This window comes from Catharus ustulatus, chromosome 4, assembly GCF_009819885.2.
Source record: "Catharus ustulatus isolate bCatUst1 chromosome 4, bCatUst1.pri.v2, whole genome shotgun sequence".
NCBI lineage: Eukaryota > Metazoa > Chordata > Aves > Passeriformes > Turdidae > Catharus > Catharus ustulatus.
The window spans coordinates 15,910,994-16,054,632 of NC_046224.1; the positions used below are offsets into that span (position 1 = coordinate 15,910,994).

Here is a 143,639-nt window from a genome sequence, read left to right on the forward strand (position 1 = left end):
AACTTTGTTACTTGTAGGAGCTGGGAGGCAACATTCAGGGTGATCTGTCGCTGTCGGCTCAGGCTCTTAAGAATTTATAAGCACACTATGAATAAAACAGATTATTTCTGAATGAGATGCATTATTGTAAGGGAAAGAAAGAAAGAAAGAAAGAAAGAAAGAAAGAAAGAAAGAAAGAAAGAAAGAAAGAAAGAAAGAAAGAAAGAAAGAAAGAAAGAAAGAAAGAAAGAAAGAAAGAAAGAAAGAAAGAAAGAAAGAAAGAAAGAAAGAAAGAAAGAAAGAAAAGAGAAAAAGAAAGAAAAAGAGGAAGAAAGAAAGAAGGAAAAGAGAGAAAGAGAGAAAGACAGAAAAACAGAAAGACAGAAAAAGAAAGCAAGAAAAGAAAAAAGAAAAGAAAAGAAAAAAGGAAAGAAAAGAAAAGAAAAGAAAAGAAAAGAAAAGAAAAGAAAAGAAAAGAAAAGAAAAGAAAAGAAAAGAAAAGAAAAGAAAAGAAAAGAAAAGAAAAGAAAAGAAAAGAAAAGAAAAGAAAAGAACCAAAACCAAACCACCTGGAAAATTGCCGGTATATCTGTCAGGAGGAAAAACAGCTTTTTTAATTGGGTTTTTGGAAAATGTTTTGCTGATTCAGCTTTACTCAATTAGAGATTTTTTTAAATGGAATTTAGAAGCTTACTTGGCTTTGCATATCTTCTGATGAAAATGATCGCTCAAGAAAGGAAAGTTTAAAAAATGAAAGATAACTTTTCATTCATTTATTGAGTTTGAGTGGATGCAGTGACCTGCTTTATACTCCAGAAACAAAGCAAGTCACTTGGTGGCTGGGTTAATCAGTATTAACTAGGGATTTGCATAAGGAAACTTTGGTTTAAGTCCACATTTTTCTTACTTTACTCTACATTTTCTTGCTGCTATGCTTAATGCCCACAATATGAAAAACAACCTCTTATTATAAAATGATATCTTTCCTTGACTCTTCAAAAATGAGATCCAAGTACATATTTTAAGATAAAATAGATTTGTAAGAAGACACAGTTTAAACTTTTTTCTTTCTGTTGCAATGAGAGGCAACTGTGAATTGGGAAGATACTGTAATATCTTCTGTATAAAACAATTTTGTGTATGATTACACAAAATCCTCCATCTTTTCCCTACTCGTATGACCTGCTTGCTATTTCCAGTCAATTTCGTCTTGTTGATGTGATGTTTCATTGTTTTCTAATTAAAGGTTTTATCCTTACTGTTCTTTGCATGCATTCCACCATTTGTCATATTATTTTGCCATTAAAACAGATTTCAAATCCAAAATGGTGAACACGGTTTTTACGAGTGACTCACTGCTCTAGCGAAAAGAATGGTTTATTTAACACTCTGGCAACTCCAAAGGCTTTTCAGTGGTGAAATGACTCATGGCTGCTCCCAGCTGGGAGGATGGGGATGGGGATGAGGATGGCTATGGCTATGGCTATGGCTATGGGGATGGCTACAGCTATGGCTATGGAAGCAGGGGTCGCTGTTAGATTAGAGCTCAGGGCTCAGGGATCTATTTCTGCTGCTGCTCCTGAAGAGCCAGAGAAGCCAACAGTGAAACTGAACCCTTGGAAGAGGTGACTCAAGGTGGGGAACAAAAACAGAATTACATGTCTCTCTTGTTTTAGCTGGCAAGTTTTTAGTGAAGGCTGATCCTTCAAAGAAAACCAGATACTTTCTTTGTGTCTGATTTTGCAGATTTTCTCATCTAAACTGTCCTTTCCCTACAGAAGAAATCACATTGACATCACCACAAAGAACAGTGTCCATAAGAAATGCAAGCAGGTGAGATTTTCCTTGACCCTTTGTTTCCTTAGTAGCAGTTGATGACATATTCATTTCACAGCTAAAAAAAAAGCTCTGTTCCAACTTGTCTATGAGTGAAATATTTCAAGTTTTTTTCCAAAGTGAATTTAAAGCAAAACTGAGAAACTAATTTAAAAAAAAAAAAAAAAAAAAAAAAGGGTAGTTAAACTGTAAGGGATTTTCCTAAAACATGAAGTTTACAAGACCAGGGAAGAGATCAAGAATCATTCCTTAACTGGGACTGTAGCCCAGAGGAAGGCTCATGCAGAGCTGGGGTTGCCTGCATCTAGATCCAACAGTATTTTTAGGGTTGGGAATAAAATGATTCGGTGATTCAGTGTAAATCCATCCCTGTGGAAGAGGTGGTTCTATAGAAGGAGATGGAGCTTTTCTTATCTCGGCCCACCAGTACTTTGAGGAAAGACTTAAAATTCTCATTCAGTAGTGCTGTGTTAAAATAGTTCACCTTTTTTTTTTTTTTTTAAATGAATGAGTGTGGTGGAAAGTTGGTTTTTTTCATTGGATTTGCTAAGTATATTGCAAAAAAGTTATATGCAGTGCGTCCCCCACCCCTCCAAACCAGGGGTTTTGTCTTCTAAACTCTTGCTTGGGGGAAGAAGAAAAAAAATTATCCTCAAATTTAGGTATCTGTGCAACACAACCTATATCTTGTACAAGATCTCTATATACATAGTGTTAACATAAATTGATACATGTATCAAATTTTCATAACTGCATTTACTTACTTCACAAATGCACCAATGATTTATTCCTGCTAAAGTAACACTTTGAGAAAATAATCTAAGAAACCACAACAGGTAGTAATAAAACAGCCTTTAACCACAATTTATTCCACAACCTTACAATTTTCCAGCAACTGGAAAGAAACTGGATGTTTTGTGCCACACATTAGAAATGAATAATACTAGATTTTGGGTGGGAACATTATTTATTGCCCATTATTTTGAATAAACTAACAGCATATTAGACATGAAAAAAACCAAACCAAAACAAAACCAAATAACAGCTCACTAGTTTTTAGACTACCTGTGCTGGCTGCTGCTACATCCTACCCTCACAGCTGGGTATCTTCATTGTCTGGGGCTGCACTTCAGCAGAGAGCAACCTTCTGTGATCCCAGACACAGCCTAATAAAAATGAAAGGAGAAAACGAAGAGGAATTCCTCAGCTGTGAGGGTTCCCCTGGCCGTGGCAGGAGCAGTGGGAGCCCTGGTCTGTCACCGGCACCCCTGGCTCTCTGGGACAACACCACAGAGAGAATCTCTGTCTGCTCAGAGCTCCTCCAGACCTCATCCTGCTGCAGTGTGCAAACGACTCTGAGGACAGGAGCTGACAGGATCTTTGTAGTGAATTCAAGTTGGTAAAACTCAGGGGTTTAGACTGTTTTTCCAATCACTACAGAAAGAAACAGGAGAAATTTCTCAGTGAACAGGCATTTGGACTTGCAGTCCCCATGCAAATCTGTTCCATGTCCAGCCCAAGAATGGTCAAATGAGCAAAAGCAATTTATGTTTCTACATTGCATCTGAGTTTATTTTAGGAATAGAAGAACTAGCCCAAGCTCCATATGGTGAAATTTGATCCTTCACCTATTGCAGGAATCACACAGGTTTGGAACTGTTCCAGAAAATACTTTTATTGCTAACATTCATTCTTCTTAAAGCCAAGAATGGACTTCAAAATGCTGGGATCCTTATTGCAAGGAATTATGTTCAAGGCTTCTTGGCTGTATGTAGCTTTTCTTTTCAGAAAGAGTAGAAACAATTTAGAACTCTCTTGGCAGTTGTTGTACTGATTCATACAGTTGCCTCTTTTAAAATCCTCAGTGGATACAGCAACGATTCGGTGTTGGAACTTGTTTATTTCTTTAGACTTCATACCATCCATTTATAATTTACCCTAAGGAGCTCAGCTCCACCCTACTCAAACACAGCCTGTGAGTTTCCTCACTCTAAATTGGTTTGGTTTTCTTTTCCCCTCCCCGCTTTAGCTAAAGGCTCCACTAGTTACAACATGCAAAATGACAAATAAACCAATAGAAAAGCAAATTTCATGTTCAAAAATTGCACGGTGGCCAAGAGCACATAAAAGCTGAATAAGGCTTGATTGTTATTTATGAAGGAGATGATATAGAGATTAATGCATCAGAAATGTAGTTCTACATAATAACAAGCTCTGTAATGCATACTGTAACAAACTAGTAAATAAAATGTGAGACTAATAATCCAGTTCAAGTAAGCAGAAGAGAAAGCCCAAGTCTGCACATTGATGTGTTTTTCTGTACTTTGCATATCTCTCCTATACATTAACTGAGTTGCTGAGTGAAATCAAACTCTTAAAAATTACCTTTTGCTGTTTGCTTTGTAGGATTTGCCCTTTCTTTCTCACAGGGTCTCATCTTATATGTACAAACAGATTAAAAAGTCAGCTCTTGTGGCTTTGCCCAAGAGTCTGCTGAAAGTTTGCTGCCAGCTCATCAAAATAAAGGTGCAGTGGGACAGATTTCCTTGCTTTGCCAGCTCCTGTTGTTTAATCAGAGGATTAGGGGACTAATTAATAAGAACAGAATACAAAAAGGGAAACACCATCTTGGTAGACAGGATTAGGCTTTTTCCTCCAGTCTCTATTATTTTGTCTTTATCAGCATCAAGCATCATCTGCCGTTATATTGCCTACTTGCTCAGCACCAAGAGATTCTTCTGCAGAAGCTGGTTAGATTTGATGTCATTAGATTAAACACTACTGGTTATTTTTGCAACACCTACATACCCAACCACCTTTCTGCTCAGCTCCTTCCTGGAAGTAGGACTTTGTAACCTGTTTTTCATCAGCTAGCTGTGGGCTCATTGGACACAGAAACATTTGCAGAAGAAAATTCTTGCAACTACTTATCAAAGAGTATTCATAGAGCTTCTGGTGGATGGGCATGAAGGTGGTGTGAAAGCAAGGACACTGTGACTTTGGTCTAATCTGTTCATTTTCCAGAAGTTCAATTACATTCAAAGGCAAGGGATTTCAGCCTCTTAGGGGAGGAAACACACAGCTCTAATGAAACACTTGCAGGCAGGGAAATAGTTGCCCTGTTGGAAAAATAAAAATATTAACTGAAATGCTTAGTGTAGGAATATGAATTCAGCACAACAGGTTGCTCAGATAATGGTGGAGGTTACAGCTTTGTGGCTGTTTCAGCAAGGGGAGGTGAAATTGGTATTTAGCACGTCTCCTAATCGCTGTAGGATTTGTAGATGACATGTTACAACTATTGTTATGTCCCTCCCCTTTCTTAGTTTTATTTCATACCTGAAATTCAATGGAAAGACAGAGTCTTGGTTTCTAGTTCTGGACTGGAAGCATGCCCTGTACCATAACCTCTTCTCATTTTTTCCCAAGAGACCTAGGGATAGGTCTCATAAATGTATTTCGTAACATATTTCTGAGCATTTGTTGGCATACCTGAGGCTTGGCAACTCTGAATGTGGAAAAATTGGAAGTGCTTGAAAAACCATTTTAAAAAGCCTCACTAATATTGTCCTGGGCCTCAGTTTAGGCTCTCTCTGGCTCTGGGACAGGTACACAGTAACACCATGTCCATCTGCAGCCATCCAGAGGGATCAGGCCCAGGTTATGTTCATTGCACTGCTGCTGAGCTCCCAGGCTGAGCTTTGCCTGTGCCAGCTCATCTCCTCGGTCAGCCCATGCCAGGCTGGGCTTTGCACAGCCCTTGGGACTATGCCCTGTGAGAAATTCAGAAGGAGCTACCCAGTGTGTGCTGGCAAATGTAAAAGGGCTTTTCTCTGGGAGTAAGTTGGCCTCTGTGATGAAATATGGCCCCTGCCCTGATTTATTTCCCAGTTTAAATGAACAGAAAGACAGATTTCACTCCAAATGTATGAAACACATTATATTTTCAAAATCTGCTATCTTAGCTGTTCTATTTGCTCTTGCTCTGCTAGCTACTGAGCGCCATGGTTCATTGTCCTGCCTCTCCAGCAGCTTTCACCAGGCTTACCACTTATTAACAGACTGTATCTCTGGCTGCTGGATTTCTTCAGAGATCACTCAGTGTTGTTTCATAAAGGAGAGGAAGAGCATTTGCACTCTTAATGAATTTAGTTGTCATCACTTGTCAGCTTTGTGCTCTGAGGTCTCTCTTAGGTAACGTAATTATCATTATATTTATATATAGGTAATTATAATCTGGGAAGCAGTCCAAATTCTGCTTTTTAAATAAAATTGGTAATGCTTATTTGCAGTGACTGGAAGCCCTCAGCACACAGCAGCCTCACTGGCAGCACCTCAGTGGCTGTGGGAGGATGTGCCATGTGGATACAGGAGACCCTCTTTCCTGCTCAGTTACAGCCAGGACTCATTTCCTGCTCTACCTGGCATGCCCCAAAACAGCCTTATCTTCAGATATTCTAGCCTGAGCACTGTAATCAGGAAAAAGAACAAAAGTTATCCCTGGTTACACAGGCTGGGGGAATGGGAAGCTCATTAGGCTGTCAGGCTCCAGCTCCACCTCTGCTGCCAGGCTGATTTTCCCTGTACCGACAGATGTGGGGCTCACAGCCCTCAAAGAAACAAAAGTCACACCAGATGGTTTCCACAGAGAAGCTTTGGTTTCAAATCTCACCCTCAGCCATGGCACAGCAATGGTTTCAGAGGGCTCTGCAGAGCCAAAACAGCACCACTCCCACCCTGCCTGCTTCCCCTAAACAGCTCAGTGGTTTAGGGGTTACAGTGCTAGTACTGATGGTTGGACTTGATGATCTAAAAAGCCTCTTCCAACCTTGATGATTCTATAATTCCTGACCTGACCTTCAGCTTTAAATGCCATTTTGATGATTTCATTGTCCTCAGGGGCCCAAAACATATTTTCAGTTGAAAAACCCCTCTGGGAATATCTCTAACCATTCCTACTGGAGTGTGCAGCATCACCCTCAGCTGCTGCCTCTTCAGTTAGTTGCACCTTCTGCCATGTCATGTTAGTGATGCAGAGTGCCCTTGGGTTTTGCAGACTGTGGGTGAAACTCTGGGGCTCTTTGCTACTCATGCAGAGATTATTACTCTAATATTAGAAAGTGCTGATCTCCATTTCCACCCACAGTGGAGAAAATGAAATATTTTCTGAACTATGAGGAGGCTGAGAGACTTGGAAGTAAAAGTATTCCCACAGCTGCCACTGTCACTGATGAAAAAGGTTGTCAAAATTGGCTTATTCAGAGCATTCTAACCAACAAAGCATGCTGTCAGCACAGACTGGAACAGAGAAGAGTCCTGGGGTAGTCATGGGCATTGTGCTGGAGTGCTGGGATGCTGGACTTCTCATGGGTGGGTGCTAATGGGTTGCTTCTTGGGAAAGTCGATGAAGGGAAGCCTTTGTCTTGTTTGGAAGAGGATATTCTCATATTCTTTCTTTGCTTTCTCACCCAACTGCATGCTGTATAAAACCTGCAGATGCCAGAGATGTGAGAGTATTTGAGTTGCTGAAGGTGTATTGCTCTGTATCTGTGTTTTACTGTTCTACAGCCAAGATTGCTCCTGTCCTAATCCACCCATTGTACGGATTGAGGCAAGGCTCTCCTGGAAAGGCCTTGCCTTTTTCATGTTCTGTAAGTTTTGATCAGATAGTTTGTTCAGCCACAAGGCAGCATTTTTCTAAAATACAGAAGTGGTTAGCCTTGCTAATCCATTGGTAGGAACTTGGTGGCTATTAGAGTTCTTTCATCATCTCTTTCAAACATTATTTCAAACATCTCTTCTCAGGTGAGCGCTGCAGTGTTGTTCCCCTGGTGCTGTGCAGTGGAGTGCAAAGTGAGCTATGGGTGTCCTCCCAGGCTGCACCAGGCAAAGTATTTCCAGGAGGAGGATGTCAGGAGGATCCTGCCCCTCTGCTCAGCACTGGGAGCCTGGAGTGCCAGGTCCTGTTCTGTGCTCCCCCGTGCTGGAGAGACATGGACATACTGGAGCTGGCCCAGGAAGGGCCGTGGAGATGCTGAAAGGGCTGGAGCACTGCTCCTGTGAGGAAAGGCTGAGGGAGCAGGCACTGTCCAGCCTGGAGAAGGCTCAGGGGGATCTCATCAGGTTATACAGACACCTAAAGGAGGGTGCAGGGAGGATGGAGCCAGGCTCTTCCCAGCAGAGTCAGAGGCAATGGGCACAAACTGAAACTCAGGAGGTTCCCTCTGAACATCAAGGAAACACCTTCTCACTGAGAGGAGACTGAGCACTGGTACAGGCTCTCTAGGAGCCTCCATCTTGTGCAGTCTCTGCCCTTGGAGATACCAAAGGCCATCTCACTATGGGCCTGGCCAACCAGCTGCAGATGATGATTTCTGAACAGAGGCTCGACCAGATACTTCCAGAGGTCCTTTCCAAATTCAACCATTCTGTGGCTCAAAACAGGACAGTAAACAGTGGGAAAAAAAGCAGGATAAAACAGGGCAAGGAAGACAGAGCAAGGTGAATTACTGAGGCAGAACAGAAGAGAGGGAAGCAACTGCCAGGAGGGAGCATCAGTTAGTGCTCCCTTTCTTCTGGCCCCATGTGAAACCAATATCTTAGGACTTACTGAGATATAATGCTGCAGCAGAAAGTGGTTGCAAAGTAGAAAATCACTGTAATCTTGTAATTGGGTAGGCTTCCTACCTGGTACTGAACTTCTCAGGATGGTTGTCATGGGTTGCAGTCAACCTGTGCCAAGGCAATCCATCCCCTTGCGACACCAAGCTGGTGAAACCTGGAGCTGCTGGAAGAGCTGCCCAGTGTCAGTGCTGTCACTGCACTCATCACCCAGGTACAGAGGCTTCCTTTGGATGTGCAGAGGCAATGGCAGGGTGATCCAAGGCACATAGCTGCTAATCAAGCATTTTTATGTGGTTTTCCCTCTCCCTTGGAGTCTGAATCTCAGCAACTGCAACTTCTTGGGGCACGAGCTTGCAGTGTTACAGCAGTTGATCAGAAGAGGATGGCACATCAAACACATGGAGTGCTGGGTGGACCTTCCTGGCCACCCCACTGGCGGTGTTCATCTAGATTGTCCCATTATCCACTGACAGTTCTGCTAATTGAGATATGCTGGGATGCGGTGGTCACAGCTGGCATGATGTCTGCTGGCAGGTCTGAGCCCAGGTTCTTTGCTTGGGTTGGATTGCCTCTGCAGTACTGCAACTAGCAGTGTCATTGCAAGGGTTTATCTGGTGCCACTGGCTTATCTGAAAGCCATACAGACCTGTTCTCTTCCTCTTGGTGTTGCTCGAGGTTGGCTGTGCAGTGAAGGCCATGCTCACAGGGGGGGTGGCCATGGCAGGGGGTGCTCAGCACCTCTTGGGCTGAGCCTGTGAAGCTCCAGTGCTCACCATGGACCATGATCAGGGTTTCAGACTGACTGCCCTGAGACACAATCTGACTGAAAGGTGCAGGCAGACAAGACCCTCTAATTTCCATGTCTGGGATGGGCTTTGCCTACACTTTTAGGAGAATAGTTTGTAAGGGTGGTGCTGAAGGCAATCTCTCCCGATGAATTACAGCTGTACTGATTACCAAAGAGTGGAAATATCTGTGCCTGCCCAATGAATTTGGGTGTTATAAAAGAGTGGGTTTACTGGCTGTAAGTTATAGCTGGTGCTTGAGAGTCTGCTGCAGTTTGGGATGGAGTCTGCTGGCTGTGCTGAGGAAGGGACGTGTGGTTGTGCAAGGGACGTACAAAGTAAGAAGATGCTGTGTGAGGGACAGTCAGGATAAGGCAGCTGGGAAAGGGACAGGTTGGGGTTTAGCCAGTCATGCAGAGAGGCAAGAAGGAGTCAGAACTGTGTGAAGCTGTTTGTGAGAGAAGGAGTCAGAGCTGCCTAAGACAAGCCTACTGAAAGAAGGCATGAAAAGTTTTTAATAAAGGGCTGATGATGGTGTCAGTCCAGTCTGTCTTGACATAATTACTACATCACAGGAAGAGGGCAGCTTGAACCATACTGGGTCTGGTGAAGGAAAATCATTCCAAACTGTAAAAATGTAAAGTCTTGATGATTTTAAAAATCATTCCTACTAACTATTTTCACAAAAAATACACAGAGACCAAATTAAATGAACTTTACTGCCTTTGCAAAGTCAAGGTCACAAGAGCATGTCAGAATTAAGGTGAACTACATGTGCCATATGGACTACTTAAGTACACAGACTGTGGGAATTTGTTGCAGTTTCTCAGTGTAACACTTGTTATGCACTATGGACTCAGTAACAGAAAGGATTTTAGCCATCTTTCACATTTAGTTGAGGCTCCTCTGGCTAGCTGTCTCCATTCCTGTTGTAGACACTGTAGATGACTTCTGCTGAGGTTTGAAATGTCATCTAGTGGGAGATGTGTTCCAGCAAATGCTTAGTAGCCTTTGGTGTTATTCTTCAAATGTGGGATGTAATGGATATAAATGATACCAAAAAACCGAGAGTAACCAGACCAAAGAGTTTCCTGGCTTGTGACCCTGTTTACAGTAGTGACAGGTCCTCCAGGCACAGCAAAAGGAAATGAAAAAGAAAATGCTGTTTTTTGCACAGGAGTGTTTGCAGACTGCACTTATTTATGGTCTAAAGACCTCCTGACCAGAAACAACACCTTCATTTTTAATAGTGCCAAATGGATTTTTCTTCCAGGAATTTGGCTGATTGCTTTCTGAGCTGTGCAAATTTTGGCATCCTCCCACAAACTGTTGCGAAACTTCAGCGTTTATTGTGTGAGAAACCCTCCCCTTCCTTCCCTGTAGCATCTGCCACCTGCTCAGGGTTGCAAACACCCTCAGACAATGTTCTCTGCTCCCTTTCTTCATCCTGCTCAAGACTTCATGCTCACAGTTCCCACCCCCATCCCCCTCAGTTATTTATTTTCGGGGTTAATGGCTACAGTTTTTTCTATAGCATATTTTCACTTTTATATTTGCCTTGAAATGGGGGCCTGGAGCTGTGCATCTTGTTTTGATTTGCCACAGTTTGTTCAGGTTTTATCTCTGCACATTGGAAGCTACAACTGGGTTTGCTAACAGGTTTGACTTAAACTAGTCTGTCTTTTATCTGTAATTTCACCTGCTATTTTATTGTCCAGTCTTTGTGTATTCTGAAACCCTTCTGTAACTGCTGAAGTAACTTTTGTCCTCATTATTTTGGACAGCTGCATGTATCTGAGTGACTTTACTCAGTATCCAGAAGGCTTATTATTCACCTTTGTTAGTGGATTTTGTAGAAGCTGGTTGCTGAGAGGAGCTGCAGCATATGTCAGTGTAGGACTCCAGCTGGGACTCCCCTTCCCGGTGAATAATGCCGGTGTATTCCTGGGTTTTGCCAATTGCTTGCTCACATGAAACCACTCTCTTAACCCACGGCAGCTATTTCACAAGCTGCTGTTGAAGGATTTCCCCAATGCCTTTTGAAAATTGAATTGACTATATCATTTAGGTTTTGCTTGTCTGTTAACACCAGTTTGTTGATGGTTTCAAAGGAATCTTGCAGATGAGTCACGACTGCTGATGCTGGCTGTGATGAATGTACCTTTTTTATTCACGTATCCAGACGGCCAGTCCTTTCACATAGTGACTTGACCCAACTGTGGAGTGGGGAGAAAAGATGAGTCCTTAGATAGTAAAAGCTTGGCGTGCTTTTCATATTTATATATATCATTATCCAGAAATACTGCCCACCTCCAACCAAAACAAACCCTGGGAATCCTGCACTTCATCTTCCAGCCACCAGGTAGAGGCAAAAGCCATTGCAAAAGAGCCACGCGGGTGATAAAACGCCTGTTTCCAAAATAGCAGTCAGATTGACATCAAAAGAAAGCTTCTGACCAATCTGTCTTCATGGTGCTTAAAATAGGCCTGGCCAAATTCATATATGAAAATTAACTTTGAATCTCATTAGCTCTGCAGTCATCTACTTAATTAGAAAGCCATAGCAGTTAATCGGTATGAAGCGCACTCTAATTATCCCTTTCTAGTCAATACATGAAAAATTAATCATGCTAGAATTGCTCTACCTTTTAATACAATGATAATAACATTTGAATAACTGTTTGGTCTCTCAAAGAGTATCCAATGAAGCTCTTTAGAAGGGGGGTGTTTGGTTTTTTTTGTTGGGAGGGGTTGGTTTATTTTTTCTTAGGGGAATCTAATAATTTGCATGTAAGTGTTTTCTAGATCACATTTTTCAAGTCTGGCCTTACAAAAAGGGTCAATAAAAAAGGGATCAAATCTTGGCACTAATATTCAAAAGTATCTAACCTTTAGATATACACAACAGTAAATAATATTATATTACTGATCATGTCTTGAGTTTTTATCAGTTTTATTTACATGGAGCAGAAACATTAGCAAATGTAAGTTAATGGAAAACTGAGGACAAAGTTTGCATATATCATTTATTCTCTGTACAGGAGCAGCATCAATCCTGAACTTTCAAAGACATACATTTTTCTGAACATTATATATCAGCTGCACCTATTATCATTCATATTGCAGCAGCTCTCTGAGGACTCTCATGTGGATCAGGACCCCAGTACACCACAGACCAGGCACATATAAGCTTGATGAGGGCACTGAAAATACATGTCTGTCTTGGCAGACAAGGCTGTAGATATTCAAATGCTCCCCATAACTGCAGCATAAAGAACTACTTGTTCACCAGTGGAAAAAGAAAAAAAAGGCAAAGCAACCCAAAAACTCAAACCACACACCCTCTGGAACACAAAGTGATGGGCCTAGCCCCACATCTGAAGGGTGCTGTGGACACTCTGGCGTTGCTCTGACTGTGCCTTGCAGGGTGAGAGCTGGCCGGTCAGTCTTGCCAGTGTCCTCACTGTGAGGTGTTTGCACCAGTCATGTACTCTGTTGAAGCTTTTTCATAATCTGAAAGCTACACAAGAAAAGCAGAAACTTCTTTTTTGTCTGATTCCTTAGTGGGAACAAACCTGAGAAGGGCAGGATGATCCAGCACTTACAGGTTCTGGCAAAAGAAGATGCAGGCTATATCTGTCTTTACAGATGAAGGAGAGGGGTGAACACATGATGATGAGGAGGAGGACAAGGAGAAGAGCTGATGGGGAGTGGGAGCTGTTTTTGGGACAGCCTGGGAGGCAGAGGAGAGTGCTCAAGGTCCTTGACAGCTGAGGAGTGAGTTGAAGGGGTGGGAGCCTGTGAGGCTGCTCCTGGCTCCCAGGGAATTTGAGCAATGATGCTTGTGAGGGGTGGGGTCCTGGAGGAAAAATGGTAGGATAACAGTGATGTACAGGAAAGGCAGCCTAGAGGAAAGACCTAAACTTTATTTATTTAGGTTTTCTGGGACTTTGAAATCTTAGCTGAGTCATTAGGAGTATTGATTGTACAAATAAAATCTTTTAGATGTAGATCATTGACAAATTTTGGGACTAAGTCTGGATCCAGCCATCCCTAAAGTCCCTTCAAAATAGGAATTTAGAATACAAGAGGGTCCTTTCTGAACCTGAGGACTCAATGGGAGAGTGTCCGTGACAGTTTTATCTTCCTCTGTCTCTATGTAGCAAATAACCAAGTCTACCTTGCCATTGAGTTTATTAAATCACTGTTGCATTTACTATCAGACTTCTAAAATTTGACGTTTTATATCAATAAAAATATTGATACTTCTTTGTGGAAAGTGCATCATGCCATCTTCAACAAGATGTGCCTGGGTTCTTCACTGTACTTAAAAATAAAATGCATGTTTTCACATTACAAGTCTGTATTGCCTGCCTGTCCAAAAATCAGCATGGGTTTTATTTCTGTGCCCACTTTGCTCCAAGAGCAGGTGGTGTTGAAGCTGTCAGAGGGATGGAGGAGGAAAGCTGGAAGGAGCTGGGCGCTCCTCCCTTGGTACACACATTAAAGAGAACAAATATTTGTCATTAACTTGTGACTCTTCAGCCTGAGTATGAGGAAGATTTATACTACTCAAAGAACTGTGCCATTAAGTGCTGCTAATCCCCCAAGCTTCCACTGTAGCAGGATCATGTTAGTTTTAGGGAAAGATGCAGCATGTCAGACTCTATTCCCACAAGTGCCTCATGAAATAAGCTGCACAGCATTTGGTTTGACTTGCACGAAGAATCAAAAGAACCCAAATCTCTGGGATCTAAACACAGCTTGCTCTGCTGCAGGAGGAAAGCACTGTGCTCTTCTAGCTCAATCCTGGCTCCTTCAGCAGCAGGAGCACAGACAGGCTTCAAAACTCTATCCCTAATCCCCCTGCTGCCTCTGTGAGTGTATAGGTTTGTCTGCCTCAGGGCATCTCTATCTCAGGGAGGGAACCTGCAGTTCCACCTTCAGAATTTTTGGCACTGGATGAAGCTAACACCCACTTCATGGAATCAAAATTCTGCTGCAGAATATGCCCATGGGAGATATGAGCACCATGGATTTCACCAGTGCTCTTGGGCAGAAGGAACACTGGAAGGAGAACAGGAATGGAACATACAATGCTTGGTCAGTCTGTGACAATATTTAACCACTCTCCATAAACTTCAGGAATCTGTGCTCTCCATACTCCTTTTCTTGTGGGAGGTAGGGTAAGAGGAAGGATAATTTTCCTGTTATGTTTCTAACTAGAAGATGCAAGGGTGTATGTAGGTCAGTCCCTGACTGCTGGCACTGGATAGGAGCTGGGTCCCTGAGAAGCTGTTGTTTGATTTTGGCCAGCTTTGTGCTGCTTGTGTGGCTCAGTGACTTCCTTATGGACTTGCTTATGTTCTCCAGCTGCTGCCTGTGCCCACAATCTCCAAACAGCAGAGACAGCTTATTCCAGGACAGATATGGGAATGGCAAAAAACTTCCAGCAGCAGCTGCGGGCAGGACAGAGGTGTGCAATTGATGTCAGGTGCCTGCAAAAGCTGTCAGCAAAACTAAACTTGCACACTCTATTTCCCTGTTTTTTCCCTGCAGAGGGATTTGTCTTGTACCCTGTGGAATCTAGAAAGAAGAACTGAGTTTTCTCTTTTAGTGGAAAGGCTTCCTGTGGGGAAGGCAAGGCAGCTGTGCCAGTTGAGCAGTGAGTGAGACCAGATCTGCAGGATAATCTTCTCAAGGGGCTCTCCACTTTTCCAAGAGGGCATGACCCAAGTCCCTGACATCCTGCTTTCAGATAAGCCCTGCTGAGAGGTGCCTCAGGCAGAGTTTCTCCTCTAAAATACACAGAGATGGTAAATGGAAGCCTGGAAGGGCTGTAGCTCTGGAAGGGTTTTTGGCTGTCCCTGTGAGCATCAGGTCTGTGGAGAGGACATGTCTCTGCCAGCCTGAGCTGAATGAGCTCACACTGAGCTGAATCAGATTTGTTCAGCGTCTCTCAGCCCAGCAGCTTGCCATGGCAAACAGTTAATAGCTTACACACCGCTGCTGGTGGGAAGGTCAGGAATGTGACATCCTGGGGGATTCACAGCCACCAGACACTGCTGCATGGACTCTTCATGATCTGTGTTCCCCCTCAGACATGTCTTACCTACTATACCCTTGCCTAATTTCAGATATTGTTCTTCAAGGAAGGTTTTCAGGCTCCTTCCATTGTAAAATGAGAGAAGTGTGCACTCCTGGGGTACAGGTCACTTCCTCCTAGTGCATGTCAGTCAGCTCACAGAATGGAAATTGCTCTTTACTCCAGTGATGAGAGATACCAGCACATCAGATACCTGTCACCCAGGCAGAGAGGAGTAAAGGAAAATGACGTTCCTTTATCCATGCTGGGTTTTTGCAGCTAGCAGCGTGTGTGGGGACTACAACTCCTCCCTCAAGAGTACTGTAAAAACTTACCTCCTCCACGTGGTGGCATGGTGAGCAATCCTTTGAGGCCTTTTCACCTGTTGTTTGTGGCTGGGGCACTTTGAAATGGATAACCCCTTCATTTCTTCAAGTTTAATCCACTTCTGGAGACAGGAGCTCGGAGGGAGAGGAGCTGGTACCTCCTTGCTTGTTAGGGAAGAGCTAGCCAAAGCCACGTGCAGTGAGGAGCAGAAGAGGGGGATGCTTGAGCAAAGTGCTGATGAGGGGAGGGTAGCAGAGCCAGGAACAAGCCCTTGCCTGCAGGGCACCTGGCAGCATCCCTCAGACTCCTCATGGCTGTGCCTTGCCGTCCTGCCAGCCTGTCCTGTGCCTGGGAGCAGTCTCTCTGGAAGAGAAGCTGTTTTCTTTGGTGTTGAGACTTGTTCTCCTTTTAATTATTTTAGCATTGCTGAGATAAAAATAAAATATTTGTGATGAAACCTTTCAGGTTTATTTCAGCCCTGACACAAGTTGGCTGAGTTTCAGTTAACTGATTTATACCAAATACTGCTCTGCCATACCCACAGCCCACATTTATCTATGAGAATGAAAAAACTGCAGGTTTAAGCCAGCTTTTACAGGAGCTGCTGGAAGGAGCTGTGTGTGTTGTCTTTCAGGCTCAAGGCTTTGGACTGGACTGCTGAGAGTGTTTGCTGTGTCCAAGGCTCTTCCCCTCTGTCTGTCTCAGTGACTCAGCTGTCAGTATGCCACGGGTGCTGTTTCAGCTCAGGGCTCAAAACCCAGATGATATCACACTCATTCCTGCAAGGCCAAGGTGGTACCATCTTCAGCTGTGTGACTCAGCACCCTGGTGGAAGTGTCTTGACTGGCTGACTTGAAGGAGAGAATTAAATCTTAGATGATGAAAAAGGACTTTTTTTACCTTGTTAGAAATAATATAAATTCTTAATGAAATCTCACTTAATCATAGCCTGAGAATGCAGCTAGCACCTTTCACCAGAGCTTACTGAGCACAGCAACTGGGCCTCCAGCAAGATACACAGGATAAAACACATGATATGGTTTAGTCTGTGCATGTCCACAGCTGAAATCTTGTTTGTGAGGGCTCACAAAAGCCAGGGAGATACCAGCACAGGAGAAGAGCAGCAAGAAGAAATGCAACCTGACGTGCTGTGCCATGAAATCCCACAAGTGACCGGAGATGTCAGCTTAACCACATGCCTTCCAATAAATTTTTCATAGCAGCCAGTCAAACCTTATCCCTGGCTGACCCCAGGGGCCAGAGGAGACTGACTGATCTGGCTGCTACCTCTTCTGGGTCATCATCTGACAAGTGCAGGAATGTGACCCAGAACCATGAAATGGAGAGGACACCATTTTCAGTGCTGGAAACAGTTTCACTGTCAGCTGCCTTCAAGGACAGGCAAAAGATCCTTTATGAAGATTGATAGAAGCAACAACAGATGCTAGTACTTCTACTAATACTTGGATCAGACTCAGCTAATGTACCTGTTTTGAAACTGGAATGAGAAGCAGAGGTTGGATTTCCATCCAACTGTGGTAAAGAGATGGGTGAGAGATTTAAATAATAGTACTACTGTGTCTAATTTCCAAGGAGTTCTCACCCTTGGCTGCCTCCTAAACTGACTCTCTTGTCCAAAAATATTAGAAAGCAAAAGTGCCCTTCGTGGGGAGCCTGGACAGATGACACTCACTGAAGAATGGATTTCTGCTCCAAGTCACACACTTCCTCACAAATAATTCATGGTATAAAAACAGTTTCTAGGGCACTGATCTGTTATCCTTTCCTTCAGCAATGTTTGCTTCTTCCTATGTGTATTTCTTTTTTCCAAACAGTGGCCCAGCCTCAGCAGTGGGGTAGAAGGGCATGGCCCAGGTTAGCAACAGGAGTAAAGGCAGGGCTCAGGGCCATGTGCTGGGAGCAGTTGGCTGCAGACAGCATTTCCTCTGTTGCTAGCAGATAAGAGTCTTGTTTCCCACACAGCCAACCAGACTGAAGAAATCAGGGTGCTTTTTTTCCCCCTGAGCTATAGCACTGAGTGAGCAAGCAGTGGCTCCCTGCCCTTGCATTTCCTAAGACAGCTTGATAGAGGCAAACAGAAAGAACTTCAGTAGAAAGTTGTTCAGCCCTATACAGGCACAGATGCTTTGGCATCTTTGTTCCCAGAAGTAAAACTGCTGATATTGGAGTTGCCTTCTTATTTTACCCAGCTGCTTCTAGAGCTGTTGCCCACTTAGGTCTTGACAGTTGTGTAGCTGGGTATCAAAGTTACCCACAGCCAGGCTAAACCTCAAAGAAAACATGAATATTTTATCAAAATGGTAAATTATACACAAAACAAATAAACAAAAACAAAAGCAAAATCAACAGCAAAAGAAACAGAAACAAAAAAAAAAGGGGGAAAAATTTCCAAAATCTGAGTATTTCTTTCTGAGCAGTCTGAATTGACTACTCATTCACATGAATCGGGTAGCTAGGACAACACTTTCTGTTTTACCTCTACCTAGGGACGGCTCCTTGCCCTGGACCAGTGGATCTGGGCTGTTTCTGAGGATGCTGCAAGCCCCACAGCAGCTGGCAGGGTGGGATAAGACTTCTTCCTGCACCTTCTTTGTAACTAGTGTAACTTTTCCATAAAGCAGGGAGCTACTGTTGCTTGCAAAGTTGCATCTATTTAGGCTTTTGTTATGAAAATCCTTCTTGCCATCTATACACTTCTAATCCCTTTACAATATGGCTGAGCTTTTGGTTGCTGTGATACCCTCCCTTTGGCATGGAGGACCCCCTGCTCACCCTTCGTGGCAGCTGCTCGGTGCCCTGAGCTCTGTGTGCTGCAGTTCAGGGATGCTCAGTGCCCTGAGCTCTGTGTGCTGCAGTTCAGGGATGTTCAGGGATGCTCAGTGCCCTGAGCAATCTGTGCTGCAGTTCAGGGATGCTCAGTGCCCTGAGCTCTGTGTGCTGCAGTTCAGGGATGCTCAGTGCCCTGAGTTCTCTGTGCTGCAGTTCAGGGATGCTCAGTGCCCTGGGCTCTCTGTGCTGCTGCAGTTCAGGGATGCTCAGTGCCCTGAGCTCTGTGTGCTGCAGTTCAGGGATGCTCAGTGCCCTGAGCTCTCTGTGCTGCTGCAGTTCAGGGCTGTTCAGCGATGCTCAGTGCCCTGAGCTCTGTGTGCTGCAGTTCAGGGATGCTCAGTGCCCTGAACTCTGCGTGCTGCTGCAGTTCAGGGCTGTTCAGGGATGCTCAGTGCCCTGAGCTCTCTGTGCTGCTGCAGTTCAGGGATGCTCAATGCCCAGAGCTCTGTGTGCTGCAGTTCAGGGATGCTCAGTGCCCTGAGTTCTGTGTGCTGCAGTTCAGGGATGCTCAGTGCCCTGAGCTCTGGGTGCTGCAGTTCAGGGATGCTCAGTGCCCTGAGCTCTGGGTGCTGCAGTTCAGGGATGCTCAGTGCCCTGAGTTCTGTGTGCTGCAGTTCAGGGATGCTCAGTGCCCTGAGCTCTGGGTGCTGCAGTTCAGGGATGCTCAGTGCCCAGAGCTCTGTGTGCTGCAGTTCAGGGATGCTCAGTGCCCTGAGCTCTGTGTGCTGCAGTTCATGGATGCTCAGTGCCCAGAGCTCTCTGTGCTGCTGCAGTTCAGGGCTGTTCAGCGATGCTCAGTGCCCTGAGCTCTGTGTGCTGCAGTTCATGGATGCTCAGTGCCCAGAGCTCTCTGTGCTGCTGCAGTTCAGGGCTGTTCAGCGATGCTCAGTGCCCTGAGCTCTCTGTGCTGCAGTTCAGGGATGTTCAGGGATGCTCAGTGCCCTGGGCTCTGGGTGCTGCTGCAGTTCAGGGCTGTTCAGGGATGCTCAGTGCCCTGAGCTCTCTTTGCTGCAGTTCAGGGATGTTCAGGGATGCTCAGTGCCCTGGGCTCCCTGTGCTGCTGCAGTTCAGGGCTGTTCAGGGATGCTCAGTGCCCTGAGCTCTGGGTGCTGCAGTTCAGGGATGCTCAGTGCCCTGGGCTCTCTGTGCTGCAGTTCAGGGATGCTCAGTGCCCTGAGCTCTGTGTGCTGCAGTTCAGGGATGCTCAGTGCCCTGGGCTCTCTGTGCTGCAGTTCAGGGCTGTTCAGGGATGCTCAGTGTCCTGGGCTCTGGGTGCTGCTCAGTGTCCTGCCCTTCAGCCCCAGGGTATCACTGGGGGTGTCCGATGAGCCAGGCTTGGGCAGACGCTGGCTCTCAAAGAGAGATGGTGCGTGCAATCCTGAGCTCTACCTTTTCCATTTAAAGACACTTAAACGCCAGAAAGGGCACTTCAGGCGTATGTTCAGGGAACTGACAGAATCAGGGGTTTGTAAGAACTTTTGTCCCCTTGTATTTGGAACCTGAGAGGAGGCGTGATGCGGAGAGCGCGGGCTGCCTGCTGCTGAGCCAGAAAGGCTCCTTTGTGCTGAACCACCCGGGCTAAAAGGAGCTCGGGCTCTGTCCTGCTGAGCGGCCAGCGACTGCCTGCGAACCCCACCGAGACAGCTTTGTTAGCCAGGATCAGCTGCAGCGCGAGGTGTCTCGGTCCTTTCACTACAAAACAAGCTGCAAAAGGCACTGAGGGATGAATTCTCATTTTCTTCTTTTGCTCCACCGTGGAGCTGCAGTTGTTTGGTTCTAACCCAGGGCCAGAGCACAAGTCTGTATGGGAGCAGCGTGGACTCAGTGGCAGTATATGTGGATGTAGCATTTGCAGAGTGCTCGTGGAAGAGATGGGAGGATTCTGCATCTCTGAAGCCAATGCTCAGATGTGACTTTTTATTACCTTGATGACAGGAGAAATTAGCTGTGAGATACATGTTCATCCCGAAAAAGTAACCTCCCATCAAAGCAACCCTCTTCCTCTCAACATGCTCAGGCAGTCCTTACTGTCATAGGCTTCCCACTTTGCTGTAACTTAGTCATGCCTCAGAAAGCTTTGTGAAGGGCAGGTTTTATTGGGATGGAGCAATTCTACAGCCTGTTTCCATCTGTGCCTGCAAGACCAGGCTTCCTTGAATCCCCTTGAATTCTACAGCAATTCAAACAAACCAAAAGCCCACACAGGAAAAAAAAAAAAAAAAAAAAAGGAAAGTACATTTCAATACCCTCACATTTCAATACCCTCACATTTCCTTCACTTTAGTGAAATTCAGCATGGTACACTTACGTTCCCTCCTTTTCTGTTTTTTTTTATTTCAGGCCATCTCAGGCAAAGATTGGACACTGGGTGTTTGCATCAACTGCACTCGTAGCTCTCCCATCTGGAGTGAGTTTTTCAGAGGCAGGCATGGTATTCACCAGAATGGGTTGACTCCATGGGGCAGATCAGGTCAGCAATATCTCCTGGTTTATTTGAAAAGTTGTGCTGGACATTTTTCTGAGTCTTGGCAAATACGGATGTACTTTGTATAAAGAATGCTCTCCACACCTGATTAGGAGGAGGTTTAATGGCCCATAAATGGGAGCAGCACACAGAAGCTAAGATAAGTGCCCTGGAGATGAGATAGCTTTCCTGTCCCGAGGCTGGATGTACCCAAATGATTGATGAGCAGCCACAGCGCAGCAAACTGAACACCAATCCCTATAGGAGGGTGACTTTTTCTCCTCATTGGCAGGGGGCTGTGTCCAAGCTGTCTGACCAGCACACAGGATATGTCTGTCCAACTCTGCAATTGCTTTGAGCATGAGAGGTGTTGCCCTCATGTCTGCATCACATTGCCTGTGTTCTTGAATTGGTGACATGTGCTGGCTCCGGGTGTGTCTTTTGTACCTTTTCTGGTAGCAGCTATATTGTCCATCCTGCTCCACCCCTGGGAGTCACCAGGATTCACTCCCTGCCCTTAATTTCCTGTCTCCCAAACAGCAGCACACAGTGTGTGCTGGCATCCTGGTGAGCTCCCCAGCGAGTTCTCACCAGCATCTGCCACTCTTGCAGCATTCACTTACAGTCTCCTGCCTTTGGCCCCTCCTGGTGCCTCACACCCAACCATTGCCATCCCTTTCTCATTCCTACCAGTCTTCCCATTTCTAGTACTATTAGATTATTCTTCTCTTCTTAGAAGACAATTAAATATGTAAGATTTTTTTTCTGAATGAATTTCTGTAAGACATTTTTTTTGCCAGGGGATGGAATTAGCGTTATGGACATTTAAAGGCAGGAAATGGTGTAACTTTTTTTTTTTCTGCTTCAAGGGAGAAAATGAGAAATGTTTTTGAAAACAGCTTTCCATTATATGAGGAAGCACCATTCCTCATTCTCACTCCATCTGCGTTTATTAGCCCCAACTATTTTAGAATCAAAACATCTTTTGCATCCTTCATGTAAGCCAGAGTAACAGAATCCACATAACCATCAAAGCAAGTACAGGAGCTACATAGAAAAGTGAGGTAAAAAACTTCCTTTTATGCTTAGTTCTAAGCTCTATAGGCCTAAGAAAACTGCCTGAAACTCTTCACAGTTCATGCGTGTATGGAGACAACCTGGACCAGCCCCTTGGTGCACCCAACCCAAAATCTCATTTCCAGCTGTGGCTGTGACAGAATAAGCAAGCAAGACTGTAGGAATAGGACAGACACATAGTCACTTTCTTTCTGTATTCTTCAGCCTATATTATTTTTCAGCATAGCTTATAAGTGTTTAGCAAGATTTAAAGATTTTTTTCTTCCAGTAGTTTGTCCTTCAGCCAATTCTAGGATCTTCAACAGCCATTGACAAAGGCTCTGTAGGTGGAGTACTCACTGCATGAAGGGCTGCTCCTCTTAATTTAAACCTCATCCTCATAATTTCTTTTGATGTTCCTGAGTTCTTCTACTTGGTTCTGCCAACAGCCATATTCATCTGGTACCTGAGAACAACTAATGGTCTTTGAGTGGCAAGTCAGTAATTATTAACAATAACTAGATAATTACAAAAAAAAAGAGTTATCTCCCAACATCCTGGAGAAGCATGACCCTAGGGTTATGCTCTACCTTTTATAACCTGGTTTGGGTCTTCTGATACTTTGAGGTCAGCTCTGTTTTGAAAGTGCACGGTAGGTGTGTCTCTGGAACAGGTTATCAAAATGAAAATCAGTACAAATAGCAAAGTTTATTTCCTTGGAAATAAATACTTCAGATCAGCTAGTTATAAGTTGGGATTTTTTTCCCCCTAAATACTGATTTTCCCAATTATGTTAAGCTTGTATTTCTTTAGTGATACTAGAAACATTTTTAGCTCTGATTTCTGTTATATGCCGTATCTGAAGTCTTGTTTCATCAGCAGTGTCCAGCATGGCACATGCACCTCCCTCTCCAGTGAATGCATTATGATACTGATGTCCAGCAGATGTTTCACTGGAGTGTATTTACCAATCATTCTTTAAAGGGAAGATCTTTTTCTTTCTGGGGTTTTCAGATGCTACATCTCATTCCATGTTTGTTGCCTATAGGCTTCTCAGACTCCAAGAAAAGATGTTTCTAGCATTAGCAATTCTGAATGTTCATAAAACACTTATTCAGCCACAGAATCTCACATTGTCCAAACAGTTCCTGCCTGGGAGTAAATGATGGGTGCCAGGCAGAGCACACCCCAAGCAGGAGTGTGGCAAGGACAGGTTGCAGGCTCAGTTCTGCCTGGGACAAGGCTTGAGAAAAACAGATGTTTATGTTGCACTCATGTTTGGGGTGAGTCCCTCCCATCAGGACTCACAGTGGCAGCCTGTGATATCCCTTCAGTGTGGGGCTCCTCTGGTTTCTGACTGACCTTCTGTCAGGACCAGTTGTGCTCCACCTCTGCTGGAAGGGTCAGCCCAGGTCTGGAGGAAACATGGAGAAGGAGAAATGCAGGGCTTGGGGGAACACCAGTGGTAAGGCAGAAGCAAAGACACCCCGACAGCTGGGTACCATTGACTTCCAACAGGTTGGAAGTTACATTTTATTTAGACATTTAACAGAAAGCAGGTAATTAGCACTAAGGTCATAACCCAGCAGCAATATAACATGGATCATACTTGATGTAACACTTATTGTCAGAAAAACTCTGTTTACATAAGCCCATGAGATACCATGCATGGAGTAAGCATGAAAGATTGCTCCCCAGGTGGTGGTCCCAGGAAACTCTCCAAATTCTGTCAGTAAGTGATTTCTATTACTCAGTTCCCATTCTTCCTTTCCCTGTAAACAATTTGATCTGGATGTAAACCATCAGGAAATGTTATAATGGAACAAATTCTCAGGGCTGTGCAAAGGCCATACCAAACTCTACTCCAGGGCTGGCAGGACTTGGGGCTACCCATATGGCTGCCTGGCACCAGAATGAAAGGTGTACAGGCCACACAACTCCACTGGACAGGACTCTTTAGTGTCCCTCTGTGGGACACACAGCTGCGTCCGGGACAGGCACGTGTCCTCCACATTGTTTTTGCTTGTTTTCCCCATGCTTGACTAAAAACCTGTCTGTCCTGACCAGGAGCAAGCCTCCATGCAGGTGACCATTCAGTTCCTCCATAGGTTGAACCCTGCTGTGAAAGGCAGGGGGACTTTAGGCCCTTCTAGGGAAGCAGGGTGGAAAATCAGAAGATCTATAGCAGCTTGTTATCTCTTTTAAATTGTACAGGAAAACAAATAAGTCAGTGCAGTGGTATCCTTGGGGTTAATAAGAGGTTAATATCAAGGCTGTATCACCTTTTTCATCTTCCTTTCCAACTTTCAATCTGTAGTTGATTTAATTTTTTTAAATTTGCCTGGCAAAACACAGACATGGACCAGAGACGCTTGTGGGACTTCAGGAATCAGGTAGGGACAGTGGGGTTTGGTATATTATCTTCAGTTTCAAAACATTTTCTCAATTCCAGAGCTGGATATATGTATTCGTTAAAAACACAGATCCTGTAGTGCAGAATCCATCTTCTGCAGCAAACCTCCTTACCAAGAAACTGTGAGGTATGTCACACCTCAGATTATTTAGTGGGCAATCAATCCTTGAACTTTTACACCACCTCCTATTGCCTTTAATATTAAGGCTCATCCCATGCTCATCACATTCAAACTAATTCCCATTTAACTGCTGTGGATGGTGTCCTGTACATTAACTTCCCAAATGCTTTCTGTGTCGGTCCTAGCTTATACCAGCCTTGCCTTTCCTGGACCATCCCTTCCCTCTGCTGGCACAAATGTCAGTACAACAGTGACAGAACTGAGCAGCCACCAGAACAGGGTTAAAACAAAGCTTGAAAAAAGAAAAAATCTAAAAAACGTTTGTTTTAACATGGAGCAATCCTGTGCTTCATATTGTCAGGAGTGAGTGAAAAAAAAACAAAACAAATGGACATTGAAGAACAGATGGTGCATAAAAGGACAACCTAAACTAGAAATGCGTGGACATGATCAGTCTCAGTCACTTGGCTTTAGACAATACAAAAGTCTTCTTTAAGCCTTCAAGCATTTTTGTAGCTTTAAATCACTGGCTCTCCTCTCTCTGAAATAATCTCCAAAAATGGAGAATCACAACAGTGGCAGAAGAAAATGGAACCAGTACTCTGAGTATGAATGAGCAGCTCTAGTCTGAGTGCCCAGCCTCATTCTCGGCTCCCTGAGCTGCCCAGGAGACCCTGGAGGGCCAACACCTCATTTTATTTTCCTGATTTCTTGAAGCCTGTGGAGACTAAAGTGGGAGTCTGCTCTGCACAAAAAAGCAAGAGTTTAGAGGCTGTGCTAGTTATCCTGGGAGATGTGTGTCCTAGCTCAAACACACTGCTTGAACTGGAGTGAGTTCATTCCACTCTGAATTCCTGTCTTCAAGAAGCCTCCTCAAGATGAATTCTGACCTGCAGCTCATAAAGATAGAAGAAGAAAGCTCCAGCAATGCCATCCAGCCCTTCACTCCCAACAGCCTCCCTGATGCCTGGATTTCTTGTGGTAGAGGCGTCAAGGATGGTGGCTCTATGCCCATGGTTAATCTTTATCTGATTTGACTATTTGATCAAAAACAAAAGGAGCACTAAGCTGTCACCTGCAAAGCGTCCTGGCCAAGAGGCCCAGGTTACCAATGCTACTGACACTGAATACAAGTACTGCTGCTGGGAACTGCTCCTTGTGTGTGCTGGCACCCAGGGAGCTGGGTTTTGCTCTTTCTGAGAGCTCTCAGCAGAGATTCCTGCTAGCACTAGGCTGTGAAACACAGCTGTGTGGCATTGCTGAGCAGAGCGTGGAAGCAAAGCCCCTTTTCAAGTGTGGGGTGCTCCCACCCAAAGCAGGGGTGTGGGAGCAGCCCATAAACAAACTGTCCTTCCCTCTTGCACAGAGACCACACGAGACCCCAGGCTGCTCTCAGGCGTCTGAGCAGGGCTTTCCTTTCCTCAGATCAACTGGAAAAATGACTGCAATGCGAATCTTCTGGAGCTGCAGAGTCATACAGCTCCAAAGGCAACATAAATTTGTCAAAGGTCCCAATCACTCTCAAAGTGTAAAGAAACAGGATAAATGCAGGGGAAAGACAGAAATGTACTGCATGGCTTCTATTTTGGGGTATGAATTTACCTTTTAATTAAAAACAAGGTCCTGAAGCTTAGAGAGAATCTGCACTTAGTTCTGGATCCTATTTCTTTGCTGCTCCTTTTATTTACAGATTAAGTTTCAGAAAGCTGTTGTTATTTTAGACATGAATATTTTTTATTTGAGTGTTACTGCCTACCAGAGACTTCGATATTTTTTTTAATGTTTGCTAATTTTGTGTTTTGAGTAGGAAGCTTCAACTTCACACCAGTTCTACACAAGCCCTTCTGCTATCGAGCAGTCTGGGCAAGATAAACCTGTAACCAAGACATTCCTCCCTTAACCCCTATGGCTTTATTATGATTTTATTATTGCTCACCTTACTGTGGACTTTGAAAAGATATGGAGAGTATCTGAAGTAGTTTAAAACTATTTGATCTTTTAAATATCTGGGATGCAGGCAAGTGTCCCTATATATCCATCCAGCACCCAGTTTTGCTTTTGCTTTCTAACTGCTGAATGAATTAGGGAGGGCAGGGCCAGGCAAGCTGCCTGCAGTGATCTCTGCAGGGAGCCAGTTTCTTCCCAGCCCTCAAAATGCACTAACCACCTCTGCTCCTACACCAGATGCCTTCCTAAATCCTCAGTCCCTGCCCAAAACATCTGCGCTATTTGTCCTGCACCACCCTATTGCTCACAGGAGAGGGGACCCCCATGGGCACCACCCCATCTTGCCCACACTTATGGTGGAAGGGAGCACCCAGGCAGCATCAAGGCAGGAAAAGTCTCTGAAAAGCAGCAGAATTAGCAATGTCTTGCATGCCAAAGCAAGTCCTAAGGCAGGCAAAGCAGCAGCCAGGAAAGATAGAGACCAATTCCCAACATCCCACCTTGTCCATCCCTCCACCTCAGCACAAGGTGGGAGGCAGCGGGCAGCTCCAGCACCACCACCCTCATCCTGCTCCATGGCTCATCCATCAGGAGCAAGGAGGAGGATTAGTGCTTGCTATCAACGTGGGCATCTGCCTGCCTGCCAGGCTTGCTCTTTAAAACAGGCTGTCAAGCACAGATAGCTGTTGAATCAATATGTGCCTGGTAGCTGTTGATGCCACTCCTGCCAGCACAGGGTGGGCTGAGCCCAGCACAGCAGGAGGGATTCAGGCTCTGAGAGAGAGGATGCAGCGCTGACTCTTCAGTACCCATATCAGCTGACTGTGAGAAAGGAGTCAAACAGGAAGACTTCAGTGATGATCTCTGTGCTGCTGCTGCCAGCCTCCCCCCCAGTGCCAAACATGAACGTTTGCCAAGCACAGAGGAGACTGGATATGCTATGGTTTGGTCAGTTCTTTGAATGAGATGTGAAAGCAGGGGCCTCCACTACCAGCCTTGACAAATCCTTTCCACCTCCTGAACAGACTATGAAAATCAGCTGACATCCAGATCGCTGTCTCCTCTTCCTCTGGGCAGCTTCTCATGCCCACTCCCAGGCTGCAGATAGCTGTGATAATAGCTGTGACCATTCACCCAGACCATGGCTGCCTACCTGTGCTTGCGTGGAGGGCCCGGTGCTCGATGGTCCCATTGCACAGGGGATGTTGGGCTATTTGGAGCTGGTGTACTTGGTGACAGCCTTGGTGCCCTCTGAGACGGCGTGCTTGGCCAGCTCTCCCGGGAGCAGCAGGCGCACGGCCGTCTGGATCTCCCGGGATGTGATGGTGGAGCGCTTGTTGTAGTGCGCCAGGCGCGACGCTTCGCCAGCAATGCGCTCAAAGATGTCATTGACGAAGGAGTTCATGATGCCCATGGCCTTGGAGGAGATGCCCGTGTCAGGATGGACCTGCTTCAGCACCTTGTAGACATAGATGGAGTAGCTCTCTTTCCTGCTTTTGTGACGCTTTTTGTCACCCTTCTTCTGGGTTTTTGTCACGGCTTTCTTGGAGCCCTTTTTGGGGGCTGAGGTTGACTTCGCTGGCTCTGGCATTCTGAGAGCTCTTTTGCTGAGTCTTGCAGCTGCTTGGAGAGAACATCAAAAAAATCTAATTCTTTTTTGACCTTCTACAGAATAATTGTACTGCAAGATGAGAAAGTCTGAGTTGGAGGCAGGCAACAGCTCAGAATCTGAGATAAATACCCCATGGCCCTATGCGAGCATTTTTGAACTGCCAGCAAGAATTTCTCTGGTTTGTGTATGGCTTTCTGTTGTTTTCTGTTTAAGTATCTACAGCACTGGCCTCGTCAACATGTCTCAACACAAACCTAATTGGCATCTACTTAGCAAATATGAGATGGAGCCTGAACATCTTTCTGAGAAGAACACTGCAGTTCAAAGGAAACACTAACTGCAGCATGGATTAAATCAAATCTTGCTGGAATGGGCCCAAGACTGTTGCAAGGTACCACTGCAGATACCTTTAATGAGACTGGTCAAAATTATTTTATGTGGTTTACAATCTCCAATAAACCCTTTTTTATTTGCATGTAGATAGAAATTTATTTTGAGGGTGCTTGCATTTCTGTGGCTATTGTTTGACACCATGTTTTCCAGTGAAATATAAAAAATAATATAATTTTAAGCTAGCTAGCTGAGCTACAGGAATATATCAGTATTGACATTTGCAATCAAAAAATACCAGAGAGTAGAAAAGCTTAGAGGAGGTGGCAGGAATTACTTGGCCGAGAAACAGAAATGTGGACAGGAGTCAAAAAGCAAAGTGCTTTTGGGCTACATGTTGATGGAAAAAATTGTTTCCTGCTATTTGATGCTTTTTGCTTTCCAGAGAGCAAGCTTTTGCTGGAGAGTTTACACCAAAGCTGCCTGATCCTCCCTCTGAGTTTTTCTTGAGTAGGTCACAACATGCAGAGTCATGACCTGCAGCTGACTGCTCTCACTCAGAAGTGCAGTAACAAAAAACCAGTATGTAAACCCATCAAAAAACTGTGTTTCCCCTACACTACAAATTTACATGTGCTTTACTTCATGGAACTAGGGGAATAACTGTGTAGCAACCTGGTAAATAGTTTTGTGTTTCAGAGAACACTTTGAATGCACCCTTGAAAGACAAGACTCCTCTAGGTTTTGCTGGCAGATAAGCTTACAGCATCACCCCAGGGCTTGGATTTTACTGCTCTGCATCTCCTTTGAAGATGACCTAGGAATTACAGTCTGCTGGCCAAGAGAGAATAGTAGGAAAAAAAAAAGAGCTTCAGGGCTGATGGCACATGGGAAAATGGAAGTAAACAGAAGAGAGAAAGCTGGGATGTAACATATGGTCTGCACACAGAGTATCAGAGAAGGACCTGAAGAGTGCCTGTGCCAAGGCAATGGCTGCATGCTCAGCCCTGCCTCTCCTCCTTGGGAAACAGGCAGTGAGATGTCTGATTCCTCCATCTGCAGCCAGAGCCAGGTGCAGCAGCACTGCTGCAACCGAGGTTCCTGGTTGCTCCCTGTGGGAGGAAACATCTTTGATCCTGAGGCTGGATTTACACGCCCACCCACACCTCAGTGGATACCAGCTCCTGCTTCCAATTCATGGGAGAATCCTCCATGGCTCCAGATGCGCCTACGTGATCTGCCTCCTGCCAGGCACTGCTGGCTGCTCTGCCCAACGAGGCACCAGGGCTGGGTCTGGGGCACACACAGCCTGCCAGCCACGGGGCAAGGACAAAGTGGGCAACTGGAGCAGGGCTATGCCAGCTGCAAGGGCAGGCAGGCATTGCTCGGGATGCTGCGGAGTCTGGAGGAAGGGTCTCCACCACAGCCCTCCAGAACACCCTCCTGTCTGGAAGCCAAAGTCAGCACCAGTGTCCTTAGAACTCAGTTTCTGCTCCAGAAAAGCAGTTTCTTCTCCAAAGACATGATTTTCACGTGCTAAGTTTTTGACACTGCCAGGTCATGTCCATTCTTAATTTTTCCTGGCATTCTTCCCAGTGGTGGCATTTGGAAGGGCAATGCCGGACTGCCCCAAAAGTTCTGGACACCCTTCAAAACTGACACCTGCCCCCTTAAACACCACATTTTCTTCCTCTGGTGAAATCACAAATTTTCTCCCTTTTCCCCCTCTATTTGGGAAGCAGTATTGGGAAAAGAAATTCCCTACTGCTCTGTTTGTAGACTTGAAGATATGTCTTTTCAATGGAAAATGATTTTTCTATGAGAAGAAATAACTGTGCGCTTGCTTCTTTTTCTTTTGAGCTCATTTCCTGACTGAAAAACACCATAACCAAAAAACGCAAATGAGTATTTCTTAGGCTTTTCGAAAAGTATGTCCTTCTAAAATATGTATTAATTCTTAAGTGCACTTCCACTGCAGCTTTTAAAAAATGAATAGAGAGCCCATCTCTGTCCATTTGATCAGCTAACACCCTTGGGTAGCACAGCCTGAATCTCACTCCTCTCCCATGTATGGCTACAATGGGGGAAGCAATGGTGAAGTTCAGAGATGAGCACAAAAGCTTGTGCTTCTCTCCACCCATTTCTTTGCAGCTGACTGTTTAACAGCTAAATAACACTTTATTTGAAAACAGGTTGTGTTCTTTGTGGTTTATTTGGGCAGTGCCTAGCACGCAGACACTGAGTGCATTTGTCAGGTGCTAAATAAATAATGCTAATGATGGTCAACAGGATCACCAATCCTTCTGTCAACAGTGCAATGCAACCCACAGCAGGTGCTGCTCTGGTACAGAGACAGAAGGAGTGGGATTATTCCCAAAGTGTCCATGTGGAGAGTTTGTTGAGGAAAACAAAAAAGTGGCCGCTAAAAGAATGGTTTCTTTTCATAAAAATAGTTGCATATCTTTGCTTCCTTAAGGGAAAAAAAAAAAGTTGGAGAAAGAACCTGAAGAGGTTAATAATTACTGATTTTTATTTTGGAAGTGTTGCCAGCATGATTGACTTCTCTACTGTGACACAGACCAAGCAGTGGGAACAGGTTGCTCAGAGAGGTTGCAGGATCTCCATTCTTGGAGATACTCAGAATCTAACTGGACATGGCTCTGAGAAACCCACAGTGGCTGACCCTGCTCTGAGCACAGACTGGACTAGATGTTTACCAGAGGTACCTCCAAACTCATCCATTCTGTGTCTGTTGGAGACTGAAACTGGGTAGAACACACTTATGAGCTGTGTTCCTTTGACTGACATTTCCCATGGGACACTGCAGCCCGAGATTCCCACATGGACCCCTACAAAGAGATGGTGTTAATCTCCAGGTTCAAGCCACTGAGGGCCCTGGACACAGGGGAGAGAAGGCACTTTCAAGCAGCACATTTGGAAAGTTTCTGATTTTTGAGGAAAATCTCTGGGAACATTTGTTTCTTTATGGCTTTGTACGCTCTGAGTTAAATCAGTTATCAGTGCTAGCAGTTTTTTCCTTCCTTAGAAAATCAACAACAAAACCAAGCACAGTAATTTTTCTCGCCAATTCCAAGCAGCAGCCTGATTGCTGCCAGAAACCAGAGTGGTGCAGAGTGACAGATACATCTTCCTTTGTGTTGATCCTCCTTTCTTTCTTCAGCATCATTAAAAGGAAAGTGAATGGAAAAACATATTCAGAGATACAAATCACCACAGTCTTTGATCTGAAATGGGAGAGGAGCCCTGCTGAGAAATCCCACGTGGAACATGATGCTGTCTCTCTTCCCCAGGCTTGATGTATCAGTGAGGGAGACAGGCAGGGAAGCACCTGCAAGATTTTTGTTCATTTTTAGCCCTGCTGCTGAGCCTGTAGGACCAGTGCCAAGCTGCTGCCAGCAGTGTGCATGGGTGACCGTGGGTGGACTATGAGATGGCCTTCTGGACCTCTCCTCATGCAGGGCTGGAAACAGCACTTGGACTTTTTTTACTTTCTTTTTTCTTCTGAAAGCTGTCCTCGCTATGATGAGCCTGGGACACCCACTGTAAATCCTCATGCCATTTCTGTAATTTCCTAGTCAACCATAAAAGTTACATTTCTAGAATCAGCATTTTGTTCTTAGGAGGTTTTGGTGACAAATTAAACATTTGTAGGAAGAACTCAAGCTCTCATCCTTTGGACATCTGAAATTCTGTTGATCTTTTGATGTTCTACATTAATCCTTGCTACAGCAAATGAGAGTCAATGGACATTACTGATAGTTCTGCCCCTTAAATAGGAATGTCCTATCCCTTCTGTTCAATTATTGCTCCTTTGCTCATTTTCTCCTACTGTATAAAAGAAAGAATACTCAGCTTTATTCCTGCATGCCAAGAAATACTAAACAAAATTTGCTGCTGCTTTTTGTTTTATTTTCTGTGGAACACAAAGGACAACAAATTAGGGACTGTTTCCACCAAAAGGAAAAGGCTTTCCAATGGATTCTTTCTGCTCTGAAATGCTTGTAAGATCTGGTAAATATAGTTTACAAATTACCAGGTGTCAACAAATGACTGTTATTGGAAAAGAGAATTTCTGCAAACTGCAAATCCCCTTCCTTTTATTATGTATGGCCATCTACTATTACACAATAATTTGTTCATCTGTCAGGTGTCATTATCTAGTAATAGTTGAGAAAACAAACAATATTTGCAATTATTTGGTAGCAAGCTCTGCCTCAGGTATAAAGAGATCAGAAGCATGATGAGTCATTGTGAGACACTGATGATGTTGCCTTGTGCAAAAACTGATATTTTGGTCTGGAAAGAATTTTTCCCTTGGTATGTTGTCTAGCATGTGATGATGAGGTAGTATTTGCTTTGAAACAAGGAGGAGGAGAATTTCCTAGAATAAGGTAAACTAATCTGAAATGGCTGATTTCTTCTGATGGTGGAGGGGTGCAGAAGACAGTTTTGAGATCCTAGGTTTCCTCCCAAGGAATCCAGTACCAGTACTACAACCCCCATCCTCAGTTCCACATGGTCTGCTGCACTTTGCATCTCTGCTCCTGTAAAGTTTTCATTTAAATGGCTACCTTTCAAAGTTGGATATGCACATGCAGCTTTCCAGTGAACAGAGAACTGTGACTATAGGTTTAAACTACTCACCGACAAAGAAAGAAGTGCTACAAAAACTCAGTCCCTGACACAGACATACGATGCCCACGTGGATCTTCAGACTTCTTTAGAACAAATATAAGCAGAACAGAATACTGTGTCCGAGCTCTTTGACTGATTCTTACCTTGCTTGTGTTAACCCATTGCTTGGAGTTCTGTACAGAGTACTACAGGGATCCTTTCTGTTCTTTTCTATAATTTCAATTTATGATTCTTAGAAAGCACATTTTTAATCACCAGTAACAGCTGTAATTTTTTGTGCTTCTTCTGCCCAAGTTGCAAGTACTCCTCAGGGCTGTAGGGGGATCAATCAGAAATCATGTATTATTACCTACAAAGTAAGGAGCAGGACCCTATGTCAGAACTCTCTGCCAAGAAGATACACCGAAATTTTAAAGAAAATAAATTCTTACCCATTAGTCAAGAAGAGCAACAGACAGGCAGTGTTGCAAGAATGACTGTCAGGAGACTAAATATTGCAGTCCTTATGCTGATTAAAATAGCGTCTGAAGTCAATGGGGATTTAACACGGGTCTGAAAGCACAGGTACAATGTCTAGAGATGCCTAGCACCAACAGCTGACATTGATTTCCACTAGAATCCAAAAGGTTCAGTTCTTTACAAAAACCAGACTTCATATTTTATCAAGGCTCTGTTACTGTTAATAAATGAGTACTTAAAAAAGCTTTATTATCTGCTCTTTGTAAGAGTACTCACTGTAAACTTGCTTCAGCAGAACCGCGATCTACATGCTTGAGCAAGTATCCAAAAAAAACAAAAAGGAGAATGACATTTTCTATGGATAAATACCTGTTAAATGTATGTGGGGTACACCCAGTACCAGCATCTGCTACAATTACACTCCAGTCAGGTTTCCCACAGTGTCAGGGTTTCAAAGAAACCTGTAGGAGTTAGATCTGATGACCCTTGTGGGTCCCTTCCAAATCAGAATATTCTATGATTCTGTATTACCACAACCATCCTCAGGAAGCCCAACAGAGTCCAACAGAGAACACCAGCAGGCTCCCTTCCTTCCTGGGGTTTTATCAATAACTCAAAACCTCACGCATAAAATGCAGCATGAGCTTCCTCTCCAGGTTTTAGAATCATCAGGATTTTGTGCTTCTGCCACAAATCCTTTCCTCTAGCAACAGCCTTCTTTTCCCTTCATATCCCACTTCAACTCAACCAGACCCACTGGGTACCAACCTGTCAGCAGCAACCCTGTGCCCAATTGCAGGGTTTAGCTCCCATCCTTAGACTAACTCAGTAAAATGGCTCTGGAAGGAGGGAGAGATCAGAGCCTGCTAACCATGTAAGGGCAGCTGATATCCAACTGACCTGGGACAATCCTGCTGGGCAGAAGGAGCAACACATCACAGCAGCTCCACTGCTCAGAAGCATCACAAGCTCTACGTATCTTCTAGGTGGTTTGCAAAGTACAGACTATTGGCATTGTGAGAACCAAAATCATAGATGGTGGGGTTTGTAATACCAATGGAAGAAAGGTGCTTTACTTATTCCATGACATCCTATGCTACTGAAAATAAAAAGTGTAGATTTGAAATAAATTCCTCTGTGCTGTATCAAAAATGAAAATTACTTGCTCTTTATCCACATAATTTCAATTTCTCTGGAAAAGGAGAGGAGCACAAATTCACCAAGGCTGCTATATCTAAATAACTCCTACAGTGGAGCCATGGTCTCTAAACTAGCAATGACAAGAAGCCTAAAGAACTGCTATTGCATTTAAGCAAACTATTTTTATGCCTTTTATGGAGTAATGGAGAATTATCAAAATTCTAGACTATTTTCATAAGTGCTGAAAAAGGCATCCATTAAAAATGTGCTAATTCAGCCATTCAGCCAAAAATAGGAGAGAAGCTACAGCCCAACCCTGCAGACCGTAGGGGAGAGTGGGTGAGAGAGGGAGAGGAAACCTCCCCAAGAGATGAGAGCTGCTCCTAGTTAAGGCAGGAGTTATGTGGGAACCAACATGCAGCACCTGCTCCTCCTACACACCCCACACCCAGACTTTAGCAGGTTCCTGTAACCTTTTTCCAGCGCCAGATAATTAATGTGGCAAAAAGAAACAAAAGCTGAGATTGTACCCCCAAAATGTGTACTTTGGCCAAACCACACTGACTGGGAATAATAACTTGGACATAAACCCATGCTGAAGTGGAAAGCTGTGTCCTATATTAGGCTGGAGACCAGACCAAGGTCATTAAGGCCCTTTACGAGTGATGTGATAGGTACATCACAATGTTACCACATATTCTCAATGCCATGGATAAAATAAATCCAGTGAAATGTTTTAACAACCTTCAATGTCTGTATATGGGTCTAAGGCATGTATGCTCAACAGACTGGGGTGTTACCACCATTAACTCTCTCCCCATATGGGGAGAAAGTGTCAGGCAAGGGCATAATGTGTGCAGCTGTAATCAATCATGACAAACATTCCTTCTAAATGAGAGACTCTTACTTCAATCATTATTTCCCAGTTACATTACTCACATTTCAGCAAGTCCTGAAAACGGTTTCAGAAAAAAACAGCAGAAAGCATGTCATCAAAAAAGTCAGGGATATGTGAAAGCTGCTTTATCATGGTGGTAAAGCCTGGGTGCCTGGGAACACAGTTTAAACACGGGAGGCGGGGGTACCAGACAGGTATATCCTAAAGGACTGCATGCCATGCCACAAGCTAAAGGACAGCATCTGATTTCATTGCTACAGGATACTGAAAATATTGTAATGTGTGTATTAATAATTAATTTGGCGTGGTAAAAGCAATTTTACTGTAAAACAGAGATGTGTGACTATTACTGGAGCCTGCAGGGAAACAAAGATAAATGCCCTTCCCCAGATCTCGCATCATTCAATAACCTGATTGGGAACATCATCCAAGACTGCTGACATTTTTTTCTGCTGCTGCCACCAGATCACATTACCACAGGCAGAGAGTCCTCTGAGCATTAGAGGTCATCTTCTGTAGGAAACAGGAAAATGGAGAGTCTGTAGATGGAAGGAGAGGAGAGAAGCAGGGCTGGGACAGCCGGCTCTGACAAAGCTCCCCTGAAGAGGCAAGCTGGCTTTTCTCCAGAAATAGACAGGGGTCAGCACTAAAGACACAAGAGTTATTGAAGGTGAAAGTAAACACTGAAACAAGAATTGACAATAAACCACTTTAAAATGTTCATGAATAAATTTACACTGGAGATGAGAGGGAACCTCACTTACATCTTTACTTGGAAGTGGGAGGATAAAGGCAAGGGAGGAGGGGAGAAAGACAAATCCATTCCTTCCACATTTCAAAGACAAAACTTGGTATTATAAAAATTCTAGGAAAAGGCTCCAGCATAGCAAGTAACTACTCTACATTAACTAGGCAACATCTTTCTGTGGTGCTGCGCTACTGAAGAATTGTTATCAAAATGCACAGATGTCCTTCACTTTGTACTTCTCTTTCCTTTATTCTTTTATTTATTGTTCCTTCCTTCTTTTTCTCACATCCATTGCAAGTGCCAGGAGGTTCAAAGCCCCAGCAGGTTTGCTGGCACTTGGTCCTGTCTCACATGTGGTATTTGTACAGAGACTAACACACTACTTTGAACAACCACAGGGCTGAAAAACTGGCAGCCCTCCAGAAACTCTAAAATAAATGGCTGTCAAGTTAGCCCATGCCCAAATTCCACATTGTACAAACTCCTCGTGCATAGTTTGTGATAGCATCATTATCACACGGATTTAGTGTGCTAGTCACTATGCTGATGCAAGCTAAAAAAACACCATCTCCCTTCCAGAGAAATCAAGGCACAACTGGGGATACACCAATATTTGCATCAGGCAAGGGTGCAAAGAGAAATATGCTGAAGACTTGGTTGCAACCACTAGACCAGCAGTGAAGAAAATGGGAGCTGCTGGACAAAATGACAGTGGTCCTGGATGGTCAGTAGCAATTAGAACAATTACTTGTAAAGCTCGCTTTTGAAAACTCAGAAGGGCAGCAGGTTTAAAATGCCAGTGGAGTGCCATATTAGATGTACAATACTGTTATTTTTAACCATCCTTGGCTCCATCCTCCTGAGCTTTCCATGCCCTCAGTTTCCCCACTGCTTCAGTCCAACAGTCTGCCAAGCTATTTCCTCCTCAGATGAAGTGCTCACCCTTTGCTCATGCCTCTCCCAGCACACTCCCTCCACAGAGCTCATTAGTGCCCCTTCTTCCAGAACCATATCTTTGCAGGTGACTGCTAAGTCCTTTTCTTGAGTTGTGTCAGTTATCAGGCAGCTGCTCGATAAGGAGGATGACTGGAGCTGGGCTGAGTACCCACAGTGCAGGAGAGGAGATAATATGGGGTTAATTCTGTCATGTGAGAAAGAGGAGAGTGGTACTGGAAGGTCAAGATAGCTGCAGTCTCCATATCTTCAGGGCTGAGCTGCTGCACCTGCAGTGCATTTTAAGACAAACACATCAAGAATGAAAACAACCCATATTTACATCTGGTATGGACAGACAGCTCCTTCTGGACAGGGTGTTCTCTGTCTCCCGTCTTGTAGCACCCCACTTGTTACTCAGTCAATTCCCAGGTCCCCCAGAGGACCCAAAGAGGACTTCTGCCTTTCTGTCAAGGTGAAAGCAGCTTCCTTTCTCTACACTTCCTTCACTGATATTTACCAGTGGTTTACTTCAGCCCTTTCAATTTCCCCCCTTCCTTCTTGTTCCTTGATTCTACCTGCTTTTTTGATAGAGAAATGAGGAGACTCTTACCACATGCTTTCCCTGGCCTCTCTTCACACTAGGTTTTATCTTTAAGTGCTGAGCTCCAGAATACCTTCCTTTCTGCCCTTCCCCTATGTCATTTCAAGAATTTCTTCAGAAAAAAATGTCACATGCTTTTCTGCTCCAGCTTTCTAGCATAACTCATGTCCTCTTTGTATCTCCCAACAACCCGGGGTGGTTCTGTTCTCCAACCCTTTCTTCCATTGCCTCCTGTACACACCACCAATTGCACTGCTACCTCTCTGTTGTTCTCATTTCTACCCTGAAGTCTTTTTTCATGCAGTATTTTCTGCTTGACAAATATCAGTCTACTTCATAAGATCTCTTTCCTTACTAGAGGCAGAGTCACACAAGCTATACAAACAGGTTAGAAGGAGAGATCTGCTGTGCCCAGAAGCATATCCATCTTTCCTGACTCTGTCTAATACAGACACCGCCTCTGACAAACTTTGCCCGCTTACATCCTTGATCATTGTGGCTAAAAGCCCACATTTTCTTCCCCCAGCATACACTACCCACAGTGATTACCTAGGGGATGGTCCTCTACCTGCAGCTGATGGATTTCAACCCTCCAGGTGACACATCTCTTGTCAGAGATGTGTTCTCTGCAAATGGAAACTGTTTTCCATGGTCCTCAGGTAAAGGCTATTTTAAAAAAAGGTAACAGAAAACCTTGCTGGATTGGACCACCTATGTACTTTCACCAAATTCAGGAAAAGGCCCTCACCTATTTTATAAGAAGTTTTAAGGTTGGTTTGAATGATAAAGAATTCCTACTTCAAGAAGGTCGATGAAATAATATGACAAGGGTGGTGATTAAGTCTCACCACAAAGGAAAATGTTGAGTTGATGTAGGTGGTATATAAAACCCCCCACTCTCTTTATGAGTCAGGTAAGCTGCCAGAAAGCGGAGGTGGAATCCGTGGGATGGAGCTGTTTTCATTCCAGCCAGTTAGTAGTAAGCTCTTTGAACAAAAAAAAAAAAGTAGTTTAAATAATAAATTATATACTTTAAAACTAAGACTCTTATCTAAATAGCATATTCTAACAATTGCCCTTGATCCCCAATGATGGTGTTTGTAGTCAGTGATAGACAAGGGAAAAATTATTTAAAAACTCTTCCCCTCACCCTCTGAGGTTAATGTAGCATTTTTGGGTTATGCCTCTATTCTTCCATCTCCCACCCAATACATATGATCCTGCAGTCACAGCTCTCTCCTCTCCCTCTGGCTCCAGAAAAAAGGGAACCTGACAAGCTGAAATGCCAGTCTTACCCCACACAGAACCCTTTTCAGAGGAAGAGCTTAGCTCTGCTGAGGAGAAAGCCTTTCTCTTCCAATAGCTGCACAAAAAGTGGCTTAACAAATGCATAAAACAAAACAACTGGGGGGAAAAAAGGAAAATGTTTTGTGAAGACTTATTTTGGGTCAGTCTAGCATCCAAGGGATATTTCAAAGATATGGCAATGTCCTTCATTTCAAATTAAAGTATTTTCATTTACAAAAAAACCTGAAATTGAGAAATGTAAAAGAATGCCATTAGGTCCTTGAGCTCAAGGGGCTTAAAGTCCTCCTCTGGTTCTGTCAGTGGGAACACAACATTTGCTCTGTTCACAGTGCAGCCTGAGCAAGGTGCTTTCTTAAATACACATCTGAATTTAGGAACATTTCCCACATACTTAATTCTTCAATCTACCCAATACAGCTGTTTGAGGATGGGCAGGAGCAGTGCATTTCAGGTGCTGAGAAAGGGATGAAATAGGATCAGACTATCAGCATGAGTAATTTCTTGTTTTCAGCTGGAGAGTGAAAGATGTGTAGTGTAGATATATAGATATACGTATACATACACATATGTAATATTTAAGTAAAAAATATGTAAAAGTAAGGGAGGAAAAGGACAGTAACCAAAGGAACAGCTTGGAGAAGAAATGCCAAGAGGAAAGTAGAGTTAGGCAGTAGACAGAATGAAATATCAGAAAGGAAAGAGCAAGAGAGGGTATAAAAAGAATGACAAAGAGGGGCAAAAAAAGAAATGTAAGAAGATGGTATATGAAAGGGGACAAAAATGAGAGAAAAGACCTGAGTGGACTAAAAACAGAGAGAGAAAGAAGGTAAAGTAATGAGGACAACGTTTGGTAAGGCATAAATACTGACATATAAATAAGACAGAAAAGAGAGACTCATAAGAAGGGCCACAAGAAGAAAAAAAGATCTTGCACAGCAGAGATGTGAAATAAGCAATGAAAAAATAAAAAACCACCTGCTAGGACAGCACTTCTCAGAGTCATGGGTGAGAGGTGCTGCTGTCCCAACAAGAGACAAAGTCAAATCCTAGGAAGTGACAGGCTAAACCCAAGGAGAACAAAGGACAACGCTGGGAGAAGATAATGATACCCTTGTACTAGGTTGCTGCCTTTTGTCTGAAACAGAAATCACAAAGGTCATTGAAATTGCGGTTTAAATCTTACATCTGATACTTGAAAAAAAGCCCTTTCCCAATACAATCATTCTTCCTTCTCTCTCAACGCTGGATTAAATTAATTACTGTACACTCCACAGTTGCACCTCCCTGCTGGGGAAGAAAACCCCAGACACCATTCCGCTCAAAGTAGACCTTCGTCTCTGGCTCCCTTTGCCTATAGAAGCTTCTGTAGAAATCTTTCGGTAGACAAAGATAAATTTCCTGCAGCTCCAAAATCACCATTATGGATTTGGCTATCAGTAAAATGAGGAAAGAAAGAGGAAGGAAAGAGGGGTAAGCACACAGGAAATAAAGCCTTTTTTGTTATTATAAATAGGAAATTTAACCAGTACAGAGGAAAAGAACTTGCTGCCTGTAAATATTCTCTCACTCCTTTGCATATCAAATAATAGGAACAAGAGGGAGTGCGTGGGAAGTACTTTCATATTATCAAATTATTTCTGATATTAACGTGTTCAATATAATGAAAACATAATCAGGAAAATGACATATTGTAACACAAATACTATGGAAGCTGTAAAGAAAAAACCCCAGGAAGACCAGTGTTCCCAGGGTAGCTTCCATCTGAGAAACCAGAGCTTTATTAGTAGTAACAGAAGCAACATATGGAGATGAATGAAACCATGTTTGTAAATGTGATATGCAATTGCACACTCTCACTTGGCTTTCCTTTTTCACGATCTGACTCAGCCTCCACACTCCCCCATCTTTTGATTCATAAATTCTTGATATCAAAAAATAAAAGAGTTACAAAGCCAGCATGCAAAGGCCATGAGATGACGTGAAAGACAAGGATGCCGGTGAGCACAGAACGTGCCATCAATCACCACCCTGCAAACGGACAAATCTGCTGGAGATAAGCAGTGGGGACAGGGCCACCCTCTCCAGGGGCTCGCCGGAGGATGCCGTGCAGCAAACCACAGCTCATCCCCCGTGCGCTAGAGGCGCATGCTGAGGTAGACAAATCTATTACAAAATTGTGTGATACTGCTTACGCTGCACAGCAGCCGCTCGGTTACGCAGCCCCTGTATCACCCCACCCGTGAGACTGGAGGTGAGAGGAACGAGAAATAAAAAGGGGTTCTCATGGCATATGCTCCCTGTATTTTGTAAGCTACGGAAAAAAAGATCAGGGTTAACCACAAGCAACACAAAACACAATAGTGCATGAGCAATGGTTCACAGCCCTATACGCTTACTAAATAATTAACAACCTGACTAAATGTTGGCCCAGTGGGGGTCTGTATACGGGACAATCCCTTCCTCCCCTGGGGGCTATCTGGGCTCCTCAGCATGTGTGCGGCCGCGCTGCGGAGGCCAGTCCAGCCCGTGGGCACCGCAGGCCCACTGCAGGCAGCGCCCGGCTGCGGCCCCCGGCCCGGCCCCGGCTTCGCCTTCACCCCCGGCTAGCCGGAGCGCACTGAGCTCCGCCGACACCATTCCTACGATAGCAGCAAAGCACTGGCAAGGCTGACACCGTTTCGGTGCATTCGCCGAGCCTGGAGAACGAAGAAGCCCCGACCGTGCGGGGCTCAGGGTCCAGCCCCAGGCAGGGCAGGGCGGCCCGCACAGCGCATCGCGGTACAGCGGTGCGCCAGCTCGCATGCTCGGGCAGCGCAGCCCCGCTGCGGACACTGCGGCGTGCGGTGCCCACCGCTGCCGCACCGCAGGCAGCCAGCGCAGGGGAGGGTCTTGCCTGCTGGGCGTCTGGACTCCTCCGCAGGCGAGCTCCGGGCGCCGGCGTGGCGCGGGGCAGGTGCGCGCGGCGGGGCCGGGGGGCTGCTCGCTGCCGCTCCGCGCAGATCCGGCGGGCGCCGCGCCGGGTGGGCCGCGGGACCGGCACCCGCCTCCGCTCCTGACCAGGTTGCGACCGGCGGGGCGCCTCGCTGCGCGCCACCACTGCGGCCCGGGCCGTGCCGCACCGCCCATAGCCCGCCCGCCGGCTCCGCCCGCCCCCGCCTCTGCGGGCTCCCGCCGCGGGGCCGCCGGGGGCGGGGCGGGCGCGCAGCGCGGCCCCGGCGAGCGGCTCGGGCGCTGCGGCGGCGGCGGCTGCGCGGGGCGCTCGGCACGGCCGCGGCGGCGGACGGGCACCTGCTGCCGCCTCGCCCGCTCGGAGCTGCGCTTTGTCCAGGCTGAGCGGGCGCGCGCGGCCCCGGCGGCGCCCGGCCCGGCCCGGCCCGGCTCGGCTCAGCGGCCGGCGGCTCTCGGGGCGTCGCCTGCCTCCGGAGGCCTGGGCACGGCGGGGAGCGTGAATGAGAGTTTGCTCCGATTTCCGAGCAGGGTGAGTGCCGTGCTGGCCGTCTCGGAGGAATAATAATAATAGTAATAATAATAATAATGATAATAATAGTAATTTTTTTTTTTTGTGCCCATGCCTTTACATTGGAGCCCAGTGCCACCTCGCTGGGGCAGGGTTCCGTTCGGGGCACAGTGTGTCTCGCCTCCCTCGGACGGGGACCCTCGGGAGGGGGTTGCTGTGTTTTGGTGCCTCCGTTCCCTTTTGTTCGGCTCTCCCGGGGCTGGGGGCGGACCGGGAGGCTGCGGGGCAGCCAGCGGAGGTCGGGCCGGTGGCCCGGCTGCCCGGGCGGTTGCGGCGGGCCGGACGCTGTCCCCGTGCGCAGGGTGCCGCCTGTCCCTGCCCGCCGCCCGCGCGGAGCACTGGCCTCTTCTCCTCCCCGCGCCCCTCCGGCATGGAGGAGCCGCCCTGGGCTGCGGGGACAGGCGGTGGCACCGCCGCCACCAGCCGGGAGGCACCGGCTGTAGTAAACAGAGCGCGTGGGGCGGCGGGGAGCCCGGTAAAGGTCATCTCCTTGTGTGCACACGCAGCCCGAGCTATCCGGGCTCCCCAGCTGTTGTCCTGGGCACGGTGCGGTGGCTGCCGGTGCCCGTGGCTCCCTTGGCTCTGCTCGGCGGTGTTCCCCGGCAGGGCAGGGATCTCCCTTGGCGAGGAGCAGCAGTGCGAGTGCGTCACACCCTCCTTCACTCCTCCCGCCCCCGGCCGGGGTGGCAGCTGGGTGCCATCCGATTTAGCAGCAAGAGCTGGGAATGCAGGTTCTGCCGTGAGGTTTGGTTCCCGAGCGGTGGCTGTGCCTGGCCGAGCTCAGGGCTAGCCACACGTCCATGGTAAACAGCAGCCAGCGATGGTTCCTCAGAGCATGCAGTGTCTGGATGCATCTCGGTGTGGAGCAGTGAGGCACGGGAGTGTTGAAGCAGTGGAAGCACAGGAGTGCTGCTGGAGAGCTTACTCGCAAGGCGACAGAGAGGATGGCATGGTAAATGGCTGTTTTGCAATTCAGGCGGTCAGCCTGGACTCCTTCAGACAGGTCAATAGGTATGCGTAGATTTTGTGGTCTTCTGCGTGCTCCTGTTGGTCGTCACCGGGCTTGTGTGCACAAACGGGGCAAATGGGAAATGACAGCTTTTTGTCCTGTTTTTGTGTCTCGCCTTTTAGCTGCTGGTCAGGAGTTTTAGATGAGTAGATGTGGTGCTGTTAAGCTTGTGTGGTTATGGAATGAATGATGGAGAAGTTCTCGATATCACATTTCCAGTGGTGGTTGAGATGTGGGTGGCGAGAGGAAATATTTAATAAAGTAGGACTCTTAGGTCCCTGTGCTTTGCATTATCTGGCAGTATCCTGCCTTTGCTTTTAACATGTGATAGTTTCATTCCACAGAATTAGAAGTGTGAACTTGACTACTTTTTTTAAATGCTGTATTTAGTTATCAAATACCACATCTAGTTATTCAGAAAGGGAGGGCTTTTTTTAGTCCTAGTCTGTTCTTTGGAGGCTGACAGTTAAGCTGTTAGCTCTGAAACTGATAAAATCCAAAATTGATGTTGTTATGGCACGGAATTGTGCAAAATTCCATGAAAGCCTGAGTTATGTTTCACTCTTTTTCATATGGTGGCCACAAGAATGTTTGGCTCATCCCTCTGCCCTAATAAAGGTGGGTTTGGGGTGAGATGCCAGACTGAACTGAAATGAGCCATGTCGTGCATCCTGCTCTGCAGGTAAGCTCTTGGAGCTGGTTTCAGATGGTGGTAGGCGGGACTAACGTGAGTTCAGGTGTCAGACCGATGGGTTTGGTTTTGGTTTTTGTTCTCATTTATCTGTGGTACTTTTGAGATGCGATCTGCTCTGCGTGTCCTTGGTCAGGGGGTGGCTCTCGAGCAGCCTGGGGTTGGCTGCTGCTATTTGGATGTATGTGTGCCACTCCTTGTCATGGTACAGCTTCTGCTCTGAGTGAGGGCATCACCCAGGCTTTGACCTCCTGCCTGGTGCCTTGCCAGCATTGCTGTGTCCTGGTGACCTGACATCAGTACCTGTGGGGGGTAAGGATTAAGGGCAGCAGCTGGGAAAAGCCTGTCCTGGCTCTGCTCTTTCTTGGGACCTGGTTATAAAGAGACTGATAGAGGGAGATCCCAAATGAGAAGGCAAAATCAGAGGCTGACTGGCAGCCCTGCTGTCTTTCCATCTGGAAACTAATTCCCAGTGATTTACAGCAGAAGCTGTTCCCTGCCCCTACCCCTTCTCTTCCCGTGAGAGATACTGAAAGGTTATAAGAATAGAAGTTCATTATAAGAATGAATGGCTGGAGCAGTATTACGTACTGAAGAGATTCAGTGTTGTTTGAGACCTGGGGAAAAAAAACCCCAGCTGTAATACTTTATTTTGGCAAGGGGACCCTTGCAGTGTCTGAGATGTGTTAGTGCTTCTGTTAAAGGTCAGGTATAGGTCCTGGGTATGAAACGTGGTCTGTGGATACATGTGAAACACACATATGTGATACTACATATATGTGATGTGTCTTCAGCATCATCCTGGTACTTGGGTATTCAATCCTTAATACAGAGACTTCAAAGCTAGGGAGAGGCATTAACTCTTTAACCCCCAAAGTGATGACAGATCTGTTGGAAGAATAACAAAGATCCCATTTCTTCTTGTTTTTATTTTTTGACTGTATCACCACCAAATCTGTAGGGACTCTTGAACACGAGTCTGTGTTTTGTATAACATATGGCCCCATTAACAACTTTACAATGAATAATTTTTTATTTAAGGATTAATAGACCACATTTCCTGATGTTTCATTTTTTATAGGTGTGGGTAATAAATACTGTTCAGGAAGGCTTGAGTCAAGGGCAACATATACCTTACTGATTTTTTTGGGGTTAAAGTTATATAGGTATTCAATGTTTTGTTGTGGTCTCTTCCTCCCTCTTGTTACTACCAGTATTTGTCTGGCTTAGCAGCGATACTCTCTAACTCCAAAGTCCTGAAAGCCCTGACTATAACCAAAATACTCCACTATTATGTTCAGAGAATTCTGTTATCTTGAATTGGAGGATCTCTTGTCCAAACCTGTGTCAGGCCCAAATAAAGTACACAATTTTCTAGCTTTGTCCTGTAACGCTAGTTCTATTTCTTTCCTACACAGACTTTTTTGCAGCTAAAGAATATCTGCATGGTAGCATCCATGCTAGGAGGAGAGATCACTTTCTCTCATGTGATATTTTTATGGCACAGAGTTTGATCAGAGGGAAAGCTTTGCACAGTAAGTGCTTAATCAGGTTTTTTCAAAACACATTTTCTTTCTGCCCACTGCCCTTAACCTGGCAGGTTAATCCATTAAATAATCTGTACACAGAAATACAGACAACAAATGCAGTGCTTCAGTTGTAATGTTGGGTGCTTTGAGGTTTTTATGTGTTTTGGTCTTTGAAGTTTCTGAACATGCAAGTTTCCTCTTTGCACCTTATGTTCATTGCTGTTGCTATAGGACACACACTCATAAACCAAAGAAGTTAGGCCTTTTCCTAGAGGTCAGAATTTACTAAAAGAGTTTAGTTGTGAACTCCCCTTAAAATTTAATGACTTAGTGCTGCTTTTTGTTGTGACATAAGAAAATGAAGTAAAGAGTCTTTGAAGCTACTTCAGACTTCATAAATATTAACAGGCTCTGCAGTCTTCAGAGAGAGTAGGTTCTGGATGCTTTTCTTCACCTTAATAGTATGGTTTCATTTGCACAGTATATCTTCTTGTCTTGACTAAACCGAAAGAACAGTTATCAGATGCAAATCAGAAATACTGTATTTGTGGGTGGGAGCACTCTTGCTGTGTTTCCCCTTCTCTCTTGAACACCCAATCCTTTCTCCTGGTGCATGCTCTGGGTGCAGTAAATTTAATTCCATGGCTTACAAGACCAGATCTTCAAAGGTACTTAAATGATTGAAAATGCGGGGTTATTTTTTGCTTCTGAGGATAATGGAAGATAAAGATTCACAGCTTGTTCACTTGCATTGAAAGATGCTCTTTCTATTTGCATCTTGGGTCACTATATATGTTTAATATTTGCCTGTGTTAATGACGAAAAATACTCTACAGGAGGTATTCTCTAAACATGCCTTGAGAATACTTAAAATTGACTTTAAGGTTAAAAACTAATTTGCATTTTAATAAAAACTGAAATTCTGTTTAGTTACAGCTTCCTATAAACCCCAGGTTAATGCAGAAAGTTTTCTGTGATGGTCCATGAAGAACACTTCACCTGTAGATACATGTTAGATGAAGCTTGTTCTAGGTGTCTCATCAATAATTGAAGAGAACTTGTCTTTTTATTTCACAGAATCATGGAATGACTGAGGTTAGAAGGGACCTCTGGGAATACCTGATCCAACCCTTGACTCAAGCAGAGCCACCTAAAGCAGGTTGCTCAGAGATAAGTCCAGATGGCTTTTGAGTATCTCCAAGGGTGGAGGCTCCACAACCTTCCTGGGCAGCCTGTGCAAGTTCTCAGTCACCTCCACAGTAAAAAAGTGTTTTGTGATGTTCAGAGAGAATTTCTATGTTTCAGTTTGTGCCTGTTAACTCTGCTTCTGTCACTGGGCACCACTGAGCAGAGCCCACCTCTGTCCTCTCTCCACCCTCCCTTCAGATTTTTGTATACATTTATAAAATCCTCCCCTCGAGCCTTCTCTTCTCCAAGCTGAACAGCTCTCCCAGCCTTTCCTCACAGGAGAGATGCTCCAGTCCCTTTGGACTACGTCCAGTATGTTCATGTATCTCTTGTGCTGGGGCCTTCAGAACTGGGCACAATACTGCGGTTGTGTCCTCATGTTTCCCAGTATGCTTTAAAAATAAGAAACTTCTAAAGTAAATTGTGGATATGTTTTATTTTGGATGAAGAGATCACTTTGGTCCTGTAAATCACTGATGCAGCTTCTGAATATTTTGCCTTTCCATAGGAGCTGATGTTCCTTGTTTAAAACACTTCAGCACTTTGCTGATCCCACCAGTGCAGGCTTTGACAACTCTTTTGACCTGTGATTAAGGGATTTATGACTATGTTTGCTGGCTGCGCACGCCTAATAAGCGTAACCATTGGATGCTGAGTCACATGGGGACATGTGTTTTTGGGGTGTGTTGGTACAGACTCGTGTCTGAAACAGAGCTCATTGCAGCTTATAATGAATGTGTACTCACATTAGTGAGGGCACATTCCTGCAGTGGGCTGGTTTGGTTCTCCAGCAGCCGCCCTTGTGCTCTGCTGGGGCTGACCTGCACCTCCTGCATAACTGCATTTCCCCAGAGATGAGCCTGGAGGTGAGCAGCTGTCTGCAGACAAAACCAAGGAAAGTTTGGATGCTGTGTACGTATGTGGGTAATTCTGTAACTGATGTTAAATGCGGAATTTGTAAACAGGGGCTTTATTTTTAGGTCAATGGGGTTTCTATTTTTAACTGAACACTTCTAGGTGGAGAATAAAGATGTTGGTGTAATGCTGCTAACACATGGACAGGAGGGAGAGAGAAGAACAAGAAGAAGCCATAAAGCACAAAATATCGCTTTATCCTTGGGTTTTGCATCAAACTCCTTGAGAGGGGATGCTCATTTCTTTACCATTAAGTGTGCCCTTCTGTTAATGTAGGTATGTGTGGTTAGTATTTTTTGAAGGGTCTTAAAGAATATAGTAAAACTATATGGAAAAAGCAGTTGGTAGTTGCTTGCCTTCTCTATATCCAAATATAATGGTTAATAGGCACCTTTCAAATTTTCTTAATATCCCTCCCAAAGGTAACTTCACAACATGAGAGGGCTGTACTTACCTTAATTGGAAAGAACAAAACCATACACTTCATGCTGGCCTGATGGGTGCAATTAATGACTGAGTGCAGTTAGTTTCCAGCTGCTAAAACTGTCTTAACCAGATCTCTTGACAGGGCTATCAGCAGTTTGTATTGGTATCTTGCATTACTAATGCTTGGCATTTTACCATGTTGTAAAAGCCACTTGTTCCTTCAATATTTATGTCAGGTATCAGGGTTACTGACATTCAGAACACATCAAATTCACTGGTTTGGAAACCAACCAATTTTCAGAGATTGAAAATTGGTGCCAGGTTTTTCAGTGAAGGATACACAAACATCTTTAGATGCTCTCAAGGCAGGGTTTAATTCGTAAACTAAAGTTTATCATTAGCTTAAATTTTGAAAACTGACTTCTTAAGTTAGAAAAGTATATGAAAAAGCTAACTTCTTAAGATAATTTTAGCTTTAGAGGTACCTTCAGAAAAAAGTCCTCCAGCCTCTCACTATGTATTTTACTACCTGAGGTGCCACATTCCTTCTACATTCAGAAAATGGTTTACATGTTTTTCTTTTTTTCTCTCTGGATCTCTTTTCTGCATTCCCAGGTGTGCACAATAGCTGCTTTAAAATACCTTGCTGCACTTCTCAAGGTTAAAAGCATGTTGTAGTTCCTGGGGAAGTGTCATAGGGCTACAGAGAGGTGTGCAGATTTCTAGCTGTCAGCAGTTTTCCAGGAGTGTCACAGCCATAGGGGTGGGGAAACATGAGGTGACTGGAGAAGAATCTCTTGAAATGCAGGTGTTTTTTGGACATCACCTTGAGTAGTCCCTGCTGCTGCATTACAAGCCTGATGAGGATATCTTTCTTTTCATGTTGTTTTTTAGAGCCAGGTGATGTCGGTAGCTGTACAGCTTCAGGGACCCATCTAGTTATGTTAGGACTGATGAAGGTGTCTAAACCCTGCAATTTACTGTAATTTGCTTCAGATCAGAATCCAGGGAACTGTATGGTTGTGTGCTTTGGATAAAGCTGCTTCCCATGACACTTTTGTGGTAGTGGGACCACTGCCAGTGTCAGATTTTGTTCCAGGGATAACCCAGAAAATGGGTGAGTTTATGCTTTTTGCATTGTCTGGAGAGAATGGGATGTCCAATTTGAGCCTTTGAGATCTTGGCAGCAGGGACCAGTCTGAGAAGAACTATAACCCCATTCTGGGAGTGCAGGGAGCAGTAACCTGGGCTCTTGAGCATTTTGTGAAATGCACAAGTATTGCAACGAGACACCAGGTTGGAACAGGAAAAAAAGCAACTTTTTAAGCAACCAAAGATGAAATGCTATATACCTTCAATGTGATATTCCTTGCAGTTACATGGCCGTGATAGAACACAACCTTTACCTGATTCAAATCAAGTCCATGATGATCTGTAATCCACAATCCTGTCTCCGAACTCATTTTTGTGTTAGGAGCTTTGTGCATCTTCTCTCTTGCTCACCTTTTCCCTTGTGAGACAGGGAGTAGTGCTGAAGTTCCCTGCCTGTACCTTGATATCTTTAGGTGAGATGTTTGATTCCCAGCAGCTGCCATCCTGTTTGTGTGGAGCAAAGATAGCTGTGAAATGTGGAACTTGGAAGCAGCAAAAAAAACATCGTAATGAGACTTACTCTAGGGTGTCTTTGGGCTGATGGGATCATCAGATAATAGTAAAAACCATCTCCGTAGACTGGTAAGTCTTGCATCACCCTACAAGGATCATTGGAAGGAGTAGGAAGAAGGGCAGTCTATCTGAATATATTCTTTATGTAGTCTGACTTTCCAAAGCATTAAACCATGTGCAGGTGTTATTGCAGTTAGATTAAGTTTTTAATTCTTTGTACTTCTACAGTGCTTTTATCCAATATCTCATGCTCCTTTAAAAGCTAATCTACAGAGTAACCCAGAAGATAACTCCCAAGTGTCTGAGATCACTTTTTGTACAAAAATGTGGAGTGGCTTGGTTTTGTGTAAAACCCTGCACGGTCTCAGCAGCTCTGTGGGGATCAGCTGTGGTTGTGCAGTAGGGAATGCCTTTCCCAACCAGCCCTGAACAGTGTGGTTGGACATGTTGATCCTTTAGGAGAACTCCCAGCTGCTACAAGGTGTCCTTGCAAGATTTTCTTCAGATGTAAGAGCTCCCTGGAAACTTGCAGTAAATAAAACTAATGTCAAGAGTTTTCAAAACACTGCAGAAATGAGAATTCTGTTCTCTTCCAGATTATCTGGAGCAAGCTTTTTTTCTATTTGGAAGAAATATTCTGCATACAAAAGGTTTTGATACTTAAGAGTCTCAGCCTATTTTGAAAAACTTTGTTTTCCCTCCCTGGCAGAGTTGCTTATGGGACTGATGATTGTACATGCACTCAACAGCTCTTTTTACTCTCAGTCATGGGGATAACTAGTCAAAGGGGGATAGTTCTGACTTCCCCAGGAAACTATATTAGGCAGTATTTTTGCAGCAAATACGCTTTTTGTAAATCTACTTCTGCTTCTTTTCTGTTTCTTCCAGTAGCAATCTTTCCCCAGGCTGAGGACTCTGCCAACAAATTCCCTCTAATGCTGGATCACTTATCCTTCTTCAAAATAAGTGAAGCACAAATACCATTTATTGAAATATTTTACAAGAGGAATGTGGAATTTACTTTGTTTAGCAGTTTGAATTTGCTTGGTGAAGCTCTCTGGCCCTTGCAGTCCTCTGTTAAAGGAGAGCAGGGACAGTATATGCTTTTTGAGTACAAAACAATGGCTGATGTTTCCAGTCTGGTTTTCCTGGTGCAGTGCAAGCCTGTGTCCAGTGTCCACTTTGAGTTTCACTCAGATGTGTACAACTAACCTGGTTTGAGACACTACAGGGATCTATTCAAAACTCATCTTGTGTTTTGTTGTTAATACTTCGAAATTGCATAAATACTTTTTTCTGTAGCAATAAGCTCTAAGTATTAAGCTGTTGTCTGTGACTCATTAGTCTGTTGTTGGTGACAGTTAAATCATGGAAAATCCTTCATGCAGTTTGTATTCCTTATTGTCTGAAGCAAACTATAGCTGTTTGTTTTACCCTGAAGGAGGCTTTCTTCTCATCTGGTTAAAAGTTCATAATAACATCTGAGAGCTAATATGAAAGTACAGCAGACCTCATTAACTGAACAAAATAGTTCACGTGCATATTTGCACACGAAATATTTACATCTCTTGTACAATTGTGTTAGATGAGTTTAGAAAACACTACACAGACTGACACAAAACCCATACCTATTTCCTTGGTTTTTTTTGCTTCCTCTTCTCACTTCAAAAGCTCCAGTAGAGAACTAAGTGTTGGTAGTTAGCAGAGTGATGTTTTCTAGAACTTTTAAAATCAGTGGTTTCATTGCTATGAGTTAATACTGCATTCTTGTAAAAGTCAGAAGAAAAACTGGTTAAAGACACGTATGCTTCCTGGAAACATATGAAGGGGTTTGACCTTGAAGATGACTGAACAACCACAGATTGCTCATTATCTGAAATGGGACATGGCAAACTGTGTTTAGGAAACCGATGCATTGCTGATGTTTCTGAACCACGGAGGAAGCACCAGACACAAACTCTTGAAGCAGATTTGCTACAAGCATCCAGGTTTTTTTTCTTACAAGTTGACCGTTAGAATAGCTTATTTTTATTTTTAAATAAGGACTGACTTACTAGTAGATTCAACTTTTAAGTAAAAATTATTTTGAGAAATGCAGTTATAACTAGCAATGTGATTATAGTTCAGTGTGCACACTTGTGTAAGAGTGCCAGTATGAAGTGGTCTGACCTCTTCTTGTCAGACCAAGACAAGAAGAACTTGTCAGGCTCATTAACTATATACCAAATCCAAAGACTTTTTTTTTTTCTGTACATATGTGTGTTCTTGTTCAAAGTTCTTAGTGCTGGTTGTGTACAAATCAGACCCAACTTTCTGATCTCAATGTCAGTTGTGATTCCTGGGCGCTCAGAAACCTTTGCACTTACTAGAAAACAGTCTTCTAATTTGGAAAAACTTGCTTTCATGTCTCTGGGTTGTGTGCCTTCCCCTTCTGAAGGAAGGGTTTTAGTAAGGAGAGGTTTTTATTTTGCTTGTTGCGATACATCTTTTGAAAAGCTGGTATACTGTGGGGACATCAAAGGTGAGTGCAGCACTTAAAAGCTAGAACAGTCCCTGATTAAAACTGCTACTCAGTTTCTGAAGCTTTTGTGCTATCCAATAAATAGAAGGATTTGGCAGGGGTACCCACAGAAGATGAACCGTCCCTTCATTGTGTATTTACAACTTTTCTTTCCACCCTAAAGGCAGCCAGTCCCTGTTACTTGTCAACTCTTCTTCCAAAACTGAGGTATTGTTTAGAGCAGACTCCCATTTCCAGCCATCCAAGTCCCTGCTCAAGTTAAGTCTGTCTACCTAGATCCTGCAGCTGGATGGAGGCTCCAGATATCTACAACAAAGAAATCCGAAGACATCATCTTTCTTTTCCTTTTTCTTTCCCTTCACCAAATTTTATGTTTTGTAGTTTACTTTTGAGCGTGTTTTGTTCTGAAGGTCCCTAAAATATTCAAGAATATTGTGGTGTAACTTTTTCATTTTTCTTTTCTTTTTTTTAAACTTTTATGCCAATCATGTAAGCAAATCAGAGGTTAGTGGGAGTTCAGTGCTAGCTGGTGGTTCCATGATATTCTGCAATCTTGAGGATACTTCTGACATTAATGCAAAAAGTCTCAGATTTCCAAGTTTCCATGACTTTGAGAGACTGTATCTGTTAAAATATTTGTGTAGTATAAACAAAAGGCTTGATATCCCTATACTGGAATTTGAGCCTGACTTGTAATTCAACTTTTGGGATTCTTCTTGAAAAGTGAAATCTATGGTTTAGGTTTTAAAATTCCAAGATTTAAATATGTGAATATTATTTGAGTAATTGAGAATAAGAGCTGGAAGCAGTCCCAGTTTAGACACTGACAGAAGTGGCAAAAATGTCACTCTCTGCCTTTGTTTATTCTCCATCCCCACATTCTTTAGGGAATTTTCCAAGTTGGGAGGTCTGTGGGTGGTCTCTGGGCTTCAGCTGGTGCCCTGGTCTCTCAGTTTTAACATGAGGCACCACTGGCTTCTCTCTGGCTTTGTCTTGGGAAAACACACCATTTTGCGGGTGTGGTTGGATGAAGAGAGGAGTGGTCTCTGCAGAAATCTCCTTTGTGTCGTGAGGAAACTGAAATGGGCACAGCTCAGGTGGTTTTAAGGTGCAGGTGGTTGGGTGGGTGCAAGGAATGTGTGTGGCTCCTTGCTTCCCCACCCCAGACATGACTGCTTGGCAAGATGCACTGGGTGTACACGGCTTTTGCCTCACAGTACTTTGACCTTTGGGCCTTTATCATTGCCAGCTGAAGTGTCAGCATGGCATAAATAAGTCAGATCAAGGAGTGTAATTCTGGCCCTCATCCCAGCCTTAGAGGTAGACGTAAATGCCATCCTCTAGCTGGCTTTTAACTTGTTTGGTCTGATTGAAATGATGACTGGTATAATCTCATTTCTTCTTCCTTGGTTTCTTCACTTTGTTACTAAACTCTTCCCTGCTATCTTTGTGTTAATTTAAATCTATTTTGAGTCTGAAGGCTCAACATGTGCCAGGTTGCTATTTGCTGTCATTTGGTTTGGATTATTTTAGCAGCCTGACAGGCTTTGCGTTGTATCTGTGACATTTTGAGACAAGAAAGTACTGGGGGTTTTTTGTAATAGAGGATGCAAAAAGGTTGGTAATTTGGAGTGCTTTTACAGGCTTGGTTAATAAACCAAAAAGCTGATCCATGAAGTGCAGACACCATTGGATGGATTCATGTGTTACCCCATGTTTGGGATTAAATGGACCAATCTGGCGGAGATTTATTTTTCCTTTTCCATGTGTTCAGTGCATCTCATGTTGAAACTTGGTGGAAAACTTGCTAATACAGCTGTTTCAAAGAGAAGCTGGCTTCTCTTGGGAGAAATGCCACTTAGCATATGTGTATACTTTGGTGATAGTGCTAACAGCAGGCCCCCCCTTTGCAAAGAAGTGGAGCTGAGTTGGTTAATATGCCCTGCTTTAAAAATAAAGACTTTCTCTAAGATAATCTTGTTCCAGTTGCTTCAAGCAACTTCAGAAATGTAGTTGTTGACTCTATGCATAACTTTTTGTCATTTGCAGTTATGAGGCAATAGAATATGAGAGGCACCATTAAAACCTTAATTTTTTACGAATATGGCCAAATTAGTATGAACTGGGCAAGCTTATGGTAATAACCTCAGTTGTTGGGTTTATTGTTTGGAAGAGGCTTTGTACTTTCCTCACAGACTTAGGTAAAGCACAAGGTCTGTGTTTCCTTGAAGTTACAGAATTTTTTCTTCGGTTTTCCTTGACTCTATTAATGGTTTAAGGAAACCTCAAAATTGCTCATAGAATGTGGCCATGCATCTCCAGCTTTTGTCCCTGTTGCTGCAGCAGCCACGCGTGTGCCCCAGGCTGCTGAAGGTGGGGAGCTCAGCTGCTCTGTGTGTGTGTGAAGATGAGTGGGTTATGATTGCTGGCTGGAGCTTGTTTCCAGCACTGTTGGGTGTCTTGAGTGACAGGTTATTTTGGTTTGGGTTGCAAAATGAAATAGGTTTTGTCAACTAATAAAATTTGGGAGAAAATGCAAAAATGCATGGGAAACTTGAGTAATGTGTTCCCCCTCCACCCACACTTTCTCTCCCTCCCTTCTCCATCATTCTTTCAGAGGTTCTTGCACTTCCTCATAGGCTGTGGTCCCCATGTCTATCTGTTGGTGGGGTGATAGGAGGCACTTTGCTCAGCCTCACCTTTGTACTTTGCCATCAGTTGCCTTTTTAACTCTCACTGTATGCATGTATGCAGCCTTTTCCTGGGCTGGACTGGTGTCCATCTTCAATCCTCAGAGCAGTTAGTGGTATCAGCCAAATTTACTTTTTTGACAGCAGTTGATACTACCGGCAGAGGTTGTTGGGAAAGAGCATGGAGGAGATACCCAGACAGCAGCTGCTTCTTGAAAGAATCAGATTTAACAGCAAAACTTTCTACTGAATTTTGCTCTCCAAAGTGTGTTAAAATCAACATGGGAAATGAAAGATCTGCAGTTATAGCAGAAAACCCGAACAGTTGACTGAACAAAAGAGGTAACTTGTAGGACTGTGGTTCTATTCCTTAGGGATCTAATTTCTCACAGGACTGTACCCTCTACTCCCTGGTATGGCTATACTAGCTGGGGTGGGTTTTTTTTTAAAATTTAGGATTTCTATTGTAAGCATGGGGACAAAGAGCAGATATTCTGGCTACTATGGGAATGGTGCAGTTTGAAATGTGAGAGAATAGAGGTTTGATCCTGTAAGGAAGATTACCTTGAGCAGCAGGGCCTTTCAATCTGGAGCCTGCCATTACACTAGGTTAATTATTTAAACAAGTAATTGCAGTTCAGATATCAAAACCCTATTCCGGGTACAGTGATTTCTTTCTTTTTACGGCCAATGTATCAGCAGTGCAGTTGGACTTACATAAAGGGTTGCAATCAGAAGAAATGCAGGAGGGGTCTGTGATAGCTAGAGACCAAGTTCAATGCTTTCCTGTGTCACAACTTCCTCTGCTGTTTCCTAACTCTTCTACGTAGAGTAAAATATCTCCCTCATCTTTTGACAAGCTACGTGGGTGGAATGAAGGAGGTTCTTTTCCAGAGTGCTGCTTTCTGTCAGTCTGGTGGGAACTTGACCTTGACTTCTTTTACTCTGTGCTAAGATTTCAAGGAATAGTTTACATGGCCTTTACAAGTGGCTGTGTAATACAGATAGTGCCAGAAATTAAGCTGATGCCTGAAGCCAGACTTGCTGTATAAAACTTGATCTTTCTGTGTTACTCTTTATTTAATTTAGTCTGATAAATACCGTCTTTGTCTGTTGTGGATGTCCTTTTACACATTATTTATGTAAGGTTTTACATAATATGTTATACCCCTTAATTTAGAGATTGACATGATGAGAATTATAATACTGCAAACTTGTGTAATCCATGGTGTGTTTTAGCTTTTCCCCCCACTCCTTTCCTTCTCTTCTGTATTTGTAGCACCAGTTTCAAAAGCAGTTTTAGGTTTTTGTTAGGAGAATGGGACAAGGACTAGAATGAGCAGCAGCTCTGCTTCTTGCATGGAAATGTCTGATTTGGGGATTATACACATTCTTTGTAAGCTCAGGGCCAGTATATAGGAAGGAAATCAAAGATTCTGAATTATAGTGGTGGTTGTAATTGGCATGTGCTAGCTATGTCTTTGTAGTTCTTCATGGAACAGCAATGTTACATTTAACCACAAGGAGAGAAGTTAAAAATCTTTAATACATTAACAATATTTTTATAACTGCGTGGCAGTTGAAGAACTACTGGTTTTAGGCAAAGTGCTCAGTTCTCTTCCTCAGCCATGTCTGTCTTTTGATTTTTGTAGTCGGCCTAACTGAAACATTTGATTTTTTTGCAACATTCACATTTCAGAAGATTAATGAAATCTCAGATCAGCAGTAGGATACTTAAAACTTGGAGAAGCGAGTTACAAAGTATTGTACACAAAATTACTGCATCTTGGGAATCTTTCACTGAGCACTTGCATCCGGATGGTTTTATGTTAACTGGATAGTCACAAAGTTCTGGTGTCAGCTTGTACTGAATTGTCTTCCTAAATTGAGGTAAGACCCTCAAAATAGACCATCTTGCTGTACTCTGGCCCTTAGTCTTGTTCTCAGTGAGGTACCCTGATAGGTAGTGATTTGGGAAGTATGAACCTGGCCCTGTGGTTTCTTAGTGTAAGACAGGTAAGAGGGTTCATTTTATCACTGCTTATGTAACACAACAGTTGTAGGTCTGCGGTCTTTTGCCTGTTAGCTTGAGTGATTCCTTCTGTGTGACCTTGCCATGGGTGACATGGTAATGCCCAGGAGGCTTGGTCCTGTGGCTCAGGGGAGTGCTCCTCAGGTGTGTGAGGTGCAGAGTGGTGAGGGCTGGGGCAGGCTTCTCTTCAGCGTTGGGTTGTGCTCTGGCTGTGCTCGTGGGTGTACATGCACACAGAGGTCAGGCTGTGAGCTGTGTCCTGCTTCCCATGGGTACATCTTTGTTTATAGACACAACAAACAAAAAAGGAATGCATAGGCATTCTTCAAAACTAGACGATGCTGTGTACCTTTGCTCTGTTTTCCTAGCTGCTGAGTGAGCTGTGGTCAGACACCCTGAGCTGATGAGGTACTTGCTTCTGAGAGTCTTCTCAAAGAAATGCTTGCTAGGACCAAGCCAGTCTGTGTAGGTCTTGGAAGGCTGTTCTCAAATAATCTTTTTTTTAAACTTGGATTGCAACTCATTTACAGTGTCTTTTTTTCTTAGCAGTACCTTCATTCTCTGATTTATTGTAGTTACCCTCTGAAGATTATGAACATGCAGTTGAGATGATGAAAAACTTGGCATCAAAGAGGTCTCAATAACTTGCCCTTTTTTAACTTGAAGGGATAGAATTAAAATTCTTCAGGGCTGGCAGGGCTCACACTATTTCTAAACAGTCAGTGATTACTGTCTTAATAAACTTATTAGTCTGCATAAGATGCTCGTGCCAGTATATGTACTTCTAGCTTTAAATATTTGTTTTAAAGTAGACTGTAGAAGACCAGCATTATTCTGAGTGTTGTGTCAAGTTAGACTTCTTACAGTTTCCATTTGAACATAAATCCAGTCACAGCTTAATTTTACCCTGTGTTAGTTGTCCTGTCCTTCTCCCCCATTTGTCACTCCCATGTCTCTGTTTTTACTGGCAGAAGTTGTGCTTGCTTAGGGCAGCACTTGTGTGCCCCAGCTTCTTACCTGTTGGAAGCCCATCCAGTTCTGAGCTGCCTGAACCTTCTCGTGTGCAGAAGGTGGTCATGCTCATCTTCCTGTCTTCACCCTCAGCTCTACCCTGACTAGTAGATAAAATTCAGAGCAAGGAAGCAGAAAAAAGCCTTTTGTCAGTGCCAAGCTGTGACAAACTCTTCCCTGTCCTTCAGAGTAGGAACTGAAGCTCTGGCGTCCAATTTCTGAAATGTGCCTTGTGGCAGCTTCATAAACACTGTCTTGAGGGTGAAGCTTTGCATTTGTTTAACCTCATTTAAGTGCAGGTGGCTGCTGTACAAGGATGCTTTCTCCCTCTGCACGCTACCACAAACATTTGGGAGTAGCAAAATCTTCCAACAGACTGTGCTTCCCCGAGTCAGACTGCATCCCTGCCTGCTCTGATTACACTGACCTTGCCAGAAAACAAACACAAAAATTAGTTGCTCAGCAATGAGCTGATAAACTGCATGAGTGATCAAATGACATAAACGCTGTGGCAGAAATGAATGGGGTTGCTCCCTTTGGTGTCTGTGATCTAGTGGGCTTCAGGCTTGGCTGGGCTCCTCTGGGATTGGGATGGGAACACAACTGGGGAGAAAGGAGGACCCAGTGGGTGACCAGGAAGGGAGAAGTCCACGTCAGCAATAGCCTTTAGCATGACATGCTGACCCTTCCACAGGGTCTCTGCCATGGCTTGAGCTGGTGTCTGCTCCAGTCCATGCATGCTGCTGGAGATGTTCTCTTCAGGCAGTCTTCCTGCAGGGCTTTTTGTGCAGCTCTTCTGGTGGCATAATCTGACAAAGATGGCCTGAGGAAAAATTAGTTTATCTTCCTGTTCTGGAGTTGAAATTCTCAGTTTACAGACAAATTAATTTAACAAAACTTGCCAATTTTAGGTTTCACATTGAGACAGAGGTTTCACTGATGACAGAAGTGTGTATGGTGGCACTATGTTAGTGGAAGATGTGTTAGGGTAGGTGGGGAGTTAAGGGCAAAGTACAACTCCTACAGGTACTCAGTGGAAACAATTATTGCCTTTGTTCCTTGACACAGTGGAGTGCAATGTGGATACGTACATGTGTGTGGTCTGGGATTTTTTTTTTTTTTGTGAACCAGTCCACCCACAATTTTCCAGTGGTGGAAAGTCAGGGCTCCCAGTTTCAGCTGTCTTGGACACTGAGCAGCAGCTCCCCCTCTCCATCCTTCTGTGGAGGGTCACTGGTGCTGCTGCCTCTGGTCCCCAGGTGCTTGAGGGATTAAGGTCTGCAAGTCTGCAGAAACTGAGTAGCTCACTTTGGGAATGTCTGTCTTAACATTTTTGCCAAATATGTGTGAAGGACTGTCTGAGGAAGGTATAGAGGAGAACCCTAGAGCCCGAAGCTCCCCATGTTCTGTGTCTCCCCTCTTCCCCCAACCCTTTTATTTTGCAGCAGCCAAATTGAAGCTGAAGGTTTTGAAGACAAGTTACTTCTACTGTGCAGTCTCCCAGGGAGCTTCATGTTGTGAGCTGAATGACATGTTGCTCTCTTTTGGGGAAAAAAAAAAGAGATTTTAGTGTAATGCATATTCATGAAACTGCATTATGGTTACTGTGACAACTTCACCAGTGGCAGTCGAGATCTGTATGTTGAACTTGTCTCCAGTCCCCATATTGAACCACAGAATATGTTACACAGCTTTCTACTTTTTTCTTCCTCCCCTCCTCCTCCCAGTCAGTGGACAATTTAAATTGAGTTGATGCTTAATTAATGCATCTGTTTAAGTCTGCAATACCAAAGCACAACTTCTTGTTGGTTTCCGAACTGTGTTAACTGAGTGTAGCTTCTGCTAGGAGTCTGTAACACAGACAAAGTGATTCTGGTAGGATTTTTTTGTTCATCTCCCTTTAAACTTAAAGGCAACTGAGTTACTAAGCGTGATGTTTCTTCAATGGTAGCCTGATAATTTAATCTATCATGAAAAAAAACAACCCACCAGAGTCCACCCCCTTAGTCTATCCCTGTCTAGTCTAGTCTGTTCCTAGAGTTTTAAGGAATCATGACCCTGAAAGGTAGATGTTACTCAAAACCAGAAAGGAGTTTGTTCTGGGTATGTTGTGACCCTGAAGCCAAGGGCAATGCAAGTGGAAAAGACCAGACCAGACTGTGACACTGAGGCGGTGAATGTTATTTCAGGATAAACCTGTTGTGATGAGTGTGGACAGAGCTCAGTTTCAAGATTTGTTTGCATGTTTGTTGATGTCAGAAATTGAGGGCACTTGCACAATGCTTGTAATTTTCAGAGAGTGTTTGTAAACTGCTCTTGGCCAATCCAACTGAATGTTTGGCACAAAGTATTGCAGTCTTGGTTTCCAGTGACAACTGATGACATCATTCTGTACCGAGAACCTGAGATGTTGTGTTGTCCGGGATGAGCTCAGTCTCATGTTGGGGCTGTTCATGAAAGGGCCACGTTAAGTGTGAGTTGTTCCCCTTCTGGGTGCTAAATGTCTTTGTTGAGTTGAGCTTAATGTAAAGTTTTCTTGAAAGGTGCCAAGTTTGCCTTTACAAAACCACTCCCTGTTGTTCAAGAAGCGGTGCTGTGGGTGAAGTTTGGCTTTCTCAACAGATGTGAACCTTCTGGAGAGTAGTTCAGGAAAAGTTTGGGGAAGAAACATGTCCTTTTCTTTTATCCTGTCCTCTAGGATGACCCTGCTTGAGTAGGGAGGTTGGACCAGATGACCCACTGTGGTCCCTTCCGCCCTGACCCACTCTGTGATCCTGTGAACAGCTGAGCAGACAAGGAGCTCTGTAGTGCACTTGATCTTTCTCTGGTTAGTTTCTTAAATATTAATAAGTACAAAATGTTCAGAAATTGACTGGAAATGAGAGTCCATTCATTAAAATGAGAAATTGGGGGAAAAAATCATATAGCAAGAGGGAACTTTTTGCACAGAACATTATACAGAGGACTCTGAATCTGTATTAGGCTTAGATATACTCACTGTTCCTTCCGGTTTTAGTTAGACATGTCTAACTAAATGTGAGAAAAGAATACACTAAACTTAATTTTCAGTGTATGTGGATGGATTTGGTTTGTCTTGTGTTACTACTCTCCTGTCAACTCTTAGGATATTATTTAGGAGCTTTTCAGTGTAGAAGTAATGAATACCAATCGCAATCCTGATACTTTCCACTCCCTCAGTTTGCACATCCCTTCCTCATGTTACGACCAAAATGTCCTGGTATTGACAACAATGTCTGTATTTGTTCATCCCCACACAGCCTGACTTTTCTTAAATGTCAGGGCTCTTACACTGGACTTTTGCAGAAATGTATTTTGAGAATAAAAGGAGAATAGGAAGGAGAAGGAATATAAAGATTAGAACTAGGGCTATGCTGGATTTGCAGGTCATCTTCAACTTTCTGAAACGCTGTTTTTCTAGCAAAAGGAACATGGATGCTTTGAAGGTTACTGTACTGTGTCATAGTCTTAATGTAGGGCCTTTCTGACCTGAGATGAAATTCATCCAGGATGTTTTAAGTGGTTTCTTTGTTTGTTTTCCCTCAGGCTCCAGACTAGCACTTGCTGAGGCAATGCTGTTTGACTTTGTGTAGCAGGTTTGTGTTTTGTTAACAACTAAGGAAAACTGACTGAACCGTCTGTTGTGAGGCAGAGCCCTTTCTCTGAAAAGTGCACGTGAAGATATAGCTGTGCAGTCCCTGCTGGGTCTACCAGGCCACAGATTGTACTCATGTGAAAACTAAATGCAGCAACAGAAACCAGAACCTATAAACCACTTATAGGAGACTCTGGGGTGAGTTCAGGCAGGTTTCAGACAGCAGTGGTAGTTTGGGTTCTGTGCTTCCCTGAGTTCCCTCTGCATCCCAACCTCTTCCACATTCATGCTAGAGTAGAATTGAGGTAGCAGTGGCACGAAAGGGTTGGGAGAGTTGTCCATAGGAACACATCTCAAATCCCTCCAGATGGCAGGGGTGGCTGTCAATATTCCCTGGAAGCTGGTTGTCTGCTTACTGAAGCCTCTCTTTAAATGTAGGCCGAAAAATTTCTTGTAGATCTGCTTATGATTTTTATGTGAAAGTGTGGGAAAACTTAATTTTCCTGTATAAATTTGGAATGTGAGTGTATGTTGGTTTTAGTTTTTGGGTCTAGATATACTCATTTAAAATAAAGGTCTGATAGTTGTTTGAGGGGTTTAGATATTAGGTCAAAATAAAGGCATCTCTTCCCTGGCCCTCTGTGAAAGGACTAAAGCTTCAGGCTTGAAGGATTTGCATTAGCTGGTAGATACTAATGGCAATTAAAAAGAAAGTCTTTAAAGATTATTTTAGTTAGGAGGTTCTTTAAGCATGGAAAAAATACTATTGCAGGTATGACAGTGTTGGAAAATGGCAGTGTTTAAAATGCATGGAGTTAAAATACTTGTATTTTTATTAGAGTGTTATAGTATTTGTTAATGGTTAGCTTGAATGCAGAGTGAGGTGTGAGTCTGCCTTTACATGCTGAGCTCCTCTTGTGCAGAGTTGCACGGTGATTTTGATATAGTGGGTATGGGGAGAAACAGCCTGAAACTCGCAGCTGACCTCAGAATGGGTGTTTGGGCAGGGAAAAGTCCAGGATAGGTAACTGGGAGAAGGTGAAGGATGAATAGTTATGATGGTGAAGCAAGTGTTTTGATATTTAGCTATTTAGTTACTGTATTTTACAATAAATCTCATTCTAGATCAAATTCTGGTCTTTCATTTTACAAAAGCTTCCTCAAGCTTATCTAAATTTGACTCAAGTCAGTTGGAATACGGAATCTCCAAGAATCTTTTTTCCTAGTGAAACTGCTGAAATGTCACCATAGAAAAAAGTTGCTGGTTGCAGGCGCAGGCTGCTGACATAAAAAGCCTGTCTTAGATCCAGCATTTGGATGGAGGCCGGATAATGAGTTTTCATAGGAGCTTGTTGGCAAGCTTACATTTCTGCTTAGGTTAACGTAATGTAACTGTAAGTAATTTGGGAACCTGGTACATGCAAAACAATTTTTAGACAGTGGTCTTATTATTTTTACATTTTAACTGAGAAGATATTTTTATAAACCAACTTCTTGTACTTCAAGCACTTTAGAAATGCCTTGGAGTGTGGTACTTTACTGTGTCCTCTTTTAATGGTTAACCTACTGAATAATCCATTAAAAATATTCACCCTCATGACAATATCTGTCAAATCAGAATTTATACTGTACTGCATTCAGTGGAATAATTTAAATAAAGGTTTGCATTTTTAAAGGACTAGGTGGTAACATAGGTAGGGGTAAGTCATCAGTTTTGTGAGTAAAAAAACACGGTGAATGTGTTCATGGGTAATCTATTGGCCAGGTTATTCTGTGACCTGGGGCAGAAATGCATGAACCATAGGATGAGAATGGAGCTCAATTTCCCAAAATGGTGCCCGTCCCTGGCAGTTATGCCAGTGGCCCTTTTCACTGTCCTTGTGGCTTTTTCAGTCTTCATTCAAAGCTTGATGGTCAGGGTTGGAGATTGCTTTGTCTCAAGATGTGTTTTGATGCTTCTCATTTCTTGTGTGTGGTAAGTGAATTGAAGGGAAGGGGAAAGAAAGCTGATCTTGAGCCATCTGTGGAAGTGCTGGGTATACCAGGCAATGAAAGATGTCCAGATCCAGCTCTGGCCTTTGAGGAGCAGTGTATAAATGTGGTTTTAACAGGAGAATGCTGAGACTCCTGTTTCTGTCCAGGACAGCAATGCTCATCTGCAGTTGCTGCTCCATCTCTAAAAGGGGTAGAGAAGGCATGGGATGCATGCTTGTCCTCCGTCATTAGGGGCTGATGGCTGCCCAGCCACTCAGGAAAAGGAGTAGCCATCTACCTTGCTGTATTATTTCCATGCATTGCTGTATCATTAACAGTGACAGTGTGGATGATGAACAGGATTTGGTTTACAGCTGTTTGCTGTAGGTCTCTTACACGGTATGTAAATCTGGTTGAACGGAGATGGAGATCATTGTGATGGGAGAGAGAGCAATACAATTGTGCTGGTGCTTATCAGAGGTTTAAACTTCCCTCATACCATTTGTTCCCTAGTTGCTATTAATAGGGCCTAGAGATATTTCTGGATGTGATAGCTGACAAGTTTCTTCATCAAATAGTCAATGAATGAGCAAGAAGTGTTTCTATTTTAAACATAGCTCTGACAAGTGAAAGAACTTCAAAGAAAAGCTGTTCTTAGAAAATAACCTTGGTGTGAGTTACCACAAGTGTTTCTCTATAAGCGATAGATTAAACACAGAGTTGCAACTTTAAGCATCTCTGATAAAGGAAGACTTTTGTGGGGTTTTTTTTGCCAGCTGTACTGTAAGGGGTTTGTATTAGTTTAAAACTTCTGTGTTTAATTGAAAAGTGCTAATAAACCTTGTCAGAGATGTAAATTAAGACATATTTAAAGGGAATAATTTGGGTTGAACTTAGTGTGAGTAGTCACTGCCAATAAGTGGAGAATCCATAGGGAAGGCTGAAGAGCTCTGTTGAAAAGGGGTTTGTCCTAGGAGGTGAGAATTGCCTTAGGTGCAAAGACTTTGGTAGTAAAAGGTTTTTTTGTTTTGCTCGCTGTTTTTACTCCTGAAGCAATGTGCGTGTGAATTTGCCTTTGAGCTTTCATCTCATACCGGTGTCTGGGATGATGTGCCATGAAGCTAAGCATGACTTCTAGTGAAGAGGATGGCAGTGCTGACCATAGAGGACAAAAGGGTAGTACCAGGAACAAGAGCCTCAAAGTACAATTTTAAAAATCCATTTACTAGAACATGGCCTCATCCTCCTGATGAATTTCCATGTATTGAGATAATTGTGACTGTTTTGTTATAAACTGACAGAGCAGGAGCTTGCTGGAGTGACAGGATCAAGGAACTAACTGTTGGGTTTGGCTTTTTCTTTTTAAAGATGGAGCTTTGGTACAGGGTGTGATTCATTGAATGGGACTAGTTTGGCAAGTCTGGTTTAAATCAGAAATTATGCAGTGCAGTGTCTTGAAAAGCTGCCATTACAATGAGTTTACGCACATAAGTTAAACTTTCTTCTGTTGTCTTTTAAAAAGCAAAATGCTTCTAGTATAATTTCAGGGGGTATACAAGATTGTCAGTTGTGGTAATTTTAAGGATTTTGGCAGTGTGTTTGAATATGATTTATTGTCTGTTTCAGCTGTCTAATTTTTGATGAAATCTTTGGCATGGATCTGTCTGTGGCTTTTTTCAGTAAACCCTTGGTACTTCCTGTTTTGTTAGGTCGTAAGTGAGATGTGATAGCACCCTTACTCTTTTGCTCTAGTTCGTCTGGGAATTTAGAAGTGGGTTGTGAAGCTTGGTGGATTTACCTGTCATTGATTAGAAGCATCAAATTGAAGAATGTGGACTTATCAGTTAAACTTCTTTTAATTTCGAGTAACCTGTTAGGAACTGACTTCTAATCTTTCTTTGGAGCGCAAGTTACTACTTTCTGCTTTAAAAGCTGCCAGGAGAGAGAGGCCGTGATAGTTTGGGAAGAAGGTAAATGATCAACTACTGCAAACCGAACCATGCATCTGTTACACTGTGGAAAATGCCCCTGTTAAAAAATTAAGGGTGTTTTTCCTCCAGTGGCAGGAAGGCACTTGAAAGATAGTTGGGAGTACTTAGTGATAAGAATGTGTGTATTTAGATTTATTGCAAGCTTTCTAAAATACTCTTGATTTCTTGATTTTGCAGAGACTCCAACCGTCATGTTAAGGTAAAGCAGAAAAGTGCAGTGCTGAACATGCTAAAGAAGTTGGACAAAATAAGGTTCAGAGGTCACAAGAGAGATGAGTTCCTTGATTTAGCAGAGTCTCCAAATGCTTCAGACACTGAATGTGGAGATGAAATCCCGGTGAAGATACCTCGAACGTCAGCTCGAGACAATGAAGAGTTGAGAGACCCTGTAAGTACTCAATTTAGGTATCATTATATTATGTTTTATAGTTTTCAGGCAGAAAAGTAACAGAAATTACTCATTCTTTATCCTTATATTATGGTTGATTTGACTTGAAGATTTGTGGGCTAGGTAGAAGCTTTCCAGTAATAGGCCTCCATTTTGTGGAAAGATCAATTAATTTCTCAATATTAGAGTTCCCTATCTCTACTTCTAATTTTTGATATTGTGAGTTGACAGGTTTGTTAACTTTGGATGTGCTTCTGAATGTTCTCTAATTTTATTTGTTTTGTTGAATTATTAATTAACATGTGAAAAAGAAATGGCAACTTTGCAGTCTGAGTAGCTCAGATCTGCTCAAATGACACTGTCAGGACTTTAAGGCTAAGACTTCTGCTTGCTTCTTTAGTGTCAGAGGGTCTGACATCTTCTTCTCCACTGCAGTGTTGTAACCAGTAGTGCTTCCATGCAATTGGAGCTGGTTTAAACCTTTGAAGGTGGTGCTAAGACGTTTTGGTGCTTGTAAGCAGAAGCACTAAAGCAGACCTACCTTTTTCAAAGTCACTGCTTCAGGAAATGTTAATTATTGGTTAAAAAAGTAAAATAAAATCCTTCTTTAACTGTTAAAAAATGGCTGTGGATCCATGAGCTTGGAATGCTAATTTAGATTTGTCTATATAATTATATTGTAGAAGTGACTTGGAATTCAGAATTTGTATTACCTTGTGAAAACTTATTGTGCAGTTTTTCTCCCCAAAATGTCATCAGACTGTTGTCTGAAGGCTCATTTCTAGGAGCATGGGGCTTATTACAGCAAGCTGTAAAATAAAACATTTTAAACTGTATATACTTATGCATCTCTTTTGGGGCTGGCAGCTTGTATAGTTCTGTAGCTATTAACTTTTTTAAATTTAAGTGAACTTTCATGGTACTACAGACAGTCCTGCTTATAGAGAGCTTTTTTGCCATAATGTTTTTCCTATGATCATGGAGCAAACAGGTGGTAATGGCAGAGCATGTTTTGGTCACAAAAAGTCTGTTATATGTAAATCCTCAAGCTTCTCAGACAAGGAGGTCTGCTAAAAGCTATTCCTTTGCTCTTATTCTACTGAAGACATTTGTCATTTGTTCATATGTAATCTAATCTCTGCTTCTACCCTTCCAATGCAGTATTTTGTGAGTTTTTTATAGGCAAATACTGGCTTATTTTCATTAAACTTAAGGCTCTGTTTTGTGCTGGTATATATTAGATGCCTATTGTATTTAATCAGAAGTGTCTGGATGGCAGAGCTAGAGGCTACAGAAAGATCTTCCTTAAACCCCAGGTACTATTTTCTGTATTTCTCCAGGGGAATAGTAGCTCCTGGGTGGTATGGAGGGTAGCTGAGGGCACAGCAAGGTAAACTTGTAGTTTTGAATAGTTACAACGCCTTAACAGCTACACATCTGCAGGGATGGTCTCTGTTTTCTCAAAACGTTGAACTCTGTGTGCTGAGAAGGGAACTTAAAGAAACACTTTGCTTTCTGACTGATTACATAGTGCACTAAGCTGTTGTGGTCTAAGTCCCTGGGGTACAGTTGAGGGCAGTTCTTTAAAATCAGGGAGAAAGAGAGAGAGGAAAGCAGAAATGGCATCAAACTTGTTTTGCCCCACTCCTGATGTTTGGCAGCTCCAAACCCAGTGTGATGCTGGAACAGCCTCAGAGCAGCAACTGTGTTACAGATGTGGGCAACATAAGCATATTGGTATGAGGAAAAAGGTCTGACGTATGAGGGATAAATTTCAGATGGGAATTTTGAGGAATTAACAGTTGACCCTCACAGGCATCTGCGCACTAAGCACCGCTACCCGTCCATAAAATGAAGGGAGAAGAAATAATCCCCTGTGCTGCAGAGGGGCTGAGAGTAAAGAAAGTAATGCTTATATATTTAAGTCAGTGTTAAAGTAGTGGTGTCTGAGGTTGTGTGGACAGTGCAATTCTGAATTATTTGTCTGTTTCTTATTGAGATTATGTAGTTGAGTTGTGCTTGAATTGGTTTTAATTCAGTGTCTAAAACTCATAACTTAAATTGCTTGTACAGGGTGTTTTTCTTTTATGGGCTCTGTAAGTAACTTAGTATTGTACTTGTATTACACTGATCATGGCAAGATCAAGTCTTATTGGTTTCTTCCTGTTTAATACCTTTGGGAAACTGTTTAAAACACACAAAAGCAATGCAAGTCTTCTGTGTAAATGGAAGTTCGGCTACAGCTTCTATCTTTTCAGATAGATATGAGCTGTACTGTGCTTCCACTTCTGTTCCTTCACTGTTTCTGTTGATATCTGGGTACAGGATCCGTGGTCTTGAAAGAGCAAAATTGGTGGCTTGGAACTGAACATAGGCATGCAGAATTAGTCCTAGTCCCCTGATCTGCATCTTCACTGTCAGCCATTCCCTAGACAAAGAGTTCATCTCTGCCCCTCTCTGTTCCCCTCCCCCTGACCCTGTCTGGCATATTATTCATTATGGAGGCATTAAGGAAAGATCTCTGTCTGTTAGAACAGCACAGTGCAGTCATGTGAATGAAGTACCCTTCTGTGCTTCACGATTTACAGTGCACTTAAAAATGTGCCTCTGCTTTAGATATGCATCTGAACTTGACAAATGTGTGCAAAAACTTGGTACAAATGGAGGTTGTAAAAAGAGAGTGAAAAGTCTTGTGTCTAGTAAAAGCTTGTGATTGCAGAGCCGTGACCATCTGCCAGGAAGAGCATCATCCTCTGTTGCACTTCCAGCAAATGAAGTGAATGTGCAGTCCCAGCCACAGATTGCACAGTAGCACTTAGTCCCACCCAACAGTTCACATGCCTTGCTGAAATCGCACATGTAAAATTTACACCCTGGGAAAAGAGAAGAGATGGTCAGATGAGGTAGTTTAGTATTCTTTATCTTTAAACTGAGCTTTACCTATTTAGTTCAATAATAAACATCCTAACCTGTGTTTGGGTAAATCCCATGGCTAGCACCTGGTCAGAGGATTCTGGAGATGGAAGGATTTATATTTTCCTTTGAATTCTCAGTGGTTTCTGAGAGTTTTTGTTCAAAAGGTGTCTTAATTTGAGCTAGTTTGGATTCAGCTTACAGGCTGGCTGCTTGCTTGTGTGAGTTTCCCTGTCTCATTTAAGCACCCCAGCTACCAGATATGCCTTGAATAGGAGATATTTTCTTTGGTCCCTGTGGGTATTTGGACTCTGTGATCAGATAATTGCCAAGACAGAAGTGGTGGTTAGCAAATTTAACTCTCTGCTAAACATCTCTTTCAATTCCTGAATTGCTTCCTAGATTTCTTCCTTTGTTCCCTCTTTATCATAGCTGGTTGTGTGGGTTTTTTTAAGGGAAGGGCATTAGACACTGCTTGCAGCAGTGCTATTTCTGCATTGTTTTGTAAAAACACCACAATTGCAAAATAGGTAGAGGGAGTAACCTGGTCCATTCAAAATCAGTCAACATTTGATTTGTTGTGACATTAGAAATTGAGGTAATGTTGCTTGCTCAGTGAAGTCCCCTTTATTCAGTGCTACCCTTCCTGTTTGTACAGAAGGGGAGACAAGATCCAGTTCTACATGCAGTATATGAATGGATGTGGTGCAGAGAGATCACATCCCCTTCTCAGAGGGGAGAAAAAGCAAGCTGTAGTTAAACCTGTAGAAACTGGCACTAACCTTACAATGAGAATTACTAGTAAAGCTCTCTTGTATCTGGCATATTGTACTGAAAGCAGCCTGATCTACTTATGCGAGTTCCCTGCCAGTGTGCTAGGATTAAATCTGAGTTATTGTGGTACAGAAAACATTGCTTTAATTGCTCTTGCAGTACAGCTTGGGTTTTCCTGACACATGTCAATTAAAACCTTAAATGCTGCTCTGTTGGTCATCACATTTACAGTGATTGGAAAGTATAAAGCATCATGCATAGGATTGCAGTTAAGAAAAAGTCTCTAAACCTGGCTAGCACTAGATTTTAAAAAATTTATGTAGAATATAGCTGTGTTTTAGGAGCATGCCAGTATGAGTATGCTTCTAAGAATAGCTACTAAGGATTAACTATTCATGCAGATGCTTTCATTCTTAAGCAATGTTGTTGAGTATTTCCATCTCTTACAGCAGGTAATTGCAGCATTCATGGGGAACCCTTTCATAATTTGAAGTAAGAAAATGCACATGAAGTGTCAGATGAAAAACTCAGGAGGCTAGAACTTCATGAGACAAGCTGTATAGTTTGTTGTATTGCTGAAGACTTCCCCCCTCCTCTTTTTTCCTCAGATGAAAGCAAGTTAAAATTTTCTGTTTTGAGCTACCTCTTCTGTGTGTTGTGTCCCAACCATTTCTGGGCTCTGAGGAGTGGCTTGAGTGGATGGTTTTGCCCCTGGGGCTGCTCTGTTGTGTCCTCACTGCTCCCCATCTTTCATGTTTGAGAACGGCTCTTCTCCAAGTTAATGGCAAACTTGGAAATCAGACCACCATTCTGTTAGGTATTCCTAGAGAAAAATCATCCACATACATGTGATGTTGTGGAAGGAATGAGAAGCGTGGGGTTGGGCAGTTGTGGTTCTGTGATACTGAAGATGTGCTGTGCTGCAGATGGAGAGGACAGATCCACAGCTGCTCAGTTAGGAGGTGACTGGGACCCTTCCTGTGGCTATGCAGTGGCAGCTCACAGAACAAAATCCCAGGGTTCGCAGGATGAAGGGGATTTGGAGAGGGAGGGCAGACAGGTCTCAGACTGGGAAGTGCTGTTATAAAAAGCCTGAACTGCAGATGGCTTGAGAAACACTTTTGTGGGTTTTGGATCTGGAGCTGCATGTGGTTTGGACAAGCACCCTAAGCTCTGCTAATGGGTTACAGGCAGTCCATCAACATCAGTGTCTCTACATTCATCTTGCACATTTCTCTGTCTTCCTAGGCACTGCCAGCCCTTGCTCATGGTCTTGGCTAAGTAATAACGATCGCCAACATTTTAAGAAGGCTCCTGTGTCAAATACTGTCAAAGCTAGAGAGGCAGAAGGAAAAGCAGAAATCTGTGGAAGGTTTCAAGGCTTTTACTCTGAGTCAGAAACTAGGAAGGACATCTGTACAGAGCAGTGTAGTTAATCCAGCCTGAGTCCCAGCACTGTCCTACAGAGGCAGCAGAGAAGAAAAACCTTTGCCCAGATAAAACTGGAATTAATGCAAGTATTTTGTTAACTTGTGATTGAGCCAGATATGCTAGCTTCAGACAGAAGAACTCTTTTTTTAATTCAGAGGCAGGCAGTGGACCTTCATCAATTGTAGAGGCCTTATTTCTTGTTTTCTTGGGTGTGAGAAAAAACTTTGGTGACAGAGACATCTGCTTAAATGTTTTTCCCATATCAGTGTCCCAGGCGCGCTCAGTTTTTCTGAATGATTCTAAATGGTAGTCATAAAATGTTGTGGTGATGCTAATTTTGGCAATTGGGTGCACCACCAAATTTGTACCACTGTGTATCTTAATAAACTGTTTCATTATTACATGTTAATTGCATGATCATGCTCCTAATGTTCCCAGTGAGTTGCCTTACGTTTTAACTTGCTGAATTTTTTTTTTTTTCTCCTAAGTTAGAAAGTCACTGAAACCTTTTGTACCTAGTTTAAAGATGTGTACCTTCTGATTTTTAACCCATCAGTGGATGTTGGGCTACTTAGATCCAGTGCTTTAGCAGATAAACATATTTGGGAACTCTAAGAATGAGTCATGTTAACTGGTGTCACTCTACCCAGTGCTACGCACCTCTTGCTCTTCCCTTCTTCCTTAGAGGCACAATTAAGGTATCTTGGGCTTTAATTATTGACTCAACATCTCTGAAGAAACAAAAGCAGAGCTAGTTCTCCATGCAGATTTCTGAAATGTAGCACATCTTTGGGTAAAATATCTTGAGTATCTTGAATGAGGATGAAAATTAATATGCTTAGGTACTTGCCAACCCTTTTTTTCCCCTGTCCTCCCTCACCTGGGGTTGTAAGCAGCTGCTGTCTAAGCATGGGGCTGATGCCCAGAGTCCAGGCACATTCCTTTTGAGTACAGCACCTTGCTCCTTGTCCTATGTGTGATTTTATTTATTTATCAATAACATATTTAAGCAGTGGCACTGTTTGAATCTTCAGACAGCTCCCTGTGAAATCCTGCATGCTGGGAGGCAGAGATTGTCTCTAAGCGCTGGATGTGGGTGTGCAATACAGAAAGTTGTGCATTAACACCTGGCTAGCAGTCTGTATTTTAATAACACTTCCCTTGTGCATGCCCATGGAGTGTGTTGTAAGGGTGCTGCTTTTCAGCTTCAGCCACATCATCCTCCTTGGGGCTCTCCAAATGTCTGGCAAGTGATAGCACTAAATCTTGTGGCGTAAATAAATAGAACCCAGCTCCGTGGATAAGAGATCTACACAGAGGTTAATTCGCGTCCTGTGCTCATCTGAAAACAGTCTGATAATCTTGTGCAGTGGCTGGAGCAGTTGCAAATGGCATCTCTCAGTGCACCTCCCTGTCAAGGGGAATGTGGGGCATGGTGAGGAGGATGCTGTGCTGCAGCTCCCGTGTGAGGACTGCCCTGGGGTCTGTTCCTCTCTGCTACACTGAGATTCGTGCCGGCTCCAAAATGGGAAGTAGCCCAAGGCTGCTGCTGAGCCAACAGCTTCTGCTCCTCGTCAGGGCCAGCAGTGTTGACAGAGTGCTGTGTGGGTGGGTGCTGCTTAGGCGACTGGAAATAGCATCTCTCCTTGGCACTGTATTGAGCAAGCCCAGGTGGGGAGTTGGTGCTAGGTAAATGCTAGGCAGTAACTGCCTACAGAGTGCTAATCTGCCTGTATAGCCAAATTCTGAGGCTTAAATTCAGCATCAGTTCAAACAACAAAACACATGTTTAATATGTATTTCCACACTGTTTTATCTTGAAAGTGGAAATAAATCCCAACTGTGAAAGTACCTTGCTATCAGTAAGCTTTCTGCACATCTTTCCTAAAACATAGAAAATGTCTTAATGTCTCCTGTAGTTTACTTAAATTTATATTTGTATGTAATTTAAGTTGTCATGGTTAAATGTATGCAAACTGGTGTTTGATAGGAGGAATACAGTTGCTATATGTTTTCAGGGATCAAAGAAGGAGTGGGGAATAGTAGAATAGGTAAATAAATTCCTTTTTGTCTTGAGGTAATTTCTGAGATGTAGGCTTCTGTAATCTATCACTTTGTTTTTAAGTATAAGCTGCTAGAGAAGCTCCTGTAATTCTCATTGACAGATTTTTGGTACCTGCTGGGGACTGTTCACAAGTGGTGAACAGCCATTACCCAGGAGATGCCCTCACCCACCTTTTTCCCTGCTGTCTGAAAATGCCCACTTAATGAGAAAGAAGGCGTCACCTGCCTTCTGCTGTGTGGGTTTGGGGTTTTTCTCTATTTGCTTCATGGAGGTGGTGGTTGTCAGTGGTCTCACCAACTAATCAAATTTCTTTTTAATTCTTGCTTTCTGCAGTATTTTCAGTATTCTGCTGAGTTCATTCATGGGGTGCTGGTAAATCAATCTTCTGACTTCCTACTCTCCTGACCTGCCAGGATGAGCTCCTGGGCACCAAATCCTTCTGCAATAACTGGCTTGTGGGGGCGTGGGGAACCCCTTCCTTTCTTGAGAGACTCTGGTCTTGAAAATCACACATTCTGTAAATGGATATTAAAATATACAATATGTGTTTCCCAATAGCTCAGTAATTATCTAGAAAAGTATTATTTTTGCTAGCTTCACAATTTTATGTTTAGTGTGTAGCATTGGCCATTCATTCTGTTGGAAGAGGAGTAGTATAAATATGGCTTTTCAGTCCACAGAAGGGCTTAAATGATGATGCGGTAGAACTGGTAAGGGTGGTGGTAGGAAATATTTATTTTCTGTAACTTCCCAAAATTTGCAGCAGTGTGTTCAGTAAACTCACATTTGATTGGCTTTCATTCACTTATTTTGGTAATCTGATGCTAGAAGATGCATGTAGAGTTATTGATACTTGGATGTTTCTCACATGCTTGTTTATTTACTGCCCCAGAAATCAGTAGATATATTTAAATGACACGAAAGAAAAAAAAAAATCCTTCTGAACTTTTGGTGTGTTCTGACTTTCTTATAGGCTGGTCCAGGGACCATCATCATGGCATCAGGAGTCCAGGATTTTAACAGAACAGAGTCTGACAGACTGAATGAGATCAAAGGTCACCTGGAAATAGCCTTACTGGAAAAACACTTTTTACGTAAGTATAAAATGCTCTGTGGAGAGGATTAGGTGATTTAGGCCTTCTGTAATAACGTTTCTCTAACTGTGGAAGTTGGCATCAGAATTTTAAGATGTGCTGATGTGCAGATAGTACGTGATTTATGTTCCCTAAGAAGAACTTAAAAGCATTCCCAGGGTTTCTGGGTCACTTGGGTATTTTTTTCCTCATTGCATTCCTCACAACATACTCACTATGTGACAAAAGCTGCGTAGTTGAAATCTTGATGTTGACATCTGCAGGTTGTGTTAGAACTAAGTCAACCCTAATGTGCCTGCTGTAGGTGTTTTTCTTTCTAGTAGTAATTGCTAAGAAAAGATTTATGAAGGGGAGGCCAGTTCATTTTTGTGGCAGCTGTTTCAACAAATAATGCACCGTAAAACACATGTCTCTTAACATTATATGTATTATTGGTAAGTGGTATAAGAAATACAGAGAAGAGTGTCTGTAGATTTCAAGTGTGAGTTGTTTGGATTTATGCTTATGTATATGTACATATGCATGTATAATGAGAAAAAGTTGTCATTCATGGCTAGAGGCAACTGCAAGATTTTGAGGATTTTATCTCAGCAGGTCTGAACTGTTGATTTTTAAGACAGGATAGTTAAAAACAGAAAAATGGAAAACAACTTGATAGAAGTAGAGATCTCTGTAATGATCCAATGAGAATTCTTGCTCAGTTGTTTCCCAGATTGACCATTTTAATGTTTTGGTTTTGAACTTCAGAGTATGAAGGTTGTTTTTATGTGTTCAAAACTCGTCAGATATTTTCTAATGGTATAAATAATAAGACTATGGATTCTGTTCAATCTGTAGACTATAATCTGATGACGAGACTCAGATTTTATCTTCAGCTTGTTCTCAAGGATTTGTCATTAATTTTCTGTGACTTGTTTTTCACTTGGCAGTATTTCTTTGATATGTTTTCCCCCGATGTAGAAGAGGGAGGCCTAATAAAGGAGACTGGGCAGGAATTTATAACAAGCTGCTGTCAACTTCCTCTGATACCTGGAAGAGGTATCCTGGTTGGAATGTCAAGCAAAACTGAAAGATCTGTTTGACTTGCCTTGTTAATGTCAGTAATTTACTTGATTTTTTGTTTAACTATTTGGTACAGAGTTACCATGCACTCCTTCCATTCCCAGAGATACATTGCTTAAGCTGCTGTTACACAATTGCTTTTTAAACTAGATGGGGTACATGTGATTTCTCGATGCAATCTAATGTGCAACAGAAACTGTAGGACTTAGCAGAACTGATTTCTGGTTTGAAGCAGGATGTGCTTTTTGATGTAAAAACATGATAGGACTCCCAGGCACTTCATGGCCGGTGAATTCATTCTCCTTCGCAGTATGTTCTTATAGTAACTAAATGGGGCACACAGATTTGTGAATACTGGTAGTCTTCAGGTTCTTGCTGCAATTTGAAAACCTTCTGATCAACTGTTACTTGTAGCTGAATAATTTTTCCTTTGCAGTAAACCTTGTAGTAAACTGCAAGGTGAAGGATAAAGAAGTTCGCCCTTTTCTGTAAACTTTGAGCAGGTGGTTGGGGGTTCAGGCCAGTGGGGTGTTTGAGCTGGGTGGCTTGAGTCAGCCAGGGGGTTCTCCAGCCCTCACCTCTTCATCAAAGCCTGATGTTTGCTATAGCTGGAATTACAGCGTTGTCCTGACAAACTGGTTGTAACTCTGTACATAAAAAGCAAGAGTAAGAATCATAAACTTGAGAAATAAGTGAGAAAAAACTTATCCCTTATTTGACCACTTTCCATTCAAAATTTTGGGATGAAATAGATCACCGTGTTTGTCAGTTGGAGTGAAGTAGGAGTTCAGCTTTTGCGTATGGCTCTTGAGTCCTTACCTTTCCTTTTTCCTTCTCTTTTGAGCTATTTGGGGATTTTTTGATACTAAAAATGCTACATTGTTGTTTTCTTCCCCAAAGTGAACTAATAGTGTGCATAAAAACATTCTTGAAATGTACCGTTTGTTCAGTTCACCCTTGCAAGAAAGCTTGGTCATGACTTTTTTAAAATCCTGTTGCTGCAGTAGGTGTTTTTTAGGAAGGCTAGTTGCTCTGCAGCATTTCCATACTATTTTTGACTATGAAATCCCTTAAGGCCACCTTGCTAGGGCTGTGGTTTTGCATAAACCATTTGCACATGTCCATGTACTCCATTTCCTCCAGCTGGGCATGCAAAAATCAAAGCAACTGCTAGTTAGTGAGGCAAATGTCTAAAGTTTCATGTATTTGCTTTTTAATGTGCTGTGGTTCTATTTGTTAGCAGTGGGATTCTGACTTTTTTTGGGTCTCTTCTATATTTCTATTTGTATTGGTGTCATTAGCCAGGTTTAGGGAGGAGAAACTTCCTCTCAGCTGTACATCATGTGTAATGTACACATACATACATTACAGCTGCAAGTCAGTGTGGGTCTGTAATTTGAGGTGCCTGACTAGAGTTTTTCTCTAAACTCCATTCAGCCATTAATAGGCACAAGCAATGGGTGCAGTTTGACTGAGTAGTACATTCAGTGAAACACATCCCAAACATAACTATCCCCTACAAACTGCAGAGGAAATCTGGAGGACATAGGTATGGAGACAAGCTGTTATCTCTAAGGGGAAAATATCTTCATCTGAGATGCCTGTCTTCTTTAGCAAAGAGATAATCTAAGCTCTCAGAGATGTGAAGATGGAGAGGAATTGCTTAGCATGTGCAGAGCTGTAAATGCAAACAAAACGTGTCTGGAAATGCAAGGGATTTAAGCTGCGGACTGACAGGAAGATGAGGCACGCGGAGAAAGGGATCTTGGATAATGTCTTAAACAAGGGGCAGGGATCATCTGACTCTGGCAGGCTAAAGTTGCTTTTCCTGTCTGTGTGGGAATGGTCTTAATCTCTTTGATCGAATGGCTCATTCTGAGCCTTATTATAGGAATGCTGAAAATGTGCCTGTTGGGTTTGTGGCATTGGTGTGGGTTCCTTCAGAAAACGTCTTGGAACACCAACTGAAGGAAAGGTGCAAAGGGCTTAGTCTGCTGGAGATTCTAGTGCATGTGGTTGGAAAAAGCTTTGTCTTGGAGCTGGGACAATGAGAATAATTTATTTCTAAAGGACTTTTTGTTACTATAACCTAGTTTTTAATACAAGTGAACACTACCTTGGGGTAAATGAGGGCTGAGTTTGGTAAGGCAGCTACTGACCCAGGGCAGTTGGATTGATATGCTAAGGTTAGTAGTGGTTTCAGCGTTTCCATTTCAAAATCTAGTTGTATCCTAATAAAATTGTGCTTGCTGCTCTTGCATTTGAAAGACAAAACAACCACCAAAACCGTCTTTCTGCTTTTGCACCTTTTTTGTTTGAGGTAAACACCTTGCTTCCTGTTACTTCCTGTGCCTACTTATAGAGGGCAGTTCTGGAGATATCAGTGCTGTTGTCCTGGTGCCACAAGATGATTTGTAAGCACACATGCATCCTGTGGTTTACATGAAGTGTTAGCTAATTCTAATTCAAGGGTGTTCAAGCCTTTTGCAATGCAGAATTCAGCAGCTCAGGAAAGAGGAGCTGGTAGCACCAGCTGAGGGTGAATAAACCAGGTGACTGTTAGAGGAGAGGGTTAGTAATGAACTGGTAAATCAAAGGTACCTCACATGAGGATGAGGAGTACTAGAAGGAAATATAATCTTCTCCCATAAGGGATTTTGCATTCCACTCCATATAGCAGTCTGTGGCAGGAGTCTTTAAGGTCTTACCAAATGAGTGGTTTCAGTCATGATGTTTATACCACATGACAAAAGAAGTTTGGATTATGCTGCTTTCCCATGAAATTTCTGCTCTGGCATACTGTTCATCCTTGTGCGTTTTGAACCATTTATGTGACTAACTCCACAGTATTTTCTCTGCCTCACACATTCTGATGCAAATGACCTGATGATTCTTCTTAAGAACAGCCTAGCACAATACTGACCTCATGGAAGGAGAGCTCTAGAAAACCATAGATGATTCTCAGGCAGAGCTGGCATGCTAGAAAGTATTAAACCTCAGAGGCCAAGCCTGTGCTGACCAGCAAAAGACCTATGCTGAAAAAGTCCAGTTCTGTACAGAAATGCTAGTACCTACTCAAACATTTGTATACAACAAATAGACAGTGAAGCTGCTCCAGAGTCCAATTTCCAACCATGTCCAAATACCTTTGGTGTATTTTCTCCTGATGTGAGGGTACTGCTGCAGTAGCAGACCTAGAGAAGAGCAGAAGAATGGATTCACTACATTGGTTTTGCTGTTTTCTTACTGACCTAGCAGCCTGTAATCTGAACCTTAGGTTCAGAAATCTTGAAGCAGAATCTAGAGCTAATTTGAGCTAATTTACATAGCAGATGAAGGCCCCAGCAAGAGAGCAAGCAGCTGCTGTGTTTATCTGAGAGACCCAAATATCAGCTGGAGACCACCATAGCCATTCCTTGCTACATGGTCAGCCCTTGGCCAAGGGGTCCCATTGCTGCACCATGGGCTCTGAAATAAAGTGTGCCCTTGCTGGTGAGTGCTGAGGGTGCTGTGGCACTGGAGCTTACCCTGGATTTTTCACATCCTTTACTCCTTCTTCTAAACTTTTAAAATCCTGGGCTCCCTAGCACTAAAAATGTGTCCCTGGGAGATTTACATGTCTGTTTCTAGATCGTAGAGTTCCTCTGATGAAGGCTGGTTTGCCTTTGGTGACAAGTGGGAAATTTTGAATGTTTATCATGGGCACCCTGAGATGACGCAGTAAAAATACGTGAGTCCAGGCTTTGCTATAGAGCTGTCTCTTCACAAGAGTGCTCTCATTTGCTTACTAACAAATTTAAAAATTTTTCTAGGTCTGACATCTGAACTGAGGGACTTCTCAAAAGCTACAGAAGGTTTCGTAAGAGGTGTAGGAAAGGTTTTGCTTATACCCAAAGATATTTACATAAGATACTGTGTATTTTGATTTCATTCCTAGCTGTCCTAGGCAAAAAAAACAAAACAACAAAAACAACAAAAAAAAAACCAAACCTTCAAAACTCCGGCTTAATTTTCCTGGATACACTGTTGGAAGAGGCAGTCGTGAGCAGTGTAGAGCATTTGTCTGGTGGTCAAGAGACCTCAATACAGACTAAGGAGCATTCAAATCTCCATTTCTCATCTCCAAGTACTCTACTCTTATTAGTGAAGGAGATAGGTTGGGCTTTTGCTCGCTTTCAACTTGGCTACCCAAGAGCATGAGGTTCCTGAGACCAGTGGAGAGGGAAGGGATGTGACTGTCCCAGTGCAGCAGCAGGCTGGAGTCCTGAGCTAATCCTTGGTCTGAGCCTGGCATGTGCAGTCTGCCCTGTCATTGCACAAAGCACGTACTTGATGATGTAGGTGATGATGCTGTACAGGAAGATGTCCAAATGCTGGAGGATCTCATACTGCCACTGCCTTTTCCTGAGACTGATGAACCAAAATGCAGCACGGTGCTCAGAGGGATGTATTGTTTGAGCTCCTCCAGAGCCTTGAACAGATACCACCTACACACTGTGTTATGTACGTGGGCTGTGCCTGTTTCTGCCTTTTTGTGTGTGCCCAACTTAGCTTTGTGAATTGCAGAGAGGGTGTGAAAACCCAGGCAGGGCAATGGTCAGCACTGTTGTGCCTCTCCCTTTCGTATAACTGGCACAGAGGTTTTGGGAGCCCCATGTGGAACCTGCATTTCCCTGCTCAGCTTAGTAGCACAAGAGCCTTGGAAGAGCCTGCTGCTATTCCTAAGCCAGACGTTATTTCAACATTTATAGACTGTTTCACTTCTGCCAAAACCACAGAGTGAAAACTATTCCTGCAATAATGACAACATTTTTGCAGCTCTGTTTATTTTAGGTGGGTTTTGCAACTCTTCTGGCATTTTTATTCTCTGAAATTTCTGAAAAAGCAGTATTTTTCATGACTTTTAGGCTGACCTTTAAGTATATCTAACAATACAAACCTTTCTACTTGATGTTTTCAGAAGGGGGTCTGTCTCAGTAAGCTATATTTTCAGGAAGTGTAATTTAAAATCCTTCCCTAATGAGGAGGAAATGATCCAGGTCTATTACAACATGATAAAGCTCCACTGAAACCACTAAATGTAAATGTAAAGTTACTAATTGGTAGTTAGCATACTATTTTGTACAAATCTTAGCAATGGCATCTTAGTTCTTTCTAACCTCACCCACTCCAAGTAGGATATAACAGGAATAGTGAGAGAGGAGGCTGGAACAGTTTGCACAGAGGAAGAAGGCTTAGTCAAATATGATGTGTTCTGTAAATCAGTCCTCCTCATTGCATGAAAAGGAACACAGTTTATGTGAAACTCTTGCTGTTCAGGTGAGGAGAATAGTACTAGTGAATATTAACTGACTGTGAGAGGGTGATGGTTCAGACTCAGCCTTCCCTCCACTGTCTCTGGATCAGAGTTAGTTTTATTTCCTATCAGCAGAGCAGGAGCCCACGCTGCTCCCTGCCCTGTAGGCGTATGCAAAGAGACTCAAAAACTGGTCCTCTAAAGCTCTGCTTGGTGTAAGTAGTGGGGCAGGAGCTCTGTCTTTGGAAGAGCAAAGAGAAGCACAGAGGAATGATGGAAACAAAGCAGAAAGCAATTTTTTAACTGCCAAACCTGTGTTAAAGCTTTTAAAGGGAAATTGGCATGACTGGTTCTCATTAAGACAGGTCACTTCTTGTTTTCATGCATGCAGACATAGCTGGAGAAAGGTGGTATTGAAAATGTGTGGTTTATATTTATCCATTTCACTTCTGCACTCTGCCAAAATTCCTATATAAAACAGGGCAGAGAAGAGGAAAGGATATGCCCTCAATAAAGATGCTTAATCATTAATGATTCTGTCTACCTTTTGGCTTTTTAATGACACCAATATTCCTATTAGAAAATCTTTTTTTGTTATGTTTTCCATATGAAAGATTCATGCAAATAAGCAAGAGGCCTGACCACAAGGGAAAGCCATTAAATTGTTAAATCAAGATGTTCACAAACACAAAAGGGGAAAAAAAAAAAAAGAAAGAAAAAAGAAGAGTTATTCAGTTGTTGTCCAGCTCTGGAAAAGCTATAGAGAACAACAATGCTGGTATCCATTGTGACAAAGGACATTTTTAGGTTCTTCCTTCATAAAATCCTCAGAGTAATCCTCCTAAGCAGTGAGCTTTGGGATTCCCAAGTGAAGTGTGGAAGTCCAAGCATGAAAGACAACATGACCTTAAGAGGTGATTTAAGGTAGAAAGGAAAGTTTATAAAGTGGAGCTGCTAGTGTGATGGCTTAAATAAGCACTTTGCCAAGCATCTGGCATGCAAAGAAGTAGGATATCTCACAGTGTCTGGGATCAAAAGGTAATGTTTTATCTGAAATCTTAGGGGTAGATTTATGATAAGTTCTTTGGCAATCTCCATGGTTCTCAAGTCACTGATGAAAAAAACATATGCCCTGGAGAAGGGGAATTACGGATTAGAAGAAGCACAGGTAATAATGCACAATTAAACTGTATCTAGTTAAAGCTATGAATTGTGAACATGTCTTTAGAGGAGTATGCAAATTGCAGAGTAACTGTAGTCAGGAGAAAAACAATTTAGGGAATTCCATTGTGGGTTCTTCCTCCATGACTGCTTGTTTGTCAGACAATGTTCTTTATTTGTCTTTACCATAAGTGATGGAGCCATTCTGTCTTTCACAGCACTGCCATTTGCTGCTGGTTTTTAAGGTGAAGGGTAAAAGCTCTTCAGTGTCTATGATGATAAAAATAGATCTGTTTTTAGATCCTGACATGTTGTTAGTAGTGTCATAGTTGGTTTACTTGGGACAAAGTTAACATAGCTTTAGCTTTATCAGGAATTGGGAGTCTGGGAAGGGTGGAAGCTGCCTGCCCTGGAGACAAGTGTCCCAATGTCTAGCTCCATCAGCACAACTGGTGAGATCCAGATTGAAAGTGTGTGGTTGGGATTTAGTGTGTTTAGTAACAATTAAATAACATACTTGAACTCCAGTAATGTTCAAAGGGTTGTAAGGAGATTTACCATGATTAACATAGATACAGAAGGGTTATTTTTGTCCTGTTAAGTACTGGTGTTTCCCCATGCAAATATGATGGGGTTGCACACGTGCTTTTTGCCATTTCTAGTTTTTAACTCAGTTTCCTTAGATTTTACATTAAACTAAGTTCAGGTAGGTAGAAGCAGTAACTGGCAGTCTCTAGCTCTGCTCTGAAAGGAATTTTTGGCCACTTTGTCTCGGAGGGGGATTTTGCAACATACCTGTACGTCCAGGAAGAAATGGTATTATATAAAAGAGCTACGAGGAGGCTCCCTAATCTACCTCCAATCCTGGGATTAAGGGAAACATCCGCTTTGTTGTACAAGCTGTTTTGAATTAGAAGTCCAACCTTCTGCCACGCCTTCTAGCCTGATGTATCATCCTTCTTTTCTAAACACTACTCACATTCTGTTCAGTCTCACCAGAACTAAATACCTGGGTGTTTAAGTGCTTTTTATCAGAACATTTCTTACACGTGAGTATTCTTAGGAGCAAACTGAAAGTTTTCATTTGCTGTAGTGGCTGATGCTGTAAGATAACACAACAAAACTGCTGTCTTAGCAGTTACATGGTGTCAGCTTAGCTTTTTGAAATTTTAAGTCTTTCAATTTCAGTTGTCAAATCCTTAGAGTTCAGGTGCGACAGTCCCGTTACAACTCACAGAGGATAAAATGCTGTAGAAAAACTGAAATGGGTTTTTTTGGTAGCCTATAAGATGCATCACTGATGATACCTTTACTACGGGGTCAATTCTCCTAAAGTTTACAGTGCAATAGTAAGTGCAGTAATTACTGTCATTGAAACACCACTGTTGCCTTGTCTTACAGAATTTATAGCTTGTTTTAAAAGAGCAATAGCATACAGATATTGTCGTGCTTTTCTACAAAAGTTGACTCTGCTAGAGAGCTTCTAAAGCATTTTTTCAGGGTAACACCTACTGTCACAACCTTAAAGATTACCCAGTGTGCAGGTATTTAGAGTTTGTGTGTGTTACTGAGTTCATAGACTTCTCTAAGACTGAAGGGCGGGGAGGTTTTTTACTCTAAATTCTCTGCTTTATTACAGATTGCCCAAAAATCACAGCTAGCACCTGCACCTATGATTTATAACTGATTTATATTGAGCTATTATAAATTTTTGTGAGCAATCGGTAGTATGGCAGCCACCAAATGGGTGTATACTGTTGCAGGCTACTAGAAACTTTTCACTAATGAAGCAAACTTTCCCAAAAAGTACTTTCCAGTAAAACCCCCAAAAAAGTAATAATGATAGAACATTTACATGCACATATACAAAAACTTGCATTAATACCAGTATCAAGCTTATTGGACAGATGTCAGAATGGGCCAAACCATCCCAGATGTAGGAGGACAAACCATATTGTCCTGGGTGAGGGACCATGATCTCATAGAAAGTTTGTGAGAAGAGTTCATCTTGTTTAGGAAAGGAAAAGGTTGTGCAACATGCAAAGTTCTTGAAGGGAGAAGTTTCGATTTGAATGAAAATGGAGTAATATCAGAGAGAAGTAGGGAAGTGTAGGACACTACTGCTTTAGCAGCCAATAGATGCTGTTAATTTCTGTATTTCACCCAGAATAGCCAACAGACATTGTTTTTTCTTGTCTCAGGTCAATTATTTTTTTTCTAGACTGTTTTCTTTTTCTTGCAGATACAACAGCCAACGACAGTTATCAAGTTTTACTTTCTCAGGATGTTTTTCCTCTTTTCAGACTATTTTTCACCTTTTCAGATGACAAGTCGCTGTTGTGGTTCCTTGTTTTTGTGCTTATCACTGGTGTGTCAGGTTTCTAGGTACCAGGCTATGCATTTCAGAGAAGCCAGCTGCACTTCCCAACAATGCTTCTGGTTCCCAGGCCTAGTTCCCAGGCTTGCCAGTGTTTTTTTTTGTTTTGTCAGTGTTTCAGCAGACAGTTTCTTCTTTTTGTAATGTCTCCCCTCTAACCAGGTCACCTTTATGGCTGATCACTTTACCTGAATGTCCAGCTAACACATGCACACTAGCAATATTTTAATGTTTCTTGCCCTGGAGAAGATAGTGGGCTGTGATGGATATGCCTGGGAAGGAAATTACAGAAACTGATTAATCTGGAAGCTTGAAGCTTGACCTTTTAGGTTTTACCCTTTTGTGTGTGTTCAGAGTGGGGAGCATGTTTGAATTTTTACTGATTGAAAATGAAATCCAAGGAACCCTCCATTCTCATCATCAAGGAAAGTACTCCTCTGTAAAACTCAGTAGATAGATACCATGGTGAAATGTTCTTACGGATTCTTCTCAGGGGTCCGTGACCTCTGCTCTTTGTAGCCAGCTTCACTCACTCTACAGGAGGACTCTTCAGGGATAGAGAAATTTGCTTTAAAAGCGTAGTTCAGCTTGGCCAAATAGTAGATTATTTCAGGGGAGAGAGCAAGGAAGAACTTTCCCCCCCTTCCTCTCTCTGTGGTTTCTGTTGCTTAGCAGACTTAAGAGTATTTAGCTAACTGAACACGAAAGGTCTACAGTGCCAGACCACACTGCTGCCAAAGTAGCAACAAATACTGCTTTAAGGACTTGATGGGGTGGATTTGAATTGCAGTCATGTATGGGAAAGTTAGGAAATGCTCTGAAATGTGAAGCTATGACAGTTCTTAAGGATTGGATGTTGTATTTTTTTTTGTTTGTTTATAGGAGTTCTGCCTCTTTCAGTGTGTGCCCTTTAACTCTGCCTCTTTCCATAAAGAATATTTGTCACTGTTTGTCCTCTTTGGAGGACAAGAGGTAAAATTTCTGGAGGTTTTGTTTTGGTTTTAGTAGTACAAGATGTAGCGTAATCAGAACAACTGGAATTAAGGAAGCTGGAAGATATGACTTTCAAGGACATTGAGGTTAATTTGTAATGTGCGTTATTTTCTTATGTACACAAAATGCATAGTCACTTCCTCTTTATTAAAACAAAAAATGCGTAATGAAGAAATTTTTTCCCTTTAATGGTCTTGAGAAGATAACATCTCTATCAAGCTGTGGAACTTTCTGTGATATCTTCATGATATTGCACAAGTTCCAGTGCATTTGAAGTGCAACAGATGTTTCCCCTCAGCTGTGTGCAGGCTGTTGTTCTGGAACCAGGCAAGCCCTTGAAAGTAGGGTAAATTATGAATGTAGTTTTCTTGTTGGATTTAAAATTCCTTGTGGATATGTAATTAGGAACAGCTCCATGTGGATGTCTACCCTTCTAGCCACATCTTTCCATTTATTTATAGGAGAGACAATACCTGCTGCAACAGTGACATTTCCCTACCCTTGGGGATTCTCAATTTTAGTTGCTGGAAGATAATGTGGTTTCTGTGCTCCAGTTCTTCTTCCCAGGGTCACTAACCATCTCACAGTGGGGCGATGGATAACAGCACCCCTTTCTCTTTGATGGGGTTTGTGGAGTTCCGTGGTGGAAACCATCGTGTTGTCCCTTTGATTCATGGATCTTCTTCCCATCTCTCCTAATTCTGTGCTCTAAAGCTCTTATTGCTGCAGGAGCACAGAAGTCTCCCACCAGCAGATGAAGTGACACACTGCACCAGGGTTTCCTGCAGGGCATGGAGAGTGCATCAGTTCCTCTGGACATCTGCACTATGGCTTCAGGGCTTCTCAAGAAGCATAGTGACTGGAGTCAGAGAGGCTCAGATATCAAAATTCTCTGATTATCAAAGATTTAGATGGCAGTGTGTGAAAAGAAACAAAAGAGATTGTGTAATGACCCTCTGGAGGGTAGAACAGTATACCAATCTTATAAAACAGTGTAAAAAACCTGAACCCCCTGTGTTTGTGATGATAATGGAAATAGCAAGTAGTTTCTGTTCTGACTTGTTGTAAACTGGAAATACACCTACTGTTCTACTATTGATTGTTGTGATTAAAACCACCCCAGAGAGCAAAATGTAGAGTAAATTTTGGTTTAAAAAGGAAAAACCGGAGATTCCCATTCTTACTTTTGCCTTATCTCATGTATGCCTGTCTGGGAAAAGTTGTCAGTAATAGTGACCCCATTTTAACTCTAGAGTAAAATAAGGTCTTGAGCAAGGACACTGCCAGTGACAAAAAAGCAAGGCTAATTAGCCACAAAAAAGCCTTGTGCGTACTTGATACTCACTTCTTGTGAAAAACCGTGTGAGAGTGTGTATGTGTTTGTATAAGTAAATATGTGGGTATATATATAATTATTACATGGAAGTTAGTAGGGCACAGAATTACCTTGCAAAAGTAAAAATTTTACCTTAGTTTCTTGTTTCACAACCCTTTCTTAAAATTATAAGGTGCTGAGGTTCTTAGAGGGACCATCTGACTTGGTGCCAGAAACTGATGGGCATGGGTTTGTATGGCATCATATAACTTCTGAGATGGTTTTGTGTTTTCCCACCCACAGACATGAGGGAAGAAAACAGATACTCTTTTTTTTTGTTATGACCGCTGGATTTAGCAATAGACAGCCTTTCCTGCTGATTATTTCTTTGGGAAATGAAGAGTATGTTGTATTTAAGTAAAGGTAGCTTGTACCAAGGGCTTTTTTGCATCTTGAAAAGAGAACTTTAGAGTTGTTTTCCTCCTTGCTTAACAACTGTAATGAAACATTTTTTACTTGATACAGCTGTGTGCTTTTTATGAAGTCTGTCTAGCCTTTGAATACTTGTTTTTTAATGGTGAACATATTTGGTATAGCACAGCTAAAAAAAAATCCCCCACACCTAATCTACCATAATTAGATTTTAAATTTCTTATAGAAATACTTCAGGGTAACTAAATCTTTGTCTTGTTCTTTAATTAACAGAGGAGGAGCTCAGGAAGCTGAGAGAAGAAACAAACGCTGAAACGTTAAGGCAGGAGCTAGAAAAGGAGCGGCAGAGGAGATTAGAACTGGAGCAAAGAGTCAATGAAGTACTTAAAGCAAGGTAAGAGAAACATCGTCACTGTAAAGCTGAAAGCTGAGATCTCTGACTGTCTCTGGGAAGTGCTGGTAAAAGCATATGTTTCCAGCCTAGGTGCTCTTAAATCAGTAGTTCACAGAGTGTGCAGCTGTCTATGTTGTCTTGTAAAACTACAAAATTAACATCCATATGCATACAAGTTACTTGGCCATACATACTGCTGTAGCTACAGAAGTGCCACGACACTTTCTAGTTGTGATATTCCTCATTTCATCTCTTCTGATGCCCTCCCTCTGGGATGTTGCCTGCCTGGAGCTACTGTATGCCAGAGCCTTTGCCATGCCATTGCATATGCTTATCCTTCTCAAAACCTATGTCTTCTCCAGACTGCCCAGTCTGTGTTATTCTTGTTCTAGCAGCAGCAAGGATGTCCCAGTGCCACAGCAAAGCCCTAAATGCATGTGAGTAACTGGAATTTGAGCCTTCCTTGCCACTGCAATGACAGATAGAAACACCTCTCTATGCCCCTAGGTCCTTTCAGCCTCAAGGACATCCATCCTGATGATGCAAAGCATGACATTTGATATTGTCTTTCCCTACTCTGCTTAGCTACATAGATCTTAAGATCACAGCAGTTACTTGGGGGCCTGGTTGTTCCAGACCCCTTGTGTACATAGCGGCCTGTTTTATCTTCCCCAGCAGTAGCTGAGATTACTTGGCTGAGCAGCAGGGTCTGTGGCTCACTACCAGGTGCTGTCATTGGGAGATAGTGCAGGCTGAGCTGGTGATCACATGCTAAGCACTGCCACTTACTTAGAGGTGACAAGCAAGAGCAGACGGGAAAAACGTTCTGCTTGGATATGCAGTTTCCCAATGCCATGCAAACTCTTCCCAGCCTCCTGCTTCTGTACTCAAATGCAAAAATTCCTTTCTGCTCAGGCTAGCAGTCCATGTCCACTGGTGGCAATGGAAGTAGGAGCTATTTATTTCAGTTTCTTTCTGTTGTCTGTCTACATCCTGATCCAATGGAATCATAGAGTTATTTAGTTTGGAAAAGACCTTTAAGATCATCAAGTCCAACCCTTAACCCAGCACTGCCTAGGCCATCACGAAACCATGCAGTCAAGGGCCACATCTACATGTCTCTTAAATATCTCCAGGGATGGTGACTCAACCACTTCCTTGGTAGTCTGTTCCAGTACTTGAGGACCCTTCTGGTGAAAGAATTTTTCCTAATACCAAGTCAAAAACTCCCCGGTGCAACTTGAGATAATTTCTTCTTGTCCTATAGCTTGTTACCAGGGAGAAGAGGCTGACCCCCACCTGACTACAACCTCCTTTCAGGCAGTTGTAGAGAGCAGTTAGATCTCCCCTGAGCCTCCTTTTCTCCAGGTTAAACACCCCCTGTTCCCTCAACCACTCATTGTAAGCACACACACATACTTACTTTATGGGTGTCAGAAGGTGCATTGCTGTCTTTCACTTCAGTCTCTATTTGCAGACCTGTTATCCATGAATTTATTTAACACTGTTAATTGCTGGAGCTACCTTCCACTGGAAACTATGGAAGCAATATATTACACAGGTCCCCTCTTAACTCTAAAGAAGCATTTTGTTTGCTTTCCTTTTTAACAGATTTTATTGTGGTTTCAAAAAGTGCCCCGTAGTTACAGCATTGTAAGATGTGGTGAATTACTGTTCAGCATTCAGTTTACTTGCCATCCTTAATGAGTCCTTTCTTCTCTTACATTCTCTCTAGACTGAAGAGTTCCAACTTTACCACTGTCTCTCTAAGAGTACTCCATCCCTTTCAGCAATTCATTTGCCATTCTTTAACTGTTTTAAGACTTTGAACATTATTCAGAGTGTTGGTGCACCAAGGCTTTAGATAAAAGATAGATTAGACCTTTCTTCTTATTCTCAGTACCCACTACAGTGGGATTTTTTAGGTGGCGTTTCACAGTGATGGTTGTCCAAAATCGCTGGTTCTGTGCAAGGTTAGTCTGTGCAGTCAGCTCAGAGGGGCTCTTGAAGGTCCTTGTGGAAGAGTCTGGTTCCCAAGCCAGCACCACAACTGTGAAATGGGAAGGTGGTCCAGACTGCTCTGATCTGGACTATTTTTGAGTGACATTTTAAAGTTGCTCTTGCGACTGAGAGGTGAGAGTGCATTTTTACTGCCTTGCTGGTTGGTCTGGCTGTGTACCTAGACTGATGTTGCCTGATAGACAAAGAGGAGAAACTTGTGCCTGATGCATGCTGAGAGTGTCTGGTAGCACAGTAACAGCTGTACAGAGCCCTGAGCATTGTTTCCTGCTGTTGGTAGATGAAACTGATGCCTTGACTTGCTGCCTTGAAGAAGTTGCTCGAGATGTGAATTCTACATGCTTGTCTTTAGTGCTGGCAACAGGCCTTGAGCTTTGTCCCAAGGACAGCTATGCCTGGACTCCAGCTCATGCACAGAGAAGGGGAAAGAGATCTCATGGCTGGGTCCTAGGGGAGGATGAGGAGCTGTCTTCTTCTGCAGGAAGGTGCTCATCATCCTGCTCTGTTTCAGAATAATAAGGCTGACTCAGAATCTGATCTGGCCCACTGCAGCTTATGAGTACAGGTTTTACAGAGAAAATAGATGAAAGGTCTTTGTTTATCAATATTTGTGTCAACATCTGTGCCTTGCTGGACTGCGGACAACAGCAAATCTCTAGCAGGAGTGACGTTGCTAAATTAAAGTAGGATGACATGGCTCCCTTAGTGCCATTTAGGTATCCTAAGGATTACATTAGTCCTGTCAGCTTGGGTATTGCACTTGGGGATTACGTTCAGCCAATTATCCTTTCTACCCAAGTGTTTCTCTAGCTAGTCTTACTGCTGTTTTGTGACAGGCAGGATGAATAAGGTGACAACAAATACAGACTTTGAAATATCAAATAAAAAAAATCAAAATAAGTCTTTGAAATTTTTTCAGTTTCTCTCTAGGAGGGGAAAAATTTGTCCATGATTTTTCCTTGACTTGTGCTTCATTCTGTGAAATTCTTCACTGCTTAATATATTTTGCACTTCACTGTGGACGTTTTAAAATAATTTTATTAGGACTATAGGTGAAATGTTGGCTTACATAGTCAAATGTATAATAGACCATATTTATGCCTGATGGAAATTTAATTTTATTAAGCAAAATAACTGCACAAAGTTCTATGTGCGTATGTCAGATTCACCCTTCTTCTAAGGTAATTGTTTGCAGTTCTAAAATAGATATTCATACGTCTCCTGGTAGGGGAGGGAGCAGCTTTGTGGTACTTAGTTGAAGCCTGGGGTTTGCATGTACTGTTCTTTTTGCTTGCAGGAGTACACTGCTAATGAAAACCAATCTATGCTGTGGTATAAGAAAAAAATTTTTAAAAGTTGCAGTATTCAAAAGTATTTGTGAGGCAGATCAACACATCTAGCAATATAAAACATGATTAAAAATGTTTGGCAAGGAGAAAAGTTCACAATCTCAAGTTTTTTTTCCTAGTGAAGAACATGGGCTTCCTTCGTTGAGGTCACAGTTGTGCACAGGGAAGAGGGCAGAGTGGAAGAAGAGGATTTTTGGTGCTTTTGTTTGTCATGGTGTTTATTGTTTGTATATCTGATTATTCAGAAATATAGTGGCCTCAGCTGAAGTTTTCCACAAATGCAATTCAGAGCATCCCAGCATTTGGTATGGCAGCTGAAGCTTATGACATTTTGCAAGCAGAATGATGCATAAATAATCTGAATAGTTTGTGTGAGCTGTTACTGCCATATTTTGCAAATTATGAGCTACAATCATGCAGAAAAGAAAAACAACAAAAAGTTTTGCAACAAAACTTAGCAACAGCCGTGTAACTTATGCAGCACACCTTGTTATTAGTATCATTGTGAACTATTTTTACAAGGACCAAATAAGTCACCATTCATTGTGGATGAGAATAGCAAACATTCTGAAATGTTTGGTGTATTTTAATGGGAAGGAGGTGGAAAACATGAAAATTACTTAACTTGGTTTTTTAACAGCTCTTCAGGGTAAGAGGCCATGCATACCTGAAAGATATGTTTTTAAGCTAGGCTAAGAAAATACCAGCTTATGTTTTGTGTGTTTGAGGTTGAAATATGCTTTTGATGGAAGTATACACATTTTCAGGTTGCTCAGAGCAATAGGAAAGGTGTTAACAGCCTTGAATATCTTCTGCAACAGTGGCTGAAAAACGGTGGTAGGTTGCTTGTGAACTTAGAGTTAGCCTGTGAGAAAACTGCTTTGAATATGTCTGAGAACATCATGGCAATGACTCTCTCTACCTGTTGTATCCAGCAACTCTGGTCTGCATCCATTTCTTTGGGGAAGTCTGTTGATTCACACACATCTCAACTTGCAGCTGTATTCAGGGCCTAATATGCACAAGCAAAAAATCTTTATTTAAGGGAAATGGTCTTCAGTATCAAGGTTTGCTTAAATTCTGTGTTATACTTGCAAATAAATAAATAAATAACACTTGGATGCTGTTCCATGGGGCAACACTGAATGGACCCTGCATCAGAGTGTGCTAGTTGCTTTTGAGTGGTACATGAGTCCTGGTCATGAACAGCTCTTACATTCTTTAATATGGATGCTTCCCTGACCTCACTGTATTAAAAAAGAGAGAGAGAGAGAAACAAAAAAAGGCAGTTTGTGTTTGTCTCCTCTGCTGTCTGAGGTTGCTCTTACCCGTTTCAAACAGCCTGTGCTTTAAATGGCTGCAATCACTAGTTGCATGAATATGACCTAGTTTCATGTTGGGGATGTGTTAGTGTTGCCAGTTACACCTTTTTTCTGGGTGGAAAGTGTGGTCCAAGAGGAATTAATACAGCTTATTTTCTTAGGTTCAGGCTGTGGTTAGGAAGCCCACAGAGGAGCACAGTGTTGTTCTGGGGACTGTTTGTGTTTTTCAGCCTTTTAAACAATCTCCGGCATGAAGAATGGTTCAGAAACTTGGAAAGATAATTTCTTCCCTCTGTCAGTGGTCTTGATGAACTGCATGGTTCAACATGACCTGGTTTTGGAATTGAACTTCCCAGTAGGTGTGCAAGCCCAAACAATGAATTCTGAGCTTCCTGTCCCGGATCTGTCTGAAGTGGCTAATTATAACCTGTTTCACAGGTGCAGTAATGAGCTGTCATTAACCTGATGATTCGTAAAGGTCAGGTTCTTCATGGGGAAGAGGTAACAGGCAGATGGCAAGTAAGACATTGCCAAAGAAATGAAACAAGAGCACCAAGAAGGGCCAAAGCCAACTGTCATGTGCTGCTGATGGAGCCCAGTAAGGCTACTGTACAGAACTACTTCTTGATGAGATTTTCTTGGCTTTTTGCCTGAGAAACATGGGGAGAAATGACGCTGTGCTGCTTCTGAAAATAAATCCCAGCATGTCAAAGGAAGACCCAGCCTGAAGACTGACAACTGGCAGTGCTGGGATCTCGTCTTGGCTCTCACAGGAGCTCTTCTGGTGTGACACTACTCCAGTCAGTGCCTCCACACAGCAGGAAAGGGTTGAGTAACGGCTTCTGTCTCCATTCCACCTAAATATGTCTTCAGCTTCAATGAAACACAGTTCCAGTGACAGATTTCAGATGAAAATGCTCAACTGTATGGTGTAACCATCTGATGTGTGGCTGATAGAGGAAATCAAGACACTGCCGTGTAATAGTTGGTGCAAATTTGATCGTGTTTATTGCTGTCTTTTGAGAGCTGGAAATGGAGGAGATGCAAGGGTGTGGGAGAAGCAAAGATAGGTGTTTTTAGGTGAGGAGCCGTGGCTTATATAGAAACTGGGGGAAAATGGCACAGGGACCAAAGTTAGAGTTTAGCTGAAGAAAATAAACTGATGACTTTTCAGTTGGCTTTTGAAAGGAAGAGTTGCTGCAAATATAGAAACCACGGAGAAAAGTCCTGACAAGTCATGAAAGCAAGTGTCTTTCAAAGCAAAAAACATTGAATTCAGCTCATCAACACCAATAAATGTCGAGCTGTAATTCATAAATCAGTAAATTGCTTCTAAATGTTCTTTTTAGAAATGAACAAGGATGTGGAAAGTTCATTAAGGATGGGGAATGCTTAGGAAGGGAGGTAACAAGTTCTATAGTTTCTCCATATTCATTGATGTATGGTAATATCAAGACAGAACACATTAGTAATGACCTTTTCCGTGTGCAGACAGTACAGTGACATCTTTTCCTAACATCCTTTCTAGAGGAACAGCAGGAGGGAGGGCTGTGTACCCATCTGTATTGCTGCAATCTGCCCAGTGCAGTGGAATCCCTCTTCTTGCTCTTCATTTGCTGACCATGTTTCACTTGATTCCCTTCCAAGGAGCAAAAGATGAAAGGAACATTTGAAAGTACTTACATTGCCTGATAAGTGAGTGATCATGAAATTGCACAACTGACACTTTTTTGTTTCAAGAAGTAATCTCTTCAATCATACAGCTCCCTGTCAAGTAAAGCTTGCTGTGGCTGGTATTATGTTGTCAAAGCTTCTGCTTCATTAGAAAAATCTTTCTGTATGATATCTGCATGAATGACTGAAGACTTTGGGACTGAAGCCTGAAGTATTCTTAAGACAGATTGGCAGTTGGAGGGTGTGTACAAATGCAATTTGAAGCCTTGCACATGTGCAGAATGCCAAAAGCATTTGTGTTTTTAAGAATATGTTCACTTTAAATGGATCTTGACTCCTTTTGAAAGGTGAGACCAATGATGCCTATTTGACATATATTTGTAGAACATTTTTGTTGCAGTTTTTCAGACTATTTCAGTTTTTCAAGATATTTTTCAAGTTGGTTGTGATCTGTGTATTTTGAGAGCTTACAACGTAACATTTTAAATCATTCTTAACACCTGTTCCTCTTGTGAAGCTGAGTGGTGTTTGACCCTAGTAGTGATGGCAGAATTCAAGATTTGTGCATTAAATTGTGGTTTTGCTCTGCGGTGGTTACCAACTTGTGATACAGAATCCCTTTTACTTTATTGCTGTGGGAAAAGTCATAGCTCTGAAGAGTTTTCCTGGCAGGCATTGCAATGAATATACCACATGAAGGCATAAATAATGCAAGAAATTTGATACTACATTGTTGAGCAGTTGTAAGATGAAATTGAGCTGTTGGTGACAGGAATGGCTAAACCCCACCTCTCCTCACAGTGGGTGATATTTCCCAGGATCCTAAGTGCAGTGAATATTTGAGTCTTGTGAAGGGGCATAAGCTGTATTCTGTTATCATGATTGGATAATCTCAGCTATGGAATCCATGGGAGGTTCTGGTGCTTCCTTTACCTAAAAGGGAATTAATTCTTCCTCTGTAACATTTCACATTGTTTCTGTTTTCTTTGTAGGGCAGAAGAGATGCCTGCAGCTCAGCAACCTGCAAAGCCACAAGCACAAGCCAATGGAACAGGTGAGCTTGGTCAGACCTCTAACAGCACTTCAGTTCAGTCGGACTCTTCCCTTTCCCTTCCCTTTCCCTTCCCTTTCCCTTCCCTTTCCCTTCCCTTTCCCTTCCCTTTCCCTTCCCTTTCCCTTCCCTTTCCCTTCCCTTTCCCTTCCCTTTCCCTTCCCTTTCCCTTCCCTTTCCCTTCCCTTTCCCTTCCCTTTCCCTTCCCTTTCCCTTCTCATCAAATCTTACTTCTGAAGAAGCTGAATATAAATGACAATTCAAGCAACTTCTCTGTACATGATTCTGCATTGACTTTTTGTAGTTGACTTTGCATACCTGAGCAAAGAATTTATTGTGTATTGTAAGGCCTTTAGGTATGTGATGGAACCTGTTGGCTCACTTCATCATTCTTCCATGCCTTGCTGATCCTTGACTTACCAGAAAACAGGTGTAATACATAGAACAAATGTTCTGCTTTGTTCTCAATTGCAGTTCAGGTGTACCACTAACTGTATTACTGCTTCCTTCCTCTAAAAGAAGAGACATTCTGGAGAAGGACTAAGCTTAAGATCTATTAATTTTTTGGACACCTACACTGTCACCTACATTTTTCAAGCTGATGCTTATTATGAATTCAGTAATGTACTGATGTCTGAAGGAGCTAAGGCAACAGTCAAATTCTCAGTCTTTCAGTACTTTTACTTTCCTTCCTTGTGATTGAGACTTAAACTTTTAGATCTGTGGACTAAATCTGAAATTTCCTCTCCCGTACTTCCGCAGTGTCAGTGCTTTCTGTTATGTCAACTACAACCTGATATTTTTTTCTCTTGTCAAAATTTATTTCTCAGTACTTTCTGAAGTATTACCATGTGGAAAGCTACTTCCTGTTTTTATTCTCAAGTGGAAGTGTTGTCTTGGTTGTAAACAGTCACTAGATTCCCTGTTTTTCTAGATTTCATGGTAAATCATTAGTAAATAGTTTGATTCTATTTTCTGAGCACCAGTGGCTTTTTCTCATGAATTTAAATGCATCATTTTGGCTGTTATAATTGGCTGATTAATCTTCTGTACCTCTGTTTAATCATATATTAATTTCATGTAGTTCTGTACTAAATTTGGTCCTGGACTAATTATGACCAGTATCCTGTTTGTGACATTGCTGTATTGAGCTAGGTTCCAAATAGCCTGTTCCTTCTAGACCACAATGTAGTGAGTTACAGGTGATTTTGTTCTCACTTGCCATGCCTTAAGGCTTTTACCCTGATGATATTTCCATGTACCCCTATATTATGTTATATTTTTCCATTAAACCTGACGCACAGAAAGTGTGCATCATTTCATTATTTTGTTGTATGATTATTTGTTCCCAGGTAGTATTATGACTGTATATTCCATATATAGAAAATGGCATATGCAGCATAATTTCTGAAGGCTGACTTTAGAAAAAAAGGAACTGCATGTTTGTTTTTTTTTTTTTAATAGCTCTATAAAGACAGACAGGTACAATCTTCATAAACTATCAGTGGTTGGAAAGTGGAAGTAAAAATGCTTCTAGCAGAATCTTGCTTATGCTTCCACCTCCTTTTCCTGTCAAATCACTGTGGCTGCAGTGTGGTTGTCCAGCTCTCTGCCCAGGAGTGTTTTGCTTTGCACTTGCTTTTCTCAAGGTGACACTTCAGCACAACAGGGAGCACTGAGATTTACATCAGTCTTTTGTTTACAGAAGTCTCTTAACCAGAAAATGTTTTCACTGTGTTTGCTAAAAATTATTGTTTGTTAGGATGTTTTACTCTTAATATTTTGGGTAATAAGATGCTTCCATGTAATGTCCTAAGAGCAATGCAGGAGTCAACTTGAGTGTTATTTTACCAATTTAATGCAGCTGGGGGTCCTGTGAAATGGCAGAAGTAAATTGCAAGTTTCCACAAAGAGTGTTGGTGAAGGACAGGGAAGTACAGCGTGCTTCCCAGTGAAGCACAGTGTGTGGGAACAGGGGCTGGCATTGGATAAAGATGTCTTCTAGCATTATCCTAATACTTAGTGCTTCTCTTTTATAGATAAGAGTAGTCACACAGTCTCTTCAAGACTCCAGAAGTGGTTTGGTGACAAATTTGGGGAGTATGTTGAGGACTTCAGATTTCAGCCAGAAGAGAATACAGTGGAAGCAGAAGAGCCACTTAGTGCTAGAAGGTAAATCCCATTGTCAGAAATTGTTGGTGCCTTTACAAGTTGTTTTTTTCTCTTTTTTTTTTTCTTTTAAACCAACCTATGATTGGAGCAAATGTTTCAATAACAAATAATAACACCAAAAGTACAGAGCTACCTCAAAACTTTTGTGACTGCTTTGGACAAAACATGAGATTTTAAGTTTATCTGCTGTTTGAAATAAAATAAGATTTGTATTATTTACCAGGTTTTGTGGTATGCCACCCAGAAACTGTGAACAAAGTCTCAGTTAGGCTTGGAGAGCTTTTAAACGTCACTTTTTAGTCTCATGCTAGGTAGACTATATTAAGTTACTAGAAACACCTTTTGTAACAGGCAAGAGTGAAGCTTTATGCACATCTAGTTTATAACTGTGAAGAGTATTTCAGGAATCCAATGCACACAAGTGTGCACTAGTTATCTATTTAACAAGTTGCTTTTATCTGTTATTTTTCAGGTTGACTGAGAATATGAGAAGATTAAGTAAGTACTTCGCAGTATTTTATTCATTGTATTTGTTTTGGTTTCATTTGGGAGAATACCTGTGACTTCTCAGTGGTGTACTTGCACTGCCTTCAGAATACCTTTTAAAGAACAGTGTTAAGCTTTGGGTGGTTCCTAACTCCCACTAGGTTAGCCACAAAATCTAGATCCCTGTTGTCTGAGGAGCCTGACTCAGAGCTCTCCATAACATTGTCACCAGTGATTTCCAAGTCTTGATCTTCTCTTTGGGCTTGGTGTAGGCTGCTGAAACAGAGCAGATGGAAGCAGCACTTGAGTCCATGAGCTCTTCCAGTGCCTTGGGCATGCCCCTGCACTTACTTCCTCTGCTGCTTTGGTTGTGCTGCTGATGCTTGAAGAAATCCAGTGCTAGTTGCTTAATTATTTCACACAGGAAGACTGTTTGGGATAGCTGAGTCTCAAGCCAAACAAACTAGGACCGCAAGTCAGAGGCTGTCTTGAAGAAAGACTTCAAAAGTTGTGAGTTCTACTGCAAATAGAGTGAGAGCTTCTGAGACTCTCTGTGCAGGAGGTGTCATCACAAGGAAAGGCAAAACTGATGTGGTCTTACAGCAGGTGGTCTTGCAGCAGCTCTCTCCTGTTTCCTTGTGTTCCCTAGCTTGTTTGTCCAAGTAGTGAAGGAGCATAGATGAAGAGGCTGAAGCAGAAGAGGGTTTTAGGGAGCTGAGGAAGAACTCCTCTTGCTCTTGCTGGCTGAGTGTGTCTGTGTGTGGGCTGCTCCCAGCACAGGTCAGTCTCCCATGCAGTGACAGCAAGACCAAAGGTCTGCAGAAGTGGGAGTCAAACTTCTTCATGGAGTCATGTGCTGGGTTGCATGGCTTAGGAAGAATAAGCAGCAAAGTACTAGCAATGGGTAGAGTCCTGCAGAGATACAGCCAAGAGGTCTAGCCTGGCTTTAATCTAGCTGGTGAAGCAGAAGCAAGGGAGGGAAGGGCTCTGGATGTTGTCTACCTAGGCTAGTAAAGCCTTTGTTGCTGTTTCCCACAGCATTCTCCTGAAGAAGGTGGCTGATTGTGGCTTGGACAGGTGTATGCTTTGCTGGGTAGAAAACTGGCTCTTGGCCAGACCCAGAGAGGGAAAGGGGATGGAGCTACACCCACCTGGTCACAAATGGTGTTCCCCTGGGCTCAGTATTGGGGTCTGTCCTGGTTGATATCTTTATCAATGATGTGGACAGCAGAATGGAGTGCTCCCTCACAGTTTGCAAATGATACCAGGTTGGATAGGAGTGTTGATCTGATGGTGCGTAGGAAGACTCTGCAGAGAAAATCATTTAGGGACATGGTTTAGTGGTGGATTTGGCAATGCTGGGTTAATGGTTGAATGCAGTGATGATCCTTAAGGTCTTTTCCCACCTAAAGGATTCTGTGATTTTAAGTTGTTCCTTGGTAGCTTGTAATTCAGTCAGATTAATGTACATTGTTTTACTGTGAAACAAACTGGCCTGTACTGTGGTCATTGGGGTAATATGAACATAGCTGAGTTTATGGATGCTTTTAGCAACCAGGGTACCCTTATAAAGGATGCTCATTTTTTTTTTTCCTTTGTGGCACTCTGTCTCTCTATACTTAAGAGTTTAGACATAATCTTTGGTAACACTTTAAATGTCTTGGGTAACACTTTAGTTTTTGGAAATGCATTCTTTAATTGTTCAGTTAGTTTGGTGAGTTTAATTTTTTTTATTTGGATAAGCCTTTTTATCATTACATGTCCTGAACATTCCTATGGTTTTCTAATTTGTTTTTAATTTACAAATTATTTAACCACTGCCAGCTAATTCTAATGTTGTGTTTTTTCTCAACTTCCATTTAGAGAGAGGTGCCAAACCTGTTACAAATTTTGTGAAGAATATTTCTGCCTTATTAGACTGGTATTCTATCTACACTTCTGCTATTGCCTTTATTGTAAGTTATCCTACTCCTCTGGGAGTAGCAAGAACTTTAAAAAAGTTGCTGAAATTTGTTGAATCTGCCATATCTGAGTAGGGGTTGTGCTACAGTTCAATTCAAATCAAATAGTGTAATTTCATTTGACACAAAATACCAGTAGTGGTCACTTCTGTTATATAAAAGGAACCAATCAGTTAAATTTTGTTTCCTGGGTCTCTTGTAGTATAGTTCTATAATTGTTAAAATAACTTAAAACTGTCTGGGTATTGTTCACTCCTTTCTTGTTTCTCGTCTCCCCGTCCTGGTAGTTCAGTGGTTACTTCAGCCTCTGCAGTTTCTTCTTGTCTAGGGCTGAAATGCTGATAGTGCTTATGCTCGTAGTGGTTTGATGGAAATGCTGATAGTGGTTACATTTGATGAGAAGCTATTGTCCCCATCAGGGCTCTTTCCCATTTGTTAGGCTCATACTGTTGAGAGGCAAAATGCCTTGATTTCAGTAGGATTCAATGTGCAAATATCAGCTCTGTGAGCTAAGTTCAAGCATTTCTATGCTCTCTTAATGAGGTTTGGATGCTGCAAAGAGATATAAAGTATCTAGTGGAGTTTTGATTTGTTTTCCTTCCTCCTATTGTTAATTAAGTTACCTAAATTATTTTGGTCATAGCATATATGAAATGAATTTCTGTCAAAGGAATTACTAATTGCTGTGTGGTGAAAATGCCCCACACCTTTTTGTTAGATAATACCTCCCTGTAAGTTATAGAGCTTATGCTATTTTGCATGGCGCAGCTGAATGAATATTGAGGAGGATCCCTCCCAGTGCCCTCTGTCTGTCCCTTCCCCATGCCTGCAGATTTTTTCTCTTGCCACACCTGGTAAGCCCATTTTTCAGATAAAAACTGAAAGAAGAAACTTGAGCTGGTTTTTTTGAAAGCTCTGGGACCTTGGAGCCAGAGCAATGTTTCACTTCAGGGTTATCAGTAAAAACTCTAGTGTCTCTCACAGAGAGATGGTAGTCTCTGCTTTCAGAAGCTGGGAACAGAATGCCTTTTGAAGCTCTTTGTGTTTGTACTTTTTGCATAAAATAAAACCTGTTTTCTTGCAATCATTTTAGTCTTGGTAAAAATTGGGGATTTTTTTGACCTGAAATAATAGAGTAAGAGTTTATCCTGTTGCCCAGTATCAGGCTAATTGTTATAACTCCTCTTTATACTATGGCTTCTATGCCATTGCTGACCAGTCATAGTCATGTAGCAGATTCACAGATTTGAGGATTTACCTCTTTTTTTTTTTTTTTTTTTTTGCCTCCTACCCCTTCAAGTAATTGTAGTGTTGAAAATATTTAATACTCCATCTGAGGCAGCTGAGAGTTAGTTAAGTGTCATCTCTGGAGATTTGGTTCATTCTTCGTTTTGATTTTGCATTCCTGAGTGCAGGGCCATTATCAGTCATGGAGTGGCTAAAATTTATTAATTTTTAAAAAGATAAATTGCATGACTCTGAGCCCAAAAGCACAGTGGGAAGTGGTATTTCATGTAACTCACTGTACCCCGGTTTGTAATCCGCATCTCTCTTTGTTTTTTCTTCTTAATCTACAGATTTACATCAATGCTGTATGGCATGGCTGGGCCATTCCTATGTTCTTATTTTTAGCAATTTTGAGGTTATCCCTAAATTACCTCATAGCCAGGTATTTACATAAATACTAGCTTACTCTCTTAAGTAATGCTTTGTTTGAAAGTTGTTTTGTTATTCTTGCACTGAGTTGTAAAACTGCTATCTTTTCTAATATTTTGGGGTACAATTAACACAGTGTAATTCAAACTCAAATATCCTTAGTGTTATTGCTCAGTTTCTATAATCTTTTACAATTATTAGGAATTAACTTTGTATCCTGTGGTTTGGATTATCATAAACAATTTTGCATGCTCTCAGACAAATCCCTTAGCTCACTAAAATTCTAATATTTCTAATTCTGTGATGTTTAGAGTACTTGAGGAACAACACCTTCAGTACTGAAACTTGCTGTTTTTCCCAGCAGAGAAGGTTCACCTAGACCTAAAATGGCAGTTTTGCCTCTTTCCATAGCTCTTGATGTATTTTATCCAAAGTATCTTCCATTTGTAAATTCAGTCTCTTCTAAAAATTAAGTCTGGGGTTTTTTCCTAAATGCACCTTAAAATGTTTAGAGGACCTTAATGTACATATTTGCAAAATATTTTTCTGACTTCTTAATTGATACTTTCTGTTTGACATTGTATTCCCTGAAAATTTCTGGTGGCAAATAGACTTCTGAATAAGTTAATGTAATTTTCTTCACGTGAAAAAATAAGAGAAAAATATTCCTAATAATTTACTCCATGCACACCATTAACTTTTGTTGTAAAACTCACAAGCAGTGATTCTGTTTAGTATCTACTTAACTAATACTTTTAAAACTGACTATTGTTGGCGACTGTGTTTCTGTTATGTTTTGGGTTCTTTGTTAATTTGAGGATTATATTATTTACTTTAAGCCATAAGTGCTTATTGCAGAAAACTGCTTTTTAACCTTTTACAAATAATCTGAGTTATTGCTCTCTTTAACTATTTTTGTCATTTCTAGGGGTTGGAGAATACAGTGGAGCATTGTGCCTGAAGTTTCTGAACACATGGTAGGCCTTTGATCAGCTTCCCCTATATACCTGCAAAAAAGTTGCACCTTTAATCCTTCCTTTGTGTTTATGTGGGTGGTTGGAAAGGAAGGAAGAGCAAGCAAGTGAAGATACAGCATTTTTTTCTTTCTTTTGTGATTTAAAAGTCTTTGCTAACAGCACTCAAGTTCAGATGCTTCACCTTAAGTTAAAACACTGAGATGTGTTTAAGAAATTTAATTTCTGAAATTAATTTTAATTTATCAGCTTGGGACAAATTAGGTCCTGTGGGATCTTTTGAGAAGTCTTACATTCTGTTTTCTTTAAGAACATCAAGTCTGTCTGCTAGTTTAGCGTTGCCAGCCCCATCACTAGGTAATAAGTGACAGATCTAAGTGTCATTTAAATACTTCCAGGGATAGTGATTCCACTTCCCTGGGCAGCCTGTTTTAAGGCTTGACAACCCTTTTAATGAACAAATTTTTTTTGAATAGCCAATCTACATTTTCCCTGGCAAAGTTTGAGGCCATTTCCTCTTGATCTGTCACTTGTTCCCTGTGAGAGAAGACAGACCCCCACCTCATTACAACCTTCTTTCAGATAGTTGTAGAGAATGATAAAGTCTCTCTTGAACCCCCCAAAGCATTGAAAATGAAAAATAACCAGCAATGAAAGACATAAAAAGTAGATCTGAAACAAGGGGGGAAAATGGTAAATATAGGAACTATTAAAAGTGAGATGAGTATTGCTGAGAATGTTGAATGGTCACCTTGTTCTGACAAGTTTTGTAAAATATGTTTTGCCTGAGCTGCAAATCAATGGGTTGTCTCTTTCTTGCCTAAGGAGCAGCCAAAAGAGGACCTGACCGTGTCTGAAAAGTTTCAGCTTGTTCTGGACGTGGCTCAGAAGGCGCAGGTACTGTGCTGTCTCCTGCTGCCTCCTTAGAAACAAGGGGGTTCATAGTCCAAGTAGTCAAAGGAGGTTATGTACCATGTGAAAACAAATACCTAAAGAAGAAAATGCTTTTCTTTCAAAGAGAAGTTTACCAATGAACAGTGGAGATCTCAGTAAGATTCCTGGAGCTTCTGGAATGGCTGATGGTTCAGAGAATGGCTTGAGGTTCTCTGACTGCAGCTCTGAGCAAGCTCTGGAGGAGAACAAAAGCAACTTCTCACAGTTTTCTACCTTGTATATCTGCATTTAAGCTTCTGAGAATGTAGATTGGGTGGTGAATGGTAAAAATGTACTAGAGTGTGGATCCATATCCCAAATCTGTTGTTCATAAAACTGATGTAGGAGACTCTGTTCCTTTAGGATTTAGCTGAAGGCTGTGGTCTGTTTAGCTGTGTTAATTCAACAGTTTGCACTGCATCTCTAAAATAGCCTGTTTTAAAAAACTCCACCCCCACCAAGCCTTGAAATCTGCTGGTGCTGGAGAGGCTGAAGGAAGGTTTTCTCCCAGCTCCATGAGTGTGGTGAGGTAGCAGCTGACTGCACCATCCAGTTGAGCTGTAGCCTTGTGCCATACCTGATGATGTGCTGCTGTTGAAAGGGGTTTAACCTTCCCTTGCTAACTGGATACTCAACTCCTTCCTTCTGCTGGGGGTGGCGCATATGTTTGTATGGACACCTTTGGAAATTTATTGGGAAGGTGAAATTTTCAGGTGCTGACAGTAAGGATTGGTCAGAGAGTATGGGCTGAGTCCTGAGCAGGGGTCAGTTGCATCCCCATTTGTTGGAATTACTTGAAATCTGCTGTCTCCAGTGGTTTAATATAAAACCTAATAATGGTCTGTTTCCAAGAAGCGAATAGTCCTTTTGATGAACTCAGTTACCACTTCCTGAAATTTTGTTACTTACTAACAGAAGCTCTTTATTCTTATATTGATAGTTTAATTTAAAATATTTGCAGTAATGAAAATACTTTCCAGTCATGATAGTGGGATCAAATAGTTTCTAACAATCACAAGTTACAGAACAAGGTTAAATGAGATGAGGTTATCAAGTATCGCTATTCTGTTCTGTATTTACTCACTTGTGAAGTATATAAATGGCTAAAGATTAGTTTTAAGAAGTCATTTCTGGAAATTGCTTACCAATGAAGTCAGAAAGCTATGTATTTTTATTATGTGGACAAAAAACCCCAAAACAGTGCAGGACCCTGTTTTAATTCTCTTGCTTCTTATGCAGAACCTTTTTGGCAAGATGGCAGACATACTGGAAAAATTTAAAAAGTAAGTTATCAGATGTGTGATTTTCTTCCCTTTTAAAACAAGACTTGACCAATATCTGTAATGCTGGTAATAAAATTTTGCTTTTTTATTTTCAGCTTGTTCATGTGGGTCCAGCCAGAATTAACACAGAAGCTCTACATTGCCCTGTGGGCAGCTTTTATTGCATCCTGCTTTTTGCCCTACAGGATTCTTGGGCTTGCATTGGGTAAACACAATAAATAATTCACCTGTTACGGTCTAGACTTAATGGTTAAAACTTACATGAGCAGTAGAGGGAGAATTTTAGAGTTTAACAGAAAAAACCTGCATTAATAAATCATGCGATGCTTTAAAGTATTTTCGTTGTGCTTGGCATTGTTTGTCATGACCATTTTGGAAACCATCTCAGTGCATAATCCAAAACGACTAGATAATGCTTTTGCTTCTTGAGGAGGAGAAGTCTATGATGAGCTGTTAGCAGAACTCGGACTGTCAGCTATAAGGCTTCTGGAAAATCCTATATGTTGAGGGTTTTTTGCTCATACTTCCTTATAAATGAAATATGTAGCGTAACACAGGAGGCATGAAAATGGCAATGTAGGAAAAAATAGAAGAGTTAGTGGGATTCCTGGTAAAACTTTGAAGGATGGGCTGGACAAAATGAACAGACTACTGTGGGTCTGTTACAGATAGTCAGTCTCAGCTGGGAATTGAGAAAAGGGTTCTCACTACATCATGGGACTTTTTGCTGAGGTATGAAGCCCTGTACTGTGAACCAAGAACTCTTTTTTTTTTTTTTTGTTTTGTTGAAGTAATGATATCATCAAATGAGTATTACTTTTAGTGGCATTGAACTTCAGATTTTGTTAGCTTGAACATAAATGTAGGTTTGCTTGACACAGTGATTGAATTTAGATGTGTGAGGAATAATTGTTTGACTCTTAGGAGATCTGAATTGCATGCAGTGAAGTTTTGATAGAATATTTTAAGTGAATTTTGAATGGCAGAATGCAAGGAAATAACTTGTATAAGGATAGAGTTGGGACTGGAAGATAGAGTTCTATGTAGTACATGAGAGCCCTCTGTTGCCATTAAAATTCTAGCAGGAGCTGCATAGTTGAATGCTCTGTTGTGTTTTTTGTTTTGGTAGTATATCTCGTTTTCAGAGTGCTTCTGGTAATAAGGAACATATGTTTGAATTATTCAAATGTTCTTCTGCATAATAGTGACTGTGTAAATATTTAAAAGAACTGGGGATGGGAAGGAAAGAAAAATAATTTTCTGGTGTTGGAAGAAGAATTAAAATAGTAAACCAGGAGAATGACTTTAACTCTGTGACTAAATATACGTAATTCAGTTTCATTTGTGAACTTTTGAAAATATGATCAAAACAGTGATGTTCTTAATACCTCTTCAGCACTCAAACTGAAGTGACTTTTTTTTCCAGGACTCTATGCTGGAATCAAGTTTTTCCTTATTGATTTTATCTTCAAACGATGCCCCAGACTAAGAGCTAAGTATGATACTCCTTATATCATCTGGATAAGTCTCCTGACAGATCCTCAGCTCAAAGAAAGATCTAATGCTACAGTGTCGAGACGGGTAAGGGTAATGAATTTTTTTGTTCATATGTTCTCAGTCTCTGAGAATCAGATCCCTTTCTCCCTTTTCCTTTTCTCCAGTGACTAGAGCACATCAAAGAGAAGGTTAATTAAATCCTTACAATCAATGTTAGTTGATTGTAATGTCAATTTTATTTATTATTTTCAAGATTCACAGTTCTTCTATGCATTCTGTTTCTTGTATGAAAGGAATCAGTTACTAAAAATGTATATGTGTATATAGATATACTGTGAATCATGAAGCTAAACACACAAATATAGCACCATGCATGTTCATACCAATTTCTTTAACATACATTCTGTGTAATTCTGTTGTCAAATACAGTCTTTTTGTATCCACTTTCACTATTCTTAGACATTCTTTTTCAGTGGAAATTCACATACTTAGGTAAATTGAAGTTCAGTTAGTTAAAAAATAGATAGAGGCTTGAGTATAGCATGCACCTTACTAGTGGGATAATCCATAACAAAGATAGAAGGAAGTTTGCATATTTAGACATTATGTCTCATGATTATATGCATTAGGTGACCTTTTAGCACAGTGGTGATCAATGACTTCACCATGTTTGTACTCCAACAGTACATTTTCTTTTTGTTAAAATGTCATAGCTAAAGCACTAAGTATTGCCTTTTGTGAACCTTGGCAAATTCTTTTGGGGCCTGACATGGTAACTGAGTCAGGGTTTTCCATATCCCTGGATTTTTCAATGCTTATTAGTTTAAAAATTGAAAGAGTTGTAGTAAATCTTGAGCCTAATCCCATTTTAGCATTTGTTTAACTCCTCTTAGCACAATATCTAATTTCATTCACGGAGTTTCTGAATTCTGTCTGAAATGCACAGTACTGAGCAGTAATTCAGTGTGGGTGTACAACTGGAGAGCAAAAGGGAGATAAGTACATGAACCCTCAGTTGTTAAGAAGAAATATGGGACTTGGGGACATGGTGGAGCAGTACAGTTGAGTATTTTGGAAGGAAGTGGGCAAGGACAGCCTATTGCAGAAAGTGAGTCTTCTGTTGCTGTTTTCCAAGGGATGAGATGGGTAAATAAGGACTTGGATGAAGCCATCCATGGCCTGTACTTCTCTTGCTTACAGAAGATGATCTTAAAAGCTTCTGTGCTTCTCACACTTACAGGTCATCTTTCACATGTTGTCGTAGTTGCAGCATCATCTTGCTAGATCTCTCTAATCTGTCTTAAACGTGGAAAGATTCTGAACTGCTCAACTTGAGTCCATAAACTTAGAGAGTAATTATTCCTTTTGGCTTTTTTCCATGGCTTTAGTTTTGCAAGTAGAGACAGGGTTTTTGTGCTACCAGGTCTGACTTGGTGGCCTTGACTTGTCTTCCTGGGAAGGATGTGCAGGACTGCACTACCTGCTTCCAAATACCTTTGAAAACTTTAACTTGATCTCAGTAGTTCTAGAGAGCTTTCTTACCCCTTGAGAGATTTCTGCAAACCTCATAGTATGAAAAATAGATTTTTGTACTAAAAGGTACAAACCAAAGAGGGTTTTCCATTTTTTTCATAGAAAAGGCAGAGCCCAAAAGCATGTAGTGCCAGCATGTGTGCATTTGCTTTGGCTGCTTATCATTAAACAGTATACAAGACAGAGTAAACTTAGACACAATGCAATATTAATTGCCTGTGCCACCACTCCGACCTTGTGTCCTTAAAGAACAGTCCTGACAACAATATCTGATGGGTAAAGGTTGTGTGTCAAAAGCTGATGACAGATCAAGTGAAAAGGAATACATCCAGGTTGTTGGTGATATTTTTGGACAATCAGGACTGTTCCAGCATTACAAATCAAATCCAGTTAGATTTATGGCTTACCACAATGCTTTTGTCTTAGTAATTGACCATTGGTTGTCTCAAGCCTGAGTGGCAAGAGGAAACATTTGCTTCCTTTTACTGGAAGTAAGGGCAGAACTACTCAGATTTTCAGCCACCAGATGTGTGATGGTACTGAAGTTTAAACTCCATTTTTTAAATCTCTTTATATAACAGGTAGGTAGGAAGCAGTGTATCAGAGATCAGAAGTAGTCCTTATTCCAACACAAAACCTCTTAGACCTCTTGCTCTGATCATTTTTGTGTTTTGGGCCATGGGACTTCACCTGGTTGTGTGCATGTGCAGCCAAATAGCTTGTCTAAGAAGGCCTTCAGAAAGTTCTTTTCATCTTTAGTTGTACACAGATTGTTGGAGAAGCTGTGATTTTCCCTGGTTCCAGGAACTCAGCACTGCAGAAGTGAGGCAATATTAGTTACCATCAGCCATTTGCTTTCCATGTTAACTTACTTTTTTTCCCCCCTGAGGCATCATTGTCTTACAGGTGCCCTGAAAAGGTGGATGGCAAGTGCCCTCTGCTGTGCCTCTTCTGTCATTCTGGTTTCTAGTTAGCAGTTGCAGTTCACATGTTTTCATTTGCTTTGGATTTCTTTTCTTAGTCTGTAAATCCTGTGACGTGTTGGGTGCTGCCAATTTTGTGCAAAGTAAGAAGAAAAGCAGCTGAGGGCTGGTTGGCATTCAGCAGCATTGGGCCTTTACAGAAGAGCTCAGTCCTGAGCTTCCATGCTGTCAGTTTACCAGTTGAACTGCATGTGTGGGGTAGGGCTGAGAACAGAGCTGCCAGTGCCAGCTTTTGGAATCAGGTGGTGCCCACCAAGATGAAAATGAAAGTGCAGGCGAGCTTTCCAAAAGAAGCTGCTTGCTGTCCTTCCAGAAGCAAGGCTTGTTGCCAGGGCAGCCTCCAGGGGCTGAGGAACTCTGTTTAAAAGTAGATTTTACTGAAGTACTTTGGTTTCCATACTACCTTTTTTTCTTCCCAAGGATACTGACAAGCACTCAGATTTTGTTTTATGTGTCAACGCTCTCAAGATTCAGTGCAACTTCAAAGCACAGGAAAGATCAATGGTTCTAATGCAACCTGAAAAAATTGAACTGGTGTGCTCTAACCACTCATAACTCTTTTTTAATTGCATTCATTTTGTGTAGTCTCTTGGTTTGTGAGCAAGATCTTGCAGTGCCACTTGGTTCATGTTTTATTCTGTGTATTATACTGTTAAATAGATTTCACTTTTTTTTCTTTTTTCACTGTCACATTTGTGTCATTTGTTTCTTTTCCTGCTAGCTGTCAGGGCATGAAAAGGTATGGATCATAGTGTGGAAAACTTCCTTTCATTTTCAGCATTTGTATTCATAATGAGCTTATGCAGTTCTATGTGGCTTTTTTTTTCCCCCCTTTTTTCTTTCTAAACTTCTTTTGTGCAGTAATACTTTGTTTATCTCTTGAATACAAGCCAAGTACTGCTAATATATTGTCTGTTAGTAGTCCCACTAGCTAGAGTCATTGGAGCTGTTTGCAGTGACTTAGCTGTATCTAATAAGACATAGCCTTTACTGTAGAAAAATGGTGTTTTAATATAGGTGCATTTAGCACCAGCAAAATGTGTCCATCTAAGGGCAGCACTTTGAAAAGTTATGTTCAGGTGCCACTTTAGAGGCTTGTGCTCTAGCAGCAGCATAGTGCAGTAGTCCGAAGTTAAACTGTGGAAGTAGTTAATGAAAATTGTTGCATTATAGTTTGTGGTTTTTTTAGAAAGAGTAGTTAGCTACATTATTTTTTAGAGTGCAGCTTAAATGTTGCTGCTCAGATTTTGGAATCTTGTTTCTTTTTCTGCAGATTCAAACAGCAGCCTCCAGGAGTTGCATGGGCTCAAGTGCCCCAACTGGAATAAGCAAAGATGAAGACACAAGTCGTTTTCATAGCACCAAGAGAGGAAATTTCCATGAAATTTTTAACCTGTCAGAGAATGAACGTCCTTTGCCAGGTATGATGCTACAGGAAGGCTACATTAGTAGAATATTTTGTAAAAAACCAAGGATAGTTTAAAGTTGAATTCCTTTCCTGTGCACTGTATAGCAAGATTTAAAAGTCTTGCTTTAAATTAGGATGAATGGAGATGGTCTTTTTAATTCCATATCCTGACAGCTCTTTGAAAGAGTAAACAGCCTGGTGTGCCTTTTATGGTTATGCAAATCCAGTAGTCAAATTAAAGGGAATAATTGTGGGTGGTTTTTGTTTTGGGGTTTTTCTTCAACACGAGTGTTGAAACGGATGTTATGATGTCTAGAACACCTGATTTAGGCTTTTCTTTCTAAGCAGTTTTAGGTATCTAAAGTTTAATAGTGTTTTCTATTGTATAAGGAGACTGTTGGGGATAGTGCCAGTCTCTTTCTCTTTCTTTAAGCAAGATTTCTTGTTATGACTTTCTCAGTGTGTGAAAACGGCTGGCGCTGTTGTTTGATCAACAGAGATCGGAAGATGCCTACAGACTACATCAGGAATGGAGTTCTTTATGTCACAGAAAAGTGAGTCATTGCACTCCTTGCCTTTCTTGGGAGGGCAATTTGAGACATTGAAGCATTTGAATCTAAAAAAGGATCCTTTAATAGTGTTTTGAAACAAAAATGCCATTTCAAGGTGCTTTGAAACCTCAAGCATTGTAGAAGAGCTGAACCTGATGCGTGGCTGTGCTTAACAGAGTTAACAGCATAGGAATGCAAAGTAGCTCTATATAGACAGTTGTTAGAAGCTGTAGTTCTTCATGTGGATAACATCATGACTTTATAGATACTAGAAAAGAAAGCCAAAACCTAAACCTGTACTTTAAAACCTAAAACCTGTACTTTGAAAATTGTAATCAACAGCTGTTTGACAAATATTCTTAGTTTGGGGTTATTTTTTAGCAAGCTGGATGTATAGCTTCCTTGAAATTACAGCAACAAAAAAAAAAAACTGAAAATCAGGCCTTGATTTCCAATTTTTATGGGTGAGTGATTTTTTTAAAATTTCCTTATTTGCCTCCCAGGACTGAATAACTGTGGTCATTACTGTTTGGTTCTTACACTGAAATTCCTTTGGAGTGTAATGAAAGGAAGTAAAGCTCATCTGTATGCAATGTCACCTAGTGATGGAGGCCACTCTCCAGTGTTTAGAAATCTGAGCTTTTGTCTGCAGCACAATAACCTGAAACTAACACAGTGTTTCTCATTAATCTTCTTTTAGGATGGTGAAAGATGTATAAGCCTTTTGAGAGTTGGTATTTCAACTGTTTAAGGATATATGTCCCTTGTGTGTCTTTAAAATGCTTGTCAGGTTTAACCATTCAGTGCAGTAATATAAATACAGGAATTCATGTGTGTGTATGCATACTGTATGTTCTGGGCTTTCAGACAGGCCAGCCAGTTACTGGAATTTATAAATGTTTGCTCTAAATTAGAAGCTGTAATTGAACTGAATGTCTTTCTTTTGTTTTGAAAGTTATTTTAGCCTGTGAGGTTTCAAACTTCAGAAGAGACAAGAGGATTTGAGACATTTATTTTAAAACACTGTATCAAAACGAGCATTTTCTTTTCTTGTTTTCAGTTACTTGTGCTTTGAAAGCTCAAAATCTGGCTCATCAAAAAGAAATAAAGTTATAAAGCTGTCGGACATAACAGATATCCAGAAGGTATGTCTGATTGGTGTTGTAAATGGGGGAGAAAACTGGTTTTCTGTTCAGCTAGTCCTGTTTTGCATTTGTGCTTTTGTTATTTTGAAAAAGCATGCCCTTGATAATTTGGGTAAGTGAAATGTAATTCTTTGATTATGAATGTTTCCCAGAACTGCTTTTTCAGACTCGGCACAAGCAAACCTGCTTTGAGCATGAAGACAAACTAGCTTGCTAAACCCTTGCACTCTTGCATTTTTTTAATAATTAAAGTTTTGTTGTTTACTAACTCCAGTGTTGACCAGAGCTCTGTAGGCCTTAAGATGATCTATTTGTAGCAGGAATTGTTTATTGCTAACTTCAGTTTGGGTGTGGATATTAACAGATGCACTATCTTAAAAGTAGATGCCTTAGTGGGAGGCAGGATTGTTGTCAGTGGAGAAAGGTAAATCATTAGAATAGCCAGACTGAGATGGGCTGGAGTTTCATCTAGTTGGGACCCATCAGTAACTGAGGCAAGAAGTGGAAGGTTGGAAGCATGGCAAGGGCAATTGTCCTTGCTCTGGTTGAGGTTTATCAGCCTGTGGTTTACTGGTGCCTTGCATCACTGTGGGCTTTAACATCACTTTGTTACCCTTTCTGAGCTTGTCCTTATCTTGAATACAGACAGCCCTGCTTTCTGCTGCATCCTGTACCACTGATTAAGTCATGTTGAGCAAAGAAATACCTCAACCTGGTGTTCACTACTGTATAAACACCTCCAGATTTTCAAATTATTCCTTCTATTTGTGTGACATGTCTATAAAGCAGACAGCTTATGCTCAAATTCTTACTGGAATTAATAATTCATATTAATGAATTTCAAACATCATACTTCAAGTAATGCTGGTTTGTTTAGCAGGCCTTTACTGCCATAGAGTTTCTTTTGCATCTGTGTAGTGTTTTTAATGAAGATGAGACAGGGATCATGCAGTCAAACATTAAAATGTACTGTGCCTGGTTTTCTTTGGAGATGGGAAATTCAGGTATGACTTCGATGTCACTTTGTCCCTGTGAATACTCCCAAGTTCAGCCAATTGTATTCCTTCTCATCTTCATGGAATTTCTTTCTAAAAACACAAGCAAGCAATCCATGTGTGGCACTGGGTGCTATTGTTTAGTTGATATGGTTTGGTCAAAGGTGGGAGTTCTTCTTCATTAATGATGCTGTGACTCTGTGATACCCTGTTTTCTATCTAGTTTTGAAAAAGAAGCTTTTTCTGGTCGGCTTGCTGTTCCTCTAAAGAGTGGATGGATGTCAGCTGTGGGGAAGCTGTGGGTGATGCACACAGGCCCATCTCACACGAGCACAGAGCTGGGCTGTGCCCTGCCCACCCCACCCGGCTGCCTGCGCTTCCCTGCACCCCAGCTGGGCCAGCTCCCATGTGCTGAGCAGGACTGATGCTCATTTTGGGGCTGGGGCTGGTTCCAGCAGGTTGGGCACTGCTGCAGCTCTTGGGAGGAGGTGGAGGGAAGGGTCCTGGCTGTCCAGGTGAGGCTGAACCCAGCGAGTCCAGGAGAATGAGACTCCAGAGAACGGCAGCTGGCTTCATCCTGGTTTTAGTAGAGGTCATTTAGTTGTGGCTGGGAGGACATGCCAGTGCTGAATTGTGTAACCTCTGCAGCATCTTCTGCAGTTGTTCAGTACAGAAGGTATCTTATGTCTTTGTGTCTGTTTTTTTTTTTTAGTATAAAGTGCTCTCTGTTCTCCCAGGATCAGGGATGGGTATTGCTGTATCAACACCATCTACACAGAAAGTAAGTAGCTGGCTGTATCTGTATCTTACCCTTCTTTTCCTCCGCTGGTTAGCACCAGCATAAAGGCTTTTTTATCCCCTTATGCCAGTTGCTGGCTTTTAAAATTTTTTTATTTTTATTTTTAAATTCACTTGACTACTTTTCAGTATATTTGTTTTCAGAATTTTAATGAATTAAATATTCAGCTCGTTATACTGCATCTGGAGAGTTTTATTCTAACACTTCAGAAAGTTTTCCCCCAGCGTCCTACATCAGCAGTATGCAGTCTGCTATGCAGTCTGAAACAAAAAGCTGTTGAGAGTATCCACGGGGAAGGAGGCTTTGAGGTGGCCTGACCCTCAGATGAAGTTTTTAAGGAAGTGAAAAATATTAGAGAATAAGCCACATAGTCAACAATTTAATAGAAAAAAATGATTATGTTGTCTTTATCAGTGCATTTCTAGTACAGTCAGTCTGTTCCTAGTGACATGATAAAATATACTTAGAGGAAAATCCTTGTGGACTGACATGGTGTGTTTTTTTTCTATTGTTTAGCCTTTGGTGTTTGGTGCCATGGTACACAGAGATGAAGCTTTTGAGGCAATTTTCAACCAATACGTGAAAATAACATCTGCATCATCCAACAATGAAAGCTAGTGTCTTGTCTTGGAAGAGCTAAAGGAAACTTTCTTATTGTATGACTTGGTAGTGAAAAAAATGAACATCCTCATCTATTTTGCAATAATTTTTCTTGTCTGGTGGTTTATATTCTATCTGTTACATAAACCAAGTGTATTTTATATATGCCTTCATGTTTGTTTTTAAGGTTTTTGTAAAAAAAGAAAAAAAAACCAAATGAAAACAGTGAAAGTGCTATCATCACTATTAGCCTTGCACATTAAGCACTTTTAATGTTTATTTACTGACATTAAAAGCTGGGAAGATGCTCGGAGACCTGACTATGTAACAGATTGATCCCTTTATCTTCACTGATGTCATTAGGGATACATTTGTCCTTTATCTTAGTTGTTTTTCCCTGAGATGTGAGAATGATGACTGCAGCAGCCTGAAGTCTCCTTCTTCAGCTTTGAGGTTTTAATTGGGTCCTTTATTAAAACTGATGGCAACACCAAGGAAGTATTAGTTTCTTAGTATTTCCATATGTACAACTGCATTTAAAATAACTCCTCCTGGTAATTTTTGCATTGCAGAAGGATGTTTTACTGGTTTGGTTAACTTCAATTTTTCCTGCATAGAGATGTTTAAATTACTTGTACAGTGAATTGGAGGAGAAAGTTTGTAACTATATCTTCCTTTCCTCATTCACCAAAGTAAGAGGAAGGAAGGCAGGCAGATGCTTTTTATAAAAGAGGGCACCAAAATGTTGTTCCTAAAATGTTAGGCATCTTATATTTCTATAGGTACTTGTCCTAGAAGGGCTCAGCTGTTGTACATGTTGCATGTACAAGGTGTTTGTATGTTAATGCATTAAAGACTTGAAGGGTTTTTGTGTTGTGGAGGTGGGAATGATTAAACTAAACTCAGATGTGACTTTTTTTAATTTGGCTCTTCTCTTGAGTTACCTTGTGATAAAAAATATGCTATAATATAGCAACTGAAAGCACTAGTTCCTCTCAAAGCATAATTTGAGGAGCGTTGGTGTTCTTCTGTCTTCCCTCTTGCAGAATTAAATTTTAGTAACAATTAAACCCAACTGCCAGGTAAAACAGGAAGGCTGCACTCCTCTAAACTCTCTCAGGCCTGTCTAGCAGCAAAGCACAGATTGACCTTTGTCTTTAATATTAGAAATCTTTTATACTCTATATAATAGCACCCATCTGAGAGGTTTAGAATTTTATTTGCATTTTCCTGAAAGCACAGTAGGAGTTATGCCAAGCCTTCCAGAGTGTCTTTTCCTTTACTGTGTCTTTTGAATTGAGTACTATGGATGTCTACAGACATTGTATGAATGACCCTAAAAAAAAGCAATGGAGATGCAAATTCTTATGTAAAAATGGGACTTAATTTCATGGATTTTTTTCTATGTTTTTTTTAAACAGGAATTTCCTTTCTTTGTAAGGAAAGGGGTAAAATGAAGGAGGGAGAGGGGTAGCAAACACCAAAGGGTGTTTAACTCTTAGCACAGTTTTAAAGTGTGTCAATAAATGCAGGAGTAATGAGGAAGGTGGTGGTCAAGCTGGACTAACCTTATTTTTAGTCTGGCCATGAAGAGGTAGGATTGAGAACTTGATACAAATTTTATATGAAGAAGTACTTTTGAATACCATAATTCGGTTGAGTATTGTAAAGTGAGACACTGATGGGGTATGCCCTGGGTGGATAAGAATGGGGGAGAAACCACTGTAATGGCTAAAATGAAATTCTCAAGTTCTCACTTTAGAGTAACAGTTGAACATGACCTGAAAAATGGGTGCATTTCTAATACCACCTTTGGTATGCTGTAACTCAGGACCTGGAAACGTCAAATATAAGTGAAGCTGGTATGAAATCCATTTTGCCACCGTTTTAAGTGGATGTAGCTTGACAGTTTATGGTTTCATAACTTTACACATTCAGGTTATACATTTAAGTAAAAATTCTTGATTTAAATCTTTCTCATCAAAGCTGCTTTAAAATCAGTTAATATCTTTATTATAATTGCTACATATTATAATTTGGCTTTTCTTTCTAGAATCTTCCTTGAATAGCAAGTGTGGCTAAGAAATAGGCATTAAAATGGCTTAATGTTATGTAAATCATAATCAGATTCATTCATTTTGTCTTAAGAAAAAGTCCCTTGGGTGTGTTTTAAGGTTATCCTTTTTTTTTTGTTTTTGAAGAAACAGAAAAGTATATTTTTTACAGAGAGCATGCTCTTTTTCTTATTTTTGTATCATTTTTCAAGTGTAATTTATACCTTCACTCTGATCATAACAGCAGTTTCAGTAGGAAATCAGTTGACTTGCACTTATTACCTCCTCCCCCTCCCACCCTTCACTGGTTGACCCTCGTGTACAGGGTTGTCCTAGATTCTGGTTCCTGCAGGAGCCCTTGGATCTGTGCGGATGGTGCCAGGACAATTAACCATACCTAGGCTTTGTAGAGGGAGACTAGATACCATTATCCTTTTCCCAAACTGAAATGCCTCATGTGTACAATATAATCTTAAAATTTATTTTCTGAACGAAGAAATTAGCAATGTCTTATAAAATCTAGTGTGCTGACATTTGAAATGAATCCACACTTTAACAGTGTGGACTTAAAAGTTAGCAATCCTTAAAGCAGCAAACCTAGTGCAAACTGCAATGCAACATTGGTTCTATTATAGAGAAAACAGACTGGATTTCTTTCTTTTGTTTATTTTTTTTTAATAGAGCTGTAATATAATTGACAGACACCTGTGTACATATTTTTCAAATTTCACTTTACATTGGGTTATCCGCTCTCCCTGCTGCACAGCTGCTCCCGTGGTGTCGTGACTTCAGACTGAAGGAAAGCCTCGTGTGTTTGCTCACCTTTTCTCCTGCTGCACCCTCTCAGGTCTGGAGGGCAGGAGGGGACGGGCAATGAGTGAATGTATACTTGACTTGTGTAATTACACTGAAGCTCTCACCTTGAATTCCAATCTTCCTACTTAGTTTTGCAGTACAGCCTGGTGCACTTTAGAAACAGGCTGGGTCGGAACACTTAATGTAAAGTGCTTCTAAATAGCTGAAAGTGATGTTCTTGTCATTCTGTCTGTCTGATTGCTGTTTATATTTGCAATTCTCTTTGTCTGTGGATGTCTGGATCATTCACACATAATTGGATTTAACTTCTTCAGAAGTTCCTCGGTTAGTTTGAGTCCCTTTTAAAGACAATAAAAAAAGGGAGATGAAAACTGACTAATAATTCTTTATCACTGACCATTTAAATTCAAAAGCTAAACAAGCTGGAATATGAAATCATGCCTTTCTGTGCACTGTAGTTTTTGTGAGGCAAGATTGAATGAAACAAGCTATATATTAGTAGCAACATCACACCGGATGCCAGCAGCAAAACTCTGCCCTTGTTCTGCAAAGAGAAAATGAATTTTACCTGACTGTGAAGAGATGAAAGGATGTACCTGTTTTTTGGCTACTTAAACCCTGTTTGGAAACATTGGTAGTTTTTATTGAACTCTGTACATTTTGGCAGATGTTTAATTTCTACTAATCATTGAAATATAATGGATGTTAAAATTTTTATGTCTGAAGTTTGAGTCTATATTTTGAAAATGTAAATAATTCATTATCAGTGTAACTTTTGTTTGACAGAAGACTTATACTGTATGAATAATTGAAATAATGAAATTATTTGCCCTGTACATTTTTTAAGAAAATCTTGTTTGTTTAAAAAGGTCTTGTATAAATTATAATTTTTATTTAAATAAACCTAAAAATGCTTTGTGCTAATGTGTGGTAATTGAAACACTAATCCTTCTTGCCAACTTAAGTTATTTATTTATCAAAACTACACCTGATTTCTTGGAATGAAGTAAGTTAGTGTTTTTGGCAGATTCACAGCCACAGATCCATTTCAGGGGGAAGGTGGATGGGTGTCATTGCTTCTGAAGCCCAAGGAACTTGAATTTTATTTTAAATAATTCCATTACTTTCTTGGAGAGTGTATGTATGTTTTTGATGAGGTCTTTTTTGTGAGTGTATCGGTCACCTTGAAGTTAGATGTTTAATTTAGTGAACGAAAAAGCAGGCAGTGGTTTCCAAGATGCCACTGCAGGAGGGCGTGGATGACCCAGGACAGCTGGGAATTGCACGTGCTCCATCATCCCGAGCTCCTCGCCACTGCTGCAGGTGGGCACTGGAGGAAGGGATCCCGAGGGTGTGTGGGAGTGTGCTCTGCAGCATTCCCTGGGCAGGAGCTGTCCTGCAGCCTGTGTGTCCCCTCAGCTCTGTGGTGACAGCCCTCCCTGCAGTGCAGTGCCTGTGTGTCACCTGTACCCTGCTGGGCTCCCTCATCCCGGCTGTTCCAGGAAAGCTGTCCTGCTGTCCCTCTGTCCTGTGCTCACTTCTGCAGCATTCCCAGGCTTTGTCTGCCCTTGGGAACGTAACCCTGGCACTGAACTGCCTGCTCATCTAACCCAGACACATTTGTTCATCTCCACAATGCTCCTTTCTGTGTTTGGCTCGGCTGAAACACATCAGTCTGGGATGGATCCTCCACACGTGAATGCATGCTGCTCTCCTTATTTCAGTATTTCATTTTATCCTGGTGGCACCAATGCAGCTGGTGATATAATGGTGTTTTATGCTAGTATTTTAAGTGTTCTGACAATACTTGTTCAGAGAATAATTAGCTTCCCTCTTGTACTGCTTTAATGCCTTTTTGCTAAATATTTGTACAAGATGAGTTGCACCTGCAGCAGTACCTGCAGATGTTGGATTTGATTCCACCTGTCTGAAGCCTTGTGGAAGGAAAATGTGAAGCCTGGAAGTCTGGATTTGGCTGTAGACTGCATGGTATGTGTGTGGGGGACATGGTCTTCCTGCTTGTGCTGTCTAAGGTCACTTTAGCAGCCCATGGAAGGCAGAATTGAGCTGAACTTCACCTGCTGTCCCTGGAACTGCAACTCTACTGCAGGAAGGAGGCTTTCCAGCCACAGCCTGCAGTGTCACCCACACATGGTGGCTTAGTGCACTGAGCAAGGCATGGCCTTGTGCAGTCCTGGATTAATGGTAAAGGGCAGTTACAGCGTTCAGCTTGGAGAAGCCAAGGGGGTTTCTGATGATACTTTTAAGTTTTTCAAGTAATGTCAGTAATTTTCATGTTGAGTTCTTCTACTGAATCCCTGGATTCAATGAATTGCTGAATGTTTAGGACATTAACTATTGGATCATCTTAGACTTTTGAATATTTTTATTTCAAAGTAAGAAGTAAGGAAGATGTGAGAATTTAATTTTCTGTCTTAGAGAGGTTGGGATATGGCAAAGGGATCAGTCCCTTGCAGGAACAGTGTCCTCAGTGGGCTGTGGATGCTCCAGAAGTTAGGTGGGCGTAATGCAGTGCCTGAAGGATGTAGTTATGAACATGTTTTTAATACTAGATTTAGCCTGAACTGATGCTGTATTTGGTCAAGTTGGCTTTGACTGGGAAGCAGAGGGATGAGGGGTAGATAAATACTTTTTTCTGTTTTTAAATAGCTGGCATGTTTCTGTACCTTGAAAGCTGCACAGCCTAGTTGAGATGCGCATTAGGCAAAATTTCTGCTTTTGCATTCTCTGTGGAAGTTCCTTCTATCTTTGCCATTTTCTGTGGCATATAGTTGCATATGGATAATGATCTCCTCCAGCTTTCCTTTTTCATTATGCTTCGCTATTAAATACCAAATATTGATAAAAGTTGCTCTTTTTTTTTATTCCTAAATTTCCCAAATTTCTCCTTTGCTGTCTCTGACAGTTTTGAATTGAGAACTTTTCCACTGGTTCCTCTGACCTTTGCTTTTCTCCTTCAGTGTTCCAGTTTTCTTCCTCTCACAAAAATAACCCTTTGATTTCAGTCCTGATTATTTAGAGATACTGACAGACCATGTCCTGATGAACGTGTCACAAGTTCACTAAAGCTGCCTTCACCTCTTACATCTTCCATTTTGTATAAATTGGACCTAAATTGCTATGTCTGCTGGTTTGAATTACTCAGTGCCTCCCATTTTCTCAAGTCTTTGCTCCTGATCTCCCTGACCGGGAAAGAAGATGCTTCTTGAACCTGTTGAGTGAGCTCTTTAAAGCAAACCATCTCTTCTTGACAAAGCCAGTTTTACTTGTGTAAGCCTTTGTTAAGCACAATATTTATCTGCAGAGAAGCAAATGCAGATGTAGATGATTCAGCCTGCTGCAAAATGGTGTTTGGGGAGGAATGTTTGAGCCTAAGCTACTTGCTGAGGCACCTCCATGCCAGGGCATGAGGTTTTAACCTGTCATGGCTAAGTCGGTAAGAGCTTCTGAAAAGCCTCTCCCTAGGTTGTTTATGTCAGATTAGTATTTGGGAAGGTCTGTAAACAAAGCAACTGTATTCAGTGTTGGTTTTGCTTTGTGAAAAAGTGTCACCCCTGACCAGAAATGTCATTGACCAGTCACAAATATTAACCACCCACACAACAGGAATAAGAGTCATGAGTTGGTTCTAAACCTAAGAATCCTTAAAAATTATGTGTAAGTTGTATATTTGTAGAAATGGTACCTGTACAAGAAGTATTTGGAGCCAAAAAAAGCTCTTTGCCCAAAAAAAAAAAAAAATTAAATCTGCTAGATGTTGTTTGGGAAAAAACTGTTGATGAGTCCTGAAGTGTGAGCTAACAGCAACCTCCATTAGACATTTCTTGTGAAGTTTGTATGCATATACATATATATATATATATACACCTTTCTTTACTCTCATAATGCAAAGCTTTCCTGTATTTCAGCTGTGTTTTTCTTGCAATACCCTACATTTTGGATGCTTGCAGGAAGTGTATTATTGGTGTTGGCTAGTGGACATGTCTAGGAAGTTTCCAAATCTACACAGGACGTCATCATTACTCTCCCAGCACTATCTGGCAGGAGAGATGCCTTAGAAGGCCCTTTTCCTGCTCCTGGAGGGAGCTTCACGTTGCTCTCATGGTGTGTTGACCTCTATGACTTACCAAAATAAGCAACCCTGACTGCACAGCTCATGGAGTGGTGGCAGCTGTGTCTGTGCTCAAATCCTTCTGCAAGATGAGTGGCTCTGGGCACTTTCCAGAGCAGGAGAGCAAAGCACAGCTAAGCCCTGAACTTCACCTGTGTGATGCAGGACCGAAACAGTGAAGGGAAGACAGATGGGATATGAGGGAGAGGCAGCTTTGAGTCCAAAACTGGACTTGTGATGACTGTGGGTGCTCCTCACACCATCTGTGGCTGAGCAGGGTTCAGGAGAGCTTTTGGAAAAAGAGGAGATGCTGTCTTCAAAGCTGTATAAATATGTGGAGACTTTTCATTTAAATATGCCAAGAAGTATTTAAAGAAGGTCTATATGAAAAATGTAGATTTACTTTATTGCTCTAATACAGCCATTTTCAAATATGACCACCATGGTCATCATGCAAGGTCACTGTGTGGCAAACACCAGTTGTATTTGGTGACTTCTCAGGAGTGTAAACACAAAGTAAAATCATCTAAGTCTCAGCAAACATCTTGAACTTGCTGCTCTATCAACTCCTGCTTAAGATTTGTTTCTACTGTTTGAGTAATTTTACTGTTTTATATTCCTGACCATGTGGACAGCTTAGTGAGCACTTACTGTGCATCTCCTGACTTGGAGATGGCAGGAGAGGCTGACAACACCTGCTTCAGGTGTGCCAGGCTCTGTGTCCAACTGGGTAAACACCTTGAAAAACAAGCAAACATTTTAAGGTGACTGTGGTTTCATGCCAAACTAAGAGCTCCCTGCCTCCTGCTTCCTATCTTATGCCAATGCTGGGGCTCACCAAACCTTCCTGAAATGGCAGGAGCCCAGCACAGGCTGTGAGAGCAGTGAGAAGGGCAGTGCATTATCCACCTTTCCAGAAAACACAGGAAGCTGTTCCGGGCTGGCTTGCTGCCCCTGGATCTGCAGCACAGGTATGATTTTGGTGGCCATAAAGGATCTGACACACAATTACCTCCAAGTTCCCCTTTTCAGGTTTGCAGTGTCGGTCAGGTTTCAGAGGTATCTTTTGAATATAACTTGGATAAATGTTAAGGGCTAATCCTGAGCATATAGTATTAAGGAATCATGCAAAGAAACTGAGCTAAAGTGTCTGTGTATGCAATCTGCACAAAACCTGATTGTGCAAATATTTAAAGAGTTGGAATGCTGTTGTCAGAGATATGTTTAATCTGCTAAATCCACTTCCTTCAAGCACTGGCTTTTGCCCAGCTCCTTCCCTCAAAACTTCAACAAGAGCCAAAAAAAAAAAAAAAAGGAAAAAACAGTGAGGGGTTTGTCGTTGCTCATCAAATTTTGGGGCCATTGCAGGGAGAGCAGGGATGGTTAGAGAGGAGGCAGGAAGCACAGCCAGGAGATGTCATGGGCATTTTGTTTGAGCATGTTGTCTCAGGGGCTGTGCTAGGGCAGACTCGTCCCTGTTGGAAGCAGGAGCGAAGTGGGGATGGCTGTTTCACAGCCTCCATGCAGAAGAAGCAGAAGGCATGTTATCTGATGTGTGGCTTGTTTTCATCCTAAAAACCATGAAAAAGGATCTTGGGTGATGTTAAATTTAAATTTTAAAAGGTTTTGATATAATTTGCATTTTTAGCCCATGTTACTCTTCAGTTTTACCTTCTTTCTGCTTGTGTGCCTGTGGACATGTAGCTGTGTGCACTGACCAATTGGCCCAAAACCTTAACCTCTCTGTGCACAGCAGACACATTCACATGAAGATTGGTGAAGCTTAGCCCTCTTTTTCCCAAGCCCTTAGCCTCACCAGCCATCATGGTCCTGCAGCTTTCACTTCACTCCCAAAGCTGCCTCCAGCCACATCATGGTCCCACAGGGGCCACTGTGTGCCTTGGGAGGAGGTGGCACTGCTGAGGTGGTATGAAATACAGATACAGGACTGGGTTTGTTAAGCCACGTAAAAAAAGTGCTGCTGTCCTATATCTTTGAAAAAAAACATCTCATCTTTGAGTTGTAAGGTGTGCTGTGGGTGTAGCAGCAGCAACTGGGAGAAAGCTCAGTCTTCCAGACCCCAGTCAACAGATCCCTGAGCATAAACTTTTTGCAGGTATACAATTTCTAACACTTGCTATTTTTAAAACCAAGACAGGACTAACTCACATTAGATGGGGGATGTCCTGCTCCTGTTACATCCCATACCCTCAGCCTGCAAAGAATGCTGTCTTGCACTTAAACACCCCCAGACCTGTGTCCTTGCACTGGTGCCAGAGATCCCAGCATTTGCTGTATTTTCCTCTGTCTTTATGATTTTGTTCCCTTGCTTTCTGAGAGCAGGAGCTGCCCCAGGTGTGGAGCCCCCCAGCACCAGTCCAGGGTGGGGAATGTTGGGCTGGTTTGTCTCTCAGTGCTGCTGAGGCTGAGGGGTTCCTGTGACAGCTCTGGCAACCTGATCTGTGAGCCCCGCATAGAAACACATCACACTAAATCCTTTGTGAGCTATTTGTGTTATTTCATGGCTGAGATACTTTATAACCGTATTTTAATCCTCCTTACTGCTAACATTTTTGGTGGGGAATATATTATCAAAATATAGGTGACAGGTTTCAGTTGCTTCTAAGTTTTTATTCTAGTTTTTTAGGAGTTATAGTGTTGGGTTTCTTTGTTACAGTCAAGAAAGCCCTAATGAGAGAGACTTTCCCCCTGCTTTCAGGAGTGTTATTTTGGTGATTGCATTGGGTTGCTCAGGGGTGGATGAATCAATGAACAAAGACCTGAGCACCTGACAGGAGAAGACTCTTACTGTGACAGGGGGAAGGTGGTGATAAACTTGCTTAGACTTCTGACTTCTGGCAAAGCTGTGTCTCCAAGAGGTATTAAATCCAAATATTGGCACTTTAAAGTGCCTTTGGTGGGTATCAGCCCTGCAGTTGTCCAAAGAGACAGAGCTGCTGAAACCTTTTGGCCTGAAGGACCCTCACAGTGACCATGAGCTCGATGGCCCCCAAGCCCAGCCTGTGCTGCTCAGCAGCTGGCTGGGAGTGCCTGCCCTGAGCTCCTGGCTCCCACACAGCTGCAGGGGAGCTGGAACACAGCAATGCCATACCCCTGTGTCTTGGTTTGAGAGACAGGTGTTTGCTAAGAAAGGCAGGAGCCTCTTTTGAAATGGAGAATGTAAACCCCCTCCCTCCAAATTATTATAATTTTGAAATTAAGGGACTCTCAGGCAAAGATATGGGAATTAGGAATACAGTAAATTCACGAATACAAGCCGCACTGAGTATAAGCCGCATCTCTGAGTGTTGGCAAATATTTTGGTTTTTGTCCATAGATAAGCCGCACCCGAATATAAGCCGCTTTGTCGTTCGCAGCGAGGACCCGCGTGCAATTAGTAACAGAACTGCGGCAGGGCGGGGTTTACTGGCTGAGCTAGGGCTGTGCAGGCTCGGCCCGCTAGGGGCCGCTGACGGGGCCAGGTGGCCCAGCACGGTGCTGCCGCTCGGGGCCCGCCGCCGCTGCCACTGGGCTCGGTCACCCCGGGTCGGCGCTGCCCCGCGGTGGCAGGCAGGGACGGAGCTTCCCCCGCTCCTACGGCAGCGGCGGCGGGCGGGGACGGAGCTTTCCCGTGCCCGTGGCGCCGGCGGCGGGCAGGGACAGAGTTTCCCCGCTCCTGCCGCGGCGGCGGCGGGCGGGGACAAAGCACCCTGTAGGCTCCCCGAGCCGCGGCAATGGCTGCACGGGGCTCCCGTCGGCTCCCCGGGCCACAGCAATGGCGGCGCGCGCTTCCCCCCCCCTCTCCGGGCCGCAGCAATGGCGGGGCCCCCCCCCGTCTTCTCCCCTGGGCTGTGGCAGAGGAGGAAAGAGAGCTCTCCCGCCTCTCTCCCCGCCCCCCGTGCTGCCTGCAGGGAGCCAGGCTCCACCCGCGGTGCAACAGAGTAGCGATTTGTAACAATCGCAAAATGCCGACTTTGCAGCTGCTCGGCTCAGCACTCTGGCAGGCACTTCTGAGGTTGTATTAGCCGCACCTGATTATTAGCCGCATTTCCGGTTTAGGAGCAAAATCTTAGTCAAATTGGTGCGGCTTGTATTCGTGAAATTACTGTAATAATTCATTACTAGGAAAAATTAAAATAGAAATACGGTATTACAAAAAAAATAACAAACCAAAAACACTGTCAGAGTGAGAATACAACCTGACACCCTGGCAGTTAGGGTGTTGGTAGCATTCAATGATTCAATGGGGCTGCAGTCATCCTGGAGTGACAGATGTGGTTCAGTTGCAGCAGTGGTCCAGTAGAAGGGTGCAGTTCTCCTCTGAAAGTCCAGTGATGATGTGGAGAGGTCAGTTTTTCCTCTGAAATCCAGTGGAAAAAGGCTTCTCTGATGAGCCAAATCTCAGTTTTTATCTAGGTAGGAAAGGCTTGGCTCCTCTCCCTGGCTGGAGCATCTCCCAATGGGATGCAGTAATTTTATCAGTCACACAGTGGGACTCAATGGCCATTAGCAGAAGATAACTCCCTGGAGGAAGGATGGGTTGTGAAAAGATAAAGACAAATGCCCCACCTGGTTTCAATGGATGGCCCATTAGCAGAGAATATCTCCCACAGAGATAAGGATCACTGCCCCACCTGGTTCCAACAGATGGTGATGGAATAGATACTTTTGGGCACATCCTGTATGGCAGCCCAAGACGCCCTGCTCAGCAAGCACTTGGAGCAAGGCACTGCTCCACTGCAGCTCCCAACCAAGTACAAGTCATTGCTTTGTTCTCTTGGCCAGGTGGGTCATCACCACCCGTGCTTGAGCCTGTCCCAGCTGGGAGAAGTGACAGAAATGCCTGAGCTTTGTGCCTCTGGCTAGGGGCATGGTGCCATCCCCAAGGAGCTGATGAATGGGCAGAGGTGGAAAGGAATCCTGATATCCTCTCCTGCATTTACAGCCAAAAAGGTTACAGGCAAAGCCTGAGCTTTTCTCTTTTAGCAAAACAGAATTCCTTTCAGACTGGTACCCTCATTCCCACCCATTGTTGCACAATTTGTGGTGTCCATTATGTTTTCATCAGCCAGCTCTGTGTGGGAGGGACTGTGCTGCTTTGCACTGTGCCTTGTGTCAAGATCATGAGAGCAGCCATGGTGAAGAGAGGAGCACCATCACGAGAAGGGTCTCGCCTGTCCCACGGCTCTTATCCTCTTCTATTTGGTCAACTTTCTGTCTGGGTTCATGCTGGTTTGTAACTACCCAGGCTCTGCTTTTGGAGCCTGCAGGTCAGAAGTGTGGCTGTCAGAGCCAGGGGACTGTGCTATGCCAAGCCAGTCTGGGCTCAGGGGACCCTTGGTCTCCATTTCCTGTTGCTATTGATGTGGTTGAGGTAATTTAAATGCCCTTTGTCAGTTTTTCTGCTGAGCGAGGTTTCTAACCAACTTAAAGGGAAGCCCCTGTGGAAAATGAGGAGCATTTATCAGATGTTGGTTTTGACACTCTCTTTTGGAAAAGCAACATTGTGGTCTGTCTAATTTTGTATGTTTTTAATAAACAGAGGCACTGTTGTCTGTGGTGGGTAACATGCAGGAGCCTGCTGAGCTGTGGGGGTGACCTGCTCTGGGCACAGGATGGGCAAGAGCTGCTCATCCCCATGGGGTACAAGGACTGCACTGTGCTGAAGCCGGAGGCCTCCATCACACTCAGTATTGCTCACCAGGGCACCTCTGAGACCTCTGGGGTGGGATTTTTAACCCTGTCTTTTCCTGTGAGCTGGGTCCTGCTGCATTCAGCTCATAGTTGACGACAACCTTCATCCTCCCTGAGCCCTGGGCTGGTTCCAACTGCTAGTATTTAAAAATGAAGGGAAGGAACTGGGAGTAAGTGTGCTGCTTTAGATCTCATTGGCAGTTTCTACTTGCTCATCAGCAACGAGGTGAAAATAGCATCTGGCTGCAGATCAGTGCAGGTCTTGGAAAAGGTCCCTGTGCCCAGTGATTGCAGTGGCATTGAGATGCAAGCTTTTGGCATGCACCTAAATCCTTTATAAGAAGAAAACTCTGCACATTCCAGGAAGAGAAGCAATGTTGTTAATCCAAGTGCTCTGCAATATGGAGTGGTTTTGTACCAAGGTGGAGGATAAAGGCTGCAGTGAACTGCTGTCCCACACCCCCAGCACAGCAGTCTGGCAGATAAAGGCAGGGAAGGGATGGAGAGGCCTTAGCTCCAGCAGGATGTGTGCTGCTTCCATAGGCTCCAACAAGGAAAACAAGTGGCAAACTGTTTGGAAAAGGTCTTTTTCCTCTAGAGTGCAATATCTGTTGTCTTTAATAGGTAACTTGATCAGCTGAGGGGCTGGCCAGTGTGACTGGGGGTAGCCACCCACTGCTTCCCCAGCCACCCACAGCTCCATCCTGGGCTCTGAACCCCACCGGGGTTGCCTTGTGCCCTGGCTGTCAGGACGTGGCTCCTGAGCTGTGTGGCACTGTGGCAGGCCCTCCTGAGCAGAAACACTGTGTTTTATAGGGCTGGAAGGAGCTGTGCACTGCAAAACCCTGTCCCCTGAGGCTGCTAAATGAGCCAGCATGTAGGCAGGTGTGTTGCCTGTACCTGCTGTCTGTATTGCCTGTTTACTGATGTCAGGCATTTTGGGGAGGAAGAGCAAAATAAGGTAAGTAAGGGGAGATACCTGACCAAGCAGAAACTGGCCTCTGGCTTCCCTCCTGCTTCCCAGTCCTGCTGCCATGCGCTGGTGAAGGGTTCATGGAACATCCCAGCACTCCAGCCACAGCTGCAGGTGGGTCGATTTTCACAGAAGGGGTTTTTATTGAGGGGTTTGTCAGACATATATGCAGATCTGATTCAATATTTAAAAAAATACAGTAACAATTTTGTTATATCTCTGACTCAATTTACTTTTTCCTGAGACACATCAAGTCTTCCAGAAAACAGGCAAAGATAGGAAAGAGACAACAATGTCATTATTGATCTGAACATTTTTAGCCAGGCAGTAGCAAACATTTAAAAAAAAAAAATACATCTCGTCTCTAATATAATTAGCTGTGGCTGCCAGTACCTAAGGAACAACTAAAATAACCATGTTAGACTGTGCTGTATACTGTGACAAGTAATTTTAAGAGTCTTTGAATGTTTAGCAATGGAAGGAGGAGGTAGAAGCAGGAAAGGTGGCTATAAAAAAATCCCTGAAGGCTGAGGCACAGTAAGACACTGTGGTCTTCTTGCAGACCTCAGTTAATTGCTTTCCCGGGTACAACACTGTCTTTTTGCAACTGGAAGGCATTTTTTACCCCAACACATACTTAAATACCTCCTGGTGGGCTAATTCCTACTTGCTTCCTTATTCACGTCCCCTAAACTTTGCATCAATAAATAAGAAGTGTAGTTTTGGGGATATTCAGTGCTATTATGAGAATGTGCATATATTCTTCCTGGTTGTTTCAGGTCTGTTATCTAGTTCAAAGTCAGAAAAAAAAAATCCAGATTTCATTGAAAAGATGTAAAAAACCACATTCCCTTTTAAGACGTCAAATTCTCTTGATACTAGTCCCCTTGAGTGCTGCTTTGTTGCTATGGTGATTACTAGTCCATTTAAGCCACTTTAAAATTGTAATGATGAGCAAGAAAACCAAATTCATAACAGTGTCATTAGCATAGCTATTTTCGTGTGTTCCATGAGATTAGGAAATGACCAAAGGCTGGGGAATAGTAGCCTGATTTATTTTCAATTTTTATGGGCTGCTAACGATTTAATGGCAAACAGATCTGATACAAGCTGCAATCAAAGACATCACCTCGGAGCTCTGAGATGATAAAGCTATGGGGCCTTTGTGATCCACTGTGGTAATAATTAAAATACCTTCAGGGCATCCTCCACCACTGGTGTGACATCAGGCTGGTGCTCTGTGAGGAATCTGGTCCTGCTGAGGCGGTACCAAGGAAGGGAACCCGGTGTTAACTCGGTTCCCAAACTTTTTGGTCCCTCAAGTCCTCAGAGGCAGCCAGCTGGGTGGTGGGATTCCATGAGCCACCAGCCTTGGCACTTCAGCTGAAGAACTGCAGCGGTGATGCTGTGCTGGTGGGCCAGGAACTGGGAATGGGAATGGGAATTGGAATGGGAATTGGAATGGGAATGGAAGTTAACTGGCAGATGTGCAGAGGGCTGAGGGAGACCTCAGCTGCAGTGTGTGCTCTGGAGGGAGCAGACAGGGAGAAAACCCCAGCACCCAGCACAGGACACCTCTCCAGCTGTCAGCACAGTGCTTTAGCTGGAGGGCTTGGAATGAATGAAAGGCACCACCCTGCTGGCCTGGGAAGGGCCCCGTGAGCTTCACTGGCCCGTGGCTGTGGAGGGGATGTGGGGGATGGCCACTGTGCATGGGCTGGGGCAGAAACAGGAGAGGGACCCTCAAGCAGCACTGATGAGGCTGTCCAGGCACACCTGCACTTTTGGAGACTGTTTCAAATGATGGTTCACTGAAGGGTATTTAGTGGTGGTTTTGGTTTTTGGTGCCCTCCAGCAGTAGGAAGGATGCTCCCATGCAGCTGACAGGTCTTGTGTGGAGACAAAGGACACTGGATGCCATACCAGAGAGGCACAGTTGGCACAGGCAGTGACAGACATCATCCCTTGGCCAGCAGCAAGGTCTGATCCAGGGATGGATGTGCAGTGCCACCCTGGGTCCATTAAATATTTGTCCTCACTAAGGTTATGCATCAAGGCTGTGGCTCCAAAATCTCTTGCTAAATAAAATATGCTCTAAAAGATATTTTATTGACTGAAAATCTTAAAAACATTGACCAGCTGGTGGGAGGAGGGGAAGAGCTAAGATAAAATAGTTGAAGTGGCAGACTCTATGCTGCTGGTGTCGCTGATGCTGCTTTGGTTTAAGACTTGTATAAGGCAAGAGGAGTCTGAAGTCCCAGATATGACAGACAGGAGTTATCAAAGTAAAGTTACTGTGACTATTTTTGTAAGGCTCTGAGAAAATTAAAAGCCTCTCCTTTCCCTGTTAAGTAAAAAATTTGAGCTGAAATACAAAAATATCACCTGCTGTTCAAGGTCGAATTCTTTTTCACTTCTGAAAATGTAGAACTTGTTATATCCTGACTCACCCAACAAGTGATGAAACTCTAATTTCAGAGGCAAGAGGCTGGTGCTTACAGCAGCCTTTCCATGGCAGGAGGCACAAAAGGCACAACTGGAAATGCTCTCGTCTCAGCACCTGGCTCTAGAGTCTGTCTGCCACTGGTTCCAGCTATAATGAATTGTTAAAAAAATAAATTAAATTTAGAAAAAACGAGGTATTGATTTTATGATATTTTTGCCTGCCCTTCTTCCCTTTACCTAGGGGTAAATGTGCTACTTGTTGATGCACATGCAGTGCTGACAGCCTGTGTCAGCAGGTGACATGTAGTGACAAGTCTCTCTCCAGAAAACACGCTCTGAAAAGCAAGGAGTTGGGCAGCATGCTCCTGAAAAACTCTCTGGTGTCATCATGGCCCAACCAAGCCTTGCTAATGCTACACTTGCTCCTTGGTCCACCTTCTGTAGGAGAGATGCTTGAAGTAAATCCAAAATTTTAGTACATTCAAAAATTGAGACTGCCACCTTTCCTTATTTTATAGATATACACACACACACACACACACACATATATATATATATATATTTATGTATATCATCTGGTTTGACTGGTTTGAAGAAGGTAAGCCAAGGTGCACTATAAATGCTGAACCTAATATAACCTTGTAATTTAATACCAGTGTCTGCCTGCCCCAGTAGGCTGCTGCTGACCCTGAGGAACCAGAGACATCAGTGCTTGGCTGCCACTTGTCACTGTCATGGAGATGCTCAGGAACCACAGAGGATCTGGAGCTGCCATTTGGAAATTGCCATAACTGGGGGATATATTTAGAGTGAAGTTCTACTTTGTAAACAACAAGAGATACTAAAATTATTGAACCTGTTCCACTCCAAAATTGTTGCTGCTTTCACTGGTGAAGATGAACTTACTGAGTAATCCCTCTTAGAAAAGTGGAAGAAATGAAGGATCTTTTAAGTGTTTTGCTCCATGAAAAAAACTGTGATGCAAGAACTTTGTTTTAATTCAAAGCCTGCACAATGTGATATTTTCCTTTATCTCCTCCGTCCATATGTGGCTTCTATGTGAACAGCAATGCAAGGAAAACAACATCAAAATTAAAAAGAAAACCATAATATTTTTGGCCTGCAGAAATTTCATCAAACAATTCATCACAGAGGGACTGAGTGAAGGCAGACTCAGCTTGTCATTTTGGATCCAGGCAAATGGAAAGGTAAATGAAAGGCAAAAAAATGAAGGTGTTGGGTCACTATCTCTAATATCACATCTAATTCTGTTGTTATTCTGTCTCCAGTTGATCTGGGGAATTTGTTGAACTGTGAATTTCTGTACACATATAGGGTTCATGCTTCAGTGCACAGTGCTGATTGCTCATCAGAGGTCTGTGAGCAAAGGCAGCTACTGCAGAAATTCAGTTTCTCCTTCTGTAATGAGCTTGTCCAAAAGAAAGAAGAAAAAGGATTAAAGCCAGTTGTAAATTGTGTGTGTTTTATTTTCCATTATGACTTTTCTTTGCAAACATCTTAGGTTTCCCTCATGTGAGTTCTCTGTAAATGAATATATGTATAGATATGTTTTTCTTCAATTAAATGTAACACCAGATGAAATATCTACTGTCAGAGTCATAGACCAATGAAGAGAACAAACAAAAACCCACTGAGTGGTTATTTATTGCCTGTGATGTTTCAATGAGGGAAGACTTCCTGTTACCAAATTAACCAGCTTTCCTCTTGGTGTATTTGACTAACAGATGAACAAGGCTGAAAGGATTTGCTATTGCATCTTCTCCCTAGTAATGCATCAGTGTGGAATGAGCTTCATGGCAAGCCAGAATGCAGCAGGAAGGAGCTCTGTGCTTGCAGGGGGTCTCTGGCTGCAGCACTGCTATAAATGTCACTCTGGCTCTCTTTCTAGGAGGCAGATTCAGCGCAGCAAAAATGGAGTTTTAAATAAGTGGGCTATTTAGAGACCATTCACAGAAATGGAACGAGCCTTGGAGTGTGTTTTAGAGCAGCAGCAAGGATGAGAGTTTCACAGGAGCTGTTTCCAGTTCATCTGCTGTCCTGTTGGAAGCTGTTAATGGCTTCTTGTTGGAATGTGTGTTGAGGACAGCTGGATCCCACTGAGCTCTGCCAGGACAGCTCTCACCTCACCTGTGAGCCAGCCTCACAGCAAGTGAGGGTCTTCCTTGGAAGGTTCACAGTAAAAGTTCCTTTAAAAGAAACCTAAACTCTGCAGGTTTTAGTGTCATTTCTTTAGAATCCTGCCCCCATGGTCTCTGCTGAGCTCTCCTGTATTTCCCACGGGGTGTTCAGCTGCATCACTGCACAGCAGCTCTGGGTCTGCACAGCAAGGGCTGAGGAGCTGTCTCAGATCCCTTGGCTGTTCAGCCAGTGGTGATGATGCATTTTACTTCAACCATTGCAGAAGCACTTCTGTTTCTCTTTTTCATGAGTTCTTACTTGCAAGCTGGTAGTAAAAACACATAGCTCTATAAAATACGTCTTGTTAAGGTAACTTTTTCAATCCTGTGCATCACTTAAGTGCTTATCTGAGTTGTGTTTATCGCCAAGGGTTCCATCAGCAAGGGGTGTATTCCCAAAGCCCAGCTGCTCTTCAGAATTGCTTTTCTCTTTACACTGTCAAGTAGGTTTGAATTTTGCTTGTTTTTTCTTTGAATTGCTCACAGAAGCCATTGAAAAGTTGATGTTTGCCAGTTTTTACCACAGGTATAGCTGGCTTTTAATTAAGCCTCCAAGCTACTGCAGATTGTTTATTTTCTACTGCCAAGTACATGCTAGGTTTTATATCCCTGGGGGGAAACAAGTTCTTCAACATTTGTTGTGTGGCATGATGCAAGTTGGAATATTCACGTGGGCACGCATAAAAATCTGAACAAATTGTCCAAAAAGCACTATCTAATTTGAAAACATCTAGATGTTTTTGTTTCAAGCTGCAATCTACAGCACATACCTGTTCCTGAAGCTGCAGTCCTTTGATTCCCTTCGTGCCCATTTTCCCCTGTAGCATTAATCTTCAGGCTTAGCTAACTCATAGACAAAAATCCTGGGGAAGAAATGCCAATTAGACAGCAACCTACTCTACTTTTTCTCAACCCAGCTTCTTATGGATTCTGATCAGCCTCCTGGGAACACATGAAGGTCTGGGAGGCTAAGGATCCTCTCTTTGGTGTAACTACCTCCATCATTTACCCACAGTAGTGCTGAATCAAAACCTTCTTTTGATAGAAAGCTCCTGCTGGGGCTTTGCAAACTTTTTTGGTAATGGCACCAAATTCCCATCTTGAAAACTGAGATCAAACAACCCCCCACGTTTCTGTGTGATGGATTTACCTGTGCTGTGTTACCTTCAGAACTATGTTGACTCCCAGATTGCTCTCACATTAGACAGGGCCCAGTGATATCCTAGGTTTGGTGGGATTTCTGCCAAATCAGGCACTGTGAAATAAATAGATTTCTGGTGCAGTCACACAGGAGTCGAGCAAATGTTCTTTATGGCTAAACTCAGAGCAAGTTTTCTTTCCCTTTCCTTCACTTGTTTTAGTGCCCAGGTCTGACAAGGCTCTGGAGCACCCATCACATATTTATGCTCATTTCAGATATATAAATAAAATTTAAAATGTGGGGAGAGGCATTAACATGATCACAGAGTTTCTAAAAGCATGAGGAAAACATAAACCAAAGAGAATTTAAAATCTGGGTGACATGAGTAGCCCCTGAAGGAACTGAGTCTGATGCAGTGCAGGAAGGATGCTGATGGGATGCCTTGCAGCCTTTAAATATTTTCATGTCAGCAGATTTATAAGGTCAAGAGTTCTTCAGAGGTGGTAAAGCATAAAAACAGGGAGGTCACACACTGTGACAAACCTCAGAGTATGAATAAAAGGCTGAGGATGGTGAAGTAGGGAGCTGGCACCCTGAAAATGCAGGCACCTAGTTAGATGAAACTTTGAAGAAATGGAATATTAAATGATCTTGTAAAACTGTTACTGACCAGAAGGGCAAACTAGTGTTTTTTTTCCAATTTTAAGACACTTGGTGGAGAAAACAAACCCATTCCTTTGACACTTTGAAAGCAAACTTATTTTTTTGTGGTTTGTTATGATTTCACATTCAGTGTGTTACAGATGCTAAAAAAAAATTAAAATAAATAAAGATCTTAAAATTTAAAATTATCAGCTTTCCATTTAGAGCCATGGGTAAAGCAACATCAAAGCTCATTTGGATCTTAGTGCTCCCATTTTGGATAAGCTGGGGCCAGGCTAAAATTAAGAGCATAATTTTAATATTCATGGGCTCACATGAGTGGTAAAGCTATTGGTGGATCCAGCCATAGGGTCAGACTCTAACTTTCCTTTTAAGAAGTGAGACCAACAAACAACGCTATACTTGTGAATCCTGCACTTGTGAATCACAAAACTCAAACAATTTCTTGGTGTCTGAGATTTTTTTAAGGCATAAAGAGGTAATTTAAAAATTTAATAATAAGTTGGGTTTTTTTCCCCACTGATGATTAAAAAACACAGTGTGCTCCCCCAGGGTTCAGGTCTCCTATACAGATTTTCAGCAAAATCCTGGCTGAATTTTTTATGGTTTTTGGTGTTTGGCTTTAGATGAAGTTGGAAGTCTTTGTGACAGGTTTAGTTTTATTATTAGAATAGATCAGCACTTCTGTGCCATCACTGTTTGAGGCATCTGAAGGGTGTAAAACTATCTGAATTTGGTATCTATTAGAAAGCCAAGTGAGTCCAATTAGACCTATTTGAATCACAGCTATATAAGAAATGCAGAATTAAGAACAATGATAAAGATGAAATTAATTTTTGCAAAGTTCAGTTGAAATTCTCTAAGTCATGGAGATAAATTGAGGCAAAATTTTTTAGTCATTTTTATCTTAAAATAAAATATAACACTGCAGCACAAAATCTAATACTGGAACATTGCATTCAGCAGTTCCTTTTAGCCTCCTGCTGCAGTGGGACAGTTCATAGGCAGTTCAGAGCATTCAGGGGCAGTTTGCATCTCTACTCAGGTGTGTGTGGTGATGTGAGTGCTCACATCAGAGAATCACAGATTCATGGAATAATTTGGGCTGGAAGGCACCTTTAAAGGCCATCTAGTCCAACCCTCCTGCAGTGGCACCTTCAACTAGATCAGGTTGCTCAGAGCCCCATCCAACATGACCTGGAAAATCTGCAGGGATGGGGCATCTGCTGCCCCTCTGGGAAACCTGTGCCAGTGTTTCACCACTCTCATCTTAAAAAACCATTTCTTCATTATATATAGCTTAAATCTGCTTTGCTTTAGTTAAAAACTACCACCTCTTTTCCTGTTGTGCCGCTGAGCTTTGTGGAGGTTTTTTAATTCTACTCAAGGAGGAAATGATTTTTGGTAAGGGGAGTGAAGGCTTTGGTGCTCGGGGAAAGCTGTGCCTGTTGTGCTCCAGGGATGGAGTGACCACTGGGGTGCTGTGCTAGGCAAGGAAAGATCAGGAAAACTCGATCAGGATAGCTGAGAGGTTTCACATGTGCCAACTTTCCTGGCTAAACACAGCTGCAGAAGAAAAAAATCCCCTATGTTTTCATTCCAAGGCCAAACTCAGCTGGGATATGTGGAGCAGCTCAGCTGCGTGTGCTAGAAGTTTTACATGGGGAATTAATGGTTGAATCAGAGAGTGTTTTCTGGGTCAGCTTTTCCCTTTTTTGGGTTCTCATTTTCCCAGTTCACTTCTATCTCAGCTGGACACACACCAACTTCTAGCATATATAACTTTCCTTTTGCCCTTTGCTACCCAGCTCTGTCCTTTGGAATACAGATACCAGAGCAATGAATGTGTTAAAAGATGTGAAGTTTATGTGTTCATCTAAGACATGCTTAGTCTAAATCTGAGTATTGATCACAGTAGGCTTATTCCCATACTTAAGCATGTGCTTGAACATTTTTATATGTAGGAAATACAATTATGTGACATTTATGAATGCTATTACGAGTTTCTGTGTCATTGGAAATTCATTATCTTAATGGAAAATGAAAGGTGGTTAGCTCATGACCATAATTAAAGTGTTTGGCTATAATTTTATTGTTGGTGTACAACTTTTTCCTGTGTCTGTCTAACAATTTGTTTCAGGGCAAAGCTATGTATTGTACCACACAAAACCAAATTGTTGAAGCTGGAAGCATCTCAGAAGCCTGTCTAGTCCATGCCCTGCTCAGAACAGTCCCAGCAGGGTGCTCAGGACCATGTCCTATCAGCCAAGGATGAACACCCTACAGAATTAAGACATTCTGCCTTATTAAAATAAGTATAATATTGGAGTACCATTGGGTTTTTTGCTACATGGAATGTTCATTTTGAATGTCACTCAATATTTCATTAAAATATGAAAAAAAAGGATATTTTATAATTAAAATCTTTACTCTTTTAGCATTCTTGCACATTGCATAAACATGAGCAGGACTTATGAAGTGTGGGTTTGGTCCAACAAATAAGAAAAAATTCCCAAAATAAAAAAAAATCCCATTAGGATGAATGCTTTTAGGATGAATGCTTTATCTTTCAGGCAAGCAGAAGCAGTGAACACTGAATTGCAGGCTACAAAACACAAAAGCAAAGTGTATGGGGTGAATTAAAAAAAAATTTAAAAAATCCTGGAAGATGAATACCTTAAAACCAAAGCAAACCATTATTTAAATTTCTTATCATGAAACATTTTCTCTTTGACACGTGTGAAAGAGCAGCTCAAATCAGGCCCTGGAATGCTGGGCAGGCAGGGCTGACTGCAGGGTTTGACATCCCACCAGGATGAAGCTGCCAGCACGGTCAGGTGCCGCAGCATCTCCGGCACTGCTGCAGCACAGCGATGGCTTATTGCTGTAAAATACCTGTAGCACTTCTCCAAATGAGGTCAGCGAGTTCGTTAAGAGCCAGATATTCTTGCTTTGTGTAAGCTCTTAATAGTGCATGGTGCAGTCATATCTCAGAGAAGCACTGGATGGCAGTAAATGCCCAACAAAACCCAGGCAGACAAAGGCAATTAAATAAAGCAAGGCAGAGAGAGAGGCTGAAAACTTCAGCTGCTTCAATGATCAGTTCTTTACAAATGGCTATTATATAATATAATAAGTAACTGTAGTTTTACTTATTCATTAGAGAGTTTTGTGCATGGCTACAATCCATCTGCTTTAAATGGCTTGAGAGTGAAATTGGCTGTCTCAGACTTTATAGGAGTTGCTGAATACCAGGAAGGGGAAAAAACCTTTCTGTTTTCAGGTACATTGCAAACTGGATGAACAAAAGATTTTTCTTTGAAAATTTAAGTAACTGAATATATTTTCTTATTTGCCAAGGTTTTGCAGATTGATTGCTTTTTTGTATGTATAGGCAAATGAGCACAGAGCAGTATTTCTGTTGAACTTGAGATTGCTTTTTCTTTGAGATGCAGTTTGACTGATAAAAGCAATGGCATTGCCAAGCTTGACACTGTAAGGCATTTCATTTGATAATGGATAACTTTTTGCTGAAAAAACCCCAGCATTTCTGTACACAAAGCATTACAAATCCCTATCAAAAGCCTCAGAAATCAGCTGATGGACAGATCTCAGAAAGTAATTATATCTAAGAAACCAGTCTTGCAGTGCAGTTCACAAGGTGCCGGCTCATGCTCCTGCTCTCATCAACATTCTTCACAGCCAGGGTGCAAATGCACCCCAGTGGACTTGACTGCAAAATTTGGTGTGGGGGAGAGAGATAAAGGGCAGCCCTTCAGAGCTGTGCCCTGGCCCAGCAGCTCGGGCTCCCTTGAGTTTTAATGCTGCTGGGTTGCTGGGCATGGAGCTGCAGAGCTGGAATATTTTTATGCAGGTACCAGTGACAGGACTTAGGGCCAGGAAATGGTTTCACGGTGGATAGCTGGCTGCTGATGGGCTCCCAGACCAGCCAAGTGGTTAAAGTGGTAAAGTAATCCATGGCTGCATGGGAAGGAAATACTGATGAGAAGTGGGAAGGGAAATTATCACTCTGTGAGGCATTAACAAGAGCTTTACTGGAACAAACTGAACACTTCTTGGATCCCCAGTTTAAAAAATATGCTGATAAATTGGACAGGATACACCAAAATACTGCAAGAATGATTTGAAGTCTGAAAAAGCTTAGAGCATGCCAAGAGCTCAATATAATTTATCCAGAAGAGCTTAAGTGCCTTGGTCATGGCCTGTAAGCCCCTACACAGGGAAAAGCTTTCTGAAGTTTCTGAGTCTCTAACTCAGCACAGAAAGGCTGGAGCCAGGGGCAGAGGAAGGCTGAAGATCTAGGATGGAGGAAAACGACTTTTTCAAAATCTTTGTACATTATCCATCAGATCCCTGGGCTCAGCCATGCAGGGACAGCCATTACTGAAAAAAATGAGCATTCAGTGGATGAGTTTCTCCTCTGGTACAGCAGTGGGTATCTAGATTAGTAGCCTAAGTCAACCCTTGTTTTAGATTTATTCAAACATAAATAAGAGCAGATTTTTGTCTGCCCTTCACCAGATAAACAGCAACGTTCCTAATTTTTCACAGCAATATTAAAACAGAGAACTATGTTTCCATGAAATAAATTGTATAGAAACAACATACTGTAGACAACAAGGTCCTTAGGATAAACAGATATTTTTGTAGCAAACCCAACAGAGTTCTTTTATATAAAGAGTACCATAGATATGTCAGATAAAAGCCCTGATGCATAGCTAGATAACAGACCATATTCAATGTTTTCCAAACATCTTGTTCTGTCTGTCAGATCTAATGATGACTGGTGACTAGACACCTCAGCAAAATGCTGCTTTGCTATTTATTTCTCATTTATTCTCTTGAGAAATCTCAAAACATTTCCAATTTGATTTAAGGAAGTTTCCCAAAGTCAATTGAACATGCTACAGAAAGCAGTTTACTTTCATGGTCAATATGCAGCCTATAAAGAACAATAAGGAGAAGGTAATTTCATTTTGATCATGCTAACCTTGTATGTTGCTGCTCTGCTTAGATTTTAGTACTCTTGTCACTCGCTCAGAAACTTGCATTATGTTGCATTATGTTGCATTATGTTGAATGCTTTTGTCACATCCAAATTTCTCTAAGATGGTGTATAAGGATGCACACGAAGGCCAAGCTAGTCAGCAGCCTGGGAGGCATGAAATGAGAGAGCCCACAGCCATGAGTGGTGGTAGAGCTGTGCTTTCAGCCCATCCCACCCCACAACCACGAAGGTGCTGTCCTTTTAAAGCATTGCCTTGGCTGTGTTTGAGAATGTCACCAGGGAAATTAACTCTTTTTGCCAGAATAATTGGATAGTAAATCATTGTTTTCCTCGAGCATCAAGGACTCTCAAGCCATAAGGCTACTTTTGCATTGACAGCATTGATCTTCTAGACCACCTTCAAATCCATACCCATCCTCTGGAGAGCAACCATGTAGGTCTGATTAGCAGTGTCCAGCAGGGATCCCTGCACAGCCCAGTCATTGTTATAGCTGTGGAAAGGAAAAGCTGCCTTTCAAGAAGGCAAAGGGTCTGTGTTTAGCCTGGAAAAACATGGAAAGAGAGGGAATATATTCAATATTCAAGGAATGATCCTCAGGGATATTTGATCTGAAAAGCAGCTTAGATGTGGGCTATAAACTTGTATAAACATAAGCTGGAAATTACCAGAAGTGCCCCAATCTATTAGAAGAATAAGAACCATAGCGCCATAGTGGAGGAAATGAACTTCTTTAATAACTTTAAGGTGGATCTAGGTCAGTTTATGAAGGCCATATTACATTCCTGCTGAAGTGGACAAGGCTGACTGCTTGACCAGGGAGCTCCCCCCAGCCTTGTGCCAGGTTTATCCCTGTTCTCCCAGAAGTCTCATACCAAATGGCAGCCTGGTGTTTTCTGCTTTCTCCCTCCCACTCAGTGTGTTTATTTACAACAATGATAAGAAATTTTCACCCTGTGGTCTCCAGACATTGTGGGTAGAGTGAAAAAAAAACCACAAAAAACCCCTAATCCAGCAAACAAGCTATAGTTTTGTTGTGAATTTCAGGCCTGTGGTAGTTTTTCGAAGGTTTGTTGCCATATTAACTTTTTTTCCCAGCATCATTAAGTGCTAAAATTCCATGATTTAACACTAGAAAATTTGTGTGTGTGGACAAGCCAGCTCTGTGTTTTAATGATTCTTATGTACATGGAATTTTAATGAATATTGCCTTCAGTGAGCCATTTGTCTAATCAAGAATATGTAAAATGCTTCTTTTTCTGTAGCATCTGAAGAGCAGTGAAAGACAAGCATTTGACCTGCCCCCATGCAATTAATGGTGTGACATTTTCCATCTGCAGCCAGACAGGGGAAATGGGAACAGACCCATGCATCTCAGCATCTCAGCATCCTGAGGAACAGGAGGGAGTGGCTTGGGAAAGATGCTGTGACCTGAGGGTCAGGAAAGGCTGCTAGTGCTTCAGGCATGCCTGTCTGGGAGGATGAAAGGATGCTGAGCCCTGAAGATTGCTGGGCAGAGTCTCTTTACTTATCACAGACAGAAATCCAGCACGTGGGGTTATGTTGCTAACTCCCCATATCATTCCCTCCATCTCTGGTCCTAAATAAAAGAAAGTAATTTCATAATGACATTCACAAGGCATTCAGCTCTTTGCAGCTTTGTAGTCTTTCCTGGTGCTGCTGCTCATGGCAGTGCCTGTCCCTTGGGGACCCTGTCCTGTGTGACAGGGCGAGCTGTGGTCTGCAGACAGCTCTGGAGGGCACTGGCAGCAGAGGGTCCTTTCCCCTGCCAGACCTCTGGGGGAGCAGAGAGCCTGCTTTTCCTGGGCAGGGAGCAGAGATTCTCCCTGCCTCCCAAACGCTAAATTCCTTGTGACAGGGTGAGCAAACACATCTGCTGCCTTCTGGCTTCTTGCAGGTACCACTCTGTCTTATTTCTGTAGGGCTGGCCACCTTCACTGCCTCCGTGTGTCCCTCCCATGTGCTTTCCTGGCTGACTGCTCCACTCCCACTCAGTGAGGGCTTTTGCAAGGCTGCCTGCACCTCCACAGTGGTACACCAGGATTTTTTCTGCAGGTGCACAATACACCTTGTTTTTCATATTTCTGAGGTTGCCCATTCCTAAGAAAACTTAGAGCTTTATGTGAGGAGAGAGCTTTTTCAACTAGAAGTAAGTGAAACCACTTTCCAAGTCACCTTCTTGGGTCTTTCTCTGCTTTCTCCTGATTTCAAGCACAGTTTAAGTGTCAAGTCACAAGAAGATGTAAAAGGAGAAGATATCGGCCCCTAGTAGTTGTTTGGCTTGAATAACACTTCCCTTGCATTTTCTGGAAGTTAATGAAATTCTGCAAGTCCAAAATCCGGTGGTTTTATCCTTCAGGATGCTGAGTCTATACTCTCATTCCCTCAGAGTCCTGAAGTTTCCCAATACCTTGCAGGGGGAGCAATTTCTGCCACTTTGGCATGGAAATGATGTATCATGGAACAAGTGGGGCTGAGTGATCAGGCAGACAAGTACCTTGCTATCTGAAATAGATTTTAAGCTGTGACAGACTGTTCACTGTCCTGGTGCCTCTTGGGTTTGGAACTGAAAGAGTTAACAGTGTCAGCCCTCAGTGCCCATGGCAGAGGGCTGGAAAACCTTCCTTTTAGCATAACAGTGCCTTGCTTTCCGAGCAGCATTTGGAGATCTATCATATTTCTGTTTTAAATTCACATCCCTTCCTCAACAATACGCAATGCCTCCATCTCCATGGAAATGCTGGTGTTGTTCAGCATTCACAGCTCACGAGGACAAAACACAGAAGATGCATTTTTGTCCTATAAAGAACAGGCCCAGATTCTGCTGCAGCTGCCACAGGCTCCCCACTGCTCTTTGCTTATTCAGTACCACAGCTCACCTTAAAATGTTTTTGAGCATCAGCTCTCCAGCCTTTCACTGCCTCGAAACACCTTTAAGGAATCTGCCTGTGTGAAAGACCTGCAGGCAGTAAAAACTCACTGCAATATGACTGCCCCTCTCCTGGCAGTGCTTCAACACCCCACAAGTTTATGTAGTTGCTGCAAGGATGAAGGCAAGAGGGCTCTGAGAGTATTCCTTGCTCCCCATAAAGGAACAAGCAACTGGGCTTTCCCTATGTTTTACTGTTTTGTATGCATATTATGCGTTTATAAGAAAAGGCAAACAAACCCGGAGGTGTGTTTTACCAACACTGCACTAATTGGCTGTTTCCTTTTTTACCAGCAGGAGAGAAAGAAGCAGCTTTTCAGGCAGCCCACCTTGAGAAGCTGTGATGATGCCTTTGCCTGGAAAGAGCCCTTTGCCTGCCCCATCCAGCTTGGGATCCCTGGCAGCAGCCCCCACACAAGGTTTGCTCCCATCCACTTAGGGCTGGTCCCTTTCTGGTGGGCACCTGGGGGAGGAAGGTGATGAGAAGGACCTCAGCAGAGGTCAGGCACACCAGGAGCTGGTGGGGAGGACAGCATGAGAGCTGGCAGCTGTGGGAGGCTGGTGGGACATGCTGGTGAGCTTGGTCATGTCCCTTCTCCTCTCAGGAGAACACAGAGAGTGACAGTAATGTCCTTTTGTGGAAGATTTTGAAATCTGTAAATTAAAAGCCTATCCATAAAGGCTAAGTACTATTATTGCCACTTCTATTCCCACAGTACATGCTTATGCTTGGAGCACTCTGCTGGTTCTGCTCTCATTTTTAACACAAACAGGAAAAAAAACACCTAAGAGGATTGCCAGCCTATGGTGAGCTATCTTGTATGGAAAGAGACCTTGTTTTCTTGGCATGGCACGGTTTGTCCCCATCTGATGACTCCTCACTTGCTGTTGCTGTGTGGCTGTGGGTGATCAGCACCTGCTCCCTTGTCCCTGGACAGGCTGTAGAGGAGAGAGCACTTTTCCCTTCCATTAAGCTATTGGTTTAGAAATTATTTCTATTAAAATATAGCCTGTAATAAGTAGACTGCATAAGACATTGGACCAACTATGAATATTAGTTATGTCAGATTGAAACTGAAACAAACCACTTGGAGCTCAGAGGGGGTTCAGTCTGTGACCAAGAATAAAACAGACAAGATCCCTCCATGCTGGGTTTTGTTGCAGTGGTTGTCACTGCTCATAGCAACATAGATTTTGATGTAAATTTGCATGCTTTTTAGTACAGACCTTTTCTACACTTTTGAGGCCAACCCCAGAGGTGCCTCTGGAGTATCACATACTGTGAGCAACACCTGTACAGCATCCTTTTCCCCCACAAAAGAAAATACTTTTAAGCAACTTCCTTTTGCTGTGCTGCTGTGTAGAATGATGGCAGTTCCCAGAAAAGGCCAAGCCTGCAGAACAAGCAGAGAAGGAAGCCAAGCCAGAGCAGAGCATTCAGCAGTAATGAGCTAGAAGGATGCTTGCCTTGCATTTACCTGACTGTCCAGCAAATACTGCAGTGGAAAAGGCT

At 42.4% G+C, this 143,639-nt stretch overlaps 2 protein-coding genes across 6 annotated transcripts; one reads left to right on the forward strand and one right to left on the reverse strand.

The window, feature by feature from the left end:
* Nucleotides 1-23,505: 23,505 nt before the first annotated feature.
* LOC116995079 (histone H2B 5-like) lies at nt 23,506-42,155 on the reverse strand. 4 transcript variants are annotated; one of them, XM_033057416.2, is made up of 2 exons: nt 42,069-42,155; nt 23,506-28,107 (listed from the first exon to the last, which is right to left on the reverse strand). In XM_033057416.2, exon 2 carries the CDS (start codon nt 28,076-28,078, stop codon nt 27,698-27,700), a length of 381 nt encoding a protein of 126 aa, XP_032913307.1. In that variant the 5' UTR covers nt 28,079-28,107; nt 42,069-42,155; the 3' UTR covers nt 23,506-27,697. The 4 variants fall into 4 exon arrangements, with proteins under 4 accessions (XP_032913307.1, XP_032913308.1, XP_032913309.1 ...); XM_033057417.2 differs by having other exon boundaries at nt 23,506-28,110; nt 42,069-42,145; XM_033057418.2 differs by having other exon boundaries at nt 42,027-42,098.
* Nucleotides 42,156-42,554: 399 nt separating this feature from the next.
* On the forward strand, nt 42,555-117,827 carry GRAMD4 (GRAM domain containing 4). Of its 2 annotated transcripts, none has more exons than XM_033058540.1 (19): nt 42,555-42,653; nt 66,125-66,335; nt 74,492-74,612; nt 87,522-87,642; nt 94,999-95,060; nt 97,097-97,229; nt 97,702-97,727; nt 99,579-99,670; nt 101,254-101,345; nt 102,261-102,309; nt 103,132-103,203; nt 104,479-104,522; nt 104,618-104,727; nt 105,949-106,103; nt 109,809-109,956; nt 110,404-110,497; nt 111,555-111,639; nt 113,347-113,415; nt 113,950-117,827. In XM_033058540.1, the coding sequence occupies exons 1-19, from the start codon at nt 42,625-42,627 to the stop codon at nt 114,049-114,051; spliced, it is 1,815 nt and encodes a 604-aa protein (XP_032914431.1). In that variant the 5' UTR covers nt 42,555-42,624; the 3' UTR covers nt 114,052-117,827. The 2 variants fall into 2 exon arrangements, with proteins under 2 accessions (XP_032914431.1, XP_032914430.1); XM_033058539.2 differs by lacking the exon at nt 42,555-42,653 and adding an exon at nt 43,438-43,703.
* Nucleotides 117,828-143,639: the final 25,812 nt, after the last annotated feature.

Excerpts from the sequence above, each read along its gene's own strand:
- LOC116995079 (XM_033057416.2), bottom strand. The coding sequence starts at position 28,078 with ATGCCAGAGCCAGCGAAGTCAACCTCAGCCCCCAAAAAGGGCTCCAAG.
- GRAMD4 (XM_033058539.2), top strand. The coding sequence starts at position 43,513 with ATGGTTCCTCAGAGCATGCAGTGTCTGGATGCATCTCGGTGTGGAGCA. Across the intron at positions 110,498-111,554 it reads GTTCTTTATGTCACAGAAAA|TTACTTGTGCTTTGAAAGCT; the intron begins GTGAGTCATTGC and ends TCTTGTTTTCAG. Across the intron at positions 113,416-113,949 it reads CAACACCATCTACACAGAAA|CCTTTGGTGTTTGGTGCCAT; the intron begins GTAAGTAGCTGG and ends TCTATTGTTTAG.